Below are 144,179 nucleotides of genomic sequence, written 5' to 3' on the forward strand. Positions count from 1 at the left end.
ACAAGTGTTCCAAGTGCCAAATCTTGTGCCTCTGTAGACAACACTGCTTTATTTAATAGTATGTTTTTAGTGATTCCTGTAGAGCACTTCTACATCTGCTATTAGCTTTTAATTGTTGAGGACCTGTTTTATCTTTTGTTGTAATATCTAAAAGTGTTTAATAAGAATTTTAATTACAAAAATTATAGCTCTTGCACTTTGTTTCTAATAACTAGTCTTTCCCGTTTCCCACCCCCGAGCTCTAACCATGCTTTAATTAAAAGCCAAGAGAAAAAAATACATTTCATATTCTTTATTATATCTTCTTTGAGATATAAGTATTTTGTTTATTATTTAAGTGTAAGGATAAAGAAAAGCGATTGGAATGGTGATCAAAGCAGCTAAGGTACAGGTACTATTCCCTTTAACAAAACTACTTCTCGCCAGGGCAAGTATCCAATTAGTATCTCTATTTTCACAGGGACCAGTAGCGCATTGGTAATGTGAATGGATAAAGTTAATAAAGAACGTTAAATCCCATTTCAGGAAGCTGTTCTGAAACATAGTATGTTTTTATACCAGTATGTTAAGAAAAGACTTACGTTATTGAAAGAAAACTTTTTGTTTCACTTTATACCCAGACTTTCCTTATTTTAGCCAGTATGCTTTTTCAGTTTAAACTGAATGTAGGATACATTTATTAATATTGTGACTGTTAACTATAGATTCCACTGCACTATCCGTTATCAGAATCAAATACAAGCCAAAACATGCTGTAGAGAAAATGGGCATATATAATTTTCTTTTGAACCTCAAGCAATAAAATTACTATTCACCTCTCATATAATTCTGCCCTCAGTTTATCCAAACAGAAAAAGATATTTGCAGGAATATCCAGAGCAATTGCAGGTGCCAAACTTTTCCAATTCAGTTTCAGTTTTTCAGTAAAGCTCTCATCATTAAGTGGCTTGTATAGTCAAAGTTTGCTTTGTGGATGATTTGGCCTCCGCTCTTATCATATTCTTATGTCTTCCTAGTCAGACGTTGCAAGATCAGAAAGGTTTACATCATCTATCTTATTCCATCTCTGGCCTCCCAATCAGTATTTCCAAAGAGATCTGCAAATCTGGCCCAAAGTGCAAGAAAAGCATTAAGTAGGTGCATGCTTACAAATCATCAGCAGCAGTTTACAAAAGTGGAAAAGATACATTAGCTTTACTAATCAATAGGTTAGCAAAAGGTGGGGATTAATATATCAATTTAGGTGTCAAGTGTCCACTGTAGCTTTCAAGGGAGGTAATGGATTGTAATATCACGTTAGAGGCAGATTTTAATTGTGTATTATAGCAGCACTGTTCATGCCATTATGGTTGAGATATTACTATTTCCATAAGAACTTGCATGTAAAAATTCACACTGGACTGAAATGTGGCACTTATGAGAGTCCAGGAGGAAATTATTCTATAAATCCAACAACACTAAATATATATATTTACAGTGTTCAGATTAGAAATCCCTATTTGCCAACATTAACCACACTCTGGCATAGACCAGAATAAAAATGTCCATGGACGGATTGAATCAGGGATAGTTAATGATAGAAGCAGCAAAAAAATAAAAAAAGAGTGCTTGAGTGTACCATCCTGATTCACGTTGAGTGTTCCCTTACTCCATCAATAGTCCCATTCCTTTCAAACATTAGGTGGCACCCATCTACATAAGGTCTGAATTGAGCACTTGATGCCTTCACTGTACTAAAGAAATGCTGGTTTATATTATGTTCAAAAAAAAAAAAGAAAAAAACTTTCTGCTGCCATATAAAACTTCTACACCAATAGATAAATTATACAAGTGGAATCAGGAATAATTCAGTTGCCTCAGTTATTGGGGCAGAATATAGCCCATGTTAGCCAAAGCTTTTTAGTCAGTGTTTATCTCTTCTTTTTCAATATTTACAATAGACTGGAAGCATCACAGTTATAACATAATTTTTCTGAAACCTATGAGCTAACATTCACATCCCAAATTAAAATTGAGGCAAACATTTGTTTTAACACTCAATGGTATTCTTTTTACGGACTTTCATCTTTCATAGACCCCACTTAGCTATAAATAATCAATTCAAACAGCAATTTATACTTTTTCCTGGGTTTATACTTAGTGCCTGCGTAACATACAACACTTTTTAAGTACTACCGTAAAACAAAAACACACGTATTTAAAATCATATGTCGAAAGATCCATTGAACAATTCTGAAATGAGTCACGCGAGAACTGAGAAAGATGATATACTGCAAAGTAGGTTTCTTACTGAGAGTCACAGCAGTGACCAAAAGCCAATTTGGAAAAAAGACCGAACCTGATGGGCTTGCTGTTTCCTTGACAATACCAAAAGGAGAAATTTTATTCTCATAATTGCTCACTGTTACATTTAATAATACAGATATTAAAAAAAATAAACATCTCATGTCAACAACTGTCTCATAAGAGGAGCAATTGCAAAGTAAAATGATGGAAAACTATTTCTACAATTTTCTATGTGAAAGAAGCACAAAAGACTGTAAATTAAGCTTGATTTTTATTATTTCTTCCCAACACATTTGGATGCCAGTATGAACCAGAGGATGCAGTTGGTTTGAACATTATGGGCCCAACTCCCAACAGATTCAGTGGCCATTGCATCAAGGCATACATTTGTTTCCTTTACTGTGTGGCACAGAATGGAGAAAAACTATTAATTAAATTGTGAGGTTGTCATAAATATAAAGGGAATGCTAACCACCTTTAAATCCCTCCTGGCCAGAGGAAAAACCCTTTCACCTGTAAAGCGTTAAGAAGCTAAAGATAACCTCGCTGGCACCTGACCAAAATGACCAATGAGGAGACAAGATACTTTCAAAGCTGGAGGGGGGGAAAAACAAAGGGTTCTCTCAGTCTCTCTGTTTTTTTTTTCTTTTTCCAGGACCAGAGAAGGAATGCAGGTCAGAACTCCTATTAAGGGTTAATAAGCAATCTAGTTAGATATGCGTTAGATTCTGTTTTGTTTAAATAGCTGATAAAATAAGTTGTGCTGAATGGAATGTATATTCCGGTTTTTGTGTCTTTTTGTAACTTAAGGTTTTGCCTAGAGGGATTCCCTGTGTTTTGAATCTGATTACCCTGTAAGGTATTTACCATCTTGATTTTACAGAGGTGATTCTTTTACTTTTTCTTCAATTAAAATTCTTCCTTTAAGAACATGATTGCTTTTTCCTTGTTCTTAAGATCCAAGGGTTTGGGTCTGTGTTCACCTATGCAAATTGGTGAGGATTTTTATCAAGCCTTCCCCAGGAAAGGGGGTGTAGGACTTGGGGGAGATTTGGGGGGAAAAGATGTTTCAAAGTGGGCTCATTCCGGTTATATTTTGTTAGACACTTGGTGGTGGCAGCAATAAAGTCCAGGGACAAAAGGTAAAATAGTTTGTACCTTGGGGAAGTTTTAACCTACGCTGGTAAAAATAAGCTTAGGGGGTTTTTCATATAGGTCCCCTCATCCGTACCCTAGAGTTCAGAGTGGGGAAGGAACCTTGACAGAGGTGGAAGACAAAGGCAGTTAACTTGAAATGTTTGATATTTGTTTATTTATTGGTTTAAGTACAATATTCTTATGTTGCTTTTTTTTATGCTTAGGAGACATGATTTAGCTACAATCTTGATTCCCCCTTTTAAAAAGTTGCCAATTCATATACTTAGGTGGTATCCTTGGTTCAGTAGCACTCATACATTTTAGTGGGTAATGTGTAGCAACAATTGAAGTCTCTTCTCTCCTCTATAGCAAAGAAATGCAATAGTCCTCCAGGAACCATATTCAAGGACAAAAACAGAGTGAGAAAGAGCTTTCTTAACAGTACTCCGAACACTGGCAGGAATATTAATCTGTTTTATTCATATACATTCTCTTTTTAGACAAATTAATTCTGCAATGTAAGTGTTTATCATAAAAAATACAAGCTTTGAAATGTCAGCATTAAGTGTAGTATTGGGAAATAAAACTGATAGAAGGAGACTGAAAGAGACTAATTAGAAAATATCTGGGATGTTATAGCCATTTGACAAAAAGTGTACAAGGTAAAACACTGAGGGCTTTTGCAGATTAATAATTGTCTGTGAAATTATCACTCCATCTTTTTGCATTTTTGTTTGGTTTTGTTGTTGTTAGTTTCAACCACAATAATGCAAAAACAGTGAATGCAGCTGTTGTTTATAATGAGATCCAGCTAATTATGGTCTTATTTCAGTTTTCAGATTAATAGCCCCAGGAATATCATGTCCTTATGTAGTTCACCCAACTCGTTATAAACTAGAAAATTACAACTTAATTCTTATCTAGTACCACTCCTATGCATGTTCTCATAAAATACAAGCTTGTTATGAAGTGCAGAGCAGTTCTTTCAAAGCTTTTGGGCTACATGAATACAGTGGGGCTAAAAAAAATAAAATGTAAAATGCTAGAGATAATTTTTCAACTTGATGTTCTGCAATTCACTAGCAACTGGCTTGCTATATGCAGACCTCTGTGCCCACACGGTAGGGTGACAAGATGTCCCAATTTTATAGGGACAGTCCCAATTTTTGGGTCTTTTTCTTATATAGGCTCCTATTATCCCCCACTCCTGTCCCGATTTTTCACATTTGCTGTCTGGTCACCCTATCACACAGCCTCAGTGAACTCTTCTCTATGAATCTGTATAAATGTGGTTCTGTGTAGTTATTTGTTATACAATAGTGCCTAGGATGAGTGGAGTTTAAACTAACAGTATTAAATGGTTTATAGAAATTTTTACTGTAAAATAAATGATATTTCATGATTTCCCATGACAAGAGAACACTTCAAATATTGCTTTCTTGACTTATTTTTACGTGAAAATATTTTTACACTCCCCCCCGCCCACTCAATTATTTTCATTGTGATTTTGACAAATAACCAGCTGTAAGTATAAGCATACACCCAGGGGTCTGTTCTTGCTGTTTTTGCATATCTAGAACATGCAATCAGGACCAGATTCTAATCATAGAATCATAGAATATAAGGGTTGGAAGGGACCCCAGAAGGTCATCTAGTCCAACCCCCTGCTCAAAGCAGGACCAATTCCCAGCTAAATCATCCCAGCCAGGGCTTTGTCAAGCCTGACCTTAAAAACCTCTAAGGAAGGAGATTCTACCACCTCCCTAGGTAACGCATTCCAGTGTTTCACCACCCTCATAGTGAAAAAGTTTTTCCTAATATCCAATCTAAACCTCCCCCACTGCAGCTTGAGACCATTACTCCTCGTTCTGTCATCTGATACCATTGAGAACAGTCTAGAGCCATCCTCTTTGGAACCCCCTTTCAGGTAGTTGAAAACAGCTATCAAATCCCCCCTCATTCTTCTCTTCTGCAGGCTAAACAATCCCAGCTCCCTCAGCCTCTCCTCATAACTCATATGTTCCAGACCCCTAATCATTTTTGTTGCCCTTCGCTGGACTCTCTCCAATTTATCCACATCCTTCTTGAAGTGTGGGGCCCAAAACTGGACACAGTACTCCAGATGAGGCCTCACCAATGTCGAATAGAGGGGAACGATCACGTCCCTCGATCTGCTCGCTATGCCCCTACTTATACATCCCAAAATGCCATTGGCCTTCTTGGCAACAAGGGCACACTGCTGACTCATATCCAGCTTCTCGTCCACTGTCACCCCTAGGTCCTTTTCCGCAGAACTGCTGCCTAGACATTCGGTCCCTAGTCTGTAGCTGTGCATTGGGTTCTTCCGTCCTAAGTGCAGGACCCTGCACTTATCCTTATTGAACCTCATCAGATTTCTTTTGGCCCAATCCTCCAATTTGTCTAGGTCCTTCTGTATCCTATCCCTCCCCTCCAGCGTATCTACCACTCCTCCCAGTTTAGTATCATCCGCAAATTTGCTGAGAGTGCAATCCACACCATCCTCCAGATCATTTATGAAGATATTGAACAAAACCGGCCCCAGGACCGACCCTTGGGGCACACCACTTGATACCGGCTGCCAACTAGACATGGAGCCATTGATCACTACCCGTTGAGCCCGACAATCTAGCCAGCTTTCTACCCACCTTGTAGTGCATTCATCCAGCCCATACTTCCTTAACTTGCTGACAAGAATACTGTGGGAGACCGTGTCAAAAGCTTTGCTAAAGTCAAGGAACAATACATCCACTGCTTTCCCTTCATCCACAGAACCAGTAATCTCATCATAGAAGGCGATTAGATTAGTCAGGCATGACCTTCCCTTGGTGAATCCATGCTGGCTGTTCCTGATCACTTTCCTCTCATGCAAGTGCTTCAGGATTGATTCTTTGAGGACCTGCTCCATGATTTTTCCAGGGACTGAAGTGAGGCTGACTGGCCTGTAGTTCCCAGGATCCTCCTTCTTCCCTTTTTTAAAGATTGGCACTACATTAGCCTTTTTCCAGTCATCCGGGACTTCCCCGGTTCGCCACGAGTTTTCAAAGATAATGGCCAATGGCTCTGCAATCACAGCCGCCAGTTCCTTCAGCACTCTCGGATGCAACTCGTCCGGCCCCATGGACTTGTGCACGTCCAGCTTTTCTAAAAAGTCCCTAACCACCTCTATCTCCACAGAGGGCTGGCCATCTCTTCCCCATTTTGTGATGCCCAGCGTAGCAGTCTGGGAGCTGACCTTGTTAGTGAAAACAGAGGCAAAAAAAGCATTGAGTACATTAGCTTTTTCCACATCCTCTGTCACTAGTTTGCCTCCCTCATTCAGTAAGGGGCCCACACATTCCTTGGCTTTCTTCTTGTTGCCAACATACCTGAAGAAACCCTTCTTGTTACTCTTGACATCTCTGGCTAGCTGCAGCTCCAGGTGCGATTTGGCCCTCCTGATAACATTCCTACATGCCCTAGCAATATTTTTATACTCTTCCCTGGTCATATGTCCAACCTTCCACTTCTTGTAAGCTTCTTTTTTATGTTTAAGATCCGCTAAGATTTCACCATTAAGCCAAGCTGGTCGCCTGCCATATTTACTATTCTTTCGACTCATCGGGATGGTTTGTCCCTGTAACCTCAACAGGGATTCCTTGAAATACAGCCAGCTCTCCTGGACTCCTTTCCCCTTCAAGTTAGTCCCCCAGGGGATCCTGGCCATCCGTTCCCTGAGGGAGTCGAAGTCTGCTTTCCTGAAGTCCAGGGTCCGTATCGTGCTGCTTACATTTCTTCCCTGTGTCAGGATCCTGAACTCAACCAACTCATGGTCACTGCCTCCCAGATTCCCATCCACTTTTGCTTCCCCCACTAATTCTACCCGGTTTGTGAGCAGCAGGTCAAGAAAAGCACCCCCCCTAGTTGGCTCCTCGAGCACTTGCGCCAGGAAATTGTCCCCTACGCTTTCCAAAAACTTCCTGGATTGTCTATGCACCGCTGTATTGCTCTCCCAGCAGATATCAGGAAAGCGTAATAATGTAATTATTATTTATATATATATATATTTATATATATACGTAATTGTGTAATCACAGTTACACAAGTTACATCTCGAGTCGTCAGAACTGAGTCCAATGATTTAAGTGAGAGCTGTGTAATAAAGGACCATAGGATCAGGCTTTAAATTAGCAGGAACCAAGGCTAAATATTCACCTCTGTCAAATTCATTGGTCTATAGAATTTGTTGTTGCTATTAATGTCACCAAGGCCATATAATGGCCTTCATGTGGCACTCCTATTGATTTCAATGAGTACTCCATCTTCAGCGGACATGCAATAGACATGGATGTACGTGCGTCTTATACATTTGTCCCTCTGCCTGGTGCACCCTTATGTTATAAAGCTCTTGGAATGTACTATGAAGTAGTTGGGATACGAAGCGTAACAAGGAAAGCATCAAAACACAAAGCCTTATGAGGAGTGATGTGTGCATTTCATTTTCCTTAGTCAGACTCAACTAGCACTGCCTATATTACTTACAGAGCTTGTGCCTAGTATTTTCCCCTCCTCAGCCCCTTCACTGGACACATACCGTTATAGAACAATGCTCCAGAAAAAAAAAATGTAGTAATTCCGTGTTACTGCAGATTGCTTTGAATGACATGCAGTTGAAGCTATGCTGATTTGTCCCGGCATTACCCCAGTTTTACACCAGGATAACGCCATTGATTTTAGTTAAGTTACTCTGCTAAGAAACAGCAGTCATACAGTAATGAATTTGTCCCAGAGTTTTTTATACCATAATTTAGCAACTGGATTCCAGATAATTAACATAACTACCTGATACTGATTGCACATGGTCAGTAGTTACAATAATTACATAGCAATTACATGGATAATTTTGTTCTCTTTAAACTGTTTTACTTTTTGTCAGAGGGCAGTCACAACATTGTTGTGCATTTGTGCCAACACAGTTCACATACTAACACAACTGACTTGAAAACGGGTTGATTTCCTAGAGGACAAGCCAAAACCAGTCTTCCCTGATTATGTCAAACCTTACATACTCCTTTCATTCATCTGCTATTGCTAATCTGCTTTTTTCCCTTACCTTTACTTCTTGCTAACACAGAAAACATAAAAATCTTTAATTTGTTTGCAGCCTGGAAAATGTCAATATGGTAAGGGTTAAGCATTTGTTATGCTGTTAATCACAAATAGCCCATTAATGTTAACCCTTTATTGACAGAAGAAAGGGTAATTTTATCTAAAAAGTGTTAATAGTAGAACTCAGCTTTCTTCCCACCAAATTTATCAGTACCCATGGTTCTGCAGGACAGGCAGTATTAGGAGAAAGGAGACTGCACTGAGGGGGAAGAGAAAGAGAGAGCGGGCATGCACGCAAGCTTTGGGGGCTTCAGTGAATGGTGGAAGAGAAAAAATAGGGATGCATTGGGCCAGGGTGGTCAATAGCACAATCTTGAGGAGTGAGAGAAAGGTAGGAGGATTAAATAGGGTCAGAACATGTATACCCTGAAGAAACAGGCCTGACTGGATGTGTAGGAGGAAGGAGACAAATGTGAGAGAAAGCAGGGGAAAGCCATAGCCAGAATGGCTGGATGAGCAGATTGGGAGTAGATTGGTTGTATAGCAAGCAAGGGAAAGGACTTGCATCCTTACTGAAGGGAAGGACAGGAAGAAAGAGTATAGGGAGACACACACACTTACTGCTATTGACAGCATTCATGTAGTTTAGCCATAGTTAGTGCTACCTACCAATAAGTCAGTGTCCAATACTATTAAACTGCATGGAGAACTCCCTATTGAAATCAATATGGAGTTCTGCAGGAAAGTCAATAGCAGGGTGACAGGGTCAGCCACCAACTAGACACTTCCTCATGGCCGGTGGTAATTCTGGAACACCCTGCACGTTTCCCCCTTTTTCAGTGACCCTTACAGACTCCACACTTCTTCTGTGGCCAAAAATACCCCTGTAAGCTTTCTCCCGTTTGCTCAGGGTCTCTCCCTACGTTATAAGGCTACTCCCAGCCCTTTCTAGCTGGAGTCTTAATCCCAAATACCCAGACTCTGCCAAAGCCTTCTCATTCCTAACAATTTCTACTCTCCATGAACAGCCCTCTTTTTGAAGCCACCCAGCTGCTCTTTACAGAGGAAATCACCTGATCCCTCTCAGGTGTGCCTCTTTCAGCAATCAGGGCGGGCTAGTCCCAGGCCCTCCAGCCCTCGCAAGGCATTCCACCCTGTTACAGACAGGATATGGTTGTTTTACATTTAGCATCTATAAAGTACTTTTTATCTTCAAAGGGCTTTTCAAACATTAATTAAAGATTTGACTTAAAACCATGAAAGCAAAGAAATTTTGAGTTAAGGCTTTGAATCTGTTCTTATCACAGCCTGATGTGCCTAAAAATTGTAGCGCATGTGACATGTACACAGAGTAGATCAGTCATTATGTATGTATTTGGAGACCCCTGCAATATATAAGCACAGCAAGGCAGAGGATGGAATTTTAATTGCATTTATCTTTCTTTGGTGGGATTAAGTAAGGCACCTAATGTTGTTTTAATACATTTTTAAATTAAAAATATAAACAAAAACTGAAGGGTTTTTTGGTGCATTTGTAATGATTAACTGGACATTTTTTTTATTAAAAAAGTATTCCTCGTCTGTTTATGCATATGCACATTTACTTTGTTTAAAAGTCCTGAAAATGGGGTTCACAAATTCATGCTGATAGCCCACTTAAAGGAAAGAACGTTGCATAGCAAAAACATAGACTACTGGGGCCATTTAGCTTACATCCAATTCTGCAGGTTCTTCATGTATATAGGGAGAGATTTTCAAAGGCAGAAATGGCATTTAGGTACATAACTCTCATTGGAAGTCAGTGAGAGTTAGAGACCCAACTGCAATTTCTACCTTTGAAAAGCTCACCTGTAACTCTCTTTGGTTTCAAGAAATGTTCCACATATGGAAGATTTGCAAGAACAAGTCCTTTACTTTTCACAATTCAACAAAGAATTAAGGTCCTAACGTAGAAGATGTTTATGCCCATGAGAAACTTTACACACAAGTAGTTCCATGGGGAGGTTAATGTCTGAGAGTTGCCCCAATGAGAAGTAAAGCTACTATGTGCAGAACTAGGGCCCAAAGTTATTCTAAATTGCACCGAATTAAATGTACTTTACGTATTTGTTCACTGTGTTCAGTAAACAGAATCATAGAATCATAGAATATAAGGGTTGGAAGGGACCCCAGAAGGTCATCTAGTCCAACCCCCTGCTCAAAGCAGGACCAATTCCCAGTTAAATCATCCCAGCCAGGGCTTTGTCAAGCCTGACCTTAAAAACCTCTAAGGAAGGAGATTCTACCACCTCCCTAGGTAACGCATTCCAGTGTTTCACCACCCTCTTAGTGAAAAAGTTTTTCCTAATATCCAATCTAAACCTCCCCCACTGTAACTTGAGACCATTACTCCTCGTTCTGTCATCTGATACCATTGAGAACAGTCTAGAGCCATCCTCTTTGGAACCCCCTTTCAGGTAGTTGAAAACAGCTATCAAATCCCCCCTCATTCTTCTCTTCTGCAGGCTAAACAATCCCAGCTCCCTCAGCCTCTCCTCATAACTCATATGTTCCAGACCCCTAATCATTTTTGTTGCCCTTCGCTGGACTCTCTCCAATTTATCCACATCCTTCTTGAAGTGTGGGGCCCAAAACTGGACACAGTACTCCAGATGAGGCCTCACCAATGTCGAATAGAGGGGAACGATCACGTCCCTCGATCTGCTCGCTATGCCCCTACTTATACATCCCAAAATGCCATTGGCCTTCTTGGCAACAAGGGCACACTGCTGACTCATATCCAGCTTCTCGTCCACTGTCACCCCTAGGTCCTTTTCCGCAGAACTGCTGCCTAGACATTCGGTCCCTAGTCTGTAGCTGTGCATTGGGTTCTTCCGTCCTAAGTGCAGGACCCTGCACTTATCCTTATTGAACCTCATCAGATTTCTTTTGGCCCAATCCTCCAATTTGTCTAGGTCCTTCTGTATCCTATCCCTCCCCTCCAGCGTATCTACCACTCCTCCCAGTTTAGTATCATCCGCAAATTTGCTGAGAGTGCAATCCACACCATCCTCCAGATCATTTATGAAGATATTGAACAAAACCGGCCCCAGGACCGACCCTTGGGGCACACCACTTGATACCGGCTGCCAACTAGACATGGAGCCATTGATCACTACCCGTTGAGCCCGACAATCTAGCCAGCTTTCTACCCACCTTGTAGTGCATTCATCCAGCCCATACTTCCTTAATACCCGAGGGTAAGTTTACTGTAAGATAACCCTCTTTGACTTTTGTTTTTTATCTGAACCTTTATTTATATTTTATTTTCTTTTTTAAAGCTGCAAGGTAACAAGAATGTGAAGGAGCTGCAAGGATGATTGCATTGCCTGATCTCACCAATGAAGAATACAAAACTCAGGTGATCACTACTGAAACTTATCTTTATTGTACCACAGAGATCTTGAATTTAGGCCCTACAGCTCCATCTTCTGGTACAAATGTACTGAATAGAATATGTCTATTGAATTCAACAGATCACTTTAGCAGCAAGAAACTTGTGCTATATGAAAATTAATTCTGGAGAAACTGAGCCTACTATTGAATCACAGATTACTGGTCATCTAACTTTAAATCAAAGTTGATTTACGGATAGACAACAATTTTCTTCTCCCATTCATAACATGATTTTTCCATTCCTTCTGGTTTCTTGTCTGAAAGATGTTTGAATCTACTCAGAGTGAGTCTTAAATGTGCTCTAGATCAAAAATGGGTATAGATTTATATTTGGTACTGGGATGGTTTTGAAATCAAGCTTGAATCTGATGGGGCACTCATTTTTGTGCCTCATGCTGTACATTTCATCAAACCTATAGGATTTGCAAGCTGTCAGTTAGTGACACAAAACCCAGTTCAGAAATCTAATCCCAAGGTTCACATAGAATTAGAGATTTTTAAAAATGACTAGGGGATTTAGCCACATAACTCATTAAAAATAATAGGAACAGCATGGCTAAGTCTCTGGGAACCTCATCCTAGTTCCCTGTAATAAATAATCTTTGCAGTTGTCACATACCCTGTTTGTTAGATCTATTTCACTGCTAAAAGACTTGCTCTTAATCCTGGATCAAATTGTAACTCAACTAAAAACAACAAAAATTGAATCCTGAATTTACCAGAGTTATGTCAAAACCACTAAAGTAATGCAAAACCCAATTATTCCCCCCCCACACACACACACTTTCTCTTAGGTTTGTAAGGACACAAAAAAATCACCAGTACTCTTTGTTCGCCCTTGCTTCCTGGCCAAAATCCAGTTTGAACAATTACATTTTACTCAGGTTTTTGCACTTCCTGCAAAGGCCACCATTAATATATTCACAACTGCCAGTTGCTTTAGTGAATGTGGTTGAGTGTTTGAGGTATTCTCTAGAGAAAGGTTCAGACTGTGAACCCCTTAGTCTCACTGAAGAGTAGTTGCTTCCCAGATTTCAAATGGATGTGAAGTGATTCCTCTCTGTCTCTCTTTTACCTGTAGCAAGGGTGTAGCAAGCCTTAGTTTGTGTGCAAAGTGCTTTGAGGTCCTCAGCTGAAATGCATTATAGAAATGCAGAGTGCTAGAATTAAAACAAGCGTTTGGGATTCAGATATATTAACAGGGCACTGTTACTTGAATTAAATCTGAAAGAAATGTGGCCCAAAAAAATAGCTTAACACTAAAGTGTCAAATATGTGATTTATATCAAATCATTCACAGGTAGAATATGTTTTATAAATCCATATAACTGCAAAAGTTTTGAGACTGCAATACTGCAAGGCCAAATATAGCAGTTATACCTCACTCTGTACTTCATCCTATTAGGCCCAATTACCCCTTCTGAATCCTGTAACAACCATTTTTGAACCATCACCATCATATAGATTCTATAGGATTTCTCAAACACCTCCCCCCCAGAAAGTCACACTTTTCCAGAGATGGAACCTTTTGCAGTTACTGCCAGTTAAAGCCAAGATGCAATCACCCTCCCAACTACCAACCAGAACTGCATGTTGGAACCATTTGGATGCAGTGACAACCAAATCTACCAATTTTTGCCTTTCAAAATATGAGATATTTGTGATCAGTGCTGACATTTACCAACATTCTTAAATATTTGGGGAAAGTGGAATTTGGCATTTGTCTCTAGCATGTTTTCCTTTCATAAAATTACTGTTAATTTGGCAAATTTATGTGACATTTAGACTTTTAAAAAAAATATAACTTTCATTTTCTTCTAAGTTATTTTTGCTAATTAAGGCAACATTTTGTACTGGCAAAAATGGAAGCATGGCTTCATTAATATGAAAAGTGAGTTTCATTTCCAAGTTTTGTTATACTGAAAATAAAACCAATAGAAAGGCATGCCAGATGATTCATTTGTCATGAAAGGTTTGGGGTTTTTTTTCTCCTAGCCAGCATCAGTGACAACTTTTTCCTCAGGTTTTAGTCACAATGTGCCAGAAAACCAATTTAGCTCTCTAGGGATGAGGATGATTTTGACAGATTGCATGATGTTTCAGCTAATTAAAAGCAATTTCACTCTGTTTCAAATCCCTCCTTAAGACCTGCTTCATTCAGACTTCCAACACTGATCCACCACTCGTCCCTGACTTCGCTTCCTTGAACTATAAATATAGCACATTTTGCATAAAAAGTGATATAACTGTAACCCTTCTGCCCGTCAGAGTTGGCAGCAACAAGGGCCGGGTTCAATATCTAGGGGATCCATTCCAATAATACAATGCAAACCGGCTCGAGCCCCCACCCAGTGACCTGGGACAAATAGATACCACCCCCGCTGGGCGCCTCCAAGAGGCAATACTTCCTTTCTCGCAAGCACATAGTCTGAGTGTAGCAAAAAGCCTTTTAATAACAGAGAGAAACAATGTGGCATTATGTTGGGGAAACACCACCAACAGGATTCATAACACAACCCATGAGCAAAAAAAAAACCCACCCCAAGCAAATTGGGGCATGTCCTTTCCCTTTGGTTCTTGAGTCCAGCAACCCCAAATCACCCGAAGTCCCAAAAGTCCAATGACCCAAAAGTCTCTGTCCCTGGTCAGGGCAGCCCCAGAGTTCGAAAGTTTATCTGCGGAGCTTTACCTCCCAACCTGGGTGGAGATGGGACAGGGGTAAGAGGCACCTTACATGATCTGAAGCTGACCACCCCACAGCTCCTTAGGCCTTCGCTCCGCTCCACCAGCCGCCCCACGAACTCCTTCGCTCAGCTCCGCTCCGCGGCCCACAAGCAGCTCCCGCCGTCCCACGAACTGCTCCACCAGCCGGTCCACAAGGCACTCCAGCTGTCCCGCAAACTGCTCCACAATATATCTTCAGGATCCCCCACTACTTAACACAACACTCAGTGATTTCAGCTCTTAGCCAGCTCAGCTCTTTGGTGAATTCAGTTTGTAGTAGGGGAGCCTCAGTGCTGGTGCACTATTAGCCCAAAGTGAGCTCAGCAGCCTGTAACTAGACTTCTAAAGAAATCAAAATTAGCTCTAATATTCCACAGTGGAGAGAGGAGGAAGTGCAATTAGCATGTAAAGCCCTCGCCAAGGGGCCCATACCACTAAGTATTAATACTTGTCCCCAGCCTCTCTCAATTCACAGAGTTTTGGAACCCATGACCCTTGCCTAGCAAGTGCTACTTAGTTGATGGTGAGTCCCTCCATCATAACAAAAGGCCAAGTACAGTTCCAAGCACAGTGCCCATAATCAGAGTAATAACAATTTATTCTTCCTGCCCCAATAACAGAGACACTGGGGATCCCACAGCAGACAAAGTGACCATTTGGGCAGCTATGGCCTCATTCTAGGCGGGGTGGGTGTGCCTATGCAAATGAGATCGGCCCCTGAAGTTTTTTTCCAACAACTTGTCACACCTACCACCACATGTCAGGGTGGAGCTCATCCTAACACTGCTTACATAACTACATTTAAACTACTTGCCCAATCTTCACTAGGTCATGTTACAAATTGATGTGCATTAGTACTGCACTTAAAAACACAAATTGAGTGGCACATGCAGGAGATTAGTGATACAACTCATGTATTGGATCTTTTAAAATAAAAATCAAACTCTATCTAGCAATTGACAACTGTTAAAGGTTAAAGAGTATGAGAGAGCAGCAACAAGCTACTGAAAGTAAGAGAAAGTCTAAATGAGAGATTTGTTCAGGGAATGATACAGAAGGGTATCCTGGTTTTATTTAAACCCTTTGTAACTTAAAACTTATGCAACAGTCTCCAAAAGAGGCTCAAAGAAGGAGATACCACTGAAATGGACTCACTGCAGAACTACTTTGTTATTTCCTTTTGTCCAAATACTACAAAAGAAGCAGGAGCACTCTTACTTACCAGGGACATTTTTTTGCTGTGCTGGATTTTCTTAGGAGCCACTTGAAGCTAACCATTCTTGGTAGTAGAGACCATGTTTGGTCATGTGAGTGAGTTTGGGAGTTGACCTGATTTATTTACTCACACAGCTTCGCATGGGTGGCAGGAATGGGAAACAACATGCTGCTAGAACAAACAGGCAAAGGGCACAAGATAACTGTGGAATGATTGCTGCTTGTCTCATTGATCACAGTCACAGCACAACAGTTGCCTTATCTGGTTTGTTGTAATTCTTGTTTATTGTTTTTGTGCTTTCCCCACAGTCTGTGGATTCTTACTTCCTCACGGCCCAAGAAGGCTAAACTGGCAAATTGTTTTTTAATGGACAATGACACAACACTAATGAAGGAAAAACTCTGGAGGAAAGAGAAAAGTAGCACTGAAAGATGGAGGGGAGTGACTGGCTGAAGCCAAAGGGAGGTGGAACAAAGAACATATAGAGTTGAGCCCAGATCCATAAAGGTATTTGGGTACCTAAGTCCCAATATTAGGCTCCACTGTGATGAACCCGTGTTTCTGATGGTTGGGTGTTGATTTAACTATGATGCTTGGTAGAGAAGAGGGATTTCAACTTGTTTCTAGCAGCCAGTGGGAGGTCCTGGCCAAAAAAAAAAAATTCTACTGATTGGGGCAAATTCATAAAAATTAATGCACTTGCTAAATTAGAATTTCCCCATTTCCACTATAAAAACTGTGTTACTAGAGAGAATATTTTGCCCTGAACTAAATTTCTAAATACTTGTATTAGTTTTTACACAGCAAATATTTCTAAGTAGAAAGGTAGTATTTTTTGCATGCAAGCACTTGTTCATATGGATGACCAGTCCTGCTCTAGTAGCTATTATTGCCTGTGCTTTAGACTCCAGTGATGCACCATTGTTTGATAGCAAGGTGGTGGTAGCACTGTGCTATCTTTAAGTCAATGAGTGCTGGGTGTTCTATGTATGCTGCTTCCTTGCTATTAAGGGGTTATTTTTCAAATGTGTTTCTAGAACATCATTCCCATGTGGTCTCCGCCCCTCTCTCTTCTGACACCTTACCTCTTTAAATTGAATTCCTGCTTTCTTTCAAATGGAGTAAGAAAAAAAATCTCCTATTGCTAGGGAGTCTTTCTTTCAAGCTGCTTGACAATGTGGCATGAAGATGTAATTATGTCTACATGTATTCTGATGCCTTCTACTCACCAATGACACTCACATGACGTCCACTGACATTTAAGTTGCTATGATTCTGGCACTTTCTTTTTAACTTCTGTATTTCCTATAGTACCTGGCCTTTTAATACTGGAGTTCTAAATCTATCGTTACAAAAATTTCTCACGCAGCTAATCTGCAACTTTGATTCCCCTTCAATAACCAAACTACACTAGCCTCAGCATCTCCCTTTCTCCTCCTCACTTCTATGATCAGATGCTAAGAAAGAAATGTTATATCTAGAAATATGGGCAGCAATTGCCATCTACCATAGCACTAACTTAAAAGTTAGAATAAGCAAGAAACTGTTGCATCTTAACATGGTAAGAGACATTCTAAGGGGCAGATACACTTTCATGGAGCTTTGACAATTTACACCAGCTGAGGATCTGCACCTACATTTGTAATGTACCTAATACTAATAATACGAAATAATACCTAATACTAGTGCTCGCTGCATGAATTGATTAGTCTGTACTCAACAGATTAGAGATGCACTACTGGAAAAGGAATGGTTTTGGTTTGGGCGTATACTGCATAGAATTGTAGTCTTTACCTTTTTGCTCACATAAGAAATATGAACACTTACAAAAAGGAAACACTACAGTTGGTGGGATCATGGTGTGAGGAAACCCTCTTGCAGCATTTGATTCTGAAAAGGAGCACTGAGCAGTGTTTCTGAGTTCATTCCACTCTCTGGACACTGTTAAACTACTGCTGCCAGGACAGATTTTCATCTGTTGTAACTGGTGTTTTTATGGAAAACCAAAAATGTTGCTTTTGGAATGTATGAGATTGCACCAATTAGCATATCACTAGCAATGTATTTGGCACTGCAGAACACAAAGACAGCCACCTTTCCCAACACACACCCCCTTATAAATTACCTAAAACCTAAGAACAGCCAGACTGGGTCAGACCAAGGTCCATCTAGCCCAGTATCCTATCTTCTGACAGTGGCCAATGCCAGATGCTTCAGAGGGAATGAACAGAACAGGTAATCATCAACTGATCCATCCCCTGTTGTCCATTCCCAGCTTCTGGCAAACAGAGGCTAGGGACATTCTCCCTGCCCATCCTGGCTAATAGCCATTGATGGACCTATCCTACATGAACTTATCCAGTTCCTTTTTGAACCCTGTTATAGTCTTGTCCTTCATAACATTCTCTGACAACAAGTTCCACAGGTTGAATGTGCATTGTGTAAAGAAAAACTTCCTTGTATTTGTTTTAAACCTTCTGCCTATTTATTTCATTTGATGACCCTTTATTATTGTGTTACGTGAAGGAGTAAATAACACTTCCTTATTCACTTTCTCCACACCAGTCATGACTTTATAGACCTCTATCATATCCCCCCTTAACTGTCTCTTTTCCAAGCTGAAAAGTCCAGTCTTATTAATCTCTTCCCATATGGAAGCTGTGCGATACCACTAATAATTTTCGTTACCCTTTTCTGTACTTTTCCCAAATTCCAGTGTATCTTTTTTGAGATGGGGTGACCTGATCTCTACCTTAGATATATTGCATCATTTCAGACAAATAAGGCCAGATCCTCAAACCTTTTTCAGCTCCACTGAATTCAGTGATTTCCCCCCTCTGAGGAGGTGGCCCAGAATATCCATTTAGTATAACAAGTGCTTAAAGTTAGACATCTAATTCTAATTCAAAAAAAGTCTCAGAGCAACAGGTACTCAGCACCTCTGAAACTCTATTTTTACGTAGACAACTAAATATCAGATAGCATGACTAAGTTTGAAAAAAAATTGGCACTAAATTTGAAAAAAAATTGGGGACATGGAGGTGAAAACCTATGCCCTAGAGTCGGTCAGGAAGGAAGGCGTTATTAGCTCCTTCTGAGTGTCATGTAAATGTATTTGTGAAAATAAACTAACAAAACAAGACATTATGCAAATTATTTCCATAATACCTTTACTAACATTCACATTAAACATTCCATAGTGCTGAATAGTAAAGCATCCATTAAAAACAACCATGCTTAGAGCTCGCCAGAAAATGGAAATCCTTTCCAATGGGGGGGAAGAAAGGAGGGAATCACATTTTCACTTTTTTTTAATTGGGATAAAAAGTCAATGTGCATTTTTTTCTTGGAAAGGGATTTCCAGAAAAACTGAATTTTCAGGAGAACTGAAACGGAATCTTTTGGCTTCTTTGCTCCCACTGCCTGCAGAATATAAAGCTGACAACAGCCTTCCAGCCTGGCCCATGTTGGATAATCGTACCGATGGAAAACTTTGCACAGTCTCTATTCATACTGTGTATTAAGTCTCCAATAAGATGGAAGACTGAGCAACCAAAAAAGAAATGCTATAGGAAATATTGTACCAAACACTATTTCATTAAAGAGCAAGATAGGTGGGGAGGGATGGAAATGAAAAACGAGCATTGAGAGGACTGAAGAACAATATATGAACACAATTCTGGCAACATATTAGCCCACACAAGCCAGGAAGTAACACACAATGTTCACTTTCACAATTAATGCAAATAATCTTGTTAAAAAGTAGTTTTCAAAAAGTCAATGATTTATTCCCTCGTGTTTTCTTTGTTTTTTTACAAGATAAATATCTATTGAAATGTTTTGACCCTAACATTTCTATTTCCCAGGGGAAACTTCAAAACAATACACCACATTCGTAAAAACTGGAAGGAAGATATTCCCCCTTTTTACATTTTCCCTTTATAGAGATAATTCCACGTGTACATCTTTTAATTGTTTAACAGTAAAGGTATGTAAAGTAGGTTATCCTCCATTTTCTTTCGATTTTCTAACTTTTGCAAGTTGGAAAACAGTGACAAAGCATTGGCATGTGGGGGAGAACCCACAATTTCTAAATGACATGTTTAAGCTCTGAATTTTTTCCCCTAAATTAAAAATGTTGGAAAATTGAAAAAAGTGGTCAAATTATGAGATTTCTGTGAAAAGTGTTTTAAATTAAAAGCTGTTTTGAGAGGAAATATCTTTGTTGGAAAATGTTCAAGCAGCTCTGCTAAAATATAGCTTCTTGCTGTAATAACTTGTGCAGCTTACCATTGTATGGTTGGGCAAAAAGAGTCTAGAACCCAGCTGTTCCCAGTATTTTCCTGTCCAGGTTTGCAAGGCCAAACGCATCAAAGAGTATTGTACTGAGTTGGGGTAAGAGAACAGTATACTGTTTAGTGGGAATCTCTCTTCCAGAGATGCAGGCTCCTCTCAGTTCACAGATATGGTGAGGAGCATGGCTACCTTAGTTATAAAATGGTAGCTTTTTTAATAAACAGCTTGAACATACAGACAATCCTTTTTACCCTATGACTTTGTCTTTGCTACGAAAAAAAAATAGTGTGTTTTTGCTATGGGATAACTAACTTTCTAGTTTAATCCTAGTATAAACAAGCTACTGTAGTTCTATCATGAGGTGCCACTAGGCCAGGTCAGTTTACAAGACGAGGATTATAGTGTTGATTTTACCTATCTACCTTGCCGGTAAAAATGCCTTGTGCTCACTACAATTTTACAGCAAGATAACTATTGCTTGTTATCTCAGTGTAAAAACAAACAACTCCCGCCCCCATCTTTTTTGCAATGAAGACATAGCCTAGGATAGCTCTGATGTTTGGAGAACATTCTTCATGTTAGGATTCAGCATGGCACCAAAATAACTTCTTCCATTGCAAAGCTTTGCAACTACACCCCACCTGCCTTTCTTCCTTTCCTGTGGTTAGCTGAAGGGATTTTCCTTCACATTTGTTTAAGCCACTTTCAACTTTGGCTTGTACGGTGATTTCTTCTTAGCACTCTCAGTTTTAAATTAGCCCCTAAAGAGATGACTGATGGGGAAAGTAAACTTTCCCATCAATTTTTAGAATGTCTTTCTAATTGCTTCTCACATTATAAGCATATTTAAAATGTGAACCCTGAGCAAGCCTTTGAAATGGATTATATAATTTTGTCTGGCTGCTGGCATCACCAGTGCTGTTTTGACTCATCCTTCACAAAACACTGAAGAAATAAAAGCAGACTAGGAAAAAGATGAAATGGTTACTCTGCATATTCATTTTAATATGAGAACAACAACAAAACCAGCCTTGGTAACAGGTCATTCCCTAGGTAACTGAATGATTTGCTGGGATTACACTTACACCCAGGAAATGACCTGTAGCTCAATTGCTATTATTTGTTAAAATTGTACACTGAACTTTGACTGTGGTGCATGGAAATCAATAATGGTGAATAAAAAAGAAACTGTATTGCCAGTTAGTTTCCACCTCCCACCCTACCCCTCCTTTTTTTTCATTTTCTTGTATTTATGCAATTTATAGTTGTGGCTGACACTTATTAAATTCTCTCTCAGGATTTTCATTATTGCAAGAGTTTCTATATATCTATGTACAGTAACTCTTCACTTAAAGTCGTCCAGGTTAACGCTGTTTCGTTGCTGATCAATTAGGGAACATACTCGTTTAAAGTTGTGCAGTGCTCCCTTAGAACGCTGTTTGGCAGCCACCTGCTTTGTCCACTGCTTGCAGGAAGAGCAGCCCATTGGAGCTAGCTGATGGGGGCTTGGAACCAGGGTGGACCGGCAGCCCCCTATCAGCTTCCAATTCCCCTAAGTTCCCTGTCCAGCAGCCGCCCAGCAGGCCATCAATTGCCAGGCAGTTCAGCTGTCCCTCCCCCCACTGCCATGTGCTGCTCCTGCCCTCTGCCTTGGAGCTGCTCCTAGGAGCCTCCTGCTTGCTGTGCAGGGTAGGGGAAGAGGAGTGCTAATGTCAAGGTGTCCCTCCCCCCCATTACCTTATCATCAGGGGGCGGGGCACAACAGGGCTCAGGACAGAGGGAGCTGCTGTCTCAATTTGCTGATCTATTTAAAAAGGCAGTGTACTTAGAGTGGTGTCAGAGTACGTAAAGGGGCAATGCGCATCTCTCCCTCTCTCTCTCTCACACACACACACGGTGTGTGTCTCTGTCTCTCTCTGCCATGCTGTCTCCCCTCCCTCCATTTGTGCTGCCTTGTAGAGTGTGAGGCTACCTTAACAACAACGTGTTAACCCTTGTGGGCTTAGCCGAGTGCTAGTTCATCATTTAGCAGTAAGGCATTCCCTGGGAAATATCCCACCCTCTTCCACCCCCTGTCTCCACCACCTCAACCAAGCTTCACAATCATCATTGCTGTGTACAGTATTAAATTGTTTGTTTAAAACTTATACTGTGTGTGTGTATGTATAGTCTTTTGTCTGGTGAAAAAAATTTCCCAGGAACCTAACCTCCCCGATTTGCATTAATTCTTGTGGATTCATTTAACATTGTTTCACTGAAAGTAGCATTTTTCAGGAAAGTAACTACAACGTTAAGCGAGGAGTTACTGTATATACTAATATGGGTCTTATTACTGGAATATCTGAGCACCTCACAACCACTAGTGGATTTATCCTTAGCACAGCCCTGTTAAGTAGGAAGAACCACCACCATTATACAGATGAGGAACTGAGGTATAGGGTAGCTTGAGAAATCCGTGGCTGTCCTGGGGTTTTGACGCAGGGTCGCAGGACAGTGTCCTGTCACCTAGAATATCATTCCTATCCAGCTCCTCTATGCAGACTGAAGGGATGAAACCTTGGTCTATAACAGTAGGTTGTGGGGTTTTTATTTGTGTGTGTTTGGTTTTGGGGGTTTTTTTTGGGCCGGGGGGGAGGACATTGCTGGGTCCAGGATTCCACCAAGAAGTGGATGCTTATCTTTAAGATGCTTATCTAAACCAAACAGAGGGCTGGAGTGGTTGTATGGGTGGAAGGCACACTAAAATATGGGCCTGTTTAGCTTTTTTAAGTTTGCCAACATCATTGTTACAACTGAGCATCATGATGAGTACACAGGGAAATATGAACTTTTTCCTCTAAAGAGAATGGGGCCTTTTGAAATGAAGTTTCAGGGACTAATAATTATCAGGATTTTAATAAATACGATTTAACCATCCTGATCCTGCAGCTGGCTCCATAGAGGCAAATCCCTGAATCCAGATGTAACAAGTTGAAGGATCAGGGCCCATTCATGAATAGATAACACAAATGGACCTACGCTAGAATCAGTGCGGCAAATTCATCCTCAGTTTAACTTCAAGGAAATATCCCTAATTTCGATATAGACTATTTCTCACTTTAAAGAAAATGGAATTCCAGTGTCAGTTAAGGATTGTGGGCCAGAATCAAACCTGGTGTTACTCCATTAAAGACAACATGCTGCATTACATTAGCCTTCTGGTCTGAAACACTAATGCAATAGAGGATCTTGTCTATGCAAAGAGGATATCAAAATGCTGCTTTTCTGACATGGTAGTATTTTAAACTCCATTTGCACAGGTGTAAATCTCTAGGCAAGGTGTAAGGCCTTGGAGGATTGGGCCCTTTGATTTTAGATCCTTGTCCCGATATATGATTTCCCATGAACTACCTCTAATGGGTTTTTTTTAGTACTCAATACTCAAAAATGCATGCATGGAAGGGCTAATAAAAAAAGAAAATAAAACATAATCTTAGGCCTGGTCTACAGTATGTGGTTATTTTGGAATTAGCAGAGTTACTTCAAAATAAAACTGATTCTGTCCACACAACCAAACCAGTTTTTTTTTTTCAATTTAAAGGGCTCTTTAATCCACCTCGGCAGTAGCACTAAAATCGAGATCGCAGGTCCGGGTTACAGGTACTGTGGACGCAATTCAACAATATTGGTCTCCAGGAGCTATCCCAGAATGCTCCCTTGTGACTGCTCTGGACAACACTCTGAACTCCGCTGCACTAGCCAGGTAGACAGTAAAAGCCCTGGGAACTTTTGAATTTCCTGTTTGGTCACCATCAGCACAGGTGACCATCAGCACAGTCCACCATCACAGGTGACCATGCAGAATCCATCATCACAAGAGACCACGCAGTCCCAGATTCGCAGACGAGCTCCACCATGGTCCGAACAGGAGGTACTGGATCTCATTGCATGTTGGGAGATGAATCTGTTATGGCAGAGCTACGTTCCAAAAAAAGAAACGCAAATACGTACGCTAAAGTCTCCAGGGTCATAATGGAAAGAGGCTACTCCAGGGACACAGAGCAGTGTTGTACAAAAATCAAGGAGCTTAGGCAAGCATACCAAAAAGCCAGGGAGGCAAACGAGCGCTCTGGGTCACAGCCTCATACATGCCGCTTCTACTGTGAGCTGCATGAAATTATGGGGGGTGACGCCACCAGTACCCCACCACTGTCCGTGGACACCTGCAAGGGGGGAGTAGCACGGAGCGAGGAGGATGAGTTTTTGGAGGACAAAGAGGAGGAGGAGGAGGACAGTGCTCAGGCGGCAAGTGCGGAATCTGTTTTGCCCTCTAGCCAGGAACTATTCTTAACGCTGGAGCCAACAGTCACCCCCTACTCCCAAGGCATGCTCCCGAACCATGACCCTGGAGAAGGCACTTCTGGTGAGTGAGAGCTTGATTGGAGCCACACGGTGGGCTGTTCGTGTTTAGTTTAAAGGGCTCATCCCTGCTCAGAGCCTCATCGGAGCCATGCAGCATGTGTTTGTGGGGGGGAGAGGGTGTTGTGTGAAGCAATCATCCCAAAGAGCCTGCAGGCCCTCCTTTTATATGGCAAACCCACCAGGCATTGCTTGCTATGGGAAAGGGGGCCCGGCGGTTTGAAAGCATTGAAATGAATGCGGAAGAAGCAGAACGCCGCATGCCCCTATGGTTCGCTGCCTGCAAGCTGAATTCTCTTGCCTGGCCGCATGTGATGGCTTACTCACACCAAAGTGGCAGGCACTTCAGTATAAGAGGCAAAAAGAGACCTTGTACTGAAAGAACGTGTGCTGTGTACTAGGAATTGCCTGTTTCACTGAGAAAGAGTGTCCCTTTGTTCTCTAAAATGTATGTTTTAAAATACTACCCTCCCTTTTTCTCCTCCTGCAGCAGGTGCAAATGTTTCAACGCGGCCCCTATCTACTCCATCCCAGAGGCTGGTCCAGATTAGAAGGCGGAAAAAACGAACTCGGGACAACATGTTTGCTGAGCTCATGAAGTCCTCCCACACTGATAGGGCCCAGTTGAATGCACGGAGGCAAACAATTGCGGAGTTGTGTAAAGCGTTACATGAATATGAAGAGAGGAGGGACATGCGTGATGAGAGCAGGCAGGATGCTATAGTCAAGCTCATAGGGGAAGCAAACTGACATGCTCCACTGTCTGGTGGATCTAATACGGGAAAGGCAGCAAGACCACAGACTGCCACTGCAGCCTCTGTATAACCGCCCTCCCTCCTCCCCAAGTTCCATAGCCTCCTCACCCAGACGCCCAAGAACATGGTGGGGGAGAGGCTACGGGGAACCACCCAGTCAACCCCAGAGGACTGCACAAGCAGCAGAAAGCTGGCATATCCTAAATTTTTATTTGATTTCTGGACTTGCCTTCCCTCCTCCTCCTCCATCCCCCTAACCCAATACCCTCCGCCCCCCCATCTAGCTTCTGATTTCTCTCAATGTTTTGTGCAACAAATAATAAAGAATGGTTTTTAAACAATTGTGACTTTATTTCCTTTCATATATATATATATATATATATATATATATATATATATATATATATATATAAGGGGCGGGTAACTTTAAAAGAAACAAGCACAACTGTCACACCGTACCCTGGCCAGTCATGAAACTGGCTTTCAAAGCTTCTCTGATGTGCAGCGTGCCCTGCTGCACTCTAATCGCACTGTTGTCTGGCTGTGCAAAACTGGCTGCCAGGCAAGTTGCCTCAACCTCCCACCCCGCCATAAATGTCTCCCCCTTACTCTCACAGATATTGTGGAGCACACAACAAGCAGCAATTGCAATATTGGTTGTGCTGAGATCTAACCGAGTCAGTAAACTGCAGCAGCGCACTTTCAGAACGTCCAAACGCACATGCTACCACCATTCTGCACTTGCTCAGCCTATAGTTGAACTGCTCCTTACTACTGTCCAGGGTGTCTGAGTATGGCTTCATGAGCCATAGCATTAAAGGGAGCTAAAGGGTAGGCTGGGTCCCTGAGGATAACTATAGGCATTTCAACATCCCCAACAGTTATTTGCTGGTCTGGTAAGTAAATCCCTTCCTGCAGCCGTTCAAACAGACCAGAGTTCCTGAAGATTCAAGCGTCATGCACCTTTCCCGGCCATCCCACGTTGATGTTGGTGAAATGTCCCTTGCGATCTACCAGTGTTTGCAGCACCATGGAAAAGTACCCCTTGTGGTTTATGTACTGGGGCCCCGCCCCACTGCAGTTAGGGAACCCCAGCGCATTAAAGCCATCCACAATGGTCTGCACATTTCCCAAAGTCACTACCCTTGACAGCACCTGGTCAATGATTGTGTTGGCTATTTGCAGCACAGCAGCCCCCACAGTAGATGTGCCCACTCCAAACTGATTCCCGACTGACTGGTAGCTGTCGGGCGTTGCAAGCTTCCACAAGGCGATGGCCACTCACTTCTCAACTGCGAGGGCTGCTCTCATCTTGGTGTCTGTGTGCTTCAGGGCAGGGGACAACATGTCACAAAGTTCCATGAAAGTGGCCCTACGCATACGAAAGTTTCTCAGCCACTGGGAATCATCCCATACCTGCAACACTATGCTGTCCCACCAGTCTGTGCTTGTTTGCCCGGCCCAGAATAGGCGTTCCACAGCATGAACCTGGCCCAACACCACCATGATCTCCCAGTCACCACATGCCGTGCTTCTAGGAATGTCAGTGTCCGTGTCCTCATCACTATCTTAATTGCGGTGTCGTTGCTTCCTTGCCCGGTTTTGCAGGTACTGCACATACTGCTGGATAATGCGCGAGGTATTCACAGTGGCCAAAACTGCAGTGGAGATCTGATTGGGCTCCATGGCTGTGGCGCCTGCATGGGTAATCCTGGAAAAAGGGCTTGAAATGTAGGAGAGCAGAGTGGCAGCGGAAGAGGTGCTGTTCGGTTCACGGTAGCCGAAAAGAGGAAGGAAATGGTTGTCTTCTGTAGCTTTCACGGAGGCGGGAGCCCAGGACAGACAACATGGAGAAGCTCGGAAGCGCAGCAAGAGCGAGAGAGCAGAGTTGGCGGCGGAAGCCAACTTCCAACAGCAGAGTTGGCAGCGGAATGAGGAAGAGAAAGAGTAGACAGTAGAGATTACATAGGAAGATAAGAGGAAATGAGAGGTGGATTCATAGTAGCAGGAGAGCAGTGGTGCACCGTCTGCTGAAAGCAGTATGGCGTCTGCATGCCAAAAAGTGGCGAAACGATAGTCTGCCGTAGCTTTCACAAAGGGAGGAGCAACTAACGACACACCCAGAAACACCCGTGAGAATTTTTTTGCCCCATCATGCACTGGTAGTTTATCCCAGAATACTAATGGGTGGCGGGAACTGTGGGATAGCTACACACAGTACACCACTCCGACTTTCGATGCTAGCGTTGGTACTGTGGATGCACTCCGCTGAATTCATGCGCTTTAGTGGGGACACAGAAGACCGAATGTATAAAATAGTTTCCGAAAATTCAAACAGAATAATTTCAAAATAATTTCATACTGTAGATGTACCCTTAGCAGTAAAACTTAGCATTAATATAGCATTTTACCTTACAAATAAGAATTTAATCTTGATATCCCCAACATCCCTGGAGGTAAGTACAGTTTTCTCGTTTAAAACAGAACCTCATTAATTCACACTAAAGACTAGGGAACCCATTGCAAATTACTGAATGGTGAGGAGAATATCCCACCAAATGTGTTTTGATTCATCTGTTTTGTCAGTGAAAATTTATTATTTAACAGAATAGATCAGTAAAGATACTGTAATATGCAATGTAACAATACCAGAATGCAATACTGAGTGCTCAAGAATGTATTTAATTTTTCTTCAGAAGAAGACACACTTTCCTGTTATAAATTCTAAAGTGGGAGGATACATAAAACAGAGCAGTAAGACTCTACAATGTTACACTAATAGAGTACAGAAAACATTTTCTGTTCTGCTTTGGTAAATATCAATTGACCAAGACGCACAGGTGAATGAAGACAGACACAGTTTTAATTCTCAGGCTGCAACTTTGTTAACTTAACACTGGGCGAAGGCCACCATCTGCCCCTTCTCTTAGGGACAGGCATTTAAGTGTAGCCAGTGCAGAGGTTACCTGGCTCCCACCATATAACCTATAACTCACAGTAGATCCTTTTCAGCCTACCTCAAGAACTCAGCTCACTTCTGAATCCTCTCACCCTCCATCCTGCAAGGGGGCTAGAGAGGTAAACAAGGGAGACCTCAGTCTGCAAAGACTTCAGGCCTCCCCTTCTCTCATAGACACAAAGTCCACCAGCAAAATCCCAGGTCTCTTACCTCTGGTAGCTGGCCATTTTGGCCTTTATCTGCACTGGACACTAGCCATAAGAGGCAACTAGGTAAACATTTCTAATACTAGATTCCAAGTACCACTCCTATTTAACCAAACTATATAACTAGGATGCTGCCAGGAAGGCAAAAAAGCCCACTGGCCCTATCAATTTGATCCCAATGGGAAAAATTATTTCTTGACCCCAAAACAGTGATCAGTCAGGCATGCATCATCCTAAAAATACAGCTCCTATACAACAACTACAGTGAGGCAGCAAGAGAAGCAAAAAGAAAAACAAGGCTCCCAAAAGCCCAAAGGTTTAAATTAATGAAAGGGGAAGAGAGGGGCCAATCAGCTTCCGCTGTCTGGCCAATAGGAGACAGAAAGCCTTTAGAGGTGGAGATGCATTCCTAGACATGTTCTTTTCCTTCCTCCTAACCCCACTTGTTTCTGAGCTGTCTACCACACTGCTAGTCCAATCAATCTTCTCACATAGTGAAACAGAGGTGTGGAATTTTTAATAAGATACTTGTTACAAGGTATTTCATACACTGGTATCACACCACTGAGGTGTAAGGCGGTTTAGGAAGATTAAGTTATCTGATAAGTTAGCTTCTAAATCTCATCTGGTGACATATTAAAAAAATAAGATAAGGGTATGTCTACATTAGCAACGGTAGAGTGTCCATCCTTGGGCTTGTGTCATAACCAAGGATATGATTTTATCACAGAGGTCTTGGATTCCATGACTTTAAAAAGACCTCTGTGACTTCTTTGGCCTCATCTCCTGCCAGAGAGATGGGGCTAGAGCAGCTGTCTGACCCCACCACAGGAGAAGCGGCAGGGCTAGAGCAGTGGCCAGCAGTCAGCTCCCAGGGCTGGAGCAGCGACTGGTGCAGCCTCCTGGGGTTGGGGCTGGAGCAGGCACCCAGGGGCTGAAGTAGGACATCTGGTCACCTTGATTTTGTAGGGACAGTCCCGATATTTGGGGCTTTGTCTTATATAGGCTCCTATTACCCCCCGCCCCCATCCCAATTTTTCACACTTGCTCTCTGGTCACCCTAGGCTGAAGCAGTAGTGATCAGCCCCCACCACAGGAGCAGCAGCGGGGCTGGCTTCCACGACTGTTAGGTCCCTCCTCCCACCCCCATATTTTTAATAGAAGTCAAGGACAGGTAGTGATCTTCTGTGAATTTTTGTTTATTGCCATGACCTGTCCATGATTTTTACTAAAAATACACGACCCAATCTTAGCCATAAACTCCTATTGTCCACACTTAACCACCTGAAGCATGTGTTTCAAGGCAAGTAGATGGCCAGCAAGGTAGGACGTCTGAGGGGTGTAAGTATATACATTAACTGTAGTACCTTTTCCAGTCTGCAGTGTGGAGGGGCCAGAGGGAGCATGAACCTGGTCTTGAGTTTCAATAGACATTCACCCTATTCCCACAATGCACTGAACCATTTTCTTCCTGACTGTTTCATAATCTATAATGGCCCCTTTCCCCCTGCTTTCACCAGTGATAGCATGTTGCACTGACCACATAAGACATGCAGGGGAAAGTTGTTCTTACAGATCAATATGGGTAACAGATACAGCTCAGAGAGCAGCCCCTTGACCCTCCGAATATACCTGGGTGTTGATCAATGTCTGGGTGGAGTACACTATCCTCCCCGACTTCATGTGGAGCAGTAGCTACATTCACCTGTCCCAGCACATTTCACAGATGCTGCAGCAGGCAGGCATTCAGTGGACTCCATTCCAATGCCATCCAGGAACAGATTAAGCATTTGAGGCTCCTGTAGAGGAAGGCCAGGACAACTTGTCGTACAAGCCCCTTCTACAAGGAGCTTGACCAGGCACTATAAAGGGCCCCTACTACTCAGCCTAAAGGGGCTCATGATGCCCTCATTAACCCAGCCAGCCTCATGATCTGACAGGACACTAAAGAGGCTGAGAGCAAGGAGGCAGCAGAGACTGTAGACATCTTCCAGAAGATCCAGAGGATAAGGAGGAGGTTATTCTGCACCTTCACCCAGTAATCCTTCCCCTCCCTCAACAACCCATCATAAACCTGTTACAAATGTTTAAATAACCCCCATATCAGGGGCTTCAAAAGAAGTGTGAATTGTGTCAGGCATTTAAGGCACCAAAAATTATGCAAGTACATCAATGACAGCATTTGTCTCCATAATGGGGGTGGAAATCAGTTAAACAGTTCTCAAAGGCTGAGAGTAGGAGTTCCATTTAGCAGAGAATTGTGTTATTCAATTAAGTGCTCCAAAAATCTGATATTTCACAAATGATGTGAAAATCGGTCCTTCACCCATTCAAAATAAAATCAGAAACCACTGTGTAAATTAGGGCTTCCCATACAGTTGTAATGGGGTCAAGGAGCTGCAAAATAAAAAACAAGTCATATGTGACACTCCCCGAAACTGTCACTATCTTAAGAACAACCCCATCATTTTTTTTCAAGAGAATCACTCTTGATGAATTGACTCAGATTCAGGTGTCAATAGTGAGCAGGACAAACAGATTGAATAATGAGCTCATAACACAGCCACTACCCTTGACAGTGGAAACAACCACAAGCTGTTAACACAATGTAGGTGTCCTATAATAGCCTTCAGTGTGACACACACTTCAGCTACAGCCAATCAAATGAGAACGAAACCCTTATGAAGCTATGTATAAATATACAGGTACCTTTCCTGTTTCCTCATATACATTTAAAGCAGCTTCACAGAAAGGATGTGACGGTGTCCCACAGCAGAAGCACAAGGCAGATGTCATCCTCTGCCTCCCTTGTGCCAGGATGTCATATATGGCATCCATAATTTCTCTTGTCCACTGAGATCCAGGACCAGTATGCATGCGTATGGGATCCAACTGCCTATACAGAATTTGCAAACCAGATTAGTCCTGAGCCCAATTAGGATAGAAATACTCTCCCTTGCCCTCACAAATGTTGTGAAGTGTGCTGCAGGCAATGATCATGGGAATGGTATTTGTCACACAGGCAGCACCCACTGAGCCTTCAGTTAACCCAACACAGGGCTTGACTTCACTACAGAGCTCAATCAGTGCTGCTGCAATCGATGCAGCAGCCTCAATTTAGCGGGTCTAGTGAAGACCTGCTCAATTGATCAAAGAGCACTCTCCCATCGATTTCTGTACTCCACCTCAATGAGAGGCTGAGGCAATTTTGGCAGGACAGCATCTCCATCAACATAGTGTAATGTGGATCCTGCAGTAAGTAGATCTAAGCTATGTCAACTTGAGTTATGCTACTAATGCAACTCAAATTGCATAGCTTAAATTGACAAGCAGCTGTAGTGAAAATAAGCCCACATATTCACCAAAACATTCTTTGGTAACTTAGCTTGAAAATGATTTCCCTTTTCCAGGCCCACTGATGTAAAGATGTATAGTTTCATGAGCCTGGATGTGCGGGATCCCTCAAATAAACTGGTGGCACATATGCACTACATATTGTTTCCGGGAAATAAAGATCCTCCTTCTCATTTCAAATGCAATCTTGATCTCCTGGTGTCAAGGCTGAATCCTCACTCTGGCACTTCAAATGCAGAAGGTGGGGGCCTGCAAGGATTTGAAAAAATTAATACTTGCCACTCCATGCCTGTATTAAGCTCCCAAGATTACAGCTTTTCTCTGACCTTGGCTTGGTAAATGCTGCCACCACCCAAATGCAAAAAACAACCCTTTGAACCCTGGAAGGAGCACTTGGGAATTCCTCCCTGTAGGGTACTCTCAAGCCCCCCCACAGGAAGAGCTGAGAAAGAAAACAAAGGAAATTAGCTGTTGCTACTAGCTAATCAAACAACATGCACAAACCTCTTAAGACACCAACAATTCAATCCTCTTCTTTAAAAAAGGTAAATTTTATTAAAAACAAAATAAAAAAGAAAGAAAATACATCTGGAATTTAGGTTTTTGCTAGATTTCAAAAGAGCAATTCCAAAAATTAAGCACTCAGAATAGCTTTCGTGGGGGTTCATTTTAAAGGTTAAAAGCAAACAAAAGCATCTGGAGTTAGCACAGAGGAGTCCATTACCCATAAGAAATAAACAGAAATAACGCTAATCGCGTCTTTCTTAACATTCCTAATTTACTTACATATTTGGAGGAGGTTTTCAAATAAGACATTCTAGGTATAATCTGATGATTTCTCATGCCTGTCTTAAGCTGCTTATAGCATAGTCAGAGCCCTGACTTTCCTCTGTTCCCCTCTCTGTGGGGAGCAACCACAGACACAAAGGAAAAGCTTCTTTCCCAATTTTAAGAAGTTCTAGCCTGCAGAAGAGAAGAATGAGGGGGGATTTGATAGCTGCTTTCAACTACCTGAAAGGGGGTTCCAAAGAGGATGGCTCTAGACTGTTCTCAATGGTAGCAGATGACAGAACGAGGAGTAATGGTCTCAAGTTGCAGTGGGGGAGGTTTAGATTGGATATTAGGAAAAACTTTTTCACTAAGAGGGTGGTGAAACACTGGAATGCGTTACCTAGGGATGTGGTAGAATCTCCTTCCTTAGAGGTTTTTAAGGTCAGGCTTGACAAAGCCCTGGCTGGGATGATTTAACTGGGAATTGGTCCTGCTTCAAGCAGGGGGTTGGACTAGATGACCTTCTGGGGTCCCTTCCAACCCTGATATTCTATGATTCTATGATTCATAGAGTACCATGAAGATCTTATAAGGAAATCCTGAAGCCATTGCTGATCATCCCAGGTTTCCAACATGATGTGATTCCACCACACCGTGCTGGATCTCCTGCGCAAGAAGCAACAGTCAACCAAATGGCATACTGGTATTGCCACAGTATTCAACATATTTGTGCTGTGCGACATGAATGAATGGTCATTAATTTTCAAGGTCAGCCACATTTAGGTATCAGAATATGCTGCCCAAATTCTATCCAGCACCTTGCTGAGCTCTTACTCCACTGCATAAACATTTTTCCTGAATAAGGAACAACATCAGGACCATGTCATGATCCAGTTGAACCATATCTTTGACCCAGTTTTGCAGGGAATAAAAGTGAGGGGTGATGTGAATTGGAAGTGCTATCGGCAAATGTGTAAAGCCAGGGAACGGTGCCAACAACATACAGCAAAAAGATTCCTAGAATGTCTCCCAAGGTTGCACAGACTCCTGATATACCCCCCTGAAATGATAGGGCAAACCTTTAGTACTTAGAAAGGCAGTGTGGACACAGGTATGTGTGTATGCACCATTATACCCATGTCCAGTACAGCATATTCAGACTCTCATATGTGCATATCAGGAGCATGCACAAGCATTAACATGATACAGTACTCAAGTATGTGTGACAGTATAGGATATAGCCTAAAGATCTGAGACTAAGTATAGCAATCCTGTAATTCTGAGAAATATTTTCACAAATTGGGGACAACATTCATAATCTGTGTGATACAGTAAAGTAGAGTCACAAATGGGTTATATAAGATCATCCCCAATTAGTGAAAACATTTCTGACAACACAGTGCTGTGGTGGAAAATTAACCATGCGTTGTGTTTGGATCAGAACAAGCCTGAGGCTCCTTTATTCAAGCATCTGCATACAGGGAGAGTCAGCCGGAGCTGCTCTGGCGTAAACAGAAAATACAGGAGTTTATATAGCTGAAAACCACAACTGGTCAAGCACACTTCCACCAATGGAGCTTTCCCTATTTGGCATATAATGCGAGCCTTAACAGTAGTTTTGCCTTATTTGGAATATAGCAAAAACAAGCTTTTCCTGTTATTGACAGGTCGTTCTTTTGCAGTTAACGGTCTTTCCTAATTTCTAGCTGTTAGGGTGATATTTCTCAAGCTGTGTTGCTGCAATTGCCCCACAATGGAATTTTCCTTACTCTCTTCTTAGGCTTCATATACACAGTTAGCTTGACCAAAGCTTTAGGCCTACTTGGGTCTACTGTGTTTTTCTTCCACAGTGCTTATATGATGCAGCTTCTTTTCAGTTTATTTAAAGAGCTGGTAGTGTCTCATGAAAAGTGTTGAAAACCACTCTCTTTAGAAACAATCCTGCTAGTATGTCTTGTTCCTCCCTTCCCCCGTTATTTCCACCTCATTCTTTAATTACTGGGAAAATTTGCAGGAAAAGAGAAACACCATTTCCTAAGAATTCATCTGTTCCCAGGTTATTAATATCTGAAGACAAACATCTCTGACACTTCACAATTGGTTGATGTGGAAAAAATTGTGTTGTTACAATAATAGATTATGATTTCTTATTACAAATGAATGACATACATAAGCAAACTTAAAGATTCTGGTCTGTTTTTGCTAGCCTTGGGGAGAGAAACAGACTATCTAAAAAGGTATATGCTTGGGAATATGATCATCCCCTCCACTAGGAAAAGTTCATATAAGAAGAGTTACTTGGCCTGGCTTCTGAGAATTCTGCTTCTTTTTCACTTCATGATCCTTCTAGGTATATGGGAATGGTGGCCTTGTGGAAGCATCAGCAAACAAGGACAGGCAGCTAGGGATCACTTGGTAATAAAGGTACCAAAATCATGGATCTGGACTAGATTAAGGAAAATAAGAGCATGACTACCTCTATTCTATCTAGGAACTTGACTAGGGTCTTTCTCTACTCCTATCATATGTTTTCATTTGCTTCCCTATCATATTGCACTCACTCAGAAACAGGAGAGAATGAATACTGCAGTGCTGAAGTTAATACTACCCACTAAATTCATTGAGCCAGTTTGAAGTAGAACATCCATAGGCTCATGAAGCGTGGTGTGTGTAGGTTATCATGCAGCAGACCCAAGTCCATATCCTAATGTGTGGTAAAAGTCCCGTTGACTTCAGTAGAGCCAAGATTTCACCTTAAGGGCTTATCTAGAATAGAAAACATGGTAATATTTCAAAACAGAGTATGCTTTAATTAACATAATTTTAAATGGAACTATGTACTTCATGTAGAGCAGTGGTTCTCAAAGCCAGTCCGCTGCTTGTTCAGGGAAAGCCCCTGGCAGGCTGGGCCGGTTTGTTTACCTGCTGCATCCGCAGGTTCAGCTGATCGCAGCTCCCACAGGCCACGGTTCACTGCTCCAGACCAATGGGGACTGCGGGAAGCGGCGCAGGCCGAGGGATATGCTGGCCACCCTTCCCGCAGCCCCCATTGGCCTGGAGCGGCGAACCGCAGCCAGTGGGAGCCACAATCGGCTGAACCTGTGGACGCGGCAGGTAAACAAACCGGCCCAGCCCGCCAGGGGCTTTCCCTGAACAAGCAGCGGACTGGCTTTGAGAACCACTGATGTAGAGAGGATCGGTACCATTTAAAAATGTATTGTCAGGTCATAGTTAGAAAGTTTTTAAAAAACTACTTGCCCTGTCTATACTACATACCAAATCCTGTTTTGAACTATTATTATTACAATGAGCCTTTTTCTAACAAAAAATTTGTATGCAAAGTTTTCATTTTGTTCCAAAATCCCCTCTTCCCCCACAAAATCCAATAAAACTGAACGAAAACATTTTCAGTAACAATTTGAAAAACATACACATTTTCCAGTTTGGGTTCTCAGACACTAGAAAATAATGTAATTTTTCATTGAAAAACTAGAAAAAAAGTGAATTGTTTTGTTTCTTTTGAAAACTTTCCACAGAAATTTTTGTGACCAGTTCTAAAAGGATTATAAAGAGTCAAAATGGAAAATGCTGGCTATTTTTCCAAGAAGAGACAGATTACAGACTAAATTCATGATAGAATAAAGATTAATGGATAATCACTGCAGCATCATAAACAGGAAGGATGGAGAGATGAAAAGATTACTTTTTGGAGAAGTACTTGGTTGGCTGCTACATTCCAATGATCATTAACATTAATGGAATATGATAACCTGTCTTGTATGTGTCACTGTAACAATTTACCAGACATATTCTCATATTCCAATGTGGCATCAAATGGTCAATGTATTTGACCAAGAGTAGACTGTCTAACACTCTTCTGAAAATAATAAGGGTGGCTTACAGGGTCTTAATATCATGTTCCTTTTTAATCAATATAAAGACATAACAAGCAGTCTTATTTCTTATGCCTTCCCCTGTAAAAAGTCCTACATATTTGAAGAGGAATTATACCAAGAAAGTTCTAGAACAATTATAAACCATAAAATTAAACACATTAACACTTGAGCTGGTTAAAAAGTAAACATTTACAATTGAAAATGTTTTAATCGTTTTCTCATTTAATTCTCTAATTTTGACAAAAAATGAAAATAAAATGTTCAACCATCTCTATATATGGCAAAAATACAAAAAACAAAAAAAAACCCAATATTTTTAAATTACTCATTTTGCAAAATTTTGATTTTTAAAATTATCATAAGGTTTAGTTTCAGCTATTGCCAGTCATCCATATATAAATTTCAAATATTTTTCCATATATAAATTTCAAAACAAAAATTTCATTTGAAAATTCTTCTGAAATATTTAAAAATTTCCACAGGAAAAATCTGAAGTTTGAAACAAAACTATTTATGTTTTGATTCATAATTTGTTTCATTTTGTTTTTAAAACACACAAAAAAAATTCAAAATTTTAAACCTTTGTTTTTCTTCCTTATTTTTTTCTTTTTTTAGCAATTGAAGATAATTGGGTGAAAGTCTAGGATTGCGTGGGAGGGGAGTTGGCTTATATTTCTTTTTTCTGCTGTAACTTTTCAAAGTTTCCTCAATGTTTCAAAAGTTAGAGGGGCAAAGTTAGTGTTTAATTTTTCCTTTTCCCATTTGTAATTTTACCAAAGTTGGAGAAGTACTTCAGTCACTGGAGGGCTCAGAGAGAGGGTAAATGAGTCAGGAGCATAGGTGGTGTTCTCGTCCATCCTCATAGTTGAGGGTAAGGACCCAGACATGGACAAGCACATCCGAGAGAAGAATGCATTTTAGCCCAGATGGTGTCAATGTGAGGGGTTTGACTTCCTCAACAATGGGATACTGTACCTGAAAAGAGGATTGCTGGGAAAAGAAAGGGTTGACCTGACCAAGAAGGGGAAGGGCATCCTGATGAGGAGGGCTTTAAAACTAGGTTCAAAGGAGAAAGGTGACAAAAGCTCACTGGGAGGTATATAAAAATGATGATCTTCACAGAAAGCTAAATGTTGAGGGGGAGGTGTGGAAATGGAAAGATCATAGGAGCAACAAGCGGGATAAGTGTAGGGGAACATGCTTAACATCTTAGATATCTATATACAAATGTAGGAAGCATGGGGAATAAACAGGAAGATTTATTACTCCATGTAAAGAGGCTAGCCGGGGCTCGTCTCTCTCCAAGGCGGTGGGGAGCCGCACCGGCTCACTACATACTGTTGATGTTTACGGGTAATTAGTTCTGCCGTGGGAGTCTCTCTCAGTGGCCCTTGCAGCAACTGAAATAAGCATAGTGAGCCCGGGCCCTAGGTCAGGGCAGGCCCTCAGGCAGTGGCTGAGCAGTAGCAGAACAATAGAAACAATAAGCCTAGGCCCCAAAAGACCTGGGAGAGGGGGAGACTGCCAACCACGAGTTGGGTGGCAGGGGGAACGCAGGCCCTCCCACTCCACTGCGTCCCAGCCCAGGGCTCTAGCAGCAGCAGAAGACCTGCTGCTGTGTCAGTGGGGATCCTGGCTGCAACACACTGACATGGGCTCTGTCATTGTTGCAGCCAGACTAGGGTCAGCTGCCTCCGGGCTACCTCCAGACTCCCCCTCGGGTGGTACATGGGTCACGGTGCTGTCCTCCGGGAGGGTCCAACACCATGGGTTCCTTGGGGTAGCGGGCGTGGGGCAGGCCCGGCAAGTACTCCAGGTAGCGGGCGTGGGGCAGGCCGGAGATGTCTGGCCACCCTGGTGGTTGTCTCCTTAGTGAGTTCTGAGCTCGAGCCTTTATACTTCCAAGGTGCTGCCTGACCCTCTGAGAGGTGGGCTCAGAGTTCTCTAGCTCTGCCCACTCTGGTGTCCGGAAGGGCTCGTCCTTCTCTGGGGCAGTGGGGAGCCACACCAGCTCACTACAATCCATAAGGTAAATTATGATTAAGTCTCCGTGTTTGTCACGGAGGTCACAGAAAGTCACGGATTTTGTGACTTTCCATGACCTCCATGACTTCTGCAGCGGCCTCTGCGGTTGGCCTGGGAGCCGCCTGAGCAACAGGAGTTTGGGTATGAGGGTGGGAGGGTGAGGGCTGGGAATTGGGGTATGGGGTGGTGTTTACGTGGGTGAGGCTCCCCAGAAGGATGACAGGAACTCCCCTTCATCAGCTCCTAGCTCCATGTGCTGCCTCCACCCCTCAGGCACCGTCCCCACAGCTCCCATTGGCCATGGTTCCCAGCCAATGGGAGCTGCAGAACCAGGACTTGGGGCAGAGTGGAGGCAGCACATGGAGCTAGGAGCTGGAGGTCTCCGCTTCCCACGAGCCAGGTAGGGAACCTGCCCCAGTTCTGACAACCCCCCCACCCCAGCACCTGTGCCCCCCCTCCCCACCCCCGGGCCATTCCCCTGAGAACCCACGGCACCCAACTCCTGGACTGCCCCCTTGAGCAGTTGCAGCACCCAACCTCTGGGCTGCGCCCCCAAGTTTTAGTCTGGGGTATACAGTAAAAGTCATGGCCAGGTCACGGGCTGTGAATTTTTGTTTACTTCCCGTGACCTGTCCATGACTTTTACTCAAAATATCCACGACTAAAATGTAGCTTTAATTATTACTGGAATCAGATAATGGGTGGGAAAAATCTGATCACTAGAATATTGGTATAGAGGAGTATAGCTTTTTCAGGAAGGACAGGCTGGGGAGCGGGGGGGAAGAGGAGGTGTTGCATTACAGATCAACAATATATTCACTTGTTCTGAGGTCAAGAAGGAGGTAAGAGGCAGACCAGTTGAAAATAAAAGGCGGGGCAGGGGCGGTCAGAATAGGAATGATGTAATGGTAGGGGTCTAATATAGATCACCAAAGTCGTTGGTTGAGCTGTCACACTGTCTGAAGTAGCTCAAAACTGTGATTGTCTACCTCAGGGCAGTCTGAGGTGTGTTCTATAATTAGATTTCACCACACCAATAATAAATATAGACACCTGGATCATTATACCAGTCTTAAAATGGAGTCACATGCTGGAGACCCTAAGGGGACTGTATCTTGCCAGCCAGATAAACAGAACTTAGTGATAATGGTCACATAAACCAAAAATCACACCACATTAGGGTTTTCCCAGTCTCAAAGGACCAGTCACTTACCCCAGATCAATTGGCACTCCAGACCTTAACAAAGATAACGCTGGCTAACAAATTCTATAGTAAACTAACTATACGTAAACCCTGCTTGGGTTGCCCACATGTAGGTTTATTACTAAGAAAAGAAAATTAAAGTTATTGAGAGGTTAAAGCAGGCAAAATATATTAGCAGGTGAGTCACTGTTTGTAATTCCAAATGGTAACAGTGATGTAATAAACGGCCAGTTTCCCAAAAATCTTTCAGGGTAATCCAGATTGTCTCTGGTGATCTCTGCTTTGCATCTGGTACCTTCTCTGTAAGAGTCCAAACAGCCAGAGATGATGGATCATGTCTTTAATCCATATTTACAGCTCCTTTACACAGAAAGCTAGCTGACAGCATCTGTACCCACCTAAGTTCCCTCTAAGCTACACAGCTCCCTATTAAGTCCCGCACAGGGGTTCAGGGCTGCGGCGGGGACACATCACCTTCATATTGGTGCACATAACAAAATTCATTCCGTACATAGATGTAAAACATTAGAGGGAACACTGGTACCCACATGGCCTTTTTCTTCGATGACAGACAGAATCCTTGACCTCGATCATCACACACAATGTCCACTTGCTTTGAAATTAGCATTTTCTGTTAAAGTTCTTAAGTCCTTCATTAGTATGTCACAAGATTTCTTTGATGGGTAATTTAGTTACAGGGTATACACATTGTAAATGTTTGCTGTTACATTATAACAGGAATAGATAATGGAGAACAATACAAGTAATGACCTATTAGTTTTCATGAAGTTTAAACAGCTGAAACCCCACCTATACTTTAACAATCACTTTGATCTACACTAACACAGGTCATTCCAGGGCCACAGGCCAATTCACATGGTTTGTCAGTGTCAGAGGCATTTCTAGAACAAATTACAGAAATATCCAGAATACAAGAGCTAGTTGTAATAGGGGACTTTAACTATGAAGACATCCGTTGGAAAAGTAATATGGAAAAACACAAAATGGATAGGAAGTAAGTGGAATGTATTCAGGACAGCTTTTGTTTGAGAAAGTGGAGGAAATAATCAGGAGGACAGTCATGTTAGACTTGATGCTGACTAACAGGGAGGAAGTTGGTTGCAAATCTAAAGGCTGAAAGAGATCATGAAATGAAAGATTTCATGATTTTCAGGAAATGAAGGCATGTCAGCAGCAAAATAAGACAGGGAACTCCAAAAAAAGCAGAGAAACTCAGTGCTGGTAGGTAGGGCCTCATGGGAAGAGATATCTAAGGAGTTCAGGAGAGCTGGCAGTTTGTCAAAGAGACAGTATTAAATTAAAATTAAATTCCTTCATTGCAAAGGAAAGATAGGAAGAATTGCAAGAGACCTATATGGCTGCATCAGGAGCTCTTTAATTACCTGCAAATCAAAAGGAATCCTACTAAAAGTGGAAACAAATTGCTAAAGAGAAGTACAAAGAATAGCACCAGCATATAAGAACAAAATCAGAAAGCGTTAGGCACAAAATGATACCTAGCAAGTGACATAAAAGGAAATAAGAGATTCTAGAAATACATAAGGAGCAGGAGAAAGATGACAAAATATGTTGGTCTTCTACTTAACAGGAAATGGACATCAAGGAGACAGAGGTGTTTAATACCTATTTTGCTTCAGTCTTCACTAAAATGGTAAATTGTGACCAGATACTTAATATAGTTAATATTAACAAGGGAAAAGGAACACAAGACAAAACAGGGAAAGAACAGGTTAAATAATATCTAAATAAGTTAGTTATATTCAAGTCAGCAGGACCTGATGAAATTCACCAAAGGGTACTTATGGAACTAGCTGAAGCAACCTCAGAACCGTTAGCAATGATCTTTGAGAACTCATGGAGGATGACTGTTGTCCCAGAGGACTGGAGAAAGGCAAACCGATTACCTATCTTTAAAAGGAGGAATGAAGAGAACCAGAAAAATTATAAACCAGTCAACATAACTTCAATACCTGGAAAGATACTGGAACAAATTATTAAACTCTCAGTTTGTAAGCCTCCAGAGGATAATAGGGTTATAAGGAATAGCCAACATAAATTAGTCAAGAATAAATTTCCTTCTTTGACAGTTACTAACCTAGTGGATGCGGGAAGCTGCAGGCATGATATATTTTGATCTTAGTAAGGCTTTTGACACATGACATTCTCATAAGCAAGTTAGGGAAACATGGTATAGATGAAAATACTGTAAGATGAGTGCAAAACTGGTTGAAAGACCATACTCAAAGAGTGGTTAATAATGGTTCACTGTCAAAATGGGGAGACATATCTAGTGGGGCTCTGAATGGATCTGTCCTGGGTCCAGTACTATTCAATATTTTCATTAATGTGTTGGATAATGAAATGGAGAGTAAGTATAAAATTTGCAAGCAACACCAAGCTAGGAAGGGCTACTTATACTTTGAAGGACAGGGTTAGAATTCAAAATGACTTTGACAAATTGGAGAACAAGATGAAATTCAAGAAAGACACATGCAAAGTACTTTAGTTAGGAAGGAAAAATCAAATGCATATCTACAAAATGTGGAATAACTGGCTAGATAGTAGTACTGCTGAAAAGAATATGGGGGTCTTAGTGGATGACAAATTGAGTATGAGTCAACAATGTGAAAAGGCTAATATTTTTGGGTATTAACAAGAGTGTTGTATGTTAGACTTGGGAGGTAATTATGCCATTTTACTCAAAACTGGTGAAGCCTTATCAGTGATCAAGATGTGGATAATCATTCCTCATGATTAAAGTAGGAGTGGATAGCCAGGAATCAGAGCTGAGTGCCTGAACTGGAGTCAGAGGCCAGATGCCAGAGCCAAGGGTCACAGATCAAGGCCAATAATCATAGCCAAGAGTAAGAAGCCCATTTACCTGGAGTGAGGCATGGCAGAGGTAAGGCTGGGAACAAGCATGCACAGGAGCTATCACAGCCATGGGTAAATGCTCTGAACAGCCAGCAAATTGCTACTGGGATTAAGATCAAGCCTGCTATCTTCTTTAACCAATCAGGCAAGGCATTCCATCAGGCAGTCTAGCTGATGCGGACCAGCTGTTGCTCCTTAGGCTGACAGGAGACTGAGCAGGTGCAGCTACAGGGCCTTATTTTTGAGAGGTCTCTACTGGAGAACTGTGTCCTGTTCTGGCGATCACATTTTAGGAAAGATGTGGACAAACTGGAGAGAGTCCAGAGGAAAGCAACAAATGATAGAATGTTTAGAAAACCTGATCTAAGAGGAAAAGTTTTAAAAAATTGGGCATGTTCAATCTTGAGAAAAAAAGAGTCAGAGGTGGAGATCTAAAAGCAGTCTTCAAATATGTTAGGGTCTGTTATAAGAAGGATGGTGACCAACTGTTGTCTATATCCAAAGAGGAAGGACTACTTCAACTTAATTTGCTGCAAGGGAGATTTAGGTTAGATATTAGGAAAATCTTCCAAACTATAAAAGTAGTTAAATTGTAGAATAGGCTTCCAAGGTAGGTTATGGAATCCCCATCATGGGAGGTTTTAGACACAGGTTAGACAAACACATGATAGGGAAAGTTTAGATATACTTGGCCCTGCCTGAAAGCAGGGATTAGATGACCCCTTGAGGTTCCTTCCAGCCCTACCTTTCTTTGATTCCATTATTCTAGTTAGGCCCATATTCTGCACAGAACTATGTAAAGGCGTATCTTTACTACCCTAAATTGATTTCAGTGGGACTACTCTGTAATCAATTTAAGCTAAAGCATGTTTACAGGATCTGAGTAGTATATGGCTAGGAGTCACAAGAAGAAATTTGGAAAGGTAAAATTCAGGCTGAATATCTGCCAAATGATCCTTACAGCACGCACTGTTAGACTATAGGAAAGTCTCCTGAATGTGGTTGAAGTGTCTTCACTTAGTTCAATTATTACTGGAATGGACAATGTACTAGTAGGGAAAAATTCTGTATTGGCAGAGGGATTGACTAGGTGACCAAATAGGTCTTTTTAAAATCTATAGGATCTACTATTCTATTATTATATTAACTCAAATAACTGAAAATATGAAGTTATCATCTATTCAGATGACAAAATATGGGAATTCATAAAAACAATATTGCATTGTCTAAACTGATTTATTAGCTTCTGATAAAAATGATGAATTTATCCTTCAATTTATAATAATGTACATAGGAATGGCCACACTGGGTCAGACCAAAGGCCCAGCTAGCCCAGTATCTTGTCTTCCGACAGTGGCCAATGCCAGATGCTTCAGAGGGAATGAACAGAACAGGTAATCATCAATGATCCATTCTCTGTTGCCCATTCCCAGCTTCTGGCAAGCAGAGGCTAGGGACATTCTCCCTGCCCATCCTGGCTAATAGCCATTAATGGACCTATCCTCCATTAATTTATCTAATTCCTTTTTGAACCCTGTTATAGTCTTGGCCTTCATAACATTCTCCGGCAAGGAGTTCCACAGGTTGTCTGTGCGTTGTGTGAAGAAATACTTCCTTTAGTTTGTTTTATACCTGCTGCCTATTAATTTAATTTAATTTAGTGACCCCTAGTTCTTGTGTTATGAGGAGTAAATCATAGAATCATAGAATATCAGGGTTGGAAGGGACCTCAGTAGGTCATCTAGTCGAACCCCCTGCTCAAAAGCAGGACCCATCCCCAATTAAATCATCCCAGCCAGGTCTTTGTCAAGCCTGACCTTAAAAACTTCTAAGGAAGGAGATTCCACCACCTCCCTAGGCAACGCATTCCAGTGTTTCACCACTCTCCTGGTGAAAACGTTTTTCCTAATATCCAACCTAAACCTCCCCCACTGCAACTTGAGACCATTACTCCTTGTCCTGTCCTCTTCCACCACCGAGAATAGTCTAGAACCATCCTCTCTGGAACCACCTCTCAGGTAGTTGAAAGCAGCTATCAAATCCCCCCTCATTCTTCTCTTCCGCAGACTAAACAATCCCAGCTCCCTCAGCCTCTCCTCATATGTCATGTGTTCCAGACCCCTAATCATTTTTGTTGCCCTTCGCTGGACTCTTTCCAATTTATCCACATCCTTCTTGTAGTGTGGGGACCAAAACTGGACACAGTACTCCAGATGAGGCCTCACCAATGTCGAATAGAGGGGGACGATCACGTCCCTCGATCTGCTCGCTATGCCCCCACTTATACATCCCAAAATGCCATTGGCCTTCTTGGTAACAAGGGCACACTGCTGACTCATATCCAGCTTCTCGTCCACTGTCACCCCTAGGTCCTTTTCCGCAGAACTGCTGCCTAGCCATTCGGTCCCTAGTCTGTAGCTGTGCATTGGGTTCTTCCGTCCTAAGTGCAGGACCCTGCACTTATCCTTATTGAACCTCATCAGATTTCTTTTGGCCCAATCCTCCAATTTGTCTAGGTCCCTCTGTATCCTATCCCTGCCCTCCAGCGTGTCTACCACTCCTCCCAGTTTAGTATCATCTGCAAATTTGCTGAGAGTGCAATCCACACCATCCTCCAGATCATTTGTGAAGATATTGAACAAAACTGGCCCCAGGACCGACCCCTGGGGCACTCCACTTGACACCGGCTGCCAACTAGACATGGAGCCATTGATCACTACCCGTTGAGCCCGACAATCTAGCCAACTTTCTACCCACCTTATAGTGCATTCATTCAGCCCATACTTCTTTAACTTGCTGACAAGAATACTGTGGGAGACCGTGTCAAAAGCTTTGCTAAAGTCAAGAAACAATACATCCACTGCTTTCCCTTCATCCACAGAACCAGTAATCTCATCATAGAAAGCGATTAGATTAGTCAGGCATGACCTTCCCTTGGTGAATCCATGCTGACTGTTCCTGATCACTTTCCTCTCATGTAAGTGCTTCAGGATTGATTCTTTGAGGACCTGCTCCTTGATTTTTCCAGGGATTGAGGTGAGGCTGACTGGCCTGTAGTTCCCAGGATCCTCCTTCTTCCCTTTTTTAAAGATTGGCACTACATTAGCCTTTTTCCAGTCATCCGGGACTTCCCCCGTTCGCCACGAGTTTTCAAAGATAATGGCCAATGGCTTTGCGATCACAGCCGCCAGTTCCTTTAGCACTCTTGGATGCAACTCGTCCGGCCCCATGGACTTGTGCTCGTCCAGCTTTTCTAAATAGTCCCTAACCACCTCTATCTCCACAGAGGGCTGGCCACCTATTCCCCATGTTTTGCTGCCCAGCGCAGCAGTCTGGGAGCTGACCTTGTTCGTGAAGACAGAGGCAAAAAAAGCATTGAGTACATTAGCTTTTTCCACATCCTCTGTCACTAGGTTGCCTCCCTCATTCATTAAGGGGCCCACACTTTCCTTGGCTTTCTTCTTGTTGCCAACATACCTGAAGAAACCCTTCTTGTTACTCTTAACATCTCTCGCTAGCTGCAGCTCCAGGTGCGATTTGGCCCTCCTAATTTCATTCCTACATGCCCGAGCAATATTTTTATACTCTTCCCTGGTCATATGTCCAACCTTCCACTTCTTGTAAGCTTCTTTTTTATGCTTAAGATCCGCTAGGATTTCACCGTTAAGCCAAGCTGGTCGCCTGCCATATTTACTATTCTTTCGACACATCGGGATGGTTTGTCCCTCTAACCTCAACAGGGATTCCTTGAAATACAGCCAGCTCTCCTGGACTCCTTTCCCCTTCATGTTAGTCCCCCAGGGGATCCTACCCATCCGTTCCCTGAGGGAGTCGAAGTCTGCTTTCCTGAAGTCCAGGGTCCGTATCCTGCTGCTTACCTTTCTTCCCAGTGTCAGGATCCTGAACTCAACCAACTCATGGTCACTGCCTCCCAGATTCCCACCCACTTTTGCTTCCCCTACTAATTCTTCCCGGTTAGTGAGCAGGAGGTCAAGAAAAGCTCCCCCCCTTGTTGGCTCCTCTAGCACTTGCACCAGGAAATTGTCCCCTATGCTTTCCAAAAACTTCCTGGATTGTCTATGCACCGCTGTATTGCTCTCCCAGCAGATATCAGGAAAATTAAAGTCACCCACGAGAACCAGGGCATGCGATCTACTAACACTGCCTTATTTACTTTCTACCCACCAGTCCTAATTTTATAGACTTATATCATATCCCACTTTAGTCATCTCTTTTCCAAGCTGAAAAGTCCTAGTGTTTTTAATCTCTCCTCATCTGGAAGCTGTTCCATACCTCTACTGATTTTTGTTGCCCTTTTCTGTACCTTTTCCAGTTCCAATATATCTTTTCTGAGATGGGGCAACCACATCTGCATGCACTATTCTAGATGTGGGCGTGCCATGTATTTATGGAGTCAATATGATAGTTTTTGTCTTATTATCTATCCTTTTCCTAATCATTCCCAAGATTCTGTTAACTTTTTTGACTGCTGATGTACATTTTAGTGGATGTTTTCAGAGAACGATCCAAAATGACTCCAAGATCTCTTTCTTGAGTGATAACAGCTAATTTAGACCCCATCATTTTATATGTGTAGTTGGGATTATGTTTTCCAATGTGAATTACTTTGCATTTATTAACATTAAATTTTATGTATTGTTTTCTTCTGCTAGCAAAGGAAAAAACACCTCTTCTGTGTTTTCCCTCAGGCTTTCAAAGAAGTCAAAATGAAAATAATTGTGAATATGAAAAACAAAAAGGCAGAAATATTAATATGAACTCACAATGAAGTTTTGCCAGCTCGCCCAGTAAAATAAAGTCTGTACACATGTACACACACACCCCTCCTTCTGAAGAAAAGTAATCATACTGTACTCTGTCTATGGCAACTGAGGAAAAACAAAGCAAAGCTGAAGCCTGTAAATAGAAAGTGTCCTTTACAAACGCAGACTTCAGAATAGAAATATTTCATCATTTCTAGCATTTTGTAGCAGGTCAGAGATGCTCAGAATAGTACAAAGAAAAAAGAAAAAAACCCAAGCAATATTAGTTGGAAAGATCTTAAGGGGAAGGCAGTTCTGGAACTCTTATGGTCCTACAGTGTAGAGTAAAATTGGTTTAAAATTGTTATGTTTTGTACCTTAAATTATTATTTTAGGTCTTGATCCTGTGAGGTGCTTTGTACTGAGTGACTCCAACATACTAACATCAGCAGGACACGTGGATGCTCAGCACTTTGTGTTATTTGCCTCTGTGTAATATATGGCAATGACACAAACAACTCCTTTGTTTGGGATTTTTTTCAGAATTAATATGTTATTTCCCATTCTGTCATTCAAAGATATTTAGGAAATACTTAAAATAAACCATCCAAAATCTGTAAGTATATATAAACTATCTTCATTCAAAAATCTCAAACCACTTTGGCCTTAATCGTATCTTTACAATATTCTCTGAGTAAGGGGATTTACCCAGAAACAGACCAGAGAATGGACTGAGTCACAGTCACAATTCTTCCCTTCTTCTGGAGAAGTGAAGGAAGTAAATCACTTCACCTCTTTTCATGGAACAGCTTACTGCTCCTTGTCTGCTCCTCTCCTTGTGGGGGTCCCCATCCCCGTCCTTCTCCACCATTTCCCCAGAGGGGAGCAGTGAACAAGTATCCCCTCCTCTTCTCCCACAGACGATGTAAGCATAGAAATGCAAGGGGCTAACGGGAGCCTTGACCACCTCATTCCTGCCCAGCCCTGAGACTCTAGCTCTTTATAAGCATTTAATTAAGCCTTACCAATCCAGGGGTACCAGCAGAAAAAAAGAGAGAGATTGTCAAATATAAAGGGAAGGGTAAACACCTTTAAATCCCTCCTGGCCAGAGGAAAAACCCTTTCACCTGTAGAGGGTTAAGAAGCTAGGGTAACCTTGCTGGCACCTGACCAAAATGACCAATGAGGAGACAAAATACTTTCAAAGCTGGAGGGGGGGAGAAACAAAGTTTCTCTCAGTATGTCTGTTTTTTTCCTTTTGCCGGGAACAGAGCAGGAATGCAGGTAAGAACTCCTGTAAAGGGCTGATAAGCAATCTAGTTAGATATGCATTAGATTCTGTTTGTTTAAATGGCTGATAAAATAAGTTGTGCTGAATGGAATGTATATTCCTGTTTTTGTGTCTTTTTGGAACTTAAGGTTTTGCCTAGAGGGATTCTCTGTTTTGTATCTGCTTACCCTGTAAGGTATTTACCATCCTGATTTTACAGAGGTGATTCTTTTGCTTTTTCTTCAATTAAAATTCTTCTTTTAAGAACCTGATTGCTTTTTCATTGTTCATAAGATCCAAGGGTTTGAGTCTGTGTTCACCTATGCAAATTGGTGAGGATTTTTATCAGGCCTTCCCCAGGAAAGGGGGTGTAGCGTTTGGGAGGATTTTGGGGGTAAAGACATTTTCAAGTGGGCTTTTTCCCTGTTATATATTTGTTAGACGCTTGGTGGTTGCAGCAATAAAGTCCAGGGTCAAAAGCTTAAAATAGTTTGTACCTTGGGAAAGTTTTAACCTAAGCTGGTAAAAATAAGCTTAGGGGGGTTTTCATGCAGGTCCCCTCACCTGTACCCTAGAGTTCAGAGTGGGGAAGGAACCTTGACAGAGATGCACCAGGACATAATGGGGCTTCTCAGGCAGCAAACATAAATGCTGCAGACTCTTGCTGACCTAAAGGTCCAACAGTCTCAGGCTTGTCTCCCTTTGCAATGGAGAGCTCCACTGCAGCAGCTCCATGCACACCCCAACATGACAACAGGGGCTGAATCCCTACCTCTACCCCTCCACGATGGATGGCAGTAAGGAAAACCACAGCTGCATACACTAACCGTGGCTCTCACAGGTCAGTGTGTATATGTAGCCAAAATGTACTGAAATGGTCAATAATGTTTTCTAATTTTAAAGTTGTGTTCCACTGATTATTTTAGAAGTTTGTATATATTTGTTTTTAATTGCACATTATCTTGACACTGTTTTTGGCACACAGTAAATGTCTGTATTTTGGGAAAAAAATCCTCTTTTTTTTACTTCACAATATATACTGCAGAATGCGTAGCTCTACTCAAAGGACCTACTACTTGTAATTATAACGTCCCACAGAATCATTGGTTCAGCATGGTGTAATTATTATAAATGTAAGGCAAGCACCATATAATTAATACATGCATTAAAAGTAGTGTGATATTCATAAATGTACGCCAAGCACCACTCATTTCCTAACAGCCCCCAAAACTTCAGGGTCACATACAGCACAGGCCACATTATATGTCATTACTGCAGCTGAACATTAATAAGCTTCTTCAAAGCCTTCCTCAGCTGCATAGCTCCCCATTGAGTTCTTCTAATTGCCTTTGTTTCTGGCTGTTCAAATTCAGCAGACAGCTGCTCCACCTCTGCCCTCCATGCCAGCTGCAACTTTTCCCTCTTTGCCTCACAGATGTTGTGCAGGACACAGCAAGCAGCTATAACCACTGGGATATTTTTCTCACTGAGATCCAATCTCATGAGTGAACACTATCAGCATCCCTTCAATCTATCATTCAACTGTCATTTGGCACCTGCTGAGTTAGTAGTTGAATCCTTCCTTGGTGCTGTCAAGGTGGCAAGTGCACAGCTTCATGAGCCAGGGGAGTAAGAGGTAGGCTTGGTCCCACAGGATCACTACTGGCATTTCAACATTCCCAACGATACTCCAGCAAGAAAGAATGTCCCTCCTTGCAGCTTTCTAAACAGTCCTGTGTTCTTAAAGATGTGAGCATCATGAACCTTCCCTGATCAGCCCACACTGATGTCAGTGAAGTCTTCCAGGTTATCTCCCGCTCTTGCATAACCATTCAAAAGTAGCCCTTTTCTACTGATGTCCTCTGTGGCAAAGTGGGCTGGTTCCAAAATAGTGATGTACATGCCATCTATCACCACACCACAGTTCAGGAACGCCATTGCTGCAAATCCACACACTGTGTCCCACACGTTGCCAAGAGTCACAATCCTACGTAGCAGGCAATGATTAATGGTCCCATGCACTTGCATCATAACAGCCCCCATGGTTGATTTTCCAACTCCAAACTGATTGCCCACTGACTGGTAGCAATTCAGTATTGCAAGCTTCGCCACTCACTGTTCAACGTTAATGCAGCTCTCATTCTGGTGTTCGTGTGCTGGAGTGCTGGGGAGAGCTCAGCACACAGATCCAGCAATGTGGCCTTAAGCATCCAAAAGTTCTTCACCCATTGCTCATCATCCCCAACTTGCCACCAGCAACCTTGAAATTATTTTTACTATGTCCCTCATCAATCTGTCCTCTAAGAAACTGTCATGCCACCCACCATTGTGGTTCTTCCTGAAACTCTGCAAATACCAGTGGATCGTTCCTCCTGTGTTTGCAAAATTCACGACAGCAGTGCAGAGCTTTAAGGACTATGATGCTTCTGTCCGAGATGGCAGGCAGTGACAAATGCTATGTGGATTTATGAGATTTTTAAAAAAAGGTGTACAGCAAATGGAAAACAGATGACATTATGGGATAGGCAAAGTTGCATGATGAGAACTTGACCCCTTGTTCCCAGTCAGCCCTGCAGCTCATTTCTGCCCCACCATGCATTGCAAAAATTTCACCTAAAACAGTGTCCCAGATGGTAGAGCATGGCACTCTGCAATATTTACCCATGGTGCACTGCTCTACACATTGACACAAGCACTCCTGGTGTGTATGCTCAGCACTGACACAAGCAGTCAAATATGCATGCACACTAGTGATATGCTAACTGTGGTGGCATTGCACTGATATAACTTGCATCAACTGAAGGTTGTAGTGCAGACATGGCCTCAGAGTTGCAAGACTGTGTGCACTCTAGGATTATGGTTTACTTCTTCAGGGACAAGAGATAGTGAAACAAACTGCCATGCTTGCTTTGCAAGGGTTTCTAAACACAATTAAACTTTTACATAGCTAGCATGAGAAATACACGGATCTAGGCAAAATAATAAAACACATACATGCATTTACCTGCCTCAGTTGCCTCATCACTCTTGAACATTTTTTGGGCTTAGGGCATAGTCCTATAAGGAGTCCTGGATCCTCTTGCACATGGCTTCTCTTCTAACTCATGGAGTGGCTCTCCCTGCTGTAGGTCAGCTAGCTTCCTTCTTCCTTGGTTTGACCCACAATTAACCAGGACCTCCCTGCTAGAAATGCGCCTCTAGCCTGTCTCAGACTTCCTCACTCTCCCGGAAGTTTACATGTCCTACCACTAACACCTGGTTCATTTTTTCTGCTGCTGAAGAAATTCTGCTTTCCAAATCTTAAAGCTCTGCAGAGACATTGGAGAAAACTGGCTTCCCCCAGTCTTCAGCCCGCCTATTGTTCTGTCTGGGCCAGGTCTATTCACTAATTAATCGCCCTTAATGGCTGTTTCTTTCAAAGACAGACATGTAGGCTCCATTCCAGCTGGAAACCACCCCGCAGACAACAGAAGGCAACCAGATCCACATTCAAAATGGAGTTTACACTCTGAGACAGACAAACAGAGAGAGCTCATAATCTCAAACAGAATTCATAAATTATGCATGGACAGATTCCCCAAACCTCCACAGTGGTATTTTTGACTTACTCAGAACCAGAAAGTACTGGAAATTTCACAAGAACTTACTTTCATGCAATTTTATGGCTGATTTAAAGGTCAAAGAGGTTTGGATAAGAATCTGAATCAAACTGAAGCGCTGATGTATTTATATTCATTCTGTCTTTACAGATTTCAGCATCATTGTGCCAACACTGCATTTTTAGGTTCTGCATGTATACAGGTATTAAAGTACCAGATAACCTATAGATATTTTATTTAAAGATTGCAATTATAATCTTCACATTTGAGGATCAAACTTTACCTTTGCAATGATGGTTCTGCTGCATTTTACATTAAAAGAACAAATAATATAACAGAAAAAATGTACTTAAACGGATGCAATGAGCTACATATAAGAATGGAGAAGTGGTATGGATTTCTGGAGTACTGTTTTGTTTTCATTAGGTCACAATTATTAAAAGAAGTCTTTTCCAGTATTCTTGTTCACAATTTATGGATTTAAATTATAACTTCATTTGGTATTTGCTCTGTATCAATATGAATTATTGAGAACATAGATTGGTTTTGTTATTTTGGGGGGTGGTTTTGTTGAGTAAGTAAACATGTACACCTTTAATACTTATTTTATAATTAAAAATGCAACCTCAATGGTCTGAATATTGAGATTAAAAACATCTGAAAACAGAAAAACACAACACAAACATTCTTACAGGAGTAAAGCAAGATGCAAAGTGTGAAAATCAAAGCCATCCACACCACACACAAATGTAACAGAAAAAGGCTATCCTAATGCATTTAAGAGTTGATTTGCACAAATTCTTCACTTACTTAAATGAAAGAGTTAATTATCTATGGAATTGTTGCACATGGGCTAATTAGAACAGATTAGATTTCCATGATTAGAGGTGCCTGGAGAACAGACAAAAGATGATTCACTCTTGGAACTGTTATACTATATCCTGTACTGGCATTTAATCCGTATGAATATGGGCTGTACAGAAGAGCAGATTGAGGGCTGCTAAAAAGAGAACACAGTGACTTCTGCCTAGTCCATTGTTTACATTTCTCTCAGGCCCTGGAAACTTCATTTAATGTGTAATAAAATGGTTAATGTACTAGTGAACCACTGTCACCATAGAGATGTCAGGGATGGGTCTTTCCCACATACCCCTTCTCCCTAGGAAACTGCCAGGATAGGGGTTTAATGGGCAATTTTTGCCCTGTAAATGGCTGGTTTAAATGAGACAAATGACTGGGATTGTTGTGGAAAGGAGACGGGATCAGAGGTCATATAGGAAGAGAGGAGGGAAGGTCACTGTATCTACCTGTGCTCAAGTCAATTTTCCACCCACCCACCTCTCGGCTGTGGCATCTCTGGCCATCAAGGCACATGCTGTATGTTGGCAATAAGTTAGGGCAAGATGTCAGAGTCAAGCATGGGAGAGTCAGACTGTTTTTACTGGAATTTTCCCTAGGGAAGATTGCCAACTATCCTGGGGAGGGTAGAGGCCAGGGTTTGCCTTCTGTCCAGAAAGGTTTACAGGGTGTGAGGAACACCTCCTAGAAATGGCAGCAGTAGTAATGGGGTGAGGAAGAATATGCTGGCTGTTTAGGATGCCATCTGTAATGAATAACAGAGTTAGGTGTACTATTTTTTATAAATAGTATGTGCACCTTGGTTTATCTGTGTGGTATTATCCAGCCTGAGTATATAGAGTTAAATCAAAGGGGGAAGCTAACAGGAAACAAAAACAATGGCAAAGGTAAGGTGCTATGATAAGGAATAACAAGGATCCTTGGTGAAAAGTTATTAAGTGGGAAATAGCCACTGGCAAATTTAGTAGGTTAAACTTTATTCTTCCCAAACTGAACCCAGGATGAAAGGGGAAACTAAAACATTAAAGATGCTAGCCTAGACAGGAAGGGGATGGTTGAGTGGGCTGTCAGCAGCTGCTGGAGGGTATGTCTAACAAAGACAGACCGAGAGTGCAGTCTGTTTTCTCCAAGCCTAGAGAGAGAGGTAACTGGGCTGAATGGAATTTACCAAAGCTTACGGTGTAGTCAGGGGGGAAATGCGTGTTGGGCTGTTTTCTGTTTTATCCCTGTTTTGGGTGCTATGTACATTTGGGTGAAAGAATAAATAATCTTTTGAAGAAGCTGTTTTTGAGTCACTTTAATTAATCACTGTTCGAGGGTATGTCTCCACTGCAATAAAACACCCAGGGCTGACCGCTGAGCTAACTTGGGCTCACAGGGCTTATGCTGGGAGGTTCTAAAATTGCAGTGTAGACTTTTGAGCTTGTGCTGGAGCCTGGGCTCTGGGACCCTCCCTCCTTGAGGGGTCCCTGAGCCCGGGTTTCACCCTGAGCCCGAACGTCTACACTGCAATTGTATAGCCCCACAGCCTGAGCCCCATGAGCCTACATCTGTTGATATAGGCCAGCTGTGGCTGTTTTATTGCAGTGCAGACATACCCTTAGGTTCCCAAGGAAAAAAATTACAGATTAGGGTTATGATAAAATCTCAATTTTCTTGTAATTTGTTAAGTAAAAAGTAAGAAATAATAGGATCAGGACTAGCATGAGTGAAAAGGAAGTCTTACCCTTCACTTGGATGTTATTTTCCAGTGATAGTGCATTTTATTTTAAACTTAAGCATTATGCTGACCTTATGGGCCTCAATGAATAAAATTACATAAAACTTCTGTGTCTTTCTATCAAAAAGACACATCCAGGTTGTCTCTTTCACTAAGGACAGTTACCTAATCCTTTTGCTATAGATTTTTCTGCCAAATACTTGCAGTATACTCTTTTTCCTTTAATCCCTTGTTATTTGTTCTCCCCAAAGACCAACAGCCAGGATCAAATGAAGCTTTTTTAATACTCTTCACTGCACAGCTGGTGACTTAGAAAGGATAGCTCCCGAGCTTATGTCACATTAACCTTAACCAGAACCTCACAGGGAAGGGATTACATCCTGAAGACATGCATTAATTTTCTAAACCTTTTCCAACATACCCAAGTGCTGCAGTTATTGTGTTCAGTCATCAAATTCATAAAGCACAATAAACAGAAGACTCCCATGAGTAATAAATTACAGTATGTTGGTTTAGGAATAAACAGAAATGTGTGCCAACAGAAACAGAGAACAACTGTGTGCCTCTTTGCAACAAGTTTGAGTACTAGATCTCAATTAGATTTTTTTTCTCAAGGTGTGTCAATGCTTACTATTGTATATACTGAATGAGGAAACATATTCTCCTTTGGGAATTTATTCCTATGTTATTCAAAATACATGCACACCCAAAAAAGTTGAATTACTTTATGATGGTATACAAAGGAAGTTTCATTAAATGAACTAGTTCAGTGCTGCTCACCCAGCGCAGTATGATTCAGAAGTGGGATGTGAATGGGCACTCTGTGGGTCATGCTCTGTGAGCTGCAGTGGGGGGAGTGGGGAAGAAATCCCACTATCATCAGACACAGAAGGAACTCAAGGAGGGCAAAGAAGGAGCATCTTACTCAGGTATCCTGCTAGTGATTCAGCCTTTCCCCTGCTTCTCCCCTTACCCAGTCACACTGCAGCTCTACCCCTTCTCATCTCCCCTTGTACAATTAACCACCATCTCCACTCTGAAGAGAAAACTGACAGAACTAGTCTGTTTCCCCAGATTCTAATTAGGAAAGCAGAAGCCAGATGAAGGGTTATCCGTTTCCTCTGGAGGCGAGAGAGACCTGGACAAGGCATTTTTCCCCCTCTGGAAAAAGTGACCTTACATTTATTAAGGAGTAACTTTTCCTTCTTATTGAAACTGGTCAATTCACATTAAAAATGCAAAAGGGAAAGCTATGCATTCTGCCATCGGGATCATTCATTATTTATCACTCCTTTAAAATGGCCAAACACATGCAAACTCTGTAATGCTCTTTGCCACAGAGATGTAGGGTTGCATAAATATCTATATGTCGGAGAGAGAAATTCAGATGGCTGTAAATACAGCCTACTTTTCATTAAAAAAATATTCCTAAGAATCTAATCTTAGCTATGCTTAGACCTCAGCATATGAACCCATATTTAATTACATCTTTTACTTACTCATCAGAAACTAAAGCCTCATATTATGACACACGGACACTTCATGGGCGTTTAATTTTGATAAATGATTACTTTGCTGGTACATAAGAAAATCTCCTTAAGTGCCACAGATATAGGGACATATCTTTGGGTACCAACATGCAGTGCCCCCACACCTAATGATAAGCGGGTAGCCATTGCCATCTCAAAGTTGGATGAATGTTAACAGACAGAAACCAATTCTTGGAGCACCACTGCAAAAATTGAATGACTGGTCTATGGAAGACCTCAGGGATATACAGTGAATATATGGATGTGTATGATAATGCCTCACATCTTCTCGCGGCCAGCATAATGAGAAGAAAAGTGTGCAGATACCAAAAAGGGAGTGACTGGGATGTCACTATGACTTTGTTAGCCAATCCTAGGCCAGATATTTGGCTCTTTGTGGTCACTACCAGTGAGTACCTCTCAGGCAGCTTTAATGTAGTGCATAATAGAAGGACAGAGAGCAGCACCTGGATCAGGGCAGCAGAAGCCTGAGCTTGATGGCAGCTTTGCACACTGCCCACAATCTTGCACTCTGTACATTCTTGGAATATCCAAGGATCCTACTCATCAAGCAGATCAAAGTGAAGCAGGGTCTTGAAACAATCCTGTGTAAGACTACATATATAGTTGATCATTTACTAAACATTTTAAAATGTCTAGAAACAGAGAAGAAATTTAACTCCACTCAGCAAAGTCATAAGAGGTCATGATAACTTGAGTCAGTACTATGGAATGTTTTCAAAAGGACCAAAATCTTGAATTTGGCGTTGCAGAAAACAAGGAGCCAATTAAGAAAGAAGCAAACTAAATGTGCTCTAAATAGTTTATGCTGCTGAAAAGACAGGTTCCTGTGTTCTGTTTTGTCAGGATTGTGTTCATTCTTACGTGACTTAAAGAGAATTACAATAACCGAACTAGAAGTTACAAATGCCTGGATTACCATAGCCAAATTTGAATGCCACACACTGGGGAACTGGCTTTCAGGAACTCACCTGGCCCTGGACATGGTCACCTAGGAATCCAGTGAGCTCAGCTGGGCCCAATAAATGCTTATTAAGTGACTGTGCTCCCTGATTAGATAGAAAGGCAAATAGATTACCATTTAATCCTTGTAGCAACAGCAGCACAGTGGCTGTTTTCATAACCTCAGTATGTCCCATACCCACAGCTGTACCAGGACAGCTTCTTAAAGCAGTTTGTGCTCCAACCTTTGCCTGCTCCAGAGCTAGTCCCTATCTTTCTCAGAACTGCTGGCTTCAATCACTGGTTTTTGGTTCTGCTCTGAACACTAGACCACAGTCCTGTTCTACTAGGTCACGTCACCTATACCCCAGTGCGTGACACTGTCTTTTTGCTAGCCATGTATATGAGTATCCAGAAGTAATGAAGTGACTACGAGAACACCTACACCATGAACAGTTTTAGTAATCTGAAGGCAGATACTGTCAATTAAGGGTAATATTATAGATATGGTAGGTTCTCCAAAGTGCTTCCCACTAATATCACATCAGTCTACCTCAATTCAGCTTCATCCAGCTGTTCTTCATCCAACTGCATATTACAGCCAGGTCCTGGAATATGCAGGAAATGGGGCTGTTTGTGTCTGATGTGAAGGTGATGTATAGCTGGGTATCATCTCCATACTACTGATGCTTTAGTCTATGCCATTGTTTCACAGACTTTAAGCTGCCAGGGCATGGTGGCCTATTTAGTGGGTGGAGCAGGACCTTGCCCAGTGGTGGTGGTAGTTTAGATAATGACAAGCATAGATCCAGGAATCAGGCACTGGTTCAAGGATGAAGATGGAGTCAGGGTTAAAGGGCCAAGCTGAAGGCCAGGACCAGAGTCAAAAGTCAAGCCTAAGATGAAGAGTAAGCCAGTGTCATAGTAACAGATGTAACCAGGGGATCAGAACCAGGAGTCACAATCCAAAGCTCATCCAGGAGATCAGAACCAGGAGTCACAGTCTGGCTCATCCAGAGTCATAGTTGGGGATATGGGCCAGAGCCAGCAGACACATTGGGTCTGTAGAAGGTACAGGTTGGGGCAAGAGCTGGAACAGGGTTGGGAGCAAGCCTGGAGCAGGTCTTGGAGTGAGGACTGAAATCAGGTTAGAGCAAGCCTGGAGTAGGAAGGGGGTGAGAGCAAGATAAGTGCAGCTACAAGCATGGTATTCATTGAGCAGCCACTGTGCTGCTGCTGTAAGGCTCAAGTAGCAAATTGCTGGCTCCCCTGTCCAATCGGGAAGTTCAGCTGTTTGGAGGGGGCTCATTGGGCCCAGCTGAGCTTGCTAAATTGCCTATTGACTAAGCTGAGATCCACCTGGCCCTCAAACCCAGACTCTCTAATACCATTTCTTTTATGAAGACATGTAACAGGAATGGTGAGAGGATGAATTTGAGACACCACATATGAGGGCTCTGGGTGTGGAGGAGAGATTCAGCAATATGAGTATGGAAGAATGGCCCTTATCCAGGCCCAAGAGAAGATCATCTACCAGTGTTGCTTCTGTTCCATGTTATGGCCTGAACAGAAGGAGTCCTCGATATTGGCCGTTTCTAGGGAGAGTCAGAAGCTGTCTTTCAGGAGCTGCTCAATTAGATTGCTCAGGAATGGGTAGCTAGATACTAGGGAGATTTTGAGAGGTCAGTTTCACTGAATAAAAACTTATGGTCTATTTTAGTGTGCATGTTAGCTGTTCAAAGGAGGTGTTGCCAATCTCAGTTAAAAGGTGATCTTGAATGCTCTTGACTTTTTTACTAGCCAAGAAATGCCTGAATCAGTTACAGGTGGGGGCTCAGTTTTCTTGCAGTGCTTGTAGGACTTCCTGTTGCATGAAAGTGCTATATTCAGAGAGGAAAGGTACCATTAAGACCATATTCTATAACGACTATAACAATAAAAGCTTTAGGCTCCATTTCCAAAACTGATAGAGTGTTTGGTAACTAGACTATAAAAGTTAACAATTTAATTGTCTTCAGTGGTAGCCTTAGATCTGATTGTGCATAGTATGTCAAAAAATCCCTCAATATTTGAAATTCCCTTTGTAAGTTTCATAGAATCATAGAATAGAATCATAGAATAGTTTCCAAGCATATAGATCTGAAATGATAGAGTTCAAGATATTTATAGATATATTTCAAATGAAAATTAGACAAATACAATTTATAACCTGACAAAACTATCTTTCAAAAGGATTTTATATTGATATTTCAAAATATTCCTTACAAAAATGTCTGAAACTAATGTGATGTTGCCTATAGAATGGCTTGGGTTAAGAAATAAGTAGAAGTTAGGGCTGGGGCCTCAGTTAGCTTAAGTGTAGAGGAGTGGGAAATTGATATTGTTGGTGTAAAAAAAAAATCAAAAATAAGTTGGAGACAAAGTGTTGTGGGAAAGTAAGATTTAGCAAGGATATGACCCTGGGTTATGTTTTGGTTGTAACTCATTTGAGAAAGTATTTTAATAAAACTTAAAATTCTCAAAAACACTCATTTAAAAACCTATCTATATTGATAGAATGGGAAGGACATTGGTGCCGATGTTAACTTGCATAATATGTAATGTAAAGAGCCAATAAGAAGGTGATGGAAATTTTATGGTAAAGAGTAGTTTAATGTTAATTAGTATTATGAAGAATTATAAAAGAAATAGTTTTGTTAAATTGCAAGAGAGCTCCAATTAACATCCAAAGGATACTGTTAGGTTCCAGGATTATAAGGCTATTCTTCGCTCTGTTGTCAGTGGACCATCAGTCCACTGATACACCATTTCATCTTTGAACATGAACATAATAGTAGTATTTGTTCAAGTGGTCATTGCATGCCTGTTTGCTTAACTAATCATTTTTCTTAAAGTTTGGTTTTATCATTCAAAGTGTCGCCCACTGCTTCTGTATTAAATAATTTTTCTGTAACCGACTGAGAGGCTTGAACCTGAAAACTAAGTGGGTTTTATTGTATCCTTATCTTTTAACAATGTAATATTAATTGGAAACAGTTTAACATGAAGGTTAAAAAAGGTTACAGTGATAGTCAAAGGGATTGAGATGGATTTAGTGAGTAAAGCTGCCATAGTCTCGGGAGATAATGCTTTTCAAAGGTTTATTGGAGGCCTGCAAACACTGACACAAAACTTAATCTTAACGTCTTATTGTGCCTGGCAGCCTTTATATTCCATTTGTAAATACATAATAAATGATCAGCCATGATATCTGAGAAATGCAAAGTAAGTAATCTTAGTTCTCTTGATCCTGGCAATGCCTCACTGACTCCCACCTGTAGTAGTCGCCTGGTCTGTATGCCTCAACAATTGTCAATAGGTAAGGGAATCTAGGTGCATGTAACTTGGAAACAGAAGAGCCAGAGGATGGTGCAGACTAACTTGCCAGCTTCATTTTAATGATGTAAGATTTGGTAAATGGCAGTTATTGGTAGTTTTCTTATTGCTTTAAAAAACAGTTTATCCACCAAACTGACCACCCTTACATACAGGCAGCCTCACCACAGTTAATTCAAGTTAATGGGGTTGCATGTATATACTGGAGAGCAGAATTTGTCTCTTTCTGCTTTATTTAAATATATATTTTTAAAACAGTGAACAATGAAGGGACATGATCCTGGCATTTCCTACATCGAGGTTTTGCAAGATAGAGCCTGATATTTATTTTGATCAGACAATATATTGAAAAAGACTATAGTGGAATTAATGAACTGTAGAATATTGAAGACTGGAATTTGATACATTAGCATCTGAAATCAGCAATCCACACAAATCAATTTGTAAATGAAGAGAATCATGGTTCTGTCTAGGATGAAATGAGGTAGGATTCTATTTTAATAGAAGCATAATAATTAGAGACAGAAAAGGCTTAAGGCTTATCTATATATCAGGATTAATCCACACTTAACTCTAGTTAGTTTGGTGTGAAAATGCCTGCATGTGCACAGGGCAGTTTATTAGAGCACAGTAATGCTACATTTACCATGAACTCTGGAATTCGTTTTAAAAGTGTATTATGGTCAATGCCAATTGAGTAAGTGTGGTGTATTGTTCATGTACACACAGTGCTGCCACATATTTCTTTAGCAGTCCTCCAATTTGTACCCCACATTGCTATGCAGCTCTCCATTACCACACCTACATAATAACAGCCCTTCTAGTCGATGGCCCAACACTGAATTGGTTTCTGTCTGTTAACGTTCATCCAACTTTGAGATGGCAATGGTGACCTGCTTCTCATTAGGTGTGGGGGCACTTCATGTTGATGCACTGCGGCTACAGCTCCATGGCTAGCTCAGCACAGACCACAGAAAAAGGTCACCTTCCCCATCCTGAAATTCTCTCGCCACTGCTGATCATCCCAGGTCTGTAGAGCAATCCCCTCATATTCTTTCCTGAATCTAAGAACCCTGCTGCATCATGTGAAGCTGCTCCAGTGAACTGCTTTAGTAGCAGTTGCTCACTGTCATCCTTCTCTTCCTCCTCCTCCTCCTTCTTCTGCCACTGCTGAAGCTGCTATTGCTGCTGGAGAAGCCACTGCTTCAACATCAGGCTGCTTGGTGGTTTAGCTGGCAAACTCCCAAACTAAAGACATCTACTTCAAGAACTGAAATACAACCCAAGCAGCCACTGTGTATTTGCAGTTGCCAGCATTTCTGTACAAAGCACTGTTGGGTCTGTGCTGGCTGACAGCAATTCACAAACATGGGACTGAAAGAGCATACTCATAGGATTTTCCTGAAGTTGATCCCATGTCCCAGAATTCCTCGGGCTTTGGCTATGCATCTCATAATGCAAAGCAAGAGAAATTTCTGAATGCATATAGCTCAGTAGCAAACCAAAGGGACGTGGGATATCTTCCAAGAATACCACACGCTTAGTACACAAGTCTCTATCTGTGTACACAATGATATAAACTGAAAAATGGTGCAACCATCCCATGCACATACCATCACTGCTGCTTGCATATTGTGTGTTAACTAACAAGCATCAACTCACTGAGAATTAAACCCCTATATGTACACACATCTCTACTCGGTTATCTAGTCTATTACCATACGAGCATAGGACTGTTTCCTAATATATATTTTCTACTGCTTTTTCTGGTCCAAGTATGTCCTAGGATGGTGCTGCCATTTCATAAGATCATCACGATCTCCTCAGATTCAGAAACATTTAATTAGTGAGGATTCTTCTGTAAACTAACTCTTGATTTACACAGGGATGTACTGTAACCCTGCAATCCAGCTCAGTAATGCAGCAGTGCAGAGCTGCACCCTTCTAGGAGTAGGGCCAGAGAGTCACAATTTGATTCCAGTCCCCCAGGGACAAGGTAAGCTTCACCAGCCCTTCGGTGCTCACATTTACTTCCTACCAGCTCTAGTGCAGCATCGTGGACAGGAGAAAAACCAAGTCTTCCCCCTCTCCTTGAACAGGAAGGGAAGTTGGGGACTGCTGGCAGTGGCTGCTTTCAACTTCCTGGAGGCTCCTGCAGTATGGGTAGCCTAGATAGGTGTACTGCAAAGATGGCAGTAAAAGCTTCTGAATGAGTCACAAGTACTAGCTTGAATGAGAACATAGAGACAGAATTGGTATTATTGATATTAATCATAAGAACAGCCATACTGGGTCAGACCAAAGGTCCATCTAGCCCAGTATCCTGTCTTCCGACAGTGGCCAACACATGGGGTCACATCCCATCCCCCCCACCCTGATTTCAGCCAGGATTCACACCACAATGTGGCCAGCAGCAGCCTTTTGGCACTGTGTGGGAAGGGGAGCTGCTTCCAGCTGGCGGGGGTGGGGGGAAAGACCCTGGAAGCAGCTTGTCCCTTCCTGCCCTCACTGTGTTGAAAGGCAGCTAACACGTCCAGGTGGCTGAGCAGGGGAGAGCGCCTAGGGGACGGAGCAGCCCCATGTTCCCTGGAGGCACAACCGGGGGGAGGGGGCAGGTGAAGAGGGTGCTAAGCCCTTGCCCAGGAGGCTGCTGTGGAGCCTGCAGGGTCAGAGCTGGAAATCTCTTCCCCTCTGCCACTCCAGAGCTTAACTGAGGGGTGGAGAGGCTTCCCCATGCCAGCGCTGTGCGGGGCTTTGACACATGCAGGGCTTGGCTCCTCCTGTCCAGTGTCCTGGGCCAGAGGGTCTTAGCCTTTCCAGGGGTGCTGGTCCAGCCAGAGGCAGTGAGGGAAGCAAGGAGCCTGCTGGACAGGCTGCTGATGAGCTGAGCACTCTGATCAGGGGCTGCTTCTCTGCACAGTGCTGGGAGCGGGATGCACCCCACCGGGGGGATATAGAGAAGCAGTGCGGGTTGGGGGGCAAAGGGGAGCATGTAAAGGGCAGATGGCTGGGCAGCAGAGGCGACACATAACTGGCTCTGCCTGGTGCCTGCCTGCACTCACCAGCCACAGCAGCTTTCAGCGCGCAGCCAGTGCCAGCCGGAAATGAGACAGGAGGCAGTGTCCTGCTGGCCGAGAGCCAGCACACAGCTGGGGCTGCACTGATGGACCAGCAGGGGGAGTTGCAGGCCCCGTACACTGCAGCTTTTCCCTGCCGCCAGCCTTGAACACCCATCATCATCAGTCACTGGACCCCCCCACACACACACACATACACACACTTACCGCTGGTGGGAGGGTGGCTGGTGAGCAGGGATCTGGCCAGCAGCAGGATCCACCACTACTGGTGAGGAGGAGACACAAAATATGAGCCAATTTGCCCATTTTTAAGAAAAAGTCAGGACACCTGCAGGCCGGCTTAAATACTGGACTGTCCCTTTAAAAACGGGATGTCTGGTCACCCTAATTAAGTCTGAGAGTTTGGAAGTGTCCATTTTCATTGTTGCCTCCGGGGATGGGCAAATTATCTCTCCTTAGTTACTATATTCCTCCCAGACATATCGCTGCTGCTCAAATAGGTAACTGTCAGGAGGACAGATCATGTGATTTGGAGGAAATGTAGTCCATTGACCTTTCTCTCTCTCTCTTTTTCCTCTAGTATCTTTTTTTTATTTTATTTTCTCTTTTTACCATTGAACTTTAAACATCACAGCAGATGCTTTATCCTGAAAGGTGTCTAGAAAGAGGCAAGTCCTGAAAATCAATCTTGTGCTAGCCATTGTGTAAAAGTTTAAAACTCCTGTGAGATATGGTTTTAGAACGTCCTGAAATACTATTAGAAGTGATGCATTTGTGTAAATACTATGAATTAAAGTATGTTATATGGTTTTGTTGTTCAAATATATTAAGGCTAAAACATGGGCCAGGGTGGTTCGGAAAAGTTCAGGTAATTTGACCATGAGAATTAGTGAGAATTTTACTTTCTTTTGCAAAATAAAAACAGCAGATGCTGTTTCGTCCTGATAATTCAGACTGTTTGCTGGAGTTATGCCAGTGTAAAACCAGTTTAAATGAGATCAGATAGCCTAAGGTATACGTATTTTTTAGATTGTGAACTTCTCTATGGTCACTGTCTTTATCTGTGTCTGGACAGTTCCTAATACGTTGTGAACATTGCTTGAATACAGATAGCAAACAACAGAAAAGATGTTTTAGAGTCTTCATTGTCCTGAATGGAACCTTCCGTTACAAGATTTTTCTTTGACTTTCCTAAACTTCTGACAGCTAGAGAACTGAAAATGGTTTTGTTTAACTTCATTAATTAAGGTTTGTTTTTTTCCAAAGCCAGACCTATAGCCAGGAGAAAAAATTGTATCCCTGTTTTCATTTTCTACAAACCTGCAAAATTCAGGTGGATTCATATAAACAGTTTGTGCTTTGGGCCCATCTTTATAATGTTTTAAAGCAGGGATGGGCAAAACAGATACAGTAGTATGGATTTTGCTCTACATTGATCATGTTTTACTTTCTGCCTAGTTGAAAGTCAGCTGGTTTGGATCTAAGTAAAATTTCTTTTTTTCTTACCTCAGAGTTTTAGCTCTGTAAGTGGCCAGATTGGTTCTTGTGTATGTGTTTCTCTTCACCTTTTGTACATTTGTGTGGTATAATTTCAGTTGGTTCTATTTCTTGCCTCATGTGCATAAATTGAATGGGAACTCATCATTTGAGTCACATTTGCTTCCAGTTACTACAGTGAACTACTTTCTCACACTCCTTTGCTCTATACCTTTCCCAGGGCACTGATAGAACAGTATTCTGTTCTATATTCCATGCTTTATTCACATTCTCCAAATATTCACATTACTAATGCTAGGTCTGAATGATCAAATTCATTTTCTTTTAATCTGAGGAGTTCATTGCCACAAGATATTATTCCAGCCAAGAGCTCAGTGGAGTTTAATAAATGATTTGATATATATCTGTAGTGAGAACATCCACAATTACATTGATAGGAATAAAAACCAATTTTAGGTGTACATAAACCCTTATGCATAAACTATTCACCAACTGGACAGGGTTGTGGAGAGAGGATTGGATCATACAAACAAGAAAATAGTTTTTTGGTTATTTTTTTATTTGTATTACATTCAAGCATAGATTAAGATCCCCATCATGATTAAGATCCCATTTGTAGCATTTGTGCTGTAACACCACAAAGGGTGAGACTGTGTCTTATTTGTACAAGGGAATGAAGGAGTGTTAGAAAGTTTTACTCCATGCAGGGTACAGCAGCCTCCACAGAGCAACTATTACTTCTTTCATACAGGTGGGTGGGGAATGGAGAGAGCCTTGACTCCCTCCCCCCCCCCACCTCCACACAAGGTATTAGCCAGTGCAACTGAAAGGTTATGATATAAATCTTAAGTGTGACACCCTTGCCTTAAGGTAAAGAAACCATAGCAAGAAAGAGTATAGATTCCCTTTCTGGAAGCAATAGCAGATGGAACCGCAGATGTAAAGTAGAAGGCATTTCAGGATAAATGTTGCTTTAGGTCATGTAGAGTTGTTCTCTATGGTGATGTCATGAGACTGTTTCTTATGATGGCCATAACTATGTGAAATCCTTATTTCCTAGTAATTTCTTAAAATGGGGCTTTTAAATAATAGCTAACTAGCAAGGGATGCTGAAAGTTTCTTAGGCCTGTTTTACACTAGAAAATTAGATTAGTTTAACTATGATGGTCAGGAACGTGAAAAATCCACATCCCTGAGCAGTGTAGTTAAGCTGACCTAAATCCCTATGTAGACAGCAGTAGGTTGATGGAAGAATTCTTTGGTTGGCCAAGCTTCTGTCTCTCGGGGAGGCGGATTACCTATGCCAATGGAAGCATCCCTCCCGTCAGCATAAGTAGTACCCACACTGACGTGCCACAGTGGTGCAGCTGTGCCGCTGTAGCATTTTAATTGTAGATAAGCCATTAGTCTGTCTGGGAAATGGGCTGTGGTGGCAACTATCAATGGTGCAGAGTCCATTTCAAGCTAAAATATCTCAAACTACCATGCCATATACTTTGGATCACTGGAAGGATGGAAATTCCAGCTTCCATTGACATATAGCAGTTTTTCTAGCTTTGGTGATTCATGTGATAGCTCACTTGAATATCACGTTATTTGTATTACCTACTCATATGTCTTCTTTGTTCCTGTAGTTGTAGAGGAGCATTCCAGCCTGTGAAAAAGCCATTCTTCCCCTGAAAATGATCATGCAAAGAGATGCTAAAAATCAATCAGGAAAAAAAATTAGAACTAGTGGCCCCAATTGTCAGTTTCATTAAGGATGCTGCAAGGGACTGAACTAGTGTACATCAAGTCCAGGATCAGCAAAGTGCAAAAATTGGTTAAACCTATTACTAGCCACTCCATACCAGCTCATCTGCACTGGCCAGTGCATTGTGGGGGAGAAAGAGAGTTAAGGCTCTCCTCATTCCCCACCCACCTGTATGAGAGAAGTAATCATTGCTCTGTGGAGGTTGCTGTACCCTACATAGAGTAAAACTTCCATATGCTCCTTCATTCGAAGCTTATGCTCAAATAAATTGGTTAGTCTCTAAGGTGCCACAAGTACTCCTTTTCTTTTTGCATAGATAAGCCAGTCTCACCCTTTGCGTTTTTACAGCATCTACTAAAAATGGGACCCTAATTATGATTATGACCTCTATGCTCAAAAATAATAAAAAAACCTATCATACTAATCCTTATTAAAAAAAAAAATCTCTCAGGCCAGTAGAATCTTTCAAATTGGAACAAACTTTTAAAAATGTACCACTGAACCTGCCTTTTATGCTACCTGCATTTTACTGCTGTGCAATCCTATAACCCTTTAATTTTTGTTTGTTTCAATATATCTATATCTTGTTGATGTCTTAAAACTAATTTTGGTGTGTTCTCTTTCTTGTCATGCTCTCAGCTTTGCTGCTTTTAGGATGTATGGGCTTGTTCTTAAATTCCACTTACTACTCCTACTCCAATAATGTTCTTAAACAGAGAAAACCAACAAGGAAGTAACCTCTAAATCTTTCTATTAGGGTTTCTTCTCATTATTCTTTATTTCAGGTACATGATTATCAGAGTCTTCTTTGAAATCTATATATTCTTTTTAGAAGCTCATCCGCTGTCTCTTGCCAGCACTTCCGAAAGATTCAGAAATCGATACCTTTATCTTTGCTCAATGCACAAAGAGGCAGATTTATAAAAGGAATTAAGATGATAAGGTGGTTGGTGTTGCTTAATCAGATCCTGTGAATTTAATCATGATGTATAAACTGCTTGTTGTTTTTCCTTTAACTATATGCCTTGTCTTTATAATATATATAGTGAACTGGATACTCTAAAACCATTGAAATAAATGGCAACCTGGTTTAAAAATGTAAAATGTTATTGAATTTATTTTTAAAATATATTTATTGATTTTTAGTTTAAAAGATACAAACAACTAACGTGTGTGTATGTATGTATGTATATATATACATATATATATAAATAAAACAAACAGCAATACAATCTATATTCTAACCCCTTTTCTAATAAAATGCAAAACTCACAGTGAGAAAAAGAAAACCTAGAAAAAACTCCTATTTTTACTAAAGATGCTGCACCATTTTCCTGTCTGACATCCAGAACCATAGGGGCTCAATTCTCAAGTTATGGAAAGGCTCCGTGAGACACTCTGGGAGTGTAAGGGAGCCTTAAAGTAGTGGTAAATGACATTGCTGACCACATTAAGCCTCCTTTAATGTGTGAGGTTGGTGTAGAGTGTTAGGCTATAACTACACTAGAGATCTTACAGAGGCACAGCTGTACCAATGCGGCTGCACCGCTGTAAGATCTCTCATGTAGCTGTTCTATGCCTATGAGCAGCGGTAGCTATGTCGGCGGAATAAGCTCTCCTGCCAACACAGCCCTGTGCACACTACCACTTATGCCAGCAAAACTTATGTTGCTCGTGGGTGTCAAAACGGAGGATCTCAAATCCTTTGTCAACAAACGCATTCACCAAGGGCCTAATCATTTACACCAATGGTTTTCGATCAGGCTCTAATTTTCCTGTTTGCACCATAACTGATGAACCAGTGAACATATTGCATCTGAGATGGTGATTTCTTTTCATTCCATTCCTTTTTCAGTAGCATGCACTGCCCAGAATATGTTTTTCCCTACTAGAAGTTACTACGCCTACAGGTAAAACCCTTTTATGTTTAGTCACAGGTATAATAAGTATTAGTTTTGGAGAATACTCCTGAACACACAAGCAGGTTGAATAATTCAGTCCTTGCCTACATCTCTCTCTGAGGATTAATCCATACATTTTTCATATCTGTTCATCAAAGCCTAATTTCTGCATTATAAAGAATTATTTTAGACGATAAAATACTCTAATTGTGCCTTTTTCTTCCCAACCCCCTCAAATCAACATACATTAGTAGAAAACCACTGTTGTAGGCAAATGTTTTATCACTTCATATTATGAAAATTCAGACAAAGTGACAATTAAAGCTAAATCCCAGTAATCCATCTCTAAAAATGGTCATTGTCCTGTCAACTACTGTAAAGAGACAAGTATATAATTTTTCTTCCCTTGTATATGTTTAATGACTCTATTTTCAAATTTTGTTTCCACTGCCCATAGAAGTAGAATAAATAATGTTTTATACAGAAAACTAATGCAGCAATACAAATATCTGTGGCCGTTTCTCCATAGACCTATAAAATTTTATGATCATTAACCATAAACAATAATTATCAACAATAAACACATAATGATAATCATAAAAAAGAATGGAGCATTATGAAGACCAAATATGCAGCAATTCTATGCTGCATTTTACGTTTAAGAAGATACATTACCTCATTGCAGTACAGTAAATGATAAACACTGATAAGATTTTAATTACAACTATTTTAAAATTGTTTTCTCTAGCTCAGCATTTTTCTCTGGACTTTTTCTGCAAACTTCAGATCTCTTGTCCAAATGATATTCTTTTCTTGCAAAAACCTTTAATGCAAATTATGCTGTAATAAAAGATTTGCAAGGGAAGCAAAATGGGTCCATTTTTAGCATTTCACCAACTATGATTAACAAGCCTTTTCAGTGTGGCAATTTTGTCCATTTTTCACCACAAATAAATAGCAGTTAGCATGCGTAGACATTACATTTCCCTTTCAAAATATAAATATGTTGATCAGATGTGGGAACGCTGATCGTTCTTGTAATATGTTTTCACTAATCAGTTATTACCCGAGCAATTTATATACCTGACACTCAAAAATTGTGCTGACTCATCAAGGTATTTAAACACTTAACTTGAAGCACAAAAGGAGTCCTATGTCAGGGCAGGGTCCTGTTCCTGTTTCTTTTCAAGTTATAATTTAGAGACCTTCTTCTTGTGTACACCTTGTGGTTTATTTTACATTATTCTCTCCACCACTTCTACAGACTAATGCAGCCCCATATTTACAGTCACATACAATCCTCAATTCCCTTGGCCAAGAAAGACAGAAGGGATCCTCCCACTAGGAGATCACTCTGAAAGCCTTTCTCCCATTACATTTCCTTCTGTATCATTTCTACCTTCTGCCTAATGGACCGATGAGCCTCTGAGCTCTTCTAAGCCCATCTCAATCCATCAATTAGGCACAGATCTTCTTAATCAGGCCTACTATACAGCAACTAATTGTATTTGCAGTGATCAGATCAGCTGCACTTTGTTGACCTGCACTTTGTTACAACTCCCATTGACCTCAAGGACTCTCATGCACGATTGTTACACATAGACTTAAATCTCCTGCTGAGTCAGGGCTAAAGAGAGGTTAGAGTGGCAAAGAAATTAAGTGAGCATCTCAGGAAATTTTCATGAGAAATCTGTTTAAGAAGTATGCACTCAGAAGTACCTAAAGTGTTCAGTCATTAAATTCAAAGTCTTGTTCTCCATATTGAGCCTGCATTCTGAATCCTTATTCAAGTGTGTAGTCCTTAATCACTGAAGTGGTCCCAGTGAGACTATTTCCATGATTATGCGTTGTTTCCAGAATCTGGGCCATTTTTTAAAAAGAGACATGTTATTTTACTGGAAAGAAAAAAACAACCACCATAAACACATTTGCCTGCAGGTTAACTGTTTTTAGTACAAAGAAACCCTCCAAACCCACTGTAAAACTGTCAAAAGGAATGGGCTCCAGCGCAGAATGAAACACAGCTCAGAGACTATTAAAATTATTACTATAGAAGCTGTGGGAGCATCATTCTCCCATCCTCCCCTGGCTCCACTAACATTCATATGCTGGGAACATGGCACCAATCCTACAGAGCACTACTTTAAACATGTTGCATTTCTAGTGAACAGAAAAGAAAACGTAAGTCATTAAAAATGTCTTAATCATATGATAGAATTTGTTTTAGCTCTTTAAAGGAAATCCTAACAACTGATTGGATCTTCCTCTATGTTTGGTTCAATTCCTCCTCTCCTTGCTCAAGCAAGTAGTTAAAGTGACACCACTGGGTGGGATTCTGTGATGTGCCTCTCAGGGCTTGTGGTGGGGTCTTTGGAGGACAGCTTGGAGCTGGCTTCCTTAGTTCATGCATCAGAGGAATTGTTCCCTATCTGGATCTGATGCTTGTAGGTCACTTTCACATGACTCCAGCCCCTTTACCTAGCATACAAGTGATGGAACAAGGGTGAAACCCACTGGGACTATAGTCCTTGCAAGGCATGCTGGTTTTGGTTCCTGTTGAATAAACTTAGGAAAAAATAGCATTGAATAATTCTGGGTTGTTTGGTTGGTTGGGTTTTTTTCACTTTTACAAGACATCTTGAATGAGATCATGGAACTGTTTTTAGACTGTCATGTCAAGGTCACAAAACTTGGAAGAAAATATTTATCTAAGGAAAAATTGAACTGGGTATAATTTATGATGCACCATGTTATTCTTCAATGTGGAATGTTATATTTTTTTCACAAAAATAAATGTAATAGATTTTAAAGCTAAAAGATTCCATTACAACCTAGACTGATCTCCTGCCTAACACACAGGCCATAGGATTTCATCCAGTAATTCCTGCATCTAGCTCAACAATTTGTGGTTGAATTAGAATATGCGTATCTTCCAGAAAGGCAGCCAATCTTGATTTAAAGACTCCAAATGTTGGAGACAGTATCACATCCTTTAGTAATCTCTTCCAATAGTTAATTATCCTCACTGTTAAAAATGTGCATCTAAAAAAGCAGCAACAGATGTCTACTTAGTTAGAACCAGCCTACTTAAATTCTGCTTCTAAGGCATGACATTGGCTGAAAGATGAATTTGGGCCCTACATATGAATCTGTACTGCTGGAATCTTCTATCTGCCCTATGGAAGATATTTCTGTGGATGAACTTTGTATAAAATTACTAAAATTCAAATTCAAACCTACATATAATAATGTTATGAAAAGAATAAAACTTGACTTTATAAGCAATTATTTTAACTAATAAATATTATCAGGAAGATGGCAATAAATTACTAATGTAAGTGAGTAAGAATTTAATTAAAAAGTTTCAGAATACGTGGAATTTCTGATACAAGTTAAGATCACTTTTGAAAGATGCTGTAGCAGATCGGTGAATCACTGGCATGGCACCTCCTGCTGGTCTCCCAGGAATTAGCTCTCTCAGCCCTGGAGCGCCTTCTATGGGATGGTATCCTGCCCTCTGTTATCTACCCCTCTGCAGTCCCTTTATCTTCACCATGCGCAGGCCCCACATCCCTCCTGGACCATGGTCCCCTTACACTGGGGTGCTGCCTCTCACCCAGGGAACCCCATTCCCCTGAGCCCACCTCGCCTCAGTGACCCACTGCCAGTCTTCATGTAGCCCCTTTACTCAGGGTCAAACTAAAGTCTGCAATGACAACTCATCATTGGCTAAGGGGTTGGACCTGTTGCCTTTCCCTGCAGCCCCAGTACCTCCTTAGGCCTTCCTGTCAGGCCTCAGCCTAGTAGATCACCAGGCCTGAGCTCCCACGTTCAGCCTGCCCCTCCCGCAGCACCTCTCTATTGAAGGTACTCTGTGCTCCCAGGCAGCCCGGTCCTTCCCACCCCAAGGCTGGAATGAGACTGCCTGCCTCCTATCTCACAGCCCTTTTTATACCAGCCCTACAAGATCTGGATTGGCTGCTACCTGCCTTCACCTGATTGGCTCCTTGGGGCAGCCTTTTCCAGAGCTGGTTTTAACCCTTCCTGAGCCAGAGCGAGGTGACCGCCCCACTACAGATGCTTAGAAATTCCAGAATTCCCCTACCTGTTGAAAAACCTATGGAGGATGATGCCTGACCAAAGAGTGCTCAATGGAAAAGTGAGGTACTGAAAATCACTAGTCACTGTTGAAAATCTTGGCCTTGGAGTGAAAATATTCTATTCTATTCCAGTAACATATTCTGTTGGAAAGGTGTTCAACCAACTCCCACATTTAGAAGCAATTCAGCAACTATATCTTGTCACATCAATAGAGGTCTAAAAATTATTGTTTTACCTTTTTGACTATCTGTGCTTGATCTGCACTTGCCCTATGTATCTATTGGTACAGAGAAAATCAGTTGGTTATCTAAGTGCTCCTCAGTGTATATACATGGGTGAGAGAGAGAAAAAGTAGAATAGGCACCCATGGTTGTCTATAGGAGGCACAATGTCATCAAGACCTGGTATAACCTTCCCAGTGGTATTGAGAAAGGTCCAAAACATCACCTTTGATAACTCTTATTATTCTGCCTGGGCAATAATCTAAGCCAACTCTTATAGAAATCATGAATTATAATATGCATAATTCATTTTAAGCAATGTAATCATAGCATAGGAATTGGAGGAAAAGTGTTCTGCTATACAAGATCATTTATTAATTTTATTTGATCCAACAGTGGCTCCTCCTAGTATCTTTGCATTTCAGAACCTTCTTGTGCAGATAACATGAAAGTTAAAACTACAGAACTAAGATGAACTCAGGAGATGGGTTTTCTTTTAGACACAGCAGGCTAATTTGTCAAGTAAATTTTTATGGTATTATAGTGCTCGGCATACATGTATCTATAAAATTCCAGCAGAGCGAATGACTGGAACAAGTGTCACGAAATTCAGTCATCTGCTGTACTAACAACCACAAAGCTATATACACCATGCTGAGAAAACATCCATAAGGAACAATGTCATTACCTTAACATTTCAGGTTGGCTTGATGAGCTGTTTATCCCAATTAGCACAGAAGGAAAATTGCTGAGTAACTCACACCTTCATTTAGGAAGTCTCTCTCTGATGCTCAGATTATGATGAGTTTTGCAACATACTTTCTGAGATCAAAACATTTAAAAACAATGTTAAATCACACATGGAAAATACAATTTTAAACTCATCATGTTGTAATCATTTGAGGGAAACAACTTTATTAAGCATGTATAGGCATTCAGGAAAGGATATAAATAGTTAATGCTACCTCCCATCAGAAATGAGTTGATTTTTCATTTTGCAAAAGGTTGCCATTTCTCCGGTACATTTAGTTTTTAGTGATAAAAATAAGAAGTAAGATTGCCCTTTTAGCTTATTAGGGCTTATTTCTAATATTGCCTCTCTTGGTGAACGTACACCCAATGTTATAATCAGACCCTAACAGAACTAATTATATTGAGCCGATTACTATCATGTACCAAAATATCTCCCTTTTGAAAGCTATCTTAATTTTAAGATATAATATAACCTGTACAGTTATAATGATAGTGATTTGCAGATGTAGAATCTTCCATTCAGATAGATTCCAAAGTTATTTAAAAATGTGGGGTCAGATTCTGACCCTTGCTATAACAACATACAGGGGAGGAAGGGGTGTAAGAAACCTCCTTGTTTCCATGCGTAGGCTACCTGTATTACTAATATCAATGTAGATGGGAGCACATGCGGCTAGACTATTATTCCTCTTCCCTCCCACACACCACCACAAGGCCCACAGGCAGAGGAGGGCAAAGAGTAGGCAGCAGGAATGGAAAGCACAGGCAGAAATGGGAAGTTTAGCCAGAAGAGCTAAGCCAGCACAGAGAGGGTAGTAAGCTGCTCCAGGAAAAAGGACTGACTCATCGTACTTTTCCCCTGGAGCAAGCAGGGACTAAATCATGACTCTCAGAATTACAGTGCAGTCTCTGCTCTGCTTTTCATTCAGTGAATCTATTTTCTCCTGCTTACTTGGGATAGATTGCAAGATGTCAAGCCCTCACTGACTGTATGAACTATCGACAAAACCCTACTCTTACTGAGCCAGGCAGAGATTGAGCAGGCCTGTGATGGATACATTGTATGAACCAAATCCACTCCGCCAAAAAAGAACAATTTGGTTAAAGGCAGGTAAGGTGCAATAGGGTGCATCCTATTGCTTCTCAAATGTTTAAGGGTAGTTGGACTCCTCTGGAAGGGTACAAGGCATTGTTGGTCAACATTATCTCTGTATTAACTAAGTTTTGGGCAGTGAATTTCCCTGTTTTTTTAATAGGTGGTAGTAGTGAGGGAGATATGATTTGGCGTACATGTGGAAGGTCACAAGGAGGCTTCCTGGAAATATGTCACTGACACTGAGCTACCAAGACAATCTTAGCCCATATCTGGATTTTAGAGCACTCAGGAAAAACTGGCTGCAAACAGTAAGCTAGTCTCATCCTTAACCATAGGGTGGCTACCACCCCATTATAATTAATTCTATCAACAGCCATAACCCTGACACATGAAATCTTTCATCATCAATATATGGATGCCATTGATTTTATATAATTAATGGTATATGTGCTAAGAGAGTTCATAAGTAAATCTTGCAGTTAATGGTTAATTTCGTTAGAATGTTGAAAGTAAATTTTCTTTTTAATATTGTGTTTAATTGAATGTACAAACTGTAATGATAATAGAATATTTATGTAAATTATCTTAACTGGCTATTTCCATTCTTTTTAATGTTTGGTATTTTAAAAATATTAATGCTATAGTTATGTAGTTTGCATAATGTTTATACTAGATTACTTCAGTAACTATAAGTTAATAGCATTGTGGTGGTGTGATATAGAAGATTTATTGTCACTGGTAAAACTAATTAGAAAAGAAACTGGAAGCTTGTTTTCATTAAAGTGCTACAGTAGCAGACTCACCTTCATATATTCATCTACTTTGCTTTCAGGTTTCTTCTCTATTTGAAGTCTAGGCACAAAAGGTTCCCAAGGAGGGAAGATGAAAAGTATTGATGAATGATTTCAGCCTCCGTGTTCTGTATAAAAGTGAAATGTAAACAACCAGCCATATCGGTGTTCCCTCAGTGGGAGGTCTCCTGGGACTACATTAGGATGTGGAAAAAGTTAACAGGGAATTGAAAAGCTCACATTGCATCAAGACAGGCAAAAGTTCTCACCACAGAATGGTGGTCAAGTATCCATTTTCTCCACAGTGACATCACTGCAAACAGTATTTTGCTAGGGTGGGTCAATAAGATTGTGCAGTAATTTCCATAAAGAACTGTGTCCACCTTTTTACGAATAGGAACCATCAGCGAATGTGTCCAAGTACTGGGCCATTTTCCAGATTCCCAAATTACATTGAAAATCTTACGGTATTACCAGCTGAGTGTTTCTCCACCACTTTTAATTATTTCTCCTTGTATATTATCCACTCCGGGGACCTTATTTCTTTTCAGTGTCTGCACTACACACTCAACTTCTCTAACTGTAGGAAGAGGTCCATCAGGATAAACTGAGCTTATCGCACAGATCTCCTCTGCCTCCTTCACTTCCAACTTAGAATTTCTTTGGTTCGTAATATACAGTTCTTGGCAATACCTATTCCAAGAAATCTTTCAAAAGAATCTTGATGGTTTGGTAAGCAGTCCCAAAGCCAGTTACCACAGAAAGTTGTGTATATCAACGCACTGTTGTTCAAGCTAAACGTCTTTTGCCACTTTATTCAGTGCATCAATGTCTCGTGTATGGGCATATTTTCTCTTGCAGTTTCATCAACTTTCCTTTGAATTCTAAGCTTCTTTCCTATCTTCATCACATAACTTGATCATCTTCTCCATAATCCAATGTTTCTTCTTTGGGATATGTTTCCCCAGAAGTTCATCAGAGTCTCAAATGTAGCATGAGATGTGCTTTATCTGATCAACCTTTCCCATGCAGAAGTGAGAAGCATTCAGCTTTAGTTCAATCATCTTCTTGAATTCCACTCATGTTTCATGATTTTCAGTTTGTTAATGTTATAACAGGTTCGGAAAGTGCTTGCTGGTTGTTTCCCGCTTCACAGTCTGATCTTTATATAAGCTATTACTAAGTGCTTGTCTGCACTACCGGGGTAAGTTAACCTAAGTTACGCTACTCCAGCTACATGAGTAACATAGCTGGAGTTGCCGTAGCTTAGGTCGACTTACCCCAGTGTCTTCACTACATTGCGCCGAAGGGAGATGCTCTCCGGTTGACTTCCCTTACTTATCTCAGAGAGGTGGAGTACCGAGGTCAACCCAGAGAGTGCTCTGCAATCAATTTAGTGGGTCTTCACTAGACCTGCTAAATCGACCCCTGCTGCATCAATTGCAGCAGTGTTGATCTCCCCATAGTGAAGACCAGCCCTAAGTTATGATCAAATCTTATGTCAACCTTCTTAAAGGATCAACTCCCATCATGCTAGAACATCACCTTTTTGAGATCATAAATTAATAAATCTAGTTCTGAGTTCACAAATCTTGCAATGTTCAGTTCCATTGCCTTGACTGTTTATACTTGAACAAGGTAGCCATCCATTTGTCATTTTCCATCACAAATAGCATGTCACAGTCCTCTGCCCATAGCAGAACTTTCTAACATAGCTGTACCAATCTGCTCTAAAACTGGAGAATAATACCATACCTATATTAAAAGTCAGGATAGGCAAAGTTAAATATATACTTCTTTTAAAATATCCAGTTAGTTCCCAGAGTTTTATTTCTTGGGTTTATTTAATAAGCTATATTTATTTGACTTCTTTGATCCTGAAGTTTTCATGGAGAAATTATATTAATTGCCAGTCTGTTTCAGAGCAATTACCATGACTGCTTATGGGGGAGAATGGCAGGAAGACTCACAAGAATCCCATTAATCTACTGACTGTGCAGACTGACAGGAAAAGGTATTATTTAATCATTTTTACACTTTAAGGGCTTGTCTACACTTTAAATGCTACAGTGTAGACACTAGCTATGACGATGGAGGGGGGGATTCTCCCATTGGTGGAGGTAATCCACCTCCTTGAGAAGTGGTAGCTAGGTCAGCGGAAGAACTGTCTACACATGGACTTAGGTTGACTTAACTATGCTGCCAGGGGTTTCACATCCCTGACCAACATAGTTGAGCCAACCTAATTTTCTAGTGTAGACTACACTTCAGTTAGCACAGAATAATTCTCTACCTCATCCCTTGAGTAAACAGTTGTACAGAATGAAAAGCTGTTATTACAGGGAAATTAAGGCCAATTACAATAGGTCTGAAACAAATACAATATTGTAAAACTAAAGGCCTAGGTAGAATACTTAATTCAGTATCTTTCAACTAAGGGATCCACTTGACTCAACCATTTTTCAGATCAGAGTAATGTATCATCTCATGTTTATAATGAAGAAAACCCAACAAGATTGCTCAGCTTTCTGTTTACTACCAGGAAACTAAGCCTATGGCTACACTACAGCTCAAGTCGACATAAGTTATGTTGCTCCCGAGTGTGAATTAGCCACCCCCCCTCTGAGTGACATAACTTATGCCAATTTAAAGTGTGGATTGCGCTATGTCACTAGAAGAGCTTCTCCTGCCAACATAGCGGCTGCCGCATGTTGGAAATGGATTAAATCAGTGGGAGTCCTCTCTCCCATTGGCATAAGGTGGCTACACAGAGAGCTTAGAGTGGTACACCTGCACTGGTGCAGCTGCACTGCTATAAGCGTTCTAGTGTAGCCACAGCCTAACAGAGAGCACCAATGTAAGCGCACCCATGTCTTTCTTTAGGCCCTTCACCTCTCCCTACAAAAAAAATAGAAATACTTCCCAAATATTCTTAAGTTTGCAAGTGCACATTATCTGCAGCATGATGTTCAGGCTTAAGAAGCATTAACTAAAGTAACCACTTTAATAGTGATTTACATTTCCTCCATCAGTGTGAGAAACATCAGGGAATTCATCATTCAATCAGCACAACTCACAATTGCACCCCAACATCTCTAATTCACTTCTTCACATTAGCCCTGAATCCTGATACTTATGCAAAATACCAAGTATCTGTGTTAAGGAGTGTAATTATGCATGTCTCACTAACACATACCAGGAAATAACTGTATCTTTATCCAGTATTTTGAAAGGAAAAAGAAATAAATACTATTAACTTTGCTTGTGTCTAGAACATATAAGGGGAAAAAAATGTCAATGTTTGTAGAAGGACCTAAGTCTTCTTTCATCATGACTGTATAGGCAATGAAAGCTGAAATATTATGGACCTGAGTTTCCTCCTATGATCACTTGTCAATGAGGATAGCTGGATATATACACAACATAAATTTACCAGGTTGACTAGGGTTCTGGCAAAGTAGCTGGATATATACAACATAATTTTGCCAGGTTCTTCATATAGCACGATCAGTAGAGGGCAGATTTTCTGAGAACTTCTTTGTAAATGTCTTAAATAAAATTGATTAAGAGAAGCAGCAGTATGATACACCTGTGTGTCAGAGAAAGCTGGAGAAAGACTCCTTATAAATTCCATTAGACCAAATGTGACCTCTAGATAGTTTAATGAATGATCTCTTGACACAACTGTGTGTTCAAAGGTGTGGTAGATGAACCACGTTTGACTAAAGGTATGTTAACCTGTATTTTAACCAAAAAAAAGGGAAGGGCGTTAAAAAATTGTTACTGTTAAAATCACAGAAGTTCAGCTGCTGCCTTAGCTACATTAATGAACTGGTTGGTGGCAAGATATCACAATTTGTGCTGTACTGTACAGGGGACCCCTCTTTTGATAGAATTGTTCAATACGGTGAATTTGGCAAAATAATATATGTAGCAATGCAATAATTATCATTAATATCTTGTATTTATATAGTGTTTTCCATCCCAAAGAATCATCTCTCTCTCTTTTTTATATGTAGATATATACTCACAAATATACACATAGACATACTTTGAAGTTGTGATTTAGGGGTGGTGGGTATAAAAAGATAGTGTCGGAATAGTGACCTCTTTGGACAAGAATAAAGTTTGTTTTTTCTATGGTTCTTTTTTGTTTTCTTTTATACAACTCCCTCTTTCCCCCCCCCCAAAAAAAACAACTATATTATCTCAGTGAAACAAACAAAAATAAAGTTTAAGTAAATTATGAAATTACAGTCATCATATCATACAAAATGTGTCTTCACTTCTACATGTAAAAAAATCCTCAGAAAAACAGCAAAATTAAGAAAAAATTGCCATATGGAACATGTAAAATATGCTACTCAACACATAGCATACCAGGCAGAAGTCAGAAACATGACATTGTACAGCAAGGATATCATTTTATATCTGCCTCAAACACTGTTTCTTCAGGCCCATCCACAATTTCCCATACACATTAGCATTTCATAGGTTTCAGAGGAACAGCCGTGTTAGTCTGTATTCGCAAAAAGAAAAGGAGTAGTTGTGGCACCTTAGAGACTAACCAATTTATTTGAGCATGAGCTTTTGTGAGCTACAGCTCACTTCATCAGATGTATACCGTGGAAACTGCAGCAGACTTTATATACACACAGAGAATATGAAACAATACATCCTCCCACCCCACTGTCCTGCTGGTAGTAGCTTATCTAAAGTGATCAACAGGTGGGCCATTTCCAGCACAAATCCAGGTTTTCTCACCCTCCACCTCCCCACACAAATTCACTCTCCTGCTGGTGCTAGCCCATCCAAAGTGACAACTCTTTACATAATCAAGTCGGGCTATTTCCTGCATAGATCCAGGTTTTCTCACATCCCCCCCACCCCCATACACACACAAACTCACTCTCCTGCTGGTAATAGCTCATCTAAACTGACCACTCTCCAAGTTTAAATCCAAGTTAAACCAGAACATCTGGGGGGGGTGTAGGAAAAAACAAGAGGAAACAGGCTACCTTGCATAATGACTTAGCCACTCCCAGTCTCTATTTAAGCCTAAATTAATAGTATCCAATTTGCAAATGAATTCCAATTCAGCAGTTTCTCGCTGGAGTCTGGATTTGAAGTTTTTTTGTTTTAAGATAGCGACCTTCATGTCTTCATGAAGTTTGAGTGTGTATGGGGGTGGGGGGATGTGAGAAAACCTGGATCTATGCAGGAAATAGCCCGACTTGATTATGTAAAGAGTTGTCACTTTGGGTGGGCTAGCACCAGCAGGAGAGTGAATTTGTGTGGGGGGGTGGAGGGTGAGAAAACCTGGATTTGTGCTGGAAATGGCCCACCTGTTGATCACTTTAGATAAGCTATTACCAGCAGGACAGTGGGGTGGGAGGAGGTATTGTTTCATATTCTCTGTGTGTATATAAAGTCTGCTGCAGTTTCCACGGTATACATCTGATGAAGTGAGCTGTAGCTCACGAAAGCTCATGCTCAAATAAATTGGTTAGTCTCTAAGGTGCCACAAGTACTCCTTAGCATTTCATAGTTATCTGTCGAACAAACTCTGAAATAAAAGAGCAAAGACGAGATTTTCAAAGGCACAAAGGTCAGTTAGGCAACCAGCTCCCATCAAAACTCACCTAACTACTGTTTGGGCCTTTGAAAATCTCATGCTAAATGTCAAATTTGTACTTATCTGACTTTCTTTTATTGACTATTCTTTCAAGAGCTGTTATGCCACTTTTAGTGAGCGACAGCCTTAATGTGCAAGTTTCTATCAGTTCAAATGGTATTTCTCATTTTAAAGAAAATAGAAAGTTTTTTTTAAATGAATGCATAAATGAATATGCTTTAACTGAAAGATTCTGACTGATGTCAGTGGGAGTTGGATCAGATCCTAAGTGTCTGTTGTGTACTTAGAGAACTTCAAGTGATACTGCTACAGAAATATTATTCCCCTCTTTTAGGGCATAACTGTAACATGGGATGGCTTTTTCCAGGATGTTCTAAAATCTAAGGTAAATTGTATTCATGTTAGAGAGTCCTCTAGAGATTCTCAATTCTTCTGTGTTTCAGAAGCCATCATAATGCCACCAGAGTAGCTGCATATATATGTAGCTGGGTCTTGTATGTTGTATATAGTTGATAAACAGTTATTTGGATCCCACTGTGTTCATGTGGTTTTGTTCATGTTACATTTGTGGTATAAGAACAAAGTACACAAGAATGTTCTTACAAACTCTCTTTCCAGTGGATGTGGCTCAGTTTTATATTGACAATCATAGAATATCAGGGTTGGAAGGGACCTCAGGAGGTCATCTAGTCTAACTCCCTGCTCAAAGCAGGACCAATCCCCAATTTTTGCCCCAGATCCCTAAATGGCCCCCCGTAAATGGACTGAACTCACAACCCTGGGTTTAGCAGGCCAATGCTCAAACCCTTGAGCTATCCCTCCCTCCCAAATGTGCATGAGTGACATTCACCTATGGTTCACAGGGTCAGTACCTGGCTTTCTACACCAGACAGGACCCGCATAAGGACTGAGCAGATGTTCAGCTGGTAGACAAGGCAAGTGGGGCAACTGCACATCTCCATATACCACAGAAAGTTTCTGTGCACTAGCCCCACATAAAAAAGACACACCAAAGGCCAGCCGTGAACCAGGGAACAGAACACACATCTACTTTTATGCAGACAGCCTCAGTATCACCTCCCTGAGGCTCAGATGAGCTGTAGCTCCTATTTCAGCCTGTAGGGATAGAGGAAAGGTGCACAGCAGTATGTCTGATGTTCATTCCCCAACAGCTTAGTATTTTACCAACATAGAGACAGGATATGCAGTTGGAGTGAATCTTGACTCTTTTACTCCACTCCACTAATTAGATATTGTGCAAACGTGTTTTGTTTTCTCATAATATTTTCCATACATTCAAGTAGTGAGCATTAGCAAAGAACCACCTGGTGTGGTCATTAAGAGGGAACTGTGTTTTAAAGGCAGCAGATATTTTTGTTCTGGGTAGTGCATATGAACGTGAAGAACTGTGGTCGCCACATTCTTGCCTTCCAGCAGTAAGTTTTCAGACCTTGAGAAGCCAGCAAGGAATATCTCCAGAAGCAATTGACCCCAGAGGCACAAGGGAGACAAAGAAAGAACATAAAAAACAGCCCAGTGCTGATATTTCATTGCAGCCTACTATATTATTGATAGTACTAGTTTGTCTGTGCCATAGAAGTCTTCACAACCTATTATACACAAGCTCCCTGCTATTAATAGATATCACCAAGGACAAAGTAGAAGTAGACTAACAGAAAGAAATAAAATTGGAGGGGAAAATAATAAGGCTGACAAATTTCAGCCTGAATAAAATATATAGTTACATTATGTAATACAAAATGGCACACCATTACCTACTAGAACTTACTTCGCATACTGAAGTGCAGAAGTTGTATACACCATCATTTATCATAGAAAAATCTGCCAGCCTCTCAATGCTGTGTATTTCTCCTTCTAGTAATTAACTGAGGGATGCATCTTGCTAAGATGTTTGCAATGTGGTATTTTATAATTTACAATTTTTTCTTGCCATCAGACATATTGCTTAAAAAAAACCCTTCGGCTAGTGTACCTTTCGCCACCATTTGTAAACTGTTACAAAGAAAAATTGCTTTTTTCTGTGCTAATTGTTGAGACCATATGTTACCTGGAGCAAAATGGGTGTTGAATAAGATTTTACATTGCATACAAAGTGAAGAATGCATTTAGACAGTAAACCCTGGATCCTAGCCCTGAAATCCTATTTTATTCTTATTTCTTTGGCTTTGGGAAGACAGTCTGCAGCTTACAAGCAATAAAATATTGACACTGACAATTCTAGTTTAAGCAGATGTTCTGCAGATGCAGAGGAAGATTTAGAATGTGTTCTGGACAAGCAGCCTGAAAATTACTCTCTCACAGATGAATAAGCATCAATACAAAACACACTGTCATAAGCCTTATATTTCTGTATAACAGATAATGAAAAACCATCTGTCCATTGTAATAATTTGCCAAGAAGCCAGTCTAGCACACCATTTTACTTTCTGGTATTTAAAAAGTCAGTAATAAACAATATTTCTTAACTGTTTTCATTCGATCTGCAATCACCAGAATAAAAACCTCATTGTGCACCTCAACCAAGATCAGCCATGTAGCTAACAGATTGGTACTTTAAAATAGAATTGTGTTTCTCTTTTCAGCTTAGTCTGAAAACAGAGATTTGGAATGAAACTGGTTTCTAGTCTTTTATTCTGCAGACTTTCCTTTATTTAAATATTGCATGAGGTATGTACAAATTCACAGGCAAAAATATAAGGATGTTATTTAAGACAATTATATTTGAGACAAACTGAAGAAAGTGTGATCACTAGCAACCTGTTAAGGTTTTGAATTTCCTGATTTTTAACAGTAGGCTATGTTTCTCAATTTATATTTGCATAACAGATCATAATAACTTAAATTAAGTAATTTTTTTTGCATGCATGTCTTATAACTACATACACAGTGCATCCATTTTGGCTTGTTTGTTTCATTCACAGTGATATCATGTATCATGACAATTAAGGAATTTAATTCTGGCTGTTCTTCCACTTATTATAGCTGGAGCTGGTAGCAATGGCTATAGTTAAGCGTGACCCATCATTTTCCATGAAGAGCCCCTGTTTTCAGTTGCTTAAAGCTTTTTAAAATTTCAGTGGGTTAGGCTAAAATGTTCAATGCTTGATATCAACCTTAGGGTGATTTTTTGGAAAATTTCAGTAAAAATGAGCCACCCAGTTTCAAGAATGAGATTAAGTAAAATTAATACCTTAATAATATTAGGTAATATTACTAATCCACATAGATGATAACAGCCTAGTACTATTATTGGTTACTCCGTCAGCTCAAATAATAGTGGTCTGGCTGTGGCTACAAATATCCTGGGTTCAAACCCTGCTGATGACCTATCTGCATTCAATGTGGTTCACCATGATAGAACTTCTGTTTTTCTAGTTTCCTTGAAGAAAAAAAATGACATACAAAAAACTAGAGCTGGTTGAAACTTGGAATTTTCTTTCAGCACAAAATTCCAACATTTGAAAATTTCCTTTCAACCTGTATTGGAATGGAGGGTCAAAAATTCTTAATTTTTCACAAAATGAAATTTCAGAAAAATTTCATTTTAGAACTATCAAAACAGCCTTAACAAAATGTGTCTTTCTGATAAGGTCAAAACATTTTGCTTCAACATTATCATTTTGAATTTTGTATTATAAATAATATAGATGTTGACACACAGCACTTTGAACTTCTCCAAATTAAACATTTAAATACATTCATAAGAAAATTTTGCCAAAATTGATATGTTCCCACAAAGTGTTTTGATGTAATCAAATCATCATTTTTCAACAGAAAATTCTTCCATTAGAATGTTTCAACAAGTTCTACACTAAATTATGTTTAGCTAATGTCAATGGTTGGGAAATTAAGCACACAAAGTTAAGGCTCTCCAGAATAAAGATTGCATGTGCAACCTTCATTCAGCTCCTTTTTGTGTTTGATTTATGAAATAGTCTTTAGTGACAGAATCGTTTTTTTTTTTTTTTCATCCATAGGATTCCTGCTTCAGTCTTTGCATAAGATGGTTAGCGGATGATATGGGTGGTTGTAAAAAGAGAAAGGTTGTTTGCTTGTGTTTAATGCACTTGAGTGGAACTCAGAAGATCTTCGTTCTGCCACAGACTTTTCTATATGGTATTTGGTACCATCTGACCATAATGTATCCAGGCAAGGGGACAGAATCAAAGCCTCCCTCAAATTCCACCAGACTCCCCAACCTACACGTCACCATTCCTTCTGCAAAGTTGTGTAAAACTACACTCAAGTTTGGGGAAAGGTTTTCTGAAGCCTAGGATACCACAACCATACCTAGGCCCCAGTCGGTAAGTTCTTTGAAGCGTATAGTGGTGACCTGAGGTGTGTATGTCTAGAAGGAGAAGAAGAGATTATGTTCTGTAGATTGCCTTTGCTTTTCATTGCCTTGGTTTTTAGATTTTGCATTAGGTATGTTATGTGTAAACCAGCCTTAAATGACACAATGTAATGTGTATGTAGGATGTAACTGCATAGTAGCGCTGAGTGTGAGGGGTACAACAGGGCCTGCACACCTATTTGTCATAAGAAATAAGTGGTGTGGGGAGTAGGTGAAATCATGAAGGGAGGGAACAGTCATGAGCTGGCCAATAGCACTGGTTGGACATGAGGTGGTGGGAGGGTTTGCTGCATCTCTTAAATGGCTGATCTGACATACCCCATCATGTAGTGGAAAAGGGGCATGTAGTGGAAAAGGGGACCTCTGGGGTTATTTCTGAGGCACTATGTCTTCTTTTTGCTTCTCCTGGGATTGTGCAGCCACATGTTACTTTTATTGAGGACAGTCCTATTCCTAGTTCTGCCAGTGATTTATTGAGTGACATTGGTCAGGTCTCTTAGGGTGAAATTCTGGCTCCACTGAAGTCAATGGGAGTTTTGCTATTGACTTCATTGGTGCCAGGATTTCACTCTCAATTTGTGCCTCAGTTTATCTATGGAGAGAATAACAAAATAGGAATAATAATAATGCCTAATGATTTTGTAACTACTAATAAGGAGCTCCTTAGATGAACGTTATTATACACTTAATCCTAAGTGATTTGCTAGCACAAAATCATTATGGGAAGCCAGATAAACTTGTTATTTACTTCATGCCATATGAAGGAGATACAATAATCCTAAAATGGGAGTAATAGCAGTAAGACAGTAAGAGTGCCTAAAATTACATAGTACTGTCTCTGCTGTTTATGTGGATCCCTGAAGCCCTGTCCCCGCAAACATTTATGTGCATGCTTAACTTTATACATGTGGGTAGTCCAATTGACTATCACACAGATAAAATGTAGCACTTTCTTAAGTGTCTGAAGAATCATGCTGTAGCTCTTAATTAACCCAGATTTAAGAAACCACTGCCATGCTTCAGTGCTTCCTTTGTGCTCTTTCATGTTTGTTAAATCTTTCCAGTACTTTCAGTTCCAAGTTTGAAAAGCCTGTTTCCAGTGCTATTCTCCAGCCACCAAAGACTCTCTTGGGAAACAGGTTATCATATTTATTTGCTGCTATGAATACACAGCACATAAATTAAAAGATGTCTGATCTTCAGCTCTGCCCAAGCTAGAGGAATTCTGAACATAATGTAACTGAAATGTTACAGATGGTTTTCAAATGTGCAGATAGACTAGGTACAAATACAAATGAATGGATCCAAATTTAATATGTTCCACACATGCCAATCTGTTTGGAATAATGTGAATCGCTCAGTAGAGGCTACCAATTTCTACTGTTGACTAATGTAACTTTATTATTAGATATTCTCTGGGTTGTATGTTTGTCAACTGCATTACCAATAATATTAGATATATCCAGTAACTGTGTTAGGGCATTATTCTCTTCTCTGATTCTTGAAACAAACAGTATTTGAGCCTTGCGTATGGAAAATACCAGATGAATATTTACAAGTACTTATAATATTTGCAAATGAGCTATCATAGAACCTTTTGGTCTAAGTCACAGCTTTTTCATGTACACCAGATATGTGTTTACCTGAGAATATGCTAATATACTGATTCCAATGAGATACTCTGGCCAGAACTGCTGTATTATCTCTGCTAAAATCTAAACAAGGGGAGAAACATATTGCATAGGGTTTTAGAATGTAATATTTATAGACAGCTTATGATCATACCATCGCTTTATTTTTCATATAATAAATCTGCTATTTTTGTTTGGTTTTTAACATATTTTAATACTCACTATTAATGAACTTTATACTTAAGCATTTCCATTGCACCCCCCTTTTCACACTGTCCTAACTTTCAAAAAAAAAATTCTACGTTGCAAAAATTTTACATTTATTGGTTTTTTAAAACTTTATTTACCCAACTTTAATGTTGCACTTACATAATTACACAGGTGCCGTAATTTGAGGGACAAGCCCTGTCCCTAGCCTCAAGGGACAATCAGGATCCCTACACTGTATCCCCAATTTATTTTCCTTTTCCAGTGGAAAAAAGGGGAGGGAAAATAAAAAGTGTCCTCTGCCTCTTTTTTTTTTTCACTCCCCACATTTTCCATTGAGGTCGGGGGAGGAAACATTCACTTTTTTAAAACTCCACTGAAAGGAAACACTTTTTAAAACCGTTTTAAAAATGGTTTGTCAAATATGAAAAAATTTAACCAAAATTCTATTTTTTTCTGAAAATATTCATTCTGATTAAAAAGACATTTTCTGTCAAAAATACTGGCTACACGGCATCCAGTAATAGTCTAGCCAGAATAGATAGGGGACAGAACATGAGAAGGTGCTATGGCTATGCTGCATGAGGGAAGCAAAGAGGGCAAAGCAAGTTTGCATTTGTTTGTGTTAGCATGTGTTCCTGGATGTTTGCACATTCCATACATGGCAGTCATACCCATACCCATTCTGAAATGTTCTGGCCACTGTGACAATCCATACTTCTGGCATTACAGTTTATTATTTGTATTGCAGCACCCAACCAAGATCCAGGCTCCATTGTATGAGGCACTGTGCAAAAACATGATGGCAGACAGTGCCGACACCATCTACAATCTAAATAGATAGAATAGATGAAAAGTGCAATAAGGGAAGTAGCACTATCCCCATTTTACAGAAAAGAAGCTGAGGCACAGAGAAGTAGTAATTTGCCACACAGGAAATCTCTGGTAGAGCTCGAAATTGAACACCTAAGGCCCACTCCAGAGCCTTTACCACAAGACCATCCTTCCGCTCCAATTCAGGGAATTCATGTTTGTGGTTGTACCTAATCAATATTTTTCAGTGCCCAAGATCCTGTTACTCAGGAGTCTATGTGGTCCAATGGGCATTTAAAGGCTCACTACCTGTTTCTCACACACAGCAGAGATGCTTTTACTATCAGTATGGGGTATTTCAAGACTGCAAAATATTTCCACTCTCATGCTGGATCTACAAACATATGGCGCTGACTGTGACCTGCTTTCTTTTATCCTTACAGAGTACAGGGGTATAATTTAAAGCAGCTTAGGGGCTCTTTTAATTACCAGGCGCTAGGAATAGACTCTCTGCCCTTGTTAAGTTGAGAATACCCATCAACCTTGATCCATATACTTTGTCTCCCTTAGCACCTGTTCTAATCAGCCCTTGTAAGAGCATTCATACTTGTGTGGAAATGAAGCATTTTTTAAAAAAAACCTCTTTTACAGTTTTCCCATGTAAATCATCTTTGATGTGTGCAATCTGCACACAGACAAGCACTTAGACCTCCTATTTAAAGTCTAAGTCACTGAAGTCATTTGAAAAATATAACCCAGAGTGTTTGCCAGACGTTGAAGCACTGGACAAGTTGTTGCATTAGGAAGGTCGATATCTGTACCATTATTTACTGTCATAAGTTATACTATCTTGTTGAGGCATACATTCAAAATTATACATAAGAAATTGTATTATAAGGCAACCATACTGAAGTATAGTAAAGGTTGATTCCATAAATCTACAGTTGTTAGAAGGTCATTTGGAAACATTCATTAATTGTTTGCTTTAACAGGCATTCATTATTGGCAAAAGAAATTGGCAAAAGGCTCTGTTATTGTCAGAAGGCATTAAAATAGTGTCATTGGTCAATATACACTCTCCTAAAATGCAGCAGGCTGAAAGCGTGCCCTGTCTTTAAAGTTTGGAAGAAAATGGTAAGATTATATCTATGATGTGGTTTTATATAGTCCAGTTTGGGGCTACAGTGTATAAGTCACCAATCAAAAGTGTGTTTGTCATTAAATAATTATTTAACATTTATACTGTTGTAGCACCTAAAAGCCTCAACCAGGTTGGGCCCCATTGCACTAGGTAAAAACAAATAATAATTGACAGTACCTAAGATTAACTTAAGCCACGCACACACTACAGACTTACGTCAACTCAAGTTATGCCAGCTTACAGCCACCACAGTTAGTACATTGCTTATGCTCTTGCATACTTGCTTCTTCTGTCGGCAGTGTGCGGACTCACCAGGAATGCTTGTCTGATAAATCATGGGTAGATATCCCATTGTACAACTCTTCACCTTCCAGCGTACTGTCTTTTGGGAAGTTTGGCAATGCATAATGGGCCGAAACAAGTTGCACAAGGTTGACTGGGAGCACTGGGTCAATTTCCCAGTTTGCAACTGTCTCCATTCCATAATATTACCCTTATCTCATAATTTGTGTGCCTTTTTTTTCAAAATACCACAAATCTGCACAACCCTCCACCTCTGTCCACCACCTCTAACAGAAGCATGGAGCCTGCACAGCTCTGCGCTATTGTCATGAACATTGCAAGCACAGAGCATACAATCCTGGAGTATTTGCAGAGCCGTAAGAACCTCTGAGGAACATGATGAGTCCTTCTTGTGGGATATAGCAAGAACCAATTTGAGATTGTTGGTGGCATTCACAGAGTGGCTGAAAATGGTGGAGCAACACTTCTGGGCCCAATAAACAAGCACTGACTAATGGGATCATCTTGTAATGAAGGTTTGGGATTATGAACAGTGGCTGCAGAACTTTCAGATGCACAAGGCCACATTCATCGATCTATGCTCTGTGTTCACCCCATCCCTCCAGAGTAGGAACACCCAAAGGAGAGCTACACTGACACTGGAGAAGAAAGTGGGGATCACATTGTGGAAACTTGCTATACCAGATTGCTACCAATCAGTGAGGAATCAATTTGGAGTCAGGAAATCCACTGTGGGTGTTGTTGTGGTGCAAGTGTGCAGGGTTGTTAATTGCCTCCTGCTACACAGGACTGTGCAGGACATAGTGGATGGATTTGCAGCAGTGTGGTTCCCGAACTGCAGTGGAGTGATTGATGGCACGCATATCCCTATTTTGGCACCAGACCATCTTGCCAGTGAGTACATCAACAGAAAGTGCTACTTTTAGAGTGTTATGCAAGCATCACCAGGGATGCTTCAGTGACATCAGTGTGGGCTGGTCAGGGAAGGTGCATGATTCTTGTATCTTCACAGGACTGTTTGGAAAGCTACAAGCAGGGACTTTTTTTTCGTAACCAGCACATTACTAATGGGAAAATTGAAATGACAGTACTGATCCTGGGGGACACCTTGCTCATGAAGCCATATACCAAGCACATTGACAAAACCAAGGAACAATTCAACTACTGGCTCAGCAGGTGCAGAATGACAGTTGAATGTGCTTTTGGTCATTTAAAGGGTTGCTGGCATTGTTTACTCACCTGACTGGACCTCGGTGAGAAACATATCCCAGTGTTATAGCTGCCTGCTGTGTCCTGCATAATATATGTGAAGCAAAGGGAGGAAAGTTCCTGCCAGGATGGAGGTCAGAGGTGGAGTGGCTGTCTGCTGGATTTGAACAGACAGATACGAGGGCTATTTGAAAAGTTCAGTGTGGAGCTATACAGCTCAGGGAGGCTTTGAAAGACCATTTTAACTCTGAGCCAGAGTAGTATGTTTTGTTGTAGGGTGCTCTACCTGACCCTGCTCTTTTGTGGCCTGGTAGGAATCATGTGGGGACTGCTGTACATGTAAGAATATAACTGACAGGGTGGATTAGGCCCAGAGGTCCCCAGCTGGAGACCTCAGGGTCCTACAAAAACCCATCCCAGAGAAGAGCAGAAAATAAGTCCTTCAAGTGGTGTACAGTGGTTGCAGGGAAGCATCCAATGAGAGAGGTTGCAGGGAGCAGCCAGTCAGGGCCCAGCAGGGCCATATAAAAGGAGCTGCAGAACAAAGCAGCAGTCAGTTGCTGCCTGGAGCTGGAGGACATAGGACTGTGTTCCGGGCTGACTGAAAGAGTAGCAGGACCATGGACAGCTCAGTGTGGGTAGGGATCTGGGGAGCTAAGAAGCTGCTGGGACTGAGCCCAAGACAATTGCCTGCAGGGACCAGGGGAGCAAAGAAGGAGCTCCTAGCTGGCTACTGGGACTGAATAAGGAGAGCTGGGTGCCACCCCCGTTACAATAACATTGTCAATGTACCTATTAATTTTCTTTGTGAATGATTCTATGAGTTGTGTGATACTGTGTAGTATAAGGTAATTTATAAGGTAATTTATTGTTTTCAGAACTGCTGAGTACTTGGCAGCATATGTTGTGAATTAATAAAGATGAATTATAATCCAAATAATAAACTTGTATTCTGTAACAAAATCAGTGCAAAAATACCCATGGTATTTTTAAACAAATACATTAAAAACTTAATAAATTAAGAGAACGGAACTTATGAAAGGTAAAGGATATTCATGTCCCTGTCAGTTACACATACACCAACTGTGGCTTTCACAGGTCTGTGTATGTGAAGCTATGATTGTCTTTAATGTCCCCCGCAGTGAAGTAGTAAGGGTAGTGCAGTGGAATGTTGAAGGGGTGGGGGATAAGGAGGTTCCAATATGGAATTCTCAATGGGCTGCAGAGGGAGGCAAGCCCAGGACTGTTGAACCTGCAGGTCCACCAGAGTCTGCAGCATCTGAGTTTCTTACCTGAGAAACCCCATTATAGCCTGGGTGCATTTCCTTCTCCTTTTCCTGTTGGGACTCTCTCCTTTCCACTCTTTCCTTCTCCAGGCTGCCCTCAATGTTCATCCACCAGATCCTGTGCTCATAGTCTGATTCAGCTCTGGCTTGTAGGATCTTGCTGAACATGTCATCCTGCATCCTCTTTTTTTTCCTCTTTATCTGGCTCAGGAATTCCATGGGTGTGGAGAAGGAGACTCTGAGGCTGCAACACCAGCAGCTAAAGATAAAATACAAGGAGAAATCATTGAATTCATTGTCTACGGTATAATTTTATTCACTACAGAAAACAGAACTTCAGGTGTTGAACTCACTCCCTTTGCTCCCCTACAAATTTAAGCACTACATTTTCACTTCTGCTTGTGATTACTTGTGCACAACTCCAGTCACAGCACCATCCATGGTGAGTATGGCCCATTAAGGGCTTGGAAAATAGAGGGAATTGCTTGGTTGCATGATTATAGTAGTCTAAGGCAATGGCACTGAATGCTGGCACCATTTTCCACAGGTTGTGACAATTTTAGCTGGTATCTCACGCCCAACAGTAACAAAGGCAGAGGGAGCATGTATTCTGCTAGCCTACGTACTGCAGTGGTGCCAGATTAAGTTATCTGAGTAGCATGGGAAAGTGCCCTACTGCCAAGGAAGCAATAAGGCAGCCCTCCCTATAAACCTTCAGGAAAGAATTGAAGAGTACCTCCAAGAAAGTTTCAAGGGACATTCCTGCATACATAAGCTGCTCCACATGCCACCCCCCACCTTAAAGTACAGGGAAATGGAAAGAAGACAGCAACTTTACCTCCCTTGGTTGTACCATTACCTCTTCTAGCATGAGGAAATTAATGAAAAGACAAAAGATGTGTCCCACTACTTTGGAGGTGCCATCCCTGTAACTGAAAATGTATCTACACATTTATTTGAGGTTCCTTCCCCTGCACTGGGCTCACCTGTGCCAGACTGGCAGGACTGGCTGGACTGCCATGGAATTAAAAACAGGACCTGGCTCACTGCACAGCTGGATCCTCTGGTTGCTTGTCCCTTATGCAAATCATCCTTGTCCACCATCACCTTCTCCTTGCTGTTCATGGCAGGGCCATGTGACTTGGGCTGCTCAGAGGTATCCACAGTGCTGTTGGGGATGGTGGTGGAGGGGTCTCCGCCAAGTATGGCATGTAGCTCTTTGTAAAAGTAGCAGGTCTGTGGTTCAGCACTGGATCAATTGTTGGCCTCCCTGGCCTTCTGGTATACCTGCTGCAGTTCCTTGACTTTCACATGACACTGCTGCTGGTCTCTGTCATACCTCTTTTCCAGCATCCCCTGAGCAATCTGCTAGTGGATGTTGATGTTTCTATGGCTATGTCTGCACAGCATCTTCTTCTCATGGACCCAGGAGAGCCAATATTTCCTGTCTACTCCAAGCAGGAGCATGACTAGAGAGTGTAAGCCAGCATGGTCAGCTGGGCAGTTGCACTCAACAATGGAGAGCAGCTAGGTGTGATCACCAAGCCAGGCAATCAGGAAAAAGAAATTTTGAAAAATTTGTGGGGCTTTAAATGGCTTCTGGTCTCAATACATCAACCATGACTCTACATTGCTCAGGGAAATGTTGGTATACGATGGTGGCATAATGGGAATAAAGCAGTGGAAGACTGATTTGAGTGTAGACACATGCACAACTAGGTCTACATAAGCTGCCTTGTGTGAGCCGAACTGTAGAATAGACCAGGCTTTAGTGAATTTGGTTAATGATGATATCGATTCAAGCCTTCTCCTATTCCCCAGGCAATTAGATTGGTGTTTTACCATCCACATCAGTGGGAGCAGGATTGGAGCCTTCAGCACAATAAAGAACACAGGTTTAGCTCTTGGGACTGACTCCAGAACCTGCACGGCTGCTTTGTACTGTCTGACTATGCAAAATGGCAGGAATGCCAGGAGATTCACCCGCTAGTTATCTTTGAACAGGGAATCTCTGGGTGGCAAAGAATTCTTTAATGAGTCCCATGCCATTCCCTCTCCCCAGTAAGAAAGAAAAAGAAGTTTGACCAGGAACATCCAAACTGCAGAAATCCCTAAAACAGCTCTCAGACTTCTCTTACATCTGAGCAGACCAGTCCCTGTCTTATCCCATGACTGTAGAAGCATAATGTGGTTTAACAGCACCCTAAACCCTACCTCCCATAATTCTGCCTAGTACTGGCTGGTCAGACGTGGCTTGCTATTCATAAACCAGGCAGACACATTCAGAACTATTGGAACTAAAGACAAACTTCACTGTTAAATACAGTCTAATATTTACAAAGATGATTGCCAATGAACTAAACAAAGGAAAAATAATAAAATGTAACCATATGGGTTTTATGTCTGGCAGGCAGGGAGCAGAACATTTAACAAGACTGCTTCACATTTTTTGGGGAAACTGCTAGCTGAAGACATTCTCAAGTGAATTGCAGTCTTATCATCACGCAAGAGAAGGCTTTCCAAAGTATGGGACTAACTATCTTCTACATTATTTGACAAATTATCTTGGAACAACAGTGCGATACATTCTAATTCTATAGTACAACTGCTATATCAACCAATGATTCACCTAATTTTATCTAATTTTCTTTCATGACAGGAATGCATTCTCTCATCATCTTTGTTTTCCTTAGCATTAGACTCTCTAAGCATTACAACAGAAGACAAACTAAAAGGAACAGAGAACCCAACATTATCCCCAAGAATCATGAGCAGAAGGGACCGTCAAAGTGTGCCCCTCCTTCTCATGTTCAGAAAGCTTCTTCACCATTCCGTTTTCCTAGATCCTACTGTGTGAGTAATGGGATGGGAGATGGCAGGGGGTGTAGCCAGACAGGGAAAGGAAGAATATGTTTTGTCTCATCCTTATTTAGCCTAGGAAGGAAAAGCAATACAGCCTCTTTCCAGGTACCAGATATTGTTGCTGGCTGTAGGAGTCCTGCCAGTATAGAACCAATTGAACCATGCTTCCAGGGAGTGCATAGAGGGGTTGCTGGTGAATAATTGCCAGCACAAAGGCCTAGAGACTCCTGCTCATCCCTTGCAAAGCAAACCCTGATTTTCCAGTGGAACAATCTGTGAGAAATTTCCACAAGGAAAATCTACTGGAAACCTCTTTTTCCTTAGCCTCCTCCCATGGGTTTTTGCACATGGGTTGAGGATCAGGCTCAGAATTAGATGGTTAAAGTCATAACATGATGCCAGATGCTTATGACAAACTCAGTACTGCAAACTCACTATTTTATTGTGAATCTTGTGCTATTTAGTGTTACTCAAAGTCTCAGCTCCTGGAATCACGTAAACCCAGCTTTTATTTTTAAAAAAAAATTTTTAACCTTTAAGGGCACAAATAAAATCTTGGAAACATGAGTCAAGTGCACCCTAAAGGCTCAGGAATCAGAACTCTGCATTTATTTGTTTTTTTTAAATCTCATGATTATTAAGCCAGTCTCATAATTTCTGAGGCTTGACTCATGATGTTTGAATGTTTAAGGTTGGCAGTAGCATTATACTATTATTAATTATGGTTCCCCCTACACTAAATTCCAAAACATTTAGATATTTCAGAATTTGATACACCACCAGGTGACAATCAACTAGCATGAGACAGCAATTTTGTCCCTATCTAAATTTTGACCATTTACAATGTCTGAAGAATGGCAATTTAATGTGGGTTCCTAAACAATTTAAAATATTTGGTACCAAAGCTAAGCAGGGATTGACGGAATGTGGCTAGGAATAACTAAAGAGGTATAATTACAAAAACACCACATGAGCTATATTACTGAGAACAACTTATTAACATGTGAGTCAGAGTCTATGTAATTTAAATTGTTGGTACTCCATAATTTAAATATTTTTCAGAAACAATTGTGTTAATGGTTCAAACTGATTTAATAAAGAATCTCTGGTCTTCCAGTATCAATCCATATTTATGACTGCTAAAATGAACATTTTTCTCTTCATGATGTAAATAATTGTTTGCAAGATCACAGTGCAGTAATATATTGAATTTAGAATAATTTTCCCAATTGAAATTTCTTTTTTGGTGAAATTTGTGGTTCTTGTTAGCTGACACACATTTTTTTTCATATACTCTAATGGTCTGAAACTGATCCTTATTCATGTAAGCAGCCAGCAGCCCTGATGATGTGACAGTGACCACTGGCATGAATGAGACTACAAAATGGTTTGAGAATTGCAGGATTGGGTATTATAAGTATACTTGAGTAAGACAAATAAAAATAAACATAGTCAGATATTGCTCACCAGAATTAGAATCACATTTTGGTTGTGCTATATTTACCACACATACAAATGAAGTTTTGGTCAGATGAATGTTCAAAAGCAAATTTGGGGCATGTGAAGATTAGTGTAATCACAAATCAAAATTAATTAATTTACAAAACAAAATTATTTTGGGTGAAAATAATTAGTTTACCTAATCTAAAGAATAGGTCTGTAAGCAATTCAAACACTGATATTTGCACTTGCCAAAAAGTTTTTAGTAATGAATACATTCATATAGGCCTGAAAACTGTTTCCATTTTTTGGCTTCATTTTTACATTAGAAAGCCAGACCTAATGTTTTTTCCTGGAAGGCCCAATGAATAACTAGATAACTTGTTCTGTGCTAAGCACAATGGGATCCCTAGTTTGTGACTAGGACCCTACATCCCACAGTAATAATAGAAATATGATGGCATCACAACTGCCCAGAAAGTGAAAGCTGAACAACTGACAGTGGAAGGATTTCAGTCAGACTATGCAACTCAGTCTGCTACAGTAACTCCTCGCTTAATGTTGTAGTTATGTTCCTGAAAAATGCTACTTTAAGTGAAACAATGTTAAGTGAATCCAATTTTCCCATAAGAATTAATGTAAATGGGGGGGTTAGGTTCCTGGGACATTTTTTCGCCAGACAAAAGACTATACATACAGATTTTATATATATGTGTGTGTGTGTGTGTACACACACAGAGTATAAGTTTTAAACAAACAATTTAATACTGTACACAACAATGATGATTGTGAAGCTTGGTTGAGGTGGTAGAGACAGAGGGTGGGATATTTCCCAGGGGATGCCTTTCTGCTAAATGATGAACTAGCACTCGGCTGAGCCCTCAAGGGTTAACACGTTGTTGTTAAGGTAACCTCACACTCTACAAGGCAGCACAAATGAAGGGAGGGGAGACATCATGGCAGAAAGAGACAGAGACACACACGGTGTGTGTGTGTGTGAGAGAGTGAGTGAGATGCACTTTGCCCCCTTTAAGTACTCTGACCCCACTCTAAGTACACTGCCTTTTAAAATAGATTAGCAAGTTGAGACAGCAGCTGCTGCCAGCAAGCTTCCTCTGTCCTAAGCTCTGTTGTGTCCCCCCCCCCATGATAAGGTACAGGAGTGGGGGCAGGAGCGGAGGAAGGGAGACACCCTGACATTAGCACTGCTCTTCCCCCACCCTTGCGCAGGAAGCAGGAGGCTCCTGGGAGCAGCTCCAAGGCAGAGGGCAGGAGCAGCATATGGCAATGGGGGGAGGGACAGCTGAACCGTCAGCAATTGATAGCCTGCTGGGCAGCTGCTGTTCAGGGAACTAAGGGGAGTGGGGAGCTGATAGGGGGGCTGCCAGTCCACCCTGGCTCCAAGCCCCCACCAGCTACCTCCAACGGGCTGCTCTTCCTGTAAGCAGTGGACAAAGCAGGCGGCTGCCAAACAACATTCTAAGGGAGAATTGCGCAACTTTAAACGAGCATGTTCCCTAATTGATCAGCAATGTAACAACGAAACAGCATTAACTGGGATGACTTTAAGTGAGGAGTTACTGTATTTGATAAAGTTTCAACACCCCTGCCTTTCTAAATAAAGAGCAGACAAAACTAACAAGTCTTATTCAGATCTCCACCAAGAACAATAAAGAAAAAAAATATATGTGTATTATTTAAAATATAAGCCAGCAAAAAAGTGTATACATCCAAATTTTAATTCTTATGAAAGTCTGTGAGAGGGTTTGATTCACCGCTGTGGCACCTCCTGCTGGCCATCCTGGGAATTAGCTTAGGTCACCAATGCGTGCTCATCTGATGACACCTTGCCGCCATCATGTCTGCTCCAGGAAGTGTGTTGTCCCAAGGAACACAGCATCCTCTTCAGGACACAACCCTCCGGCTGTGTCACGCTCTGTTCTCTCCCCTTCTTGGGGGTGGGGGGAGACTGTACTCCACTGTCAAGACACTTCCTCAGCGGCGAGTGGGGACAGGGGGACCCGGGCCCTCTCACTACTCCAGGTCCCGGCCCAGGGACCCTGTAGATGGCAGCCACGTGCTGCGTCTCCTCTAACCCCACTGTCTACTTCGCTAAGACGCTTCCCCGCAGCCCCAGCGCCTTCTCCACCCTTGTCTCAGCATGCCAGCAGCCAGTTGTGAGGTCTCTCTGGCTCCCCTGATTCTGCCTAGCACTGCTCTGACCAAGGTGCTAGCTGCCTTCCACCTGCCAGACATCGAGTCCTCCTCCTCCTTCCTCAAGCTCCAGGGAGTCACTGGCCTGTTCTGCCCTGCAGTTCTTCTTATATGGGCCTGCCTGGCCCTGATTGGCTGTTCCTCGCAGGCCTCTACAATTGGCTGTCTCCTGCACAGACTCCCTAGGGTCTCCTCCCATTCGTTGCCTATTGCTCAGCCTCTCTAGGGTTGCTTTAACCCCTTTCAGGCAAGTGTGGGGCAGGTGCCCCATCACAAAGTCCCCTTAAGACATTTTAAAAATGGAACTGGTGCCGTATTTTTTTTCTATTGCCAAATTATATTAAAAGCATTATTAGACCTTTTCCAAATCTACATTTGCATTGTTTTAATAAATGTCAAGGCTTCCAATTATTAGAAATTTAAATATTTGTACTAAGAGTCTTTTCTAATGTGAACACACATTGTAGGTATTTGAGCAGCTCTGCAATTAAAGTGAGATAAATCACTTAAGGCAATTATTCACAGTGCATTAATAAAGTTGATTTTCTTATCAAATCTCAATTCAATAATTCTTTGTAGTCTCCATTATTCTGACAATTTGGAAATATTATTTAATGACTTTCAAAACAAACATGGAGGCATCAGTAGGCAGGAAACAAGTTTAACAGCTGCTACAGCATACCAACAAATTCATTCTCAAATTGACTTCCTGCACCTCACCTGCTCAAAATCTCAGGCACGTTCTTCTTTGAGCACTCCCTGCTTGGCAGTCTGTCACACTCCCCACTGAGTAAGAGTGAAGTGGGGAAAAGGAGTTTCCAAGACTAGTAATAGGAGAAGTAGAAGTGCCAGCTAAAGTCAGTTCTAAAGTTCTCATCAACACCCCATACCTATATTTTCAGAACACCAGTCTCTTCTGGAACAGCAAAAGGATGGGGTTGTGTTTTCTACCAAGCATCTAGAACTCCCAGTCATCAAGGGCTTGCTGGGCAGCCCATTCTCCCTCCAACATAAGGTTGAGTAATTGAAGTCCTAAAGTGAAAGAAAAATGCTTTCATCTGGGCTACTGGCTGCTCCCATTCAGCAGAAAGTTTTCAATGAAGCTTCTGAAAAATGAATAGCAAATGTCTCGGCACCTCATCTTGGCCCTTAATCCTTGCTTGACTGTAGAATATGAGAATCTTGGGTCACAAGACCCAGCACAGATTCTCATGCAACTTTTGGAGTGAGCAGAGTTCACATTGTTAACTACTTATGTCCCTGTCTGACCTGGGGTGAGGAAAAAAGATGGGAAAGAAGAAGGGGTGGAGGATCTAGGGAGGGAAGGATGATGAGCCTGAGTGTATGTCTACACTGCAATTAGAAACCCGTGGCTGGCCCATGCAGTTGACTCAGGCTTGCAGGGCTCTGGCTAAGAAGTTGTTTAACTGCAATATAGATACTTGGGCAGGAGCCCAGGTTCTATGACACTGTCATGTGGGAGTGTCCCAGAGCTTGGACTGCAGCCCAAGACCAAAGATGTACAGTTCAATTAAACAGCCCCTTAGCCCTAGCCGCAAGCCCGAGTCAGCTGCATGGGCCAGCCATGGGTGTCTATTTGCAGTGTAGACACCCTCACTGTCTATGCATTTCTCTGGTCTTTTTTTGCCAACATTTCCAAAGATGATTTTTATGGTAACTCCACGTAAGACTCAGAAGTGTATTTTGCAAGACAATTTTTAAGACATTATTAAGTGTATTTTGCAAGACAATATGTTAAAAATTGGGTGGAGAGGGGGGGCGCTAAGCCAGACGTTTAAGCCACCTATCCATCTCCTTTACACAACTTGAATAAAGCAATGGAAACAGAGCAGGCACTGGAATTTGGCCCTCACAGCACAACTGAGCGTTTGAAAACCTGGATGTGGAAGAAAAGGCTTGTACAAAGCCTACTGAACCAAAACTGCCAAGAACAGAAATAAGGTAAGTACTAAAGTAAATCTCTATGTTTCCAGCGAACAGCACAGAGAAATGTTAATTGCTCTGGGTAGAGTACAGCTCCTGATTTTAACTGTTCCCTTTTTCACTTAAGTGTTTTTCTCTTAGTTCATTTATAAAAATAAACCCAATGTTTAACTTATTTTACATGCTGGAGGAGGGCAAAACCCTTTCACTTAAGAGCTTTACTCATTTTTCAGGGAGTTTATTTAAGTACCCTTTTAGCGAATCACAGAGGAGAGGATAGTTACTGCGTTATGAAAGCAATAAAACATGCAATTTACTAAAACATTATCTGAAAATATTTTCCATGGAAGAATGATCCTGATTAGCTAACAGTACCAGATAGATTATGATTGCAAACTTTTTGACTGTTTGATAACAATGTATTATTAGCTACCCAAAAGGAAGTTACTGTGCATAATCCATTTGCCGAGCTTGGTTATGTTGGTTCCTATAAATCACACACCAAGCTGCATTCTTCAGAAATAAAATTTGCATTGTATTATTAAAAATTTATAGTGTGTTATTAAAATAGTTGAGAGTTTACTTCTGATTTGCAGCAAGTATTCACACGCAGGCACTTAGTGCTGATAAAATGTAGTTTTATTTATATTTTACTAGGCATTGGCATTTAAAAATGACTGTAATCAGCTTGAAGTAACTTGTTCTTTGCATTTAAAGTAAGTAGTAGATGATCACCTTTGGCAATTCATTTCACTTATGCTTACAGGGAGTAATAATGTAAAATAATTACAATACACTCTGAATTTAAAATACTGTACAATATGTACTGAACAAAAAACAATGTACATTACATACTGAAACACCATTCTTTATTCATTTTCCTGGCTGAAATAAACACCGGTCATTATTATTAAAATATGTGCTACTCTTTCCTTGACTTTTGGGCAGCTTGGATTATTCAATTTCCCCCGTGCACTCACAAATCTCATCTTCCTGTTATTTGGTTCAAGATTTTTTTTCAAGGACTAGATCGAGAGTTGCCTCTCCCCTTGTGGGTTCCTGTACCAGCTGCTCCAAGAAGCAGTCATTTAAAGTAGCGAGAAATTTTGTCTCTGCTTTTAGTCCTGAAGTGACATGTACCCAGTCAATATGGGGATAATTGAAATCCCCCACTATTACTGAGTTCTTTATTTTGATTGACTCTCTAATCTCCCTTAGAATTTCATCGTCACTATCACTGTCCTGGCCAGGTGGTTGATAATAGATCCCTACTGTTATATTCTTATTAGAGCATGGAATTACTATCCATAGAGATTCTATAGAACATGTGGATTCATTTAAGATTTTTACTTCATTTGATTCTACATTTTCTTTCACATATAGTGCCCCTCCCCCTCTCATGACCTTTTCTGTCCTTCCAATATATTTTGTACCCCGGAATGATTGTGTCCCATTGATTGTCCTCACTCCTCCAGGTTTCTGTGATGCCTATTATATCAATATCCTCCTTTAACATGAGGCACCCTAGTTCACCCATCTTATTATATAGACTTCTAGCATTTGTGTACAAACACTTTAAAAACTTGTCACTGTTTATTTGTCTGCCCTTTTCTGATGTGTCAGATTCCTTTTTATGTGAATGTTTCTCATCTGATATGGCCCATACTTGATCCTCTTCCATCCTCTCCTCCTGACTAAAACCTAGAGAATCTCTCTCAATAGACTCTCCTTTAAGAGAAGTCTCTGTCTGATCCACATGCTCCTTTTCAGCAATCAGCTTTCCCCCATCTCTTAGTTTAAAAAACTGCTCTGCAACCTTTTTAATGTTAAGTGCCAGCAGTCTGGATCCACTTTGGTTTAGGTGGAGCCCATCCATCCTGTATAGGCTCCCCCCATCCCCAAACTTTCCCCAGTTCCTAATAAATCTAAACCCCCTCCTCCCTACACCATCGTCTTATCCATGCATTGAGACACTGAAGCTCTGCCTGCCTACCTGGCCCTGCGCGTGGAACTGGAAGCATTTCTGAGAATGCCACCATAGAGGTCCTGGATTTCAATCTCTTTCCTAGCAGCCTAAATTTGGCCTCTAGGAGGATAGAGCTTAAATTTGGCCAGAGGAGGATAGAGCAAGGACAGCGAGAAAGGGCTAGAGACTTGGTATCAGAGACTGATACTCAAGGCCATGTCAAATCAGATCCATTTTGCCACATTAAGGAGAAGAGGTTCGCTGAACCATATGCTGCACTACAGAGAGGGACAGAGTGAAAACTGGCAAACATACACGGTAAAAAAAAATGTAGGTAGGACGGGACGTAAACAACTGAAGTAGCTAAAAAGAATAGTGTTTAATCCCCCACAACAACATCCACAAAATAAAGAAAATTTAAGGTTCTTTTCACAAAACAATCACCGCTTTTATTTAGGGCATGCTACTTTGTCAGAAATGCAAAGTTTGTGAGTTAACGTAACAGAACCAAGCCAACACTCGCACTGCCACCTGAACAAAAATTTAAAAAATCACCCTCCCTAATTATTTTCCCCATCTTTCCGTTTGGCTCAGGAAACCCCTTGCCCAAACACTAGCTGATGATAATTAGCCTTCAATTATCATACTTACATTTTACCTGTTCCACTTGCAAATCCCTGGAACTTCTATCATGTCCAATTAACTGTTTTGATCCTTCTGCCCTGCTGGCAGAGAATAGTGAAGCAGCAATTCTTTTAAGGAATTAACCTTTCACTGCCAATATATCCTGTTCTCTTACCCATTTTTGGCCTGCCTTTAGGGGAGGAAAAAATCTCCCAATAACACATTCAAATGCCAAATCAAATGGAACATTTCCTTATTTATGGTATCTTGTTTCTGTGACAGAAAACATGCACTCCATTGTACAGAGTTTGCATATGAGCACATTTGATATTTAATAAACTGAAAGTTCAATTTGAATCAGCCCATATTATAAGCAAACATTGTATCCTAATTTGCCCTGAGGAAGTATAAGAGAACTGTGAAATTTGAGTTATTCATTCAATTACTAAAATTTCACCACACCACTGCTCACCATTTCAAAATTGCTATTAAAATTTTGCATTTTGCCTTACTAATGTTACAACAATATTCAAGTGGTGTTAATAATTACAAATGACAATTGGAATATTTTTAATGGTGAGCACAGTAAGTAAATCATTTAGTCTGAATGGCATTATGGACAAACTATTTATCTTCCTAATAGGAACTGTGAGGAAGATAAGCAGAGGAAGAAGAGATACAGAAAGGTTTACTAATTTTCTCAATCTGGGATGAGAATTCAGGATTCCTATATTTAGACCATTAGACCATATCCTTTCAAGTTCTATTGGGACTAAACAATGCTGTGCCTTGTATCTTCAGAATATAGCACAAAAGCATTATTATTAACAAAATTATTAAAACATTAATTAAAATAGCAAAAGACTTAACAATCCAACATGAAACAAGTTAATATTTGGAAACAGATGTCTTAAATTTTAATCACAAAATCCTAGTGGTAACACGTAAAAGTAAACTTTAGACATTGTTTGGCTGAACCATACAGCAACAAATACCAAAATCAATTTATTATAATGTTCGTTTTTAGGCTCATATTGTAATTAGAAAGATTTATCATGTTCTATAACAGGTGAAATCGTACTGGCCTCCAGTTGGAGCACTAAGAAAACAAGATGACATTGGATTAATTACTGTATTTTTTTTTCAGAACTGACTTTTAGATAGCGGTCTGTAGTAATTGATTGTTACAGAAAGGTAAATATGTTCTGAATTCTGATTTGTTAGATGTCAGGTGCACAATTTTTGGAGACGATATTATGAAGGCAAGGTTGTTAAAAATGCAGTGCTGACCTAATTCCAGGATAATTTGTCATATGTGAGGCTACCTTGGGAAGTGTTTTTAAGGGAAGTGTTTGATAAGATTCTACAGACAATTTTTTAATGGCATAACTAAGTAATAAATGATTTAACAGTTGCAACTACTTTAGAAGTTCTTGGAGGTTTACTCAGTAGCCTTGTGAGAATGTTCTATGAGTAAGGAAGACTCTGGTTCAGATCTTGGTCTCAATTTCCTCTGCTTGGAGTGCTGGAGAAGCAGCAGGCTCATCTTTAAGTAGGGAATGGGGGGGGTGACCTTGGGCAAATCCCTTCACCTCTCTTTGCTTCTGTTTCCTCTCTGTCTTGTCTGCTAGATTGGGACAACGACTTTCTCACAAAGTGTTTGCACAGTGCCTAGAATGCTGGGGTCACTAATACATCTATTAATAATGTTCTTCCACCACAACTTTTCCGGTTTTCAGAGGAGCTGAGTATTCACCTTAAATAAGAATTCGGCAAGGTTAAAAATCAGATTCTTAAAGTAATGCTGACAAGCTCTGTTAGAAATAGCCTTTTAGATGGATGGTGGTTATAATGCGCCATCAAAAGTGGGTGAAGACAGAGTTCTTGGGGGAAAATCATGTTTTTCAAAGCAGAGAACATTTTTGATATTCCTAGGATCTGATGCTCTTCTCGTTTACCTTGTCTTTAGTCCATTGACTTCCATGGCGTTACTCTTAATTTATACCACAGCAGGTGAGAGAACAATCAAACACATGCATTTTAACTATTTATACTTATAGATCTTATAAGCCATAGTTCATTCCAGTAGTTAAAGCTCCTTCTGGAATGCTTTCTGAAGGTTTGCATTAAGGATGATATGATTCTTGGTTCTTGATTTTTTAAAATTGAAGTCCAGAGTGCCAGGGCACATTTCCCAAGCCTAATCACAGTTGACAGAAGCTCAGCAACTAAAACCAAATAAAGAAGCAGCCGTGACTGCTGTGATGATAACACTTGTGTACTATTTGATCTTTAGGGCTATTATAATTGCAGTTACAGAAATGTCCTAAATTACTACATTTTAAACCTGACATGTCATTAAAATGAGTTTAACAGGTTTAAATATAACATTCAGAAAATAGTACACAGTCCATCTTCTAATGTATCCAGTCTTAAAATCTTCAACAATTAAGTTAATCAATCAGCCAAATTATACATACTTCTGTTCAACTTTTGTAATTACCTTATTTAAGTAAATTCAGTTTAATTGATCTCTTATGGAAAGTTAAGTAATGGTCAAGGAAAAATTTATTTTCAAAAAGATGAAATTCAGTGCATTAGAATTCCACACAGTACCTGAATATTAATGAGAAGCAGTAAAGCACCCAGTGATGAGTTCACGATTTGCTGTGCTAATGCATAGTGAACTTACGCTCTCACGAAAGTTCAGTCATTACAGTTCTGACTTGCATCCTTTGTGCTGTGTCAGAACTGACCATTTCTGAGCAATGAGCTGTCTTCTGATTTATAATACGTCTCCTTCCTTCATCTGCCTGCATATCATTTCTCTAGTTTATACCGTCCAAATACAACATCATTCTTGATTGCCTGGCACAGCTCACTAGAGTTTCAGGTATTTTATGATTCAGATTTCACACCTGCGATATCTACCCGACAACTTGTGCATGCAGAGAACTGATTAACAGGGGTTGTGTTAAAGTGTTAAACTGTTTCATTATAACACACAACACAAAGAGACAAATTTGTTCTAGAAAAGAAGATAAAGATGTTTCAATAATTACTGTAGGCTGCTCCCCTCAGTGATTTTAAAAATAAGAAAATAGAATATTTCAACTGTTATACTGTGTCATACTTTGTCAATAGTAGTGCCCATTATGCACTGCTGCTACTGACATGTCATGAAATGCAAAAACAATAAAAATATAAACACAAAAAACCTAAGATATCATTTAAAACATTCCAAGACAAAAATTGAAATTCTGAAATAAAATTGGTTTCAGAGTAGCAGCCGTGTTAGTCTGTATAAGCAAAAAGAAAAGGAGCACTTGTGCCACCTTAGAGACTAACAAAGCTCAAATAAATTTGTTAGTCTCTAAGGTGCCACAAGTACTCCTTTTCTTGAAATGAAATTAAAACTTTTCCAAACCAAAAATTTTTTAAATGGATTTTTTTCCATTTTGAAATATTTTCCCAAAACCACTTTTGTTGAAATAGGTACATTTTTCTAAATGATTTCATTTTGATTAAAACAGTAGTTTCCATCATAAATATGTTTCAGTGAAAAACTTCCAACCAGCTCTAGTTGGGATACCATTATATATTACTATATTATGGCACATCAGCCCCACTGTTAGAGGTCACCTGCCAGTGTGTTGGTGATCAGAGAATGCCTCAGAATTCTCTAAAGGTATTTAAATCCCCCATAGAAAGAACAACATTTTCTATTTAATTCTATAGGTCTTTTTCGTAAGTGATTACCTAGCTAATGCAAATACATTGGATAACAGAGTTCTAGCAACCTAGCTATGTTCTCATCAATATTAGTATCTGACACAGGCTGGGTGGGAGTGAGATGCAGCTTTGTCTGCTCTTTCCCCCATAGCTGATGGCTGCTGTCTTCTTGGGTGTGTGTTCATTTTCCCTCCACACAGGACTCTTTCTCCACTAATCACAGTATCCCATCAGCAGTACATCTGTTCAGAAATCAGCGCCACCTAAGGATGGCTTAGCGTTTGCAACGAGCTCCCAGTGCACTGAGGAAAGAGAAAAATCTTTGAGTATTTGATTTTTAAAGGTATTGACCAAACAAATTCTGAGTTCCATAGTTAATTTCCCTAGTTCAATGAGTAATGGGTTTAGACTAAATGTGAATGTCTGAGAGAAAGATTTTGCTTATAATTGGAAATAAATATTTGCAGGGGTCTCATTGCTTTTGGGCTAAAGCTGATTTAGGAATAATACTCCATAGTCATAATACAGAAAGTGAAACAAGCAGTCAGCTCAGTACTTCAAGTGCACAAGGAGCAGAATGACAACCATGTCAGTGATTAAATTATAAATCATCTATAAAGAGTTTCAACAGATTCTCCATTGTTTTCTGATAAGATCCTTAGAAAAATGGGCTATGACTCAGTGCAGCTGCTAGAACCTGTTCAATAAATTCTATTCTAAACCCTAACCTTGACTTATTTTTGGTACTGGATGTGGTGAATGCGTATGTTTCATCTAGGCAATTATGTTATTCAATGTTATTGGGATTAAGCATTTTTGTCACCCATCTGCACAATTAAATAGTGGCTTTATGGTATGAAATCACTTGCTATAGTAAATGCAGTAGCTTATCTCATTTACATGCAGGCCAGCCATCACTTAATTCCCTACAAAATGTATACAAAGAAATTCTATCCCAAATGTACATGATGGCAAAATAAAGTGCTTTCAGCGTTAAGATGCAATTACAATAAATTATCCCCAAAGTTCTTGGCACAAACTGAGAAAAAGCCTTCTTTTTGAATAATTGGAACTCTATAAAAAGTATATAGACATCTGAACTGATTGCAAATGAAAGAAAAATATTCAATGGCATTTTGTTACAAAGCTCTTTTCTCTACAAAGTTGTTTTACGTAGGATTTTACTGACTTGAATTTACAGAGCAACATATGATGTAATGTTTTTATTAGCAGATTAGGCCTAAAATGCAGTTTATTTTATGACATTTTAAGAGATAAGGTCAGTCATAAGGCTGAAGATTAATATTTTATGGTAGTTTTGCACTTACTTAAAATCATCAATGCTATTTCACATTGCCTTTCAAAACTTATTTTGTTCAATGTCATTTGCAGAAAGTTTATTATTCTAAATATCATAAATCAAGAAATGAACATGGAAAATGCTACCTACAATGGGGGCCATTAATATTATGCAAAAGGAAGAGATTATGTAGCATGTAGCTACAAATATTATATATATATATATATATATATATATATATATATATATATATATATATATATATATATGCACAACTGGGAAGGTTCAAGTATAAGGACTGAAATACAGTCCTGGAGATTTAAAATTCCATCTGTCCAACAAGAAGCAAGCATCATGTTTACTAAAAAAGTTAATGGATGACCAGATATGCAACACAATTAATTTTAACAGCAAGGGGGATAGAACATAAGGCACAATAGGGAAAGAAAAGGTTAACAATATTTAGATAAGTTTGATATATTCAAGTTGGCAGGTACTAATGAAATTCCTATTAAGGTATTTAAGGAACCAAATGAAGTAAATCTTGAAATCTTTAGCAATTATCTTTGAGAACTCATGGAGGATGGGCGAGGTCCCAGAAGTCTGGAGAAGGGCAAACATAGTAGCTATCTTTAAAAGGGGCACAAAGCGAGCCTGAGAAACTTTAGACCAGACAGCCTAACTTTGATATCTGGAAATATAGTGGAACAAATTAACAAACACTCAATTTGTAAAGCTCCTAGAGGATAGTAGGGTTAAGAGAAATAAGCAGCATGGATTTGTCAAGAATAAATCATGCCAAATCAACCTAATTTTCTTTTTTGTCAGTATTAGTGACCTAGTGGATAGGGGAAAGCAAGGTGAGATATATCTTGATCTTAGTAAGGCTTTTAACACAATAACACATGGCATTCTTATGAGCAAACTAGGGAAATGGAGTCCAGATGAAGTTACTATAAGGCAGGTACACAACTGGTCGAAAGACCGTACTCAAAGAGTAGTTATAAATGATTTAGTGTGAAAACTGGGAGGGCATTTCTAGTGAGGTCAGTGCTGCATCCAGTACTATTCAATATTTGAATTAGTCACGTGGATAATGAAGTGGAGGGTATGCTTATAAAATTTGCTGATGATACTGAGGTGGGAGGGGTTGCAAGCACTTCGGAGAACAGGATTCGAATTCAAAATGACCTTGACAAATTGGGCAACTGGTTTGAATTCAACAAGATGAATTTCAGTAAAGATAAATGCAAAACACTTCACTTTGGAAGAAAAAAGTAAAATGCACAACAAAATGGGGAATAACCAGCTAAGTGGTAATACTGCTAGCAATGATCTGGGGACTATAGTGGAGCACAGATTGAATAGGAGTCAACAATGTGATGAAGTTACAAAAAAGGAATATTCTAGGGTGTATTCACAGGTGTGGGGTATGTAAGTAACAGAAGGTAGGAGTCACGCTCTACTGGGCACTGGTGAGGACTCAGAGGGAGTTCTGTATCCAGTTATGAGCACCACACTTTAAGAAAGATGTTGGCAAACTGCAGAGTGTCCAGAGGAGATCAACAAAAATGATAAAGGTTTTCAAATCTGAACTATGTGGAAACGTTTAAAAAACTGAGTATGTTTAATCTTGCAGGAAAAAAAGACTGAGGGAGAACTGAAAGTCTTCAAATATGTTAAGGGTTGTTACAAAGAGGACTATGATCAATTGTTCATTTTGTCCTACCTTCAGTAGGCATGAGTAGTGGGCTTAATCTGCAGCACAGGAAATATAAGTTAGAAAGTTTTTCCTTTTCTGTCTAACTATACGGGTAGTTAAGTGCCGGAATAGACTTCCAACAGAAGTTGTGGAATCTCCATCGGTTTTAAGAACAGACTGGACAAATACCTGCCAGAGATGGTCTAGGTTTATTTGGTCCTGCGTGAGCACAGGGGGATTGGACATGATGACTTCTCAAGGTACCTTCCAGCCTAAATTTCTATGATTCTATGTTTACAAAAATGATGGGGGGGAAATATGGGAAATCTGCTGGATACGTGGAATTTCAAGGTCCCCATTATGTATTGTATCTCGCCTTCCTGGTTTTGAGTCAGACCAAGGTTAAATTAGTTTTGAATCCTCCCGGGTTTGACTTCTGTCCTTTCAACTCCAGGCAGTTATGCTAAGATTCTGGTTATTATGGATATTTATTGGTACTTTATACAAGAGCAGGTATTTGTCATGGTGTCCATGGCTAAAAATATCCCCAGTGTTGTTCAGCATGCTCTGCATGGATGCATTCCAGGATGTTGCCCTTCAGAACACAGGTAGTTGCTTTTCAGCGAAAATAATTGTCATGTGCATATATTTTGGGAGAGTTCTATTTGAGTCTTTTACAATAGAAGTTGAGCCACACATGTAAGATATAGTCAGCAGAACTACTGCTCTCCTCAGACTCCTTCAATTTTGTTTCACAGCCTCCAAATTTCAGTGCTTTATTTGTATTGATCTTATAACGAGACCCTATGAGATGGAGAAAGTGCTGAGGTTTCTCACAACTTTTACCAAATAAAGACAAATGACAATGGAGTAACTCCCTTTTAATATGCAACCATTATTGGACTTCCCTAATAATGCACTTACTCTAACTAGACCTTCCCCAATTTAACTTCCTCTACAACTCTACAGCCATATGACATCTACTGACCTAGAAATAAATTACTTCTTGGAGCACTTTTATTTATAATACCTATTAGAAACAACACCAGCAAGAATGCGCTCTATTCCTTCAACTTCATCTCCAGCCATCATCCAGGCTCAGTATGGGGATAAATCTGTCTGTACAAAACTGAAAGCTAAAGAATTTCCAGTACCAATGCTAGTACTCTGTATTCTGGGCACAGGTAAGACAATGATGTACACAATCAGCAAACATTTGTGTATTTTAATAAAGTATGGATCCCTTAGAAGTCAGTAACCCTTTTTGATAGCTTTGAGAACACAGATTTTGTTGAAAGTTGTATGGATCTCAAGAGGAAGTAATTTAAGAGACATAATTCTGTTGCAATAGATGGTGACCAAGTAATACCATGTAGTTAAGAGGAAGAAAGTGAAGCTATCTGATTGTACATATTTTATAAATATGGATTCCCTAGTGGTCATCATTTCAAAGAAGGCCACTGTGGTGTACATATTATGCATAGCTCACCCATCTTACCCAGCAGATGTCATTAATAGGGTATCCATATTCATCTACTATAATGTATTGTTTGATATTAATTAGTTCTTGATCAAGTAAATGACCTGGTTAGGTTTCATCATGAGGGTGCTTTAAAATGGACAGAGAATACATTTTTCATTGTTAGAACTGTCAAGTCTTTCTTCCTATGTCTGAAGAAAAAAATGTTTCTTTGGATAGATGCATATCTATGGGCTGTGCCATAATGAATCTGTTTCTTAAAAATTGTTTCATTTAACAAGTGTTAAGCTTCTACTGTTTGGACCACTGCAGCTATTCCAAATATCGCAAAATGCTGAGAGATGTTTCAGAGGGTGGCCAGGGAATTTTAGAGCTTTCTCTAAAAGAAAAGCTCCTGGAAACAGTTTTCTGTTTTGCTTAATTGCCTCCCAAACTGTTTCAGAAATCACAGCAACCAAGTGACGAAGACCAGTAAAATCAAGCTGAAACATACAATTGTAATGTGAACGCTGTGTTCCACTTCCACGGCTATGAAGTCATATTTCATTAGAACAATAAAGCAGTTTTAAGAGAGAATGTTGCTATTTATGCACTCTTAACAACATAGTTAATTGGTACTGTCTTAAAACATCAGCTACTTTATCATAAAAAGCTACAGTTATTTAAGGACATCTAGGGATATTTTAGGCTTGCAGTTTTGATGTGCAAAAGGCTATGAACTTTCCATCAATGTGAGGACAGTAAGGCAAGGTCTCACTACGTACAGAAAGACTAATGATGGCCTTCTCTGAGGCTTGTCATATTCATTCATTTCAGTTGTGTCCAAAATTGGTCAAGAGAGCTTGCTGAAGAAAATCGTAAGCCAAGAGTCCAGACTATGGCATTTGGCATGCCAAGATGCATAAAAGTGGCTGAGGAATAGTAGGTTAGCTTCCTTACAACAGTATTCGTCACACAGAACTTGATTGTCAATGAAGAGAGCGGACGACTCTGAATATATGTATGTGGGTCAGCCCTTATAGCTATTGATCAATCAGAATGATTTTTCACTAAAGAAGGAGCTTGACCCCACTGACTATCAGACATATGCTTTCTGTAATGGAGTGGCTGTATCTGCTGCACATATGCATCACACCTTGTCTTAACAGACTTTGGAGGCCTTTGCAATGCATCAGTTTTCCATTAAAGGAGAAACTGGGGTCATGGACTCATTGTATTTTCTAGTTTAATTTATTTATTATTATATATTATATATAATTTATTACAAAATGTATATAAATTCTATTCATAAACAAAAATGATAAAGACAACAGCATCTCTTCACACAGTAATTTGTAAAATGACATTGTGTCCAGCCCTGTAGTCAGAAAAGCAGCTTCCTTCTCCTATGACTCTTGGCCTCTCTTTTCTTCACCAGTCCACCTCCTGAACTCTCCCACCTATGGATCTCCTTAGCTCAATGTCACATGGCCTTCATTGTTCTCAATACCAAGCTTGGGCTAGTTCAAGAGGACTTGGGCCCTAATTCCCATTTTAACTAGCTGCTCTGCAATATAAGGAAAAGGTAAGTTGATATAGGCCCTCAGATAGGTTTGACTATAAACAGTGTCTGAAGAAGACTGGGTTCTCTGTAACATCCCATCGAGACAAAGGAGTGCTTAACCCAGACTAGCTCTTGAACAGACATCCAGTTGCATTTGCTGTGTCCACTCCAGCTGCAGTTGTAGCTTGCCTTTGTGCAGTCCTTTGGGCAGTGTTCTTTGGATAAGAATTTCAAAAGTGCTACTATTGTCCTAACTCTATTCCCTTAGAAATTGATGGCTATAATAATATGAGGGGAAAAAAGAGCATTCTTAACACGCTAGGGATGAGTCTAGGGTTTACCCTGACCCATTAAAACATCTTAAAACTATAATTTGCCTTGTCTGCGTGAGGTCTTTAACACAGTTAAAGTATGTCAGCTAACACATTTTAAGAACATATCTTTTAGCTAGTGAAGATAAGGCCAATGGGAGTTTTATCATGGACTTCAGTTGGAGTACATGCTTTTGTAAATGTCTCTCCCTGGTGCTTGACACTTTTTGAAGAGTGTTTAATACCTCTCGTAAAACGCAACTCACTGCTACCTCTCTCACAATGGGACTGCTTGTGAAGGACTACCAGCAGGTAGTAACATAGGGTGTTTATTATTAGAGAGGGGTGAATCACGTATTTTTTAGGTTACTAATTGTTTTGAAACAAATACTCATTTCAAGCTGATCCGAAAAGGATATTGTTTGACATTTTTCAGCAAATTGAAAAAAATCAAACAAATATTTGAATCAAATTGAAACATTTAGACATTACAAAAATAAAATATTTAAAGTAGAAAAGTTTTGTTTTTACTTTCAAGCTTTTTGAGAAAAGCTAGCAAAGGATTCACAAAACAGCTGGAGGACAAGGTAGTGAGGCTGCCTCCCTTGTAAACTTTTGGCCAGTGGTTAGGACACTGGGACATGGTGGTACTGGGTTTTCTCAATCTATCTTTTTGCTGATGTTCCACTTTTTATAAAATAATTAAATAGTCAATGGAGCAAAGACTTAAACTTGGGTCAATCCCATCTTAGGTAAGTGCCCTGACTACAAGTGTCTAGTCATTCTCACTCTCTTTCCCTAATGACTATCTACTGTCATAAATGATTATGAATTGCTACTATGAATGATAAAATTCTGCAGGCAACCAACTTGGCAGGTTTCCGATGGAACCACACCAACCAACTTGTCCACCTGGCTTCTTGAAAGACCCGATGTCAGGCTGATGGTGAGCCAACAGCTGTTCAGCTCTGGGAGCTCCAGTTCCCAGGGTTATGGTTCCTTGACAGCCTGGGTTTCCAGGGTCACCAGCTCCAGGGCAGTCCACCATGTAGAATGCACCGGAGCTGGGGCTCCCAGTAGCACTGGGCAGAACAATAATTCTTTCATGGATCATTTTGAATTTTTTGTTCCAAGCTGGAATTAAATCAAATTTTGAAATCCTTCACAAAACAGAATTCCCATTCTTTGCCCTAGACAGCATTGTTAGCAAAATGAAACAAATTGTATTTAATATTAAAGTAAATAATAAAAGGAATTCTTGTCCTGGTTAATAATACATAAGAAAAGTAATAACTGTGTTAACATTCATATATAATTCAACAGAACCCCATTTTTTAATTTACCTGAAACTGCAGATGTATTTCCAATCTGCTGCAACACAATGTTTCAGAAATTGAAACACTTTATTGTAAAATTTGAGTCCCACTTGCTCTAAAATACACGGGCCCTGCTATATAGTGAAATTTTTAGCATAAACATATAAGATAAATCTAGCCATAATGATATTGTGGTTTTTTTACTTGAATTCATTGAACAAAATACAGGCACTATAAATATTAAGTATGAAGAATCACACACACACATTAATACAATTTTTCACCACAGCTCACAAAATAACCCAATGGGACTCTGAGGCTAGTTCAGACTACTGATCAGAATCAGTCTTGGAGAATATTACTTAAACTGTAACTTCCCCCTGCCTCATAAGACATTCCTTCTATGACACAAGCACTCTATGATTTCTGACCTGTCACTGCATGTCCCTATTTCAGATTATCTCTGACTGTGGCAGATGGCAATGAATACATAGCAATGGATTAAAAAAAAGCACTTTAAAATATTGAAACTTGAGAGGGGGTTTCTGTTTTCCAAGGGCTTAAGCTAACTGCCTACAACAAAAGCAAACAAAAATAAAGGGGGTAAAACAGTCAAATCTTTATAACCATATATTTTTGTCTTTGGTGTATTTTCCTGGCTACCATTAATATGAATCTTGTACTTGTTCAGCAACTATAATAGCAAATGGCTACAAAAGAAAGATAAGGGACAAAGAGGAGAGTCTGGTGGCAGAGTATTTTGAGCACGTTAAGAAAAGTGCAAACAAAATCAACAGAAATGTCAATCAATGCAATGTCACTGGTAATGGAATTGCACACCTCCAGCGTAACTTGTTTTCCTTCCCCTGTGCTTTTATGGTGAGTAGAGTGAACACAGTACATCTGTTTCAATGAATACTTCCATTCCAAGAGTGTATGGATTAGCTCATTCCCCTCCCCACTCCAGAACTGGCCAGTGGCTACTTTGACTGCTAGAGGCAATATAGCGTAAAGAACCAACTAGAGGCGGAGCTCTTCTTGACCTGCTGCTCACAGAAGAATTAGTGGGGGAAGCAAAAGTGGATGGGAACCTGGGAGGCGGTGACCATGAGATGGTCGAGTTCAGGATCCTGACACAAGGAAGAAAGGAAAGCAGCAGAATACGGACCCTGGACTTCAGAAAAGCAGACTTTGACTCCCTCAGGGAACTGATGGGCAAGATCCCCTGGGAGAATAACATGAGGGGGAAAGGAGTCCAGGAGAGCTGGCTGTATTTTAAAAAATCCTTATTGAGGTTACAGGGACAAACCATCGCGATGTGTCGAAAGAATAGTAAATATGGCAGGCAACCATCTTCGCTTAACAGTGAAATCCTTGCTGATCTTAAACACAAAAAAGAGGCTTACAAGAAGTGGAAGATTGGACAAATGACCAGGGATGAGTATAAAAATATTGCTTGGGCATGTAGGAATGGAATCAGGAAGGCTAAATCACACCTGGAGTTGCAGCTAGTGAGGGATGTTAAGAGTAACAAGAAGGGTTTCTTCAGGTATGTTGGCAATAAGAAGAAAGCCAAGGAAAGTGTGGGCCCCTTACTAAATGAGGGAGGCAACCTAGTGACAGAGTATGTGGAAAAAGCTAATGTACTCAAAGCTTTTTTTGCCTCTGTCTTCACGAACAAGGTCAGCTCCCAGACTACTGCACTGGGCAGAACAGCATGGGGAGGAGGTGACCAGCCCTCTGTGAAGGAAGAAGTGGTTCTGGACTATTTAGAAAAACTGGACGTGCACAAGTCCATGGGGCCGGATGCGTTGCATCCGAGAGTGCTAAAGGAATTGGCGGATGTGATTGCAGAGCCATTGGCCATTATCTTTGAAAACTCATGGCGATCGGGGGAAGTCCCGGAAGATTGGAAAAAGGCTAATGTAGTGCCTGTCTTTAAAAAAGGGAAGAAGGATGATCCTGGGAATTACAGGCCGGTCAGCCTCACCTCAGTCCCTGGAAAAATCATGGAGCATGTCCTCAAGGAATCAATTCTGAAGCATTTAGACGAGAGGAAAGTGATCAGAAACAGTCAGCATGGATTCACCAAGGGAAAGTCATGATTGACTAATCTAATTGCCTTCTATGATGAGATAACTGGTTCTGTGGATGAAGGGAAAGCAGTGGACGTGTTATTCCTTGACTTTAGCAAAGCTTTTGACACGGTCTCCCACAGTATTCTTGTCAGCAAGGTAAAGAAGTATAGGCCGGATGGCTGCACTACAAGGTGGGTAGAAAGTTGGCTAGATTGTCAGGCTCAACGGGTAGTGATCAATGGCTCCATGTCTAGTTGGAAGCCGGTATCTAGTGGAGTGCCCCAAGGGTCGGTCCTGGGGCCAGTTTTGTTCAATATCTTCATTAATGATCTGGAGGATGGTGTGGATTGCACCCTCAGCAAGTTTGCGGATGACACTAAACTGGGAGGAGTGGTAGATATGTTGGAGGGTAGGGATAGGATATAGAGACCTAGACAAATTGGAGGATTGGGCCAAAATAAATCTGATGAGGTTCAACAAGGACAAGTGCAGAGTCCTGCACTTAGGCTGGAAGAATCCAATGCACCGCTACAGACTAGGGACTGAATGGCTAGGCAGCAGTTCTGCAGAGAAGGACCTAGGGGTGACAGTGGACAAGAAGTTGGATATGAGTCAACAGTGTGCCCTTGTTGCCAAGAAGGCCAATGACATTTTGGGATGTATAAGTAGGGGCATTGCCAGCAGATCGAGGGACGTGATCGTCCCCCTCTATTCGACATTGGTGAGGCCTCATCTGAAGTACTGTGTCCAGTTTTGGGCCCCACACTACAAGAAGGATGTGGAGAAATTGGAGAGAGTCCAGCGAAGGGCAACAAAAATTATTAGGGGTCTGGAACACATGACTTATGAGGAGAGGCTGAGGGAACTGGGATTGTTTATTCTACAGCAGAGAAGAATGAGGGGGGATTTGATAGCTGCTTTTAACTACCTGAAAGGTGGATCCAAAGAGGATGGATCTAGACTATTCTCAGTGATAGCAGATGACAGAATGAGGAGTAATGGTCTCAAGTTGCAGTGGGGGAGGTTTAGGTTGGATATTAGGAAACTTTTTCACTAGGAGGGTGGTGAAACACTGGAATGCGTTACCTAGGGAGGTGGCGGAATCTCCTTCCTTAGAAGTTTTTAAGGTCAGGCTTGACAAAGCCCTGGCTGGGATGATTTAGTTGGGATTGGTCCTGCTCTGGGCAGGGGGTTGGACTAGATGGCCTCCAGAGGTCCCTTCCAACCCTGATATTCTATGATTCTATGACAGACCATTGGCAGTAGCTGCTCTTGCACAGCCTGTGCTGGTGCTGGGGTCTGTTGGCTGTTGGCCATCAGGCTAAGCCGCTGTTTGAACAGTTCCCTCTGCTGCTGTCAGACTTACTCCCCGGAGTGGGGACACCCTAGTCTTTGCCCTAAGTGACCATGACAAGGTTGGGGGCTGAGCCCCCCAGGAATCCTGGGCCTAGCCTTGTTGGGGTTACATGATTCTGCCACACAGGAGAGTGGAAGGGGAGCCCTTGAGGTCAGGCAGGCCTCTCGGTAGAGAAGTGGGAGCGAGGTCAGATTCTTTCGCTAGCCCATTTCACCGGGGTAGTGTATAGGCCAGGAAAGTTCCCCACAACAGCAGGACCATTCCCCCGCTTACTTAATTGGCGTCACAAACATGACCCTATCCGCAGGGTCCACTCCATTGGTTTACTGGTTGAGTTATGGTAGTACTGTCCAGGCCTGGTCAAGATCCCTACCATGGCTGGAATTGAAGAACTATGGGCCCAGTTTGCTGAACTTCAGTGCAGATTATCAGACCAAGCTGAGGCATTACAACAAGCTAGAACAAAACAGAGAGAAGCCTTATCACTGGCTAAGGCAGTAATAGACTATCAAACAGCAGAAGCTAAGAAACCCCCCCTATTTATGTCCCATGGGAGCAGAAGGTCACAGAGTTTGGTGGCTTCCTGACAAGCCAGGAGACATTACGGTAGATGAGGGCGAGACCCTCAATGAATTCCAGACCCAGCTATGGTTCTAAAAGAGCAGATAGTGCTGGGGCTCCAGGAGGATTCCCTCTGCTGTGAAATGAAAAGAAGGTTGAAGGAAGAGGCTGCCATTATGTGGTCAGAAGAAGAGGAAGTTCCTGTGGAAGAGACGGCCAAGCCTAACCCCTGTACATGAAGTGGGGGCCAAGTGAATGTAACTACTGGGGAAAAGGCCCTGCCCCAAACACAGTTAACATTGGAAAGCTTAAGTGAAACTGTCCAAAAACTGGCAGTCCAACAGGGGGAGACGCTGAAAGTGATGACTGAGGTGATGAAAGGAAAAACCTCCACTAACAGGCCAAAATATTCAAGGGCCCCAGGGTCCCAAAGATCCCCACAGAAAGATGCGCTGGGAAGATACATTTGTTACACCTGTGAAAGGCCAGGACATACTAGCTGAGACTGTCCACTGAGAAGGAGACTGGAGTCCCAGGTGCCTGAAATCCAAGAGGCACCAGGAGCGAGTAGCCCACTGTCAGGGGAAAGCCGCGTGGGAACAGAAGGGTTTCTATGGCTGTCGCTAGGAAAAGGGCAGCATGCCAGCAGTGAGGAAAAGGACCCTGATGATGTTAGTGTGTGCAACAACTTCTGTGGCCGAGCTTTCAGGAACTGCTTGACAGTGGAAATGACCATAGCAGGGGTGAGAACCTGCTGTTTGATAGACGCTGGCTCAGACGTCACCACTACTTCTGAATCATAGTTCCAAAACTACTTAAAAGAGAGAGATCTGACCAATTTGTACAGCTAATGGACTTGCCATTCCTCTCATGGGGTGCCTTTGAAGCCGATGTAGGGCACATGGGTTGAATGATCCCCGGGAAATGCAACTTTATCCTAAAGGACACAGCTTCAGAAAATACTTTAATGGAGAACAGAGTACCGGGAATTCTCGGGATGAATATTATAAGAGAGCTGAAAGAATTACTATTGGCAGGAGAAGGAACCCAGGAAATGAACCATCATGGGCAGCCTAAGAAGGACGCTACACTGAAGCAGGTACTAGCTCAAGTGGAGAGACATGGATGTTTCCTGGGTCCCACAGGACAAATTGGCTATGTTAAGGTGTCAGGGAGACAGAAGGTGGTTATGCCTCCCTGGAGTGAGAAGATTATTGATGGATGCTGCTGGGTGCCAAGCGACTTTGATGGATACAGAGTGCTTGTCGAGCCAACACCTGGGACCAGTCTCCCTAATGGGCTCCTGATTGCAAATGTGCTTGCTAATGCCAGCAAAGGAAAAATGCCAGTCAGGCTATTAAACTCAAGTAAAAAGGCCATAAAGTTGTGCCCCTGAACCAGGGTGGCAGAGGTACTCCAACCTGAAGGAGTGGTGCTCCCAGTGAGGGTTGCCCTGGAAGAAAATGGGGATGAGCTGTGGGTGATAAAAGTGGAAAAAGGAGCACAGGTAATCACGTCACAAGTGACACCTGACAGAAAGCTACCTATTCCAGTCCAAGTGGACCTCCAACAATTAACCCCTACGCAGGTCGGCCATTTGTGGGCGCTACTGAAGAAACATCAAGAGGTCTTTTCCAGGGACAAGTAAGACTTTGGTTACACCACCACAGTGACACACCAAATACCCAGTGGAGCTGCCATCCCAATAAAACAGAGACACCGGCGGATTTCATCACGAGTGTTCCAGGAGGTAAAAAGACACATCCTGGACCTATTGACTCCAGGTGTCCTTAAAGAAAGCCACAGCCATGGGCATCACCGATGGTGATTGTAATAAAAAAAGATGGTGGGGTGCAATTCTGCTGTGACTACAGGAAACTGAATGAGGTAACGCACAAGGATGCCTACCCGCTATCATGCGTGGAAGAGTCACTGGATGCATTAGGAAGTGCAAGAGTGTTTTCAACCCTCATTTTAACTTCTGGTCATTTCCAGGTTGCAGTGGAAGAACAAGACCAGGAAAAGACAGCAGTGATGACTCTGTTTGGGCTGTTTGAATGGACACGTATGACCAAAGGAAGGGAAAGGACCAATCCTTTGTGTGGGATGATGCCTGTCAGACAGCTTTTGACGAATTAAGACATCGGCTGATGTCACCACCTGTACTTGCATATCCCGGTTTTACCCTGCCATTTATAGTGACAGCTGACGGAAGCCTGCACAGCTTAGGTGCAGTGCTCAGCCAGAAGCAAGAGGGGGCCTGAGCATGTGAGCGTATATGCGAGCTGGGGGCTAAGGAGGTCAGAAAGAAATACAAAAACCACTGAGCTTTTAAACTAGAACTGCTGGCCTTGAAGTGGGCTATCACTGAAAAATTTAAGGATTATTTAGTATACTCTAAATTCACAGTAATCTCAGACCACAATCCACTCCAATACCTGGCAATGGTTAATTTCGGTGCAATTGAACACCAATGGGTGGCCCAAATCGCTGAGTTCACTTTTGAAGTACAGCATAAACCTGGAAGGCAGAACATCAATGCTGACACCCTGTCTAGATTGTCTCTAGAGGAGGAATCAGAAGAGGACGAGGATCTGAAGAAAGACTTCCTAGTCATTCCTGCAGATATTGGGTGGACGTGTTTGTGGCTAGAGAATCCAAAGCCTCAGGACAAAGTGACAGTAAAGGATGCAGTACAAAACCTGGTAAAAGGGGAGAGCGCAATAATCTCAGGGTACTCATGGGAGAAGATGCAAACTCTGCAATGAGAAGGTGACATCGGACCTGTCCTAGTGGCAGTCATGAGCCGAATGAGGCCAGACCGGAGATTTGGGGCCAGATGCCCCCAGTCTAAGAAGCTAGCCAGACAGCGGGAATGACTTAGATTACACCGCAGAGTGCTGTTCCGGGTAACATATCATCCCTGAGATGGCAAAGAAGCGTGGCAGTTAGTGGTGCCTGTGTCGCTACACCAGCAAGTTTATGAAGCCAGGCATGACTGGGAGCGGCTAGGGGGGCATTCTGGAGACAGGAACACTCTTGAGGTGATGAGAAGAAATTATTATTGTCCCATGATGGGTAACGACATGCAAGCATGGATTCATCACTGCAAATGGTGTGCCCTTGACCTGTACTAACGTGATTGCCCCAATGGAAGTCCTAGCGATGAATTACACACAGCTAGAGAGATCTTCAGAGGGGTATGAGAACATACTGGTTCTCACAGTCATGTTTACCCAATTCATTGTCACAGTTCCAACTAGAAACCAGATGGCATGGACAATGGCAGAAGCCCTCATAAAACACTGGTCTGTGTACTATGGTTGTCCGGCATGGTTACACTCGGATCAGGGGAGGAATTTTGAATCAAAGGTGATATCTGCATTGTGTAAACTGTATGGCATAGCCAAAAGCTGAACAATACCCTGTCACCCAAAAGAAAACATTCAGTGCGAGAGATTTAACCGGACAATGCACAACATGCTAAGAACACTCCTGCCTGAAAAGAAGCGAGTGTGGCAGGAACATCTCCCTGAGCTGGTGTTGGCCTGTAACAGCCATATCCATTCGTCGACAGGTTACGCTCCTTTTTATCTCATGTTTGGGAGTGATCCCAGGTTGCCATTGGATATTCTGGACAGAAAGGGCCCTCAGGAGGATAAAGTGATCAATTTGGATGACTGGGTCAAAGGTCACCATGACCAGCTGAAGACAGCCTGTGAATTTGCTCTCAGTACACCTGAAACACAGCCCAAAGTAGGAAAAGGACTTATGATCGCAAGTCCAGTGGGGCTGTCATCAGGCCTGGTGATCATGTACTAGTTCATAACCATAGACACTGGGACATCATAAAATACAGGACCAGTGGGAGTCAAATCCCCACATTGTAGATGCTCAGAACAATCCCGAGCTATCAGTTTACAAAATGTAGCCTGAATGAGTTGGTTCTGAGAGAGTAGTACATAGGGGCCAAGCTGAAACACTGCACTCTTAGTCCAGTCAATGACCATCAGAGGCATAGATCAGCATGCCCTGTGGAGACTGAAACCAATGGGGCAAACCCTGACAAAAATGGCCAGATTCCTCAAATTGACCTGGTGTCACTTGGGGACAAGGGACTAGAAAAATGGGTAATGAACCATCAGTCCTAAGAAGCTCCCAGAGAACTACTAAGGGTGTACTGCCTGTTAAACTTAGAAATGATTATTATTGGTTCTATGTAGTGTTTTAATGTATAGTCATGTATAGTACGAAGAAGTAGATGTAGAATGTTAAATATGTTAAATGTTCTTTTGATAATTGTTAATGGGGTTTAATATGACATGATGTTTGTTAATATGGGGCCTGGATGTACTGGTGTGAATATTTTGGCTGTGGCAGAATTTTAGCAAGGAGGAATAATTATGTAAGTGGGGGAATGGTCCCGCTATTATGGGGAACTTTCCTGGCTTAAACATTACCCCGGTGAAGTGGGCTAGCGAAAGGATCTGAGTCCTCACTCCCACTTCCTCTACCCGGAGGCCTGCCTGACCTCAAGGGCTCCCCTTCCACTCTCCTGTGTGGCAGAGTCCTGGTAGCCCCAACAAGGCTGGGCCAAGGATTCCTGCGGGACTCGACCCCCAACCTTGTTGTGGTCACTTAGGGCAGGGTGTCCCCACTCCAGGGTGCTCTCTCTGCACTGGATGCTTCCCTGACCCACTGATCATTACGTACAGTTCAAAGCAAATACAATTTACTAAACAGCAATCAATTTAAAAAAAAGAAGAAAAAAATGGGAAAGCTTAAAGAAAAACACGTCACCCCATTCTGTGAATGGGGACATCACAACCAGCATCTCTGGAATGTCAGGGAAGTTCAGTCTGTTCCTCTCAAATCCCAGGCCTTCTTCTCAGCCCTGACTGTGCTGCAGGGATGCTGCAGGTCAGACACTTGCTTTGGCAGTGGCCACACACTCTCAGGCTCTAGGTGGCAGGACCCTTCTTTGCAGCATTGACCCTTCCCCGTCGGGTTACGAACCCCCTCCAGGTCTGGCCTGCAGGGCCTCTTGGGTGGGGGTGTCTCCCTGCACTAGGCCCACTACCCAGGGTCCCCCTCACTCTTCCCAGCTGCTCACTGCACCTGGCTCCAGACTGCTCCAGCTCCACTCTGCCTCAGCACGGCTGATGCTGCTCTGCTTCCAGCTCCATGGGCTCCTCCAAACTACTAATGAGGTAATCATTTTAAATATTTTTTGTAATGAATAAGTTAAAAATTATCTCTTGGAAAGTTACATTTTCTCTACACCTAGGTGTTAAGTTTTTAACAGAAAAATGAATGTGCATGCTTTATATTTTGGGGTGATTTGGCCTGAATGTTTCAGGTGAGGTGAAAGTGCAAAGTAGGTTTGATGCTGAAACCTTTCTACTTTTCACCCTTATGGGTTGCAGCATACTCTCGGTATGCAGCCTACCTGCCAGAAACACAGGCCAGTGCAGGGAGAAGAAGGTCCAAGACCCTACCTTTTCATGGTCCTCCCTTTCCTGAGCCCACACTGCATTTGGAGCAACACCCTGACAGAGTAAGGCTGGAGAAGCCTCTGCATTGACTGCGATTCTGCTTAGTCCTCATATAGGCTATATAAGTGGCAATATGTTTCCTTGAATCCTTTTCCATCTCCTGTGCTTACAGCCATTACTAATTGTAACAACCTATACTGTACTTTCCCTTAACCACCATGTATTTTACAGTCAGCCATGAGCATCACTGAAGTACTGATTTCATTTAGAAACGAGGACATGAGATAGCTCATTATCTCATTCGCTTCTTTGTTTTCTGTGGAGCTCACAGTAGGATTGATTTAACTCAAGGGACGTTGCGAAGGCTTGTTGATTGTATATGATACAGTGATCAAATTAAAAAAGGGTATGGATAGGAATTTTAGGTTATCAGACGACATAACTTCAATGAATGGTTTCCACAATGAAGTGAACTAGAACAAATAATATTAAAACAGATGTCAATCTATTTGCCCAATCATTTCTGCACTGTCCTTGCTGTAGTGTTATTCAAAGTGAGATGTTAGTGTTTGAATAAAAGAGATTCACTTCCAAAACTTACTTTTTTTCTGCTAGATTCTACAGTTACGTCCTTTATTTGTGGAATCACAATTTATTCCTGTGGGAATACACTGATGTCATTAATTCAGTATTCCAGGTCAAATCCTGAAGCCCAGAGTTAGCACTGAATAAGGACTTTAAATATTTGATCCTGCAATAGATTGATACAGCAAAAGTATGAAGAGGAGCTGGACTGAGAAAGAGCTATCTCTTGTTTAAATCTGGTCAATATCTTTCAAGAAATAGCATGTAAGGCAAAAAATATTGTGAAAAATCAAGTTAAAATGAAGAGATTTTAGTTGGTTATGTTTGAAATTTGTCCATAGTAAGAAAGCCCCTCTTTAATGCCGAGCAACCTTGTCAATGTACCTAAAGTTGAAAATGGAAACAGGCAGAACATGAAAAATCAAGGCTGATGCTGTGCACTTAACCTTTTTACCAATGACATGACTTAAGACAGGAGTATCAGCATAGTTCCTTTTGCATTTAATCAGAGTTATAATGTATTTTCTTTCCTACTCGGTTGCTCGGATTATCAGGTAAGAAGCAAAGACATGTGGTAGGGCAAGATGTCTCACTGAAAGAAATGTGTGACCAATTTACTTTTAACTAAGGTTCTTAAAATAATGAGAACACAATCTGACATTTAAAGAAAAGACCAAGAACACTTGTCTATTTAATTATCCTAAGTCTTAAAACTTTTCCTTTCTACAGTTCCACATAAGTACTGCTGGGGTTGGAAGGAGAATGTATCTTTTTTTTTCTCCTCAATAATTTAGTTTTTAGCAATTTTTCAGATTACCTCGGGAAAATAAGATGCAGTATCACAGTGTAGAACTTCATTGTTCTGATTCACCAAAGAATATACTTCTCCAGAGTCTATCCTCACTCACAGACTGATGATACCTGTCTTTGCTGTATGCTTCATGATATCTCACAGGAACACATGCCTTGTTGGATCTTCTTCCTTAATTACAGCAGCTGGATCAGGAAGACAAATATCACTATCACAGGCCAATGGCTTTTACCTCAAAGAGTAGGACGGTGGTCACACTGAGAATTTGCTTCTACAGTATCTCCTACACTTCATTCAAAGAAATACCAAGAGAAATAATGTTTTGTTTTACATTTAAATAAATTAGTATATTTTGCATTGATAATGTAAGGTCATGCTTCCCAAACTGTTTTAAATCTTAATTCATAAAGAGTTAAAGGTGGGTAATTTAAGAACTGCAAATCAATGGGTTTATGGAAAACAGATCTCATCAAACTGACTTAATATCTTTTTTGATGAGATTATAAATTTGGTTGATAAAGGCAATAGCGTTAACATAGTATTACTGAGACTTCTCAAAGGTATTTGACTTGGTACCACACAACATTTTGATTAACAATATAAAATGAACATGGCTCACATTAAATGGATTTAAAACTGGCTAAAATGAAAGGTCTCGAAATGTAATTGTAAATGGGGAATTATCATCCAGAGGGTGTTTATCAAGTGGCGTCCAGGAATCAGTTCTTGGCCCAGCGCTATTTAATATTTTTATCAATGACTTAAGTCAGCACTGATAAAGTTTAAGATGACAAAATTATATGGGGACTGGTAAATAATGAAGAGGACAGGTGGCTGATTCAGAGTGATCTGGATCACTTGTTAAACTGGGTGAAAGCAGACAGTATGTTTTTTAATATGACTAAATGTAAATGTACATATTTGGAACAAAGAATGTAGGCCATACTTACAGGATGGGAAGCAATCACTCAGAAAAAGATGTGGGGCTCCTGGTAGATAATCAGCTGAACATGAGCTCTCAGTGTGATGCTGTGGACAAAAGAACTAATGCAATCCTGGGATGTATAGAAAGGAAAATCTTACGTAGGAATAGAGGGGTTATTTTCATCTATATTTGGCACTGATGCTACCACTGCAGGAATACTGTGTTCCGTCTGGTGCCCACAATTCAAGAAGGATGTTAATAAACTGAAGAAGGTTCAGGAGGTTCAAGTTCAGGTTCAAGAGCCACATTGATGAATAAAGGTTTGGAAAACATGCGTTATAGTGATAGACAATCTATTTAGTTTAACAGAAGGAAGGTTAAGCTTGAGACTTGATTTCAATTTAAAAATATCTACATGGGAAACAAATATTTAATAATGGACTGTTCAATCTAGCAGAGAAAGGTAAGTTGAAGCTAGACAAAGTCAAACTGAACGTAAGGCGTAATGTTGACAGTCAGGGTAATTAACCATTGGAACTATTTCTCAAGGGTCATAGTGGATTCTCAATTTTAAAATCAAATCAAGATTGGATGTCTCTTCTAAAAGATCTCCTCTGGAAATTATTTTGGGGAAGTTCTATGGCCTGTGTTATATAGGAGGCCAGACTAAAGAATCACAGTCGTCCTTTCTGGCCTTGGAACCTATGAAAACTCAGACCTTACTTCAATAAAATTAAATCAATCATGCCCCCAACTTTCCACCTCACTACATATTAGTAAAAGCATACTCATCAATAAGATGATTTCTCTTATTTTCATATGCTTTTATAAGCAGTGAAATCATGCTGATATTGAAAATAATTATCTTTAGCGTCTGAATTAGCACCCATTGAAATAAATGGGGCAGTTCACACCTCAGAGCTATTGCTTTAGGCTCTCTGGAAACTGAACCATTGGTTATACTTGTTTCACATTTTGAAGGTTCTCTCTGTACCTATTGCAGTTGGGTTTAAGGAGATCCAAGACTCTAGAGAACAGTTGAGATATCTGTCTTCACCCCTAGAGGTGAAGGGAGGGCATGCATTTTGAGAAATGCTGTCATAACTGATACTGCAAACTCTTGCACAATATCCTGCCTTGTGCTGGTAGTCCTGTTGGAGTAAGGACTACTCACACAATTAGGGGTCTGCAGGGTCCGGTCTATACATGAATGATATAAAACCATAATAAAACATGACAAATGAATCTTCATATTAGTCGAGACCATACTCAGAAAAGCGATGATCTCATTCTGTGAATAACCTGTGATAACTGCTGCAGTTCCCCAAACACAGAAATGGTATTGGTAAGGTGAAGTCTTTTCTCCTAATTTGATAGGCAATTATTTTTCAGTTTAAGGGCAGCAACAAAAACAACAGACCAAGATACAGGAAATTATACAAATAAACCATATAATCAGTATTTAGAGGAAGACAAATTTACATTTCATGTATTTGTACTTGTTGGGAGAATTCTAATGAAATCAGAAGTTCAGAAGGTGATGAGTAGAAATATGCATGTTCCTTACAAATTGTCTATAACTTCCTAAACTCAAAGATTTTCTAATGTTTTCTACGATGTTTCAAAAGAAGTGCAAAAAAACCTCTCTGTTGGTATGACTTAGAAAGAGAAATAGATTTTGCAGGTTTACACAAAAGTGAGATTTTGATATGACAATAATGGGTAGGTTTTGTTAGCAGAATTGTCCCATTTTTATAAGTCCGTGCATTTTTTATAACTGTATCCTTTGGCAGAGACAGTAAAATTCCTTCTAGGTTCAAATATACGGATGCATTATGAAAATATGAGTTTTTGCACATGACTGCATCTGAAGTACAAAATGACAGCTTTTCCACGGTTCTGGCTTCTGGTCATTTTGAACAGTTGTAATGTGATACCTGCAATGACCACCTTAAAAATGTGACATGCCACCTAGTAACATGCACAAGACAAATCTGAGCAATTAGTATTTCAGCACATCAGAACAATTGCCATAGGGATAATCTTCTGACGTTAGGTCTTCTTGCACTAAAGCAGAAGTAGAGTAGCTAATGTCGTTGGATAAGCAATACTCGGCATACTGGTGCACAATTCCATGGAAGTAAAATCTGTGACAACACCGCGGTACATGCATTTCTCATTCTGTCAGCTAACACCAAATCGTTGCCTGCTATGTCATCTTACAAGTGCAAATCAACATTTATACTTGTCAAGGATTGGATTCATAGTAGAAATACTTTTCAATGTTTTTTTTTTTTCATCGTAGGTACAAACCACCGTTAGAGTGACAGCAGGGAAAACACCATGAGTGATCACATGTTAACTCACACTAGTTCAACGTCAACACACCACTACTTTTCCCCTTGTATGACACAAATGAAGGCAAAATTTTTAAAGGTGTTATGTATTTCAGTGAACAAAGCCAGGTCTACTACAAAAAACAGTCCTTTGGGACTTTGAGCAGGAGGAAAAACTTTTAAAAAGTAAATAATTTTAAAAAACTAGAGAACCGGAGCTTATCTGTTAATTATTCATGTTTCTGTTTTCATTTTTAGCTACTCTGGAGCTTGCTGATGTTGGCACTCTCTACAAGCTTTAAGTACCCTTTCAGCACAACTCTGCCAAATTAAACTGTCACTTTCTATTAAAAAAAAAATCTATAGCAGGAGGTTTTTAATCTTCTGATTTTGACTTTGTAATAGCAAGTCAAAGTTTAAATTAGGACGGTATCAGCTTATACAATAAAGCCTGAGTGTTTCACTGACAACCTGTGAAGAAAAACATCTTGAATTGAATCAAAGTGAAAGTGGTGTATGGTTTTGTTTTCGGGGCGGGGGAAGGGTTGTTTTTGTTTTTTTTGGTGGGGAGGGGTTTCAGCTAAAAATGTCCTGATTTAATCTCTCACTCTTATTTAAATCAGCCTTGCTCATAGATTCTGTGAGAACAGCTCTGAAGAAAGATATCAGCCACCCCTACCATCCTAAGTGTTTGAATTGTACTTGATTGTTATTTGGTCAATTGTATCTGTAGTACATCTGCCTGGATGTGTTGCTTTCAGTACCTTAGCCAGTCAGCATAGGATTCAGTCAGGAAAAATGGCCTTAGAGACACCACTTTTTCAACATGGATAAGGAGAAAGGGGGGGAATCTCATTTCACTGACTGTACTGAAAGTGAAATGGGACTGAATTTATTAATAAAGTAATTTTATAAACAGAACTTTTAATTTTTCTTTGTCCTCCATTTTTCTTATTCATTAATATATTTTCTTTTTTTAAAAGTTCCTGTTATTTTCCTCCAACTCCATCTTTCCTAGTATAGTTTTCTTTTCCTCCTAAAAGCTATTTTTCCCCTCTTGAACGTCTAATTTGTGTTTATGTTTTATTTTCTATTCCTTTTTATTTTATTTTCTGTTCTTCTGTCCATCAGCATTGTCTCCTCCTTCTCCATTGCCCACATCCTCCCCTTCCACTCCAGCCAGACAGCTGGTGCCTTTCTTAAACCTAGCAGAGAAGATCATTTCCCAGACTTTCGGCCATGAATCCCATGGCATTGCTGTTCGAATTCTCTCAGCCTTCCCAGGCCTGTGCTGCACAGCTTGTTCTGCACGGCTGTTTGTTATCAGAGACAGCCCTGCTGAGAGAGCTGTGCAGGGCTGGTCAATCACAAGGAGAAGCAGTGTGCGAATAGTGCTCAGCTGGCTGTGTTTGCCTTTCTCATGCAGAAAGAGAGGAACAGATGAGTACCAATCAATCAATTTCCTTACTGTAACCAGCAGGAGAATCTGTGGCTAAGCAGCTCTAAAAGGCTATTGATAAGCTTGCTTACGTGGCATGGCTGGGATGTACAGTACAATACTCCATCTGCATTGGAAAAACTTTGCCAAATCACCTGGGATATCATCAATATTGGCACTTTCCCAAGATCAGATCTACAGGGAACATGAACCCCTTGGAATGCTGCAACCTTCACTGCACAAGCATGACATCACTGCATCACCACCCTCTTTGGGTAAGGAACATGGGAGGAGTAGTGGATTTATCCAACTCTCTTGACAACTGACTTCCTGACTCCGACTTCTGCCGTCACCAGCTATAATTCGCCTGTTTTTCACAAAACCACAACACTATGCTATCTGCTTTCATCGTCCTGATCCTTGTCTTTATACTTCCCCTTCTCCTTTAATTATCTCTTACCTCTACCCTGCCTCCAACTCATATCCCACCTACTAACCTATCCTACTCTTATGTATCCTACCCCTCACTCCCACACGCAACTTCCTTGGCTTGGAGTAGGGACTGTGTTTTCCCATATGTCCATATAGTATCTAACGCAGTAGGTCTAAAGATATCATAAACATCTAAAGAGATGTTATACAACTCCCAGAACACGTCATGTGTTTTCAATGAGAAGTGGTCTTTGCATTACCCTATGTGATCCTATATAAAGAGATACCAAAGACAGCATGTAAAGACACAAAACAGGTTCACTTGAGAAAAAGCCAAAAATCTATAAATAAACTGTTTTTGTCCAGGTATGGGGCAAAATATTGTTCTGATTTACACTGTGGCCATTACACAAGCACAAAATTTGGCCCATATATTGTTCACCATGGACCTAAACAGGCGACAGACAGCATATTGCCATTAGAGTTCCTAAAATACAATGGCTCAGAAAGCAATTATTTACTACAACCGTTATTAGTGTCTCCATTATGTCATGTCTCAAAAATTTCTGCAGGAACGTTAGAGAAGTTGAAGTTGCCTATAATCACAATCTTCTTATGCTTTCTTTATCTTGTCATATGGAATTTTACCCCCATGTTTTTCTTACCTGGGGGGTCTTTAGTTCACTCCTGTTATTAATAGATGTTAGACCTTCTGTCTGGCTCAATATGCACTGATTTGCTATATTTCACTGGAGTTAACACTTACAATTGTGTTTCAGGTAGGATGATGTCTCTTTTCAAAATGACTCAACGAATCAAGCAAGAAAATAGCTATGAGTGATTTAAAAAAAATAAATTACCAAACAAGCTGACTATACTTCAGCTAATAAAGAATGTTACAAGGTCGCAAGGGGATAATACAACTGGTCAAAAAGCTTACTCTGCACAAAGAGTTTAGAGAAAGAAATTGAAACAGCTATTCCATTGCTAGATTTCCTAACCACCACCAAATATCGTACAGGTGCTTGTTAAAAAGAAGAAAATCCTTAAAAGTTGAAACGTTAATATTAAATATAGTTTGTATAAATACCATAAATGATGGTTCTTGTTTTATTATGACCTATTTTATTACAGGTTCTTGTTCTATTATAACATATTTATCCCTAAACCAGATTTAAATAATTGGAAACAATTATAGACATCTGCTTCTGCCCAGTTCTGTCCCTTACATACACTGTACAGTACCTCCATCCCCTTCAGTTGATGTAACATTCCTTTCCCCCAACCCATTTTGATCACTGTGGCAGTGGCTGTGTATCCCTCTCTGTTTGGAAAGTTCTTAGCATATTTTGGGAACAGTCACTATCTGATAACCTTCTTATCTTGATGAGTTAGGTCTGTACTGTTCAAGAACTCCTGTTGGAGGAGGCACTAGAAGGTCAACTTTAAAAAAAAAATGGGAAAGAAGTATTCTAAAATTGTCAATTATAAGAGTTTATCATTGTACAAATGTTGCTGCAAACTGTTTATTTTAAACAGCTTTCCTAAAGGTCTATTACAAATTGTAAGCTTCCTTAGATCTCCCATATATTGTGATGCATACAAAATACTTGACAATGGCAAGGCTGTTGGTGTACTATGACTTCTGCTTATTGTGCTGATTATAATTGTCTCACTGTTGCCTTATGCTGTTCCCCATTTGTTGTGTCATCCTGCTGTCTCTTGTTACGTACTTCGGCCCTGATCCTGAAGATTGTACCATATATATGGACTACTACATCTGTGCAAAACATTAGCTAAGTTTATGAAATGTTATGTTCCACGAGCAAACTGCAGAGGGCATAATCAGGGCCTTAGATTATAAGGGTTTAAGGGCCAGGACCATCTTTTCATTACAGTTACATGTACAGCTCCTAATACAATGGGTTCCCAGTCACTGGTTGGGTACTGTATGTGTTACAGTAATACAATACAAACAATAAATAAGTCATATAACTAAATATTTAAAATTGTAAGATTTTTTCAGTCTCATAGTTTAATGTATTAAAATACAGTATTTTGTTGTAATTAATATACCTCTAATATCTTTGTAAATTATACATGTATAGTGTATTTGACAATCAAAATATACAGTGTATATAAAACATTTTTCCTTAAAAATAAAACCCCTTATTTATAAATAAAAAGAATGCTTTAAAAGAAAAAAGTCCCCTTTAAAAGTTATATTTCTCTCTTAAATTCCTGAGATTTGTGTCTAGATATTTTCCCTGTAATATATTAGTTAGCTGTTTACTGGCCTACAGAAAGCGTTTTTCGTCTTTTTGGAAAATGCAGGATAAGCTGGCTGTATTTTTAAGAGTGCCTTTTAGAGACAGGGTGGTGCTAAACTAAACTATGAACACGCTTGCTTTCACACAGAACTTTCTACAGCCATAGGAAAACTCCCTCAACAGCAACTGTGTACAGTCACTTTTAAAATAACGAGAGTGTAAATTCACGCCACACAGCAATTGAAGCATCTTTCCAGAATTGGTCATTAGGAGGGACTGTAGCTGAAAAGTGAAGACTTTACAAGTTACACAGAACAGGTTTCACAAAAAATAAAAAATACTTTATTAGTTAGTGAGAGCCAAGAGATTCTGTGTCTGCTTGAGTGGTAGGCACTTCTCAAAGTGATTAATCTTGGTCCAAAGACTATTGGTCCCTAGTGACTCTTAACAAGCACCTCTTCACTGCTGTAACTGAAAAGGTATCTACGCTCCCAGAGAGTTGCCATGTTACTCAAGGTTTCTCTCCACATTTACACTTCAAAGCCAGTAACATTCTTCTGGCATAAGTTGATGGAAAAAACTCTAATGCAAATCAGTTCCCAAACTCTGGTACACGAGACATCTCTGTAGGGTACGCAGGAGAAATTGTGTAATGGACAATTTTATTTAGCAACTGGTAGATCTGGAAGGGGGTATGCAATAAGAAAGTTTGGGAATTTCTGCTCTAGTGTATATTTTGAGGCATCTCTGCAGGCCCTCTGCAATAGAAGAGCATCTAGCACTGACTTTAGAGCAAGTTCACTTGTTACCTCTGTTTATGCAGACATTTATACTATGCTCATCACTATACTATCTGAGCTCCTATTAATTGCCTCATAGCAATTAACACCCAAGTAGGATTTTTCTTGAAAAGCTGCTTTCGATAGTCTGCTGACAGTCAGGAATAGGCCTATCGATTTTGACTCCCACCGAACACGTGCTGTTTGTTGCCTGATTATTCTCCAAATCTCTCTCACCTTGGCGTCTGGAAGAAGGAAGTGACCAGGAAGGAAACTTTGAAGTAATATCCTGTTCTTCCTTCTTCTCCTCCTCTTCATATGGCATAGTCAAGAGGATGGTACTCAGACATAGGAAGGATGGTCCAGAACTGACTGGAATAGCTAGAGTCTCCCAGCTGCTTGCACTTTAAGAGGGGTGGGTCCAGATCTGACTGGGATAGGAACTGAAGGTTCCATAACCACCATCCCTGCAGTGTTGGACCTCATCTACTCTTTTTTCTCTTTTCTCAAAGAAATTTGGGAGACCTGGCTGGCTCTAGTGGTGGGTCTGGGGCCAAGCAGCTTCCTCCTTGATTTTAATGGCCACTGAAGCTCTCTTTGCTAGAGACTGGCTGCAAACTCTCTCCACTGGCTGTCTTTGAGTTATATTTTCAAGCTTTTCATCAGAACCAGGAGTGCTAGAAATATACATTTTTGTTTAAAATTAAAGGTGAGATTCTGACATCAGCAAGACTAAAACTGGGACCTTATGCATGTGCCTGTAGTGTCTATACCTGAATCTATTCCTGTCAGAGATTTTTTTTTTTAAACACACAACAAAATAAAACCTGGGGCTTTATTTTTACCCCCTTTAGAAAATTATGCAGGGGAAAACATTACTCTGAAAATTTCACAATGCTCACATTAAAGTTGGTGTTGCATGATAGCTCGAAGAGGAGCAGTTTGTGATCTTCTGGAATGAACAACAGGAGTGAACAAGACAACCAGATGAGTTTCTAGAGCTGTATAGAACTTTGTTCTCAGAACCAGTCTATACTCATGTAGATGGGTAGCAGTCCCCATGATATCCTATTAACTTTCCTAAATTAGGCAAAAGTGTTTTATATCCCTGTCTTTGCATACCAACTGTTAGGTTGCTCACTGCCTGTTACAATGTCATTTGACTGCTGGAAGATATTCCATAGTCTGAAAACTTACCTGCCAGTTCTGTGCACTGAGATCAGACAGGAAAGTAAAACAAAACACAAAAATAAACAGGACCCAGACGGCAATCTTTGGTTTCTGTTATTTAGCTCAGTGAAGAAGAGTGGACCAGTAGTAGTGCAGTGGGACTGCAGCAATCACTGTGAGAGGTTGACTGCTACAATGACTGGAACCTGTAGAACGTGATTTCCATTAGCAAAGGTTTACCAAATAACCAGTCCCCACAAGGAAAAGAGCTAACAACCATATGCAGAGCTCCAGTGCTAACAACCATATGCAGAAGGATGGAGCTTTCAGCAGCTCAAAGTCCACATTAAAAAGAATATCCCAATGCTGGAACGTGTTAGGGAAACTGCCTTTCTGATCCCACAAAGTCTTCAGATTTCCAATCTGTTCCATGTATTTTTGATCCCCATGAAATTAGGTGCTTAGATGTCTATTTGCAACTTTAACCTTCCTCCACAGCACTCCAGCTGACCAATTTGGACTTGCTGACAGATTGCTTACAGCCAGAGCCACAGATGATTGCTTCTCTCTATAATCCTGGCAACATTTTCAGGAGCATCTGGCTGTACATGACAATTTCTTTTCTCTCTACTTTCCATATCCATTCATGTGGCCATGGGACTATACTGTGCATATAAACACACACTTCAGGTTTAATACAGTACAAAATATTTCTTAGTGTATTACAACATATACATTGCTTAAATTTGATATATGGGGGCAAGGGGAAAAAAAGCATAAATGGGATGTAGATTTTTTCCTCCTTCTTTAAACAATGAAAAACATTTTCTTCATTTTTATAAGGGTAACAAAAATGTAAGTTATTCATCTGGTGTTTGGGCAAACTGATTTTTATTGCTTTTCCATTTAATCAGAATTCATATTCAGTATAACATCATGTTAAAAATTCTTGCTGGATAAGAACTTTTTCTAATGATTCATCATAATATTTTTAAAGATGGTCACTGGCCACAAGATTCATATCTTGATTTTAACTCCTATACCACCACCATCACCAAGCTGGAGGGTATTTTGATCCCGTGTTTTGATCTGAGTTAATTTCATCTCTAAATATTTTAGAAAGAAAATTTAAATAGTGTAGCCTAGTGGGCCAGCTTACCTTTATTATATGCACTGCTTTGCATTATATTTAGTAATACTGCAAGGAACCTGCAGGCTTGTATCTTGTAAGATATTGGCTTTAGCAGTTAGCATGCGGCTTGAGGCCTACAAACTTTGGCAAAGATAAACTTATGTAACTTATAAGTTTTGGGGAACTGGAAGTAGAGTGTCAGGGGCGGGGGAAATTTTGTCCATAATGACATCAGCCAACCATAGAACATGAACTGACACCAGCTTCTGGAAGATTTTGGATGGAACATCAGACCACAAGAGTACCATGGAAACGAATTGATGTATATGATAATGGGGTGAAATCATAAATACACTAACCTATAGAAGAAGGACACCTTAACGTTGGTAAGAGGAGGAAATACAAATAAGTAACAGGGGAGAAACCCCTATTGAATATGCATTAGACATGGTAACGTCAGCGTAACATATTATAAAAGTAACATATCAGGGCAGTAGGAGAGAGAGAGAGGTGTAGCCCTTGGGAGGGGCCAGAATGATGGCCACTGGTGAAGATGAGGAAGGTGACAATGATGAGGAAGATAATGGCTAACATTTCAGGTTGTTCTGCAAAAGATGGTGTGAGTACGGATGTCCAGATGTACTTTCTGTATTATCTATCTACCTTATTGAGTTAGAGTGTATACGACTTTGCTAAATGTATTAATAAATTATTTATTTGTAAATATAAAAGAGTTCCTATAGTGTTGCATCTGTGCACATCTGGGTTCCCAACTATATAATAATTTTAATAATACGGAGCTTGATATTGGGAAAAGAACCTGTCAACCCTCAAAGTGATAACTGGACATTTTTATTGATAATCTATAGATCAAGTTACAATAGGAAGTAAGAATTGTGATGTTTGTGGCTAGCTAATCAGTGTTTTAGAGGTTGAGCTGTCATTTCCAAACTATCTTGGTAAGATTGGAAAGGAGGAGTAACACCATTTCTACACAGAAAAGAAGTTCATTTCATGAGCCCCTTGCTGTCTGAATATTCTTCATTTTATTGAATTAAAAATAAATTGTATCTTTCACTTCTCCACACTACAGTCAAGTGATTTCTTCAGGCAAGACAACTATGATAAATGTCACCTGCCTCGATCCCCTGCAGATTTGTTATTGGTTCTTTATGATTTTTCTCTTAACTTTTTTAAATGTCAGGAAAGTTATTCTGAAAGTTCAGAAGAGGTAAAACTACAAAACAATTAAGCAGTTTAGGTCAACAATAAGTGAAAGAATGAAAAAGAAGATCAAAACAAAATCTTCAAAGATGCATTTTTTTCTTCCTAATGTGACCGAAAGAACTGAGGTCACAGATTCATATATTACAAGCCAGAAGAGACAATTTTGATCATCTAGTCTGAATTTCTATACAACATGGGCAATAGAAGTTCCTTGAATTAATTCCTGTTTGAACTCTGGCATATTCTCTACAAAAACATCCAATTTTGATTTAAAAATTTTCCAGTAATGGGGAATCCACCACCACCCTTGGTAAATTGTTCCAACAGTTAATTGCCCTCACTGTTGAAAATGTGTGCCTTATTTTTAACTGGAATTTGTCTTGCCTTAGCTTCCAGCTATTGGCTCTTGTTATACCTTTGTCTGCTAAATTGAAGAGTCTTCTGTTAGCAAAATTCTGTTCCCTATGTAGGTACTTACAGACTGTGATCATGTCACCCCTTATCCTTCATTGATAAGCTAAACAGATTGTGTTCCTTGAGTCTATTTTATAAGCTCTTGACCAATTAATAAGTACATCAGAAACAAATAAAAAAACAATTATTTCATTTGCCAGGAATGTGAATAACTTATCATTTCTGACATTTACACCAGCACAGTTTATGCAGTTTTGCTATTTCCCAAAGTCTGTCTTTAATTCCCCATAGTGCCAAAGCTGACTGACATGTAATGCTCTAACCCGACACAAAAGTCTAATATTTCCAGTACCTTTTTAAATGCAAGTTAGAAAATTGCCTCATTGGCATGTTATGACCATTTTATAGGCCGTCTGAAAGACAAACCAGGGTGAAAATGAATGAGTAAATTGACAGTTCCTCTGTTTATCTTAATCATAGAATCGTAAGAATGGAAGGGACCTTGAGAGGTCATCTAGTCCAGTCCCCTGGACTCATGGCAGAACTAAATATTATCTAGACCACCCCGACAGGTATTTGTCGAATCTGCTCTTAAAACTCTCCAATGATGAAGATGCCACAACCTGCCTAGGAAATTTATTCCAGTGATTAACCACTCTAACAGTTAGGAAGCTTTTCCTAATGTCCAACCTAAACCTCCCGTGCTGCAATTTAAGCCCATTGCTTCTTACCCTATCCTCAGAGGTTAAAAAGAAAAACGTTTCTCCCTCCTCCTTGTCACAACCTTTTATGTACTTGAAAACTGCTATCATGTCCTCTCTTCCCCTCTCAGTCTTTTCTTCCAGACTAAACAAACCCATTTTTTTCAATCTTCCCTCATAGGTCATGTTTTTTAGATCTTTAAATCATTTTTGTTGTCTCCTCTGGACTTCGTCCAATTTGTCCACATCTTTCCTGAAATGTGGTGCCCCAAACTGAGGAAGAGGAAGGACAGAGTAGGCCCGTTACTCAGTGAGGTGTATGTGAGGGGGAACAATAACAGAAAATGTGGCAATGGCAAAAGTGCTTAATGACTTCTTCGTTTTTGTTTTCACTGAGAAGGTTGGTGGTCATTGGACGTCTAACATAGTGACTGCCAGTAAAAATGAGGTAGGATCAGAGGCTAAAACAGGGAAAAAACAAGTTAAAAATGACTTGGACAAGTTAGATGGCTTCAAGTCACCAGGGCCTGATGAAATACATCCTAGAATACTCAAGGAGCTGACTGAGGAGATATCTGAGCCATTGCGATTATCTTTGAAAAGTCATGGAAGACAGGAGAGATTCCAGAAGACTGGAAAAGGGCAAATAGAGTGCCCATCTATAAAAAAAGGGAAATTAGGACAACCCAGGAAATTACAGACCCCTCAGTTTAACTTCTGTACCAGGAAAGATAATGGAGCAAATAATTAAGCAATCAATTTGTAAACATCTAGAAGATAATAAGGTGATAAGTAACAGTCAGCATGGATTTGTCAAGAACAAATTGTGTCAAACCAACCTGATAGCTTTCTTTGACAGAGTAACAAGCCTTGTGGATGGGGGGAAGTGATAGATGTGATAGCTTGACTTTAGTAAAGCTTTTGATACTGTCTCGCATGACCTTCTCACAAACAAACTAGGGAAATGCAACCTAGATGGAGCTACTATAAGGCAGTGCATAACTGGTTGGAAAAGTATTCCCAGAGAGTAATTATCAGTGGTTCACAGTCATGCTGGAAGGGCATAACAAGTGGGGTACCGCAGGGAATCAGTTCTGGGTCTGGCTCTGGCTCTGTTCAATATCTACATCAATGATTCAGATAATGGCATAGAGAGTACACTTATAAAGTTTGTGGATGATACCAAGCTGGGAGGGTTTGCAAGTGCATTGTAGGTTAGGATTATACTTCAAAATGATCTGGACAAACTGGAGAAATGGTCTGAAGTAAATAGGATGAAATTCAATAAGGACAAATACAAAGTACTCCACTTAGGAAGGAACAATCAGTTGCACACATACACAATGGGAAATGACTGCCCAGGAAGGAATACTGCGGAAAGGGATCTGGGGGTCATAGTGGACCACAAGCTAAATTTGAGTCAGTGTAACATTGTTGCAAAAAAACGAAACATCATTGGGATGTATTAGCAGGAGTTTTGTAAGCAAGACATGAGAAGTAATTCTTCCGCTCTGCTCCTCAACTGATTAGGCCACAGGTTGGCCACCACTGCTCTAGCTTGTTTGATCTCATTTTGTGCCTTGGCCTTTCTAATTTCTCCCTAAATACTTGTGTTATTTGTTTATATTCATCCTTTGTAATTTGACCTAGTTTCCACTTTTTGTAGGACCCTTTTTTTAAGTTTCAGATAATTGAAGATCTTGCCATGAACTGTGCTAAGTCTATCTTGATTATTAAGTTAAAGACTGGATAATGCAATGGTGTCATTAGCTGTAGCCCAAATCATCCTTTTATCTGTGTGAGTCGCTAGAAGATACAAATTAGTGTTGTAATTGGCAAACGTAGATGGTCCTTCTGATTTTAAACAGATGAATCTACCTGTGAAATATTGAAACAGTTTCCCCAAGAAAATCCTACATATTTGATATTTCACTATGAAAATATTCTGACAGTAATGAATAATGATAAACAGAGCTGGTTGGAAAAAACTTGAACAGAAACATATTTCAATGGAATATGGAGTTCTGTTTAAATGAAAATGCTTCATGAAATTGGGTCAGTTTCACCAGAATTTCATTTTGGAAGAAAACTAGTAAAAAAAGTTCCTAAAACAGGCACATACCATAGGTGTTTCATTTGCATGCACCAAAAATGAAACAGAAGATTCACTTAAAGATCTTCTCTCAGCCCACTGAAAGCCTCACTTCTCACTGTCAAGTGACATTTTATAATTCTTCTGATTCTGTGATTTTGTTGGGGGAAGTAGATGAGAAAAGCTCATTTCAGGTTGTATTGTCCTATCGTGAAACTTAGCATACAGTAGAGACATAACATACTGTAGCAGAGAAATGTGTGAACAGTTTTGCAGATAAAGCTAAAATGGTAATGCCTACAATATACAGACCCATCTTCAGAAAAGGCAGGTCAACTTGACAGTAAGACTCAGTGAGGAGAATTTGAAGAGCAGTATTCCTTTGGAAGGACCTGATCCTCCTCCTTTCCATGTGCAGATTTCAATAACAGTCCCTGTGGGCTGGTTAAAATTGCTACTGCATTTTTTGAATGACTTATTTTTGTTTTAAAAAAATATTCTGTTCATTGCATTTACTGTAATTATTTTCAGAGTGCAGTTTACAATTTAGTTGAGTGCCAGATATATTTCTTAAATAATACTAGAATGGTTACTCTTGGGTAAGACAAGACCCTTTTTTCTCTCTCGGGGGTATGACTGAATTGGCTCCCTACAGCAACCAATGAAAGACTAAGGTGAGACATGTCTTAGCCCCTGTATAGTAGGGCACTGCAATTAAGACAATGGTCTAGTCCAGAAATCACATTTCTATGTTTGCATGTTGCAAAGTACTACACTAAAGGCAGTTAGCTCAGGTGAGATTGATAAGATGTCATGAATACTCAGCAAATATCTGAGAGAAGTGGACCCGTTTCTCTTCTGGTACACCAGCTTTATGCAAATGTTATCCCTGGATTTCAATAGAATTACAGTCAATTTAAAATTGGTATAAAGCATAGGGCCTGATTCTCTGTTTCTGGGGACCTTCAGAATCATTTCAGTCGCTGGCTGACCTCTTACTTTTCCCTCCCCTTGCCTTCATCAGAAAGCACCTCTTAATTTCTAGAAATCCACTGTTCTTGGCTGGCAGATAGAGCAAGTGAAAATTCAAAGATGCCTTCAAGCACATTTTATGTCTTCCCCGATCACATGCACTTTTTCTGCTCCCTACTTGTGCTCATTTCAGTAAAGGCGTAAAACTTGCTCACATTTTTGAATACTTTGCACATTTCTCCATAGTTATGCAGAAGCCTCTCAGCAGCGGTATGAGAGGTACGGTCAAAAATTAGGGTTGCCAGGTGTCTGGTTTTCGACCAGAACACCTGATCGAAAAGGAACCCTGGCAGTTCTGGTCAGCACTGCAGACCGGGCCATTAAAAATCCGGTCTGTGGCGCAGCAGGGGTCTGGGTTAAGGCAGGCTTCCTGCCTGCCCTAGCTCCACATGGTTCCCAGAAGTGGCTACCAGATCCTGGCACCCCCTAGGTGCATGGGTGGCCAGGAAGGTTCCGCATGCTGCCCTCGTGCCCGCAGGCACCACCCCTGCAGCTCCCTTTGGTCGCAGTTCCTGACCAATGGTAACTGCAGGGGCAGCGCCTGTGGGCACGAAGATAGAGAGTGGAGCCTCCCTGGCAGCCACTTCCTGGCAGCCGCAGTAAGCGCCACCGGGACTCCAAACCCCCTCCTGCACCCTAACCTCCTGACCCAGCCCAGAGTCCCCTCCTACACCCCAAACCTCTCATCCCTGGCCCCATCCCAAAGCCTGCACCTGCATCCGGAGGTCATACCCCATCTGCACTCCAAACCCCTCATCCACAGCCGAGAGCCCCCTCCTGCACCCCAATCTCCTTATCCCCAGTCCCACCCCAGAGCCTGCACCCACAGCCAGAGCTCTGGACCGCACCCCAACACCCTGCCCCAGCCCGGAGCCCCTCATATCTGGCCATACCCAGAGCCCACACCCCCAGCTAGAGTCCTCACCTTCCTCCCACACCCTGCCCCAGCCTGGTGAAAGTCAGAGAGGGTGGGGGAGAGTGAGCAACGGAGGGAGGGGGTGAAGCGAGTGGGGGCGGGGAAGGGGCGGGGCAGGGGTGTTCAGTTTTGTGCCATTAGAAAGTTGGCAACCCTGTCAAAAATATTTCATCAAAAATGCTTTTTCACCAAAAATGGGATTTTCAACTAAACAAAATCTTTCATTACAAGTGTCTGCTTTCAATGGCCAGTGACTTGCAGGAAACATATGGCATGTCATGGTAAAAGATGGTGCATCATTGAGATGTAGTCTGACCAGGGAACCCAAACCATTTAGAAGAAAAGGACATGAGTTGCCCAATGTACAACTTCCAGGGGTGCTGGAACAATTTGTATACTGGGGGCCCTGAGACCACTGAACCAAACTGTAAACCCTGTATGTAATGGAAACCACTTCAAGTCATCCCCAGCATCCCTAGTTCAAGTACCTATAAGCACCACAGTGGCATTTCAGCAATGAAATTTTTTTTCAGTTTTCAGCCAAAAACCAAATCAGTTTGGGGTCATTCTCTTTTTTTAATGAAAAATCAATTTTTTTTTCCCACAGAGAGCAGATACCTTTCTGCAAAATCATTTGCAACTGCCCCCAGATTTTCCATTGAAAAAACTGACACAAGATTATTGACCAGCGCTAATGTTAATTGTACACTTTTCCTACAACCCCCACACTGTACCAGCTCACTATATGTCACCATATCATATTTGACTAATGCAGCCTAATTTAAATAGGACTGCACTCTGGAGTATAGCTATTGCTGTGGGAACAGTCACACATGCCTCAGGTTAAATGGAATTCTTTTGTCTCCTCCCTATGATCTTTTTAATTTGTTTTATCCAGCTAACACCTAAGCAGCTACCACCTCTTCGTCTTCCCTGCCACTGAAGCTGAGGATACACATTTCCCTCTCTATCTGTAACCCTGTATTTGCCCCATTGGCCTCCCACTTGCTATTAACCTCCCTCATCACCTTGCTCATCTCTTTCCCTCCTACTTCACCTTTTTGTCTCTTCCAGCTGGTTCCTCTTAAAATATGAGTAATGTCCCCACCATTAAAAAATACTCTCAACCCCACCTTCCTCTCCAACCTTTCCTTCACCTTTAAACTCAGGTTCCATTTATTAGCATTATCCTGAGTTCTTCTCCAGTTCTATCATGTGCACCCTCCAGTCTGGCTCCCATTCTCAACCCTGCCTCAGAAGTGCTTTCACGAAGATTTCTAATGACATTTTCCTGGCCATATTGCATGCCCTCTTCACCTTTCTGAAGCTTTTGACACTTTCAGTCACACAACTTTCTCCTGATATTTTGGCTTTGCCTTTCATTTAGATTGCAAGCTATTTGGGGAAGAGCCTGTGTTACAGCACTTAGCAAAATGGGGTCCCAATATCAGTTGGGGTACTACT

This window comes from Caretta caretta, chromosome 4 (genome assembly GCF_965140235.1).
Source record: "Caretta caretta isolate rCarCar2 chromosome 4, rCarCar1.hap1, whole genome shotgun sequence".
Lineage (NCBI taxonomy): Eukaryota > Metazoa > Chordata > Testudines > Cheloniidae > Caretta > Caretta caretta.